General features: G+C 48.7%; 1 protein-coding gene across 5 annotated transcripts; it reads right to left on the bottom strand.

The window, feature by feature from the left end:
• Positions 1 to 3,229: 3,229 nt before the first annotated feature.
• Positions 3,230 to 108,950, bottom strand: LOC101945592 (adenylate cyclase type 10-like). 5 transcript variants are annotated; one of them, XM_065594218.1, is made up of 36 exons: positions 108,730 to 108,950; positions 104,857 to 104,983; positions 104,006 to 104,122; positions 71,913 to 72,017; positions 70,112 to 70,150; positions 66,712 to 66,855; positions 62,531 to 62,736; positions 60,801 to 60,897; positions 59,666 to 59,754; positions 58,776 to 58,967; positions 58,304 to 58,425; positions 56,248 to 56,324; positions 55,866 to 56,055; positions 55,263 to 55,318; positions 53,633 to 53,786; positions 51,712 to 51,904; positions 50,172 to 50,258; positions 48,093 to 48,373; positions 44,269 to 44,405; positions 42,460 to 42,576; positions 36,783 to 37,064; positions 35,128 to 35,484; positions 33,188 to 33,268; positions 30,483 to 30,545; positions 28,359 to 28,440; positions 25,880 to 26,111; positions 23,967 to 24,074; positions 23,400 to 23,578; positions 20,726 to 20,882; positions 19,732 to 19,936; positions 19,552 to 19,648; positions 18,182 to 18,297; positions 15,284 to 15,401; positions 14,421 to 14,616; positions 12,398 to 12,586; positions 3,230 to 7,794 (listed from the first exon to the last, which is right to left on the bottom strand). In XM_065594218.1, exons 1-36 carry the CDS (start codon positions 108,751 to 108,753, stop codon positions 7,606 to 7,608), a joined length of 5,205 nt encoding a protein of 1,734 aa, XP_065450290.1. In that variant the 5' UTR covers positions 108,754 to 108,950; the 3' UTR covers positions 3,230 to 7,605. The 5 variants fall into 5 exon arrangements, with proteins under 5 accessions (XP_065450290.1, XP_065450288.1, XP_065450291.1 ...); XM_065594216.1 differs by lacking the exon at positions 108,730 to 108,950 and adding an exon at positions 108,297 to 108,719 and having other exon boundaries at positions 104,857 to 104,986; XM_065594219.1 differs by lacking the exon at positions 66,712 to 66,855 and having other exon boundaries at positions 104,857 to 104,986.
• Between the last annotated feature and the right edge of the window lie 615 nt (positions 108,951 to 109,565).

Here is a 109,565-nt window from a genome sequence, read left to right as displayed (position 1 = left end):
CAACTCAGTTAGCAAGGTTTATTTTCCTCAGGCCCACGTCTGGGATCAAAGGGGATATTAAACTCTTAAAGTCCCTGGCCTAGGAAGGAAGGGGGATCGAGCAGGCAGTAGAGGCTAGGGATGGATCTTTGACGGAGAGAGACAGAGAATGCTTCAGGAGCTGTCTGTCTTTTTCAGGAAAAGGGGTGTCTGAGCTGAGTGGAACTTACCCAAAACTCACAAGAAAAGAATAAAGTTTAGGTAAGACCCAGGTGTATAGGCCTTTTGTTGTTTTATCCCTTTTCTCTGCTTGTTATGTACCTTGGGATGAATAAATAGTGCTTTGATTTTGAAGAAGCCATTTCTGAGTCACTCACAAGCCCCTGAAGAAAAATGGTTTGCAGGTGCCAAGCCCAGTTGGACCTGTTGTGTTAATGTGGTTGGGAAATAAGGGGGCTGCCACCCAGAGATCCAGTCCCAGCGTGGTTGCTCGGTGGGAAAGGTGAGAGGAAGACAGGCCTGTCACCTAAAGGGTGCCCTAGAGGGACTAAAAGGGATAGAAAACACAGCTTGCCATTTAGCTGCAATAGTGCGTTTTCAGCTAAATTTTCAGAAGTGGCCGAAGATGTCTCAATTTGGACACCTATTAGTGGAGAGATCCCAAATCAGTGGCCGCTTTGCTCCATGGTGGCCTTCGTTTTTCTAAAGCTCTTTTTGGTTCTGTGTTACGTCCTGTTGGGTGACTCCATTTTCACATCCTACCATTTCTTTTTATAGACCTGAAGAAAGAGTTGCAGGACTTCAGGAAAATGTTAAGGAAGCGGTGAGTGGCCCCGGGGCAGGACCAGTGTCATAAAAGAGGCTTGTTTAGCCTTTGTGGCAGGGGTGACTATCCACCCTTCACAGACCATCCAGGCAACACTACCTGCTTCTGCTTGCTTGGAGTCACCACATGGAAAGTGCTCTGCTACTGGCTCTGGGGCTGAGGGGCCAGTGCTCTCCAGTAGGCGGCATCTACAGAGTTGTGCTGCTGATACTGTCTTGTATCCCAAAGTTTGCCTTGTGGGATCTGTGTCTCTTCTGCTCCTGCATTTTAGCTCACACTGAACTTATTGGGGAAATGGCTGAAAAAGGGTACAGAGACACGTGGCATGTATCTCAACAGTAACACCTCTGGCCAATTAAGGAGCAGCATCAATGTGTCTCAGAAAGGGTCCCATCCGGTCTAGTCTTCATTTGCTGGTGGATATGACCTCCAGAAAGGGTGGGGATGAAGAATGAAAGAGGGGTAAATTAAGTTGCGGAGGGCAACAAAAATGATTAGGGGGCTGGTGCACATGACTTATGAGGGGAGGCTGAGGGAACTGGGATTGTTTAGTCTGCAGAAGAGAAGAATGAGGGGGGATTTGATAGCTGCTTTCAACTATCTGAAAGAGGGTTCCAAAGAGGATGGATCTAGACTGTTCTCACTGGTACCAGATGACAGAGCAAGGAGTAATGGTCTCAAGTTGCAGAGGGGGAGGTTTAGGTTGGATATTAGGAAAAACTTTTTCACTAGGAGGGTGGTGAAGCACTGGAATGGGTTCCCTAGGGAGGTGGTGGAATCCCCTTCTTTAGCGGTTTTTAAGGTTAGGCTTGACAAAGCCCTGGCTGGGATCATTTAGTTGGGGATTGGTCCTGCTTTGAGCAGGGGGTTGGACTAGATGACCTCCTGAGGTCCCTTCCAACCCTGATATTCTATGCTTCTATGATTCTAGAAGAGGAAAGAGGTGCTCCCTGTTGCCTATCTAAACTCCCAGCTTTTCCTCCTGTGACTGTTCCTTAGAACTCCACTACCCACACAGAAGAAGGAAGTTGACATGGAACAGGTCTGGCAGTTGCTGCTGAATGCCGATAGGAAGGATTATGAGAAAATCTGTTTAAAGCGTGGGATTGTTGACTTCCGTGGGATGCTGAGGAAGTTTCAGCAGATGAAGAAGGACGGAGAGGACAAGCAACAACAGGTAAGACAAACCTTGAAAACTATTGGATTTCAATGAGATTTAAGCTCCTCAGGGCCTAAATCACTTTAGAAAATGGGATTTAAGCTCCTAAGTCACTTAGATGCTTTTGAACATTTTACCCAAGGGCAGCAAAACATTAGTGGCAATACAACAAAGAAGGCTCGATTCCAGCCTGACCTGTGTGTAACTCCTGTAATTTCAGGGGACTTCACTTTGCAAGGGATTGGTGGAATTGGTACCAGGGAGCCCATTTTTTAAAACCTGGGTGCTGAATTTTGTATTGGGTGTCTGTGATGGATATTTGTGCACCTAAGTGCTGATTTACACACTCAAATGTAGAATTAGGTCAAGTCCATCAGGGTCCTCCATGGAAATTCAAGAACCCCACAGGCAATAAATTGATGCCTGCCGTCTCAAATCAGCAAATTCAGACTAATCTCATTCATTTTGCTGGGCATTGTGTCCCTGTCTTCTTTCAAAGAAGGAAATTAAAAATTAGACCTAGTTACAGAAGTTCACAGCCATGGTCATTAGGTCACTGATGGTGCAGGTGATTTATGAACAGTAGGATGATCACATGGTGCTGAGTCCTTTTCCTCATTTCCTGCTGCTCCATTGCATTCAGAAACAGCTAAAAATACATTACATATTTTTCTAATATGCCTTTCCTATGCAGTTTTTATAGCTGTTTTAGAGACATTTATGCAGTGCCAGATGAACTCTCTGTGCAACGTGTATCAAAAAGAGATAACGGGATCTTTGCTGTATGAACAAGGAGTGATGAGCAGCAGTGGCGTAGCCAGCTTCTAAGAGGAGGGGGAGCAAACATAAAAAAGGCACCCCCCCCCTTGGCTCCTCCTCCGGCCGCACCGCCCCTCCCCCCCCATGGCTCCTCCGGCCCTGCCGTGCCACCCTCGTGGTCCCCCCCCTTGCTCCTCCAGCTGCGGCTGCTGGCCGCCATGCTGCGCCCCCCCGCTCCTCCGGCCGCGCCTGCCGCCCCCCCATGGCTACCGGCCGTGCTGTGGGTCGCCAGCCTGCGCCCTCCCCCGCTCCTCTGGCCGTGCCCGCCACCCCCCCCATGGCTACCGGCCGCGCTGCGGGCCGCCAGCCTGCGCCCCCCCCCCACTCCTCCAGCCGCTTTTGGAAAGGCGGGGCTTCCCCTGCACCCCGCTAACTACGCTACTGGTGAGCAGTAGTAGCGAGGTGGGTTTACCTCTGTGTACTGCGCACATTTTTAACAGCGAGCGTGATTAACAATTGGAACAAACTACCAAAGGAAGTGGTGGATTCTCCGTTTCTTGAAGTCTTCAGATCAAGACTGCATGTCTTTCTGGACGATATGCTTTAGCCAAACACAAGTTACTGGACTCAACACAGCGATAACTGGGGAAATTCTCCGGCCTGTGTTATAGAGGAAGTCAGACTAGATGATCGAATGGTCCCTTCTGCCCTTAAACTCTGTGAAGCTATGAAACAAATGGGTGGGGAAGTGGTCCATGCAGCCACAAATGGTAGCAGAGATTGTGAGTAAAATCAAAAATTGGAGGGCAGTTTGATCACAAGCTATTCCATCCACATTAGGAGAGCGTCTAAGCACCCTGAGCATTTACATCTTCAAAGCTACCATGAGAAACTAATTAATTAAACCTCAAAATGCCATGTGAATCAGGCAAATAAATAAATATTTTTTCCTCCTTTAAGAGAGTTCTGTACAGGGCTCATTGTGAAGTCAGTTTTCATAAGCAATAAGCAGCAACTGCCCATTATCAGCAATAATAGGCTATAGGGCAGGGGTCGGCAACCTTTGGCACGCGGCTCGCCAGGGTAAGCACCCTGGCAGGTCGGGCCGGTTTGTTTACCTGCCGTGTCTGCAGGTTCAGCTGATCGCAGCTCCCACTGGCCGCGGTTCGCCGCTCCAGGCCAATGGCGGTGAGCCGCGTGCCAAAGGTTGGCGATCCCTGCTATAGGGCCAACAAACATGTGGACAAAGGTGATCCAGTGGATAGAATGTTAGGAACTGTTAGGAAAGTAGGGTTACCATACGTCCGGATTTCCCCGGGCATGTCCGGCTTTTTGGTGCTCAAATCCCCGTCTGGGGGGGAATTTCCAAAGAGCCGGACATGTCCGGGGAAATAAGGAGGCATAAGCCAGGGTCTGCCCAGCACGATCCGCCGGGTCCACAGCGCAGCCCAGCTGCCCCAGCTACAATGCTCAGGTGGGAAACGGGGGAGGGCTTGGGCTTCCCTTGCGGGCAGGGGCCCCCCGGCCACTGGGGGACCCTTCCTGTGACCCCGTTGCCCCGCGCGGCTTGGAACCCGGCGCCGCCGTGGGAACTGTTTCCGCCGGGGACAACAGGCTGGGGAACGTGCTCGGCGGTGGCAGGAAGGAGGCTGTGGCCAGGGCTGCAGGGACCCGCGCCGCCCTGGTCACCGCTGAGCGTCTGAAGCCCCTGCCAGGCAGAGGCGGCCGGGTGAGCGGGAGAGCAGGGTAGGCGGGGGGCGCAGAGACTGCAGGACAAGGAGGAGCAGGGCAGGCAGGGGCATAGAGGCTGCAGGGGCAGGGCAGGTGGGGGGCGCAGAGGCTGCAGGGGCAGAGGGGTGTGGGGGCTGCAGGGCGAGTGGGGAGCAGGGGCTGCAGGGCGAGGAGGAGCAGGGCAGGCAGGGGCATAGAGGCTGCAGGGGCAGGGGATGCAGCTGGTACCAGCTCTCCTGATGTTCTGGTTCAGAGCCTGAAAGATAGAAGCTTGAAAACAAATTAGCACAGTGCTTCCACCATGGCAGAACCTGCTTAGTTTCTGCCACAGTGTGTTTGGTACTTGGGGCTGCACAAATGCTAATTAAGTGGTGCATTTTTTGTGAGTGTAAATCCTCCCTTTCTCTCAGTAAAAGGGCGTTAACACTTTACCTAGAAAAAATTTTGCCATGGCCTGGAGATCTGAGGCAGAAGCAGGCACTGTTGTTAACTGTTTCAATGGCATTTTGGCCCTGGGAGGAGGAATTTACCCAAATATTCCCCTTCCCAATCTCCAGAGGGGTCCCAAAGGTCTGCCCCCTTCTGGGGTCTTAAATGTTTTTTCTCCTGATGTTACCGCTGCTGTAAGATTTGAGAGTGCTGTTTTAACTCTCTGTACCCAACCTGTTTTCCAGTTTCTTTATCTGTTGCTTGCCTGGGCCCGATTCTGCTTTTTCCAATAAACAGTTCCTTTCCATGGGCACAAGCCTTGTTCCATTACCAATTTAGCAAGGAGGGTGGGCTTTCCAACTAGCCCCCCCCTTTCCTGGTCCCATTCCTTAAACATTTTCTTCAAAATTGTGAAATTACCACAATATTACTTACAAAAAAACAAAACAAACAAACATGAACCACACTACACTGCCCAAACTCCTATATCCTTCAGAGTTTGGTTTAACAGAATAAGATCTGTATCTTATGTTTTTAACCCACTCTGGGCCAGAGGGAGAGACGCTAAGCTTCCCTTTGTATTGCTCGGCCTTCTACCACCGAGGGTTCATACACCAAAAATAAAAACCCCTCCCAGGGGCAGAGCGAGAAACCCTAAGTTCTCCCCTTATGCTCAGTCATGCTACGACTGAGGGTGTATGCAGCTTTTTTTGAACATTTTTAAAAGCTTATTCAAACTTTCCTCTCGCTCCTGATATCGTTCAGCGAGTGACACAGCCTAGATTCTGAAATCGTAGCTTATTAAATTTCCTCGTCACACCTGACACCGGTCAGCGAGCGACACAGCCTAGATTTTGAAATCATAGCTTATTAAATTTCCTCGTCACGCCTGACACCGGTCAGCGAGCGACACAGCCTAGATTTTGAAATCATAGCTTATATTTGTTATTTTTTTGCTACCTATCCGGAGGCCAGCAGGTTTGGTTAACCAGATTGTATTATGCTAAGTTTACTTGGTGGTGTGCACACCAATGTTTACAATAACTGAGGCATTTTACCAATATTCCCCCTTTCGCATACACGTGTAGAGGTCAAGCATAGGAGTTTATTACACACAGCGCTGGCGGAGTGTCACTTGGCTTATTAGGCTCAGAGACACTGTTAATTAATTGATTACAATAGAATATATAGATTTTTTATGGGCGGGGGAAAGTGACGGGGTAGGCAGTTCCACACCCCAGGATAGGTTTTGCAGCAAGACAAGATAGCACATTAGCCAATGGTTAAAAGGTTACATAATGTCTCCGCTCATGGTTTTAAGTTAGCAAATTAACATTTAATTAATACTTTGATAAAAGGTTATTAGTATAAAATATATATATATATATTGAATTTTGATTTGGGGTTCATAGGAATGGAGCAATTTTTTTAATTGTCTAACAGGTACATTCCTAGGGGTTAAAGCAAAGAAACAGTGAAAAAATATGATAATACAGATTGTCTCCTTTATGTCTTAAGGCAGGGCATTGGTCCCTGGGAAAGGAGGTGGAAGGATGCCATATTTTATACTGACATGTGCCCATTTTTATAAACTCAAGGTTGGATCTGTGGGAAGACTGTTTTCCCTTTAGGAGAAACACAATAGGAAGAGGGATTTTTTGTTTAATTTGAAACATTGGATGAAGCATAATTATGTAGTTATTGTTTTAACATTTGGCATTTTTACTGATTAACCATATTTTAGCAAAGGCAATGTTATTTTGTTTATTTTGCTTTTTTTAGCTAATTACTATTTGCTAGGCCTTTGGTCTCCAGACCAAACTCTGGACTTTGGGTCTGAAAAAGACCTGGCACAATCCATATACCAGGTTGTTATATAAAATGCACATGGATTTTAACCCTTCATATTCATTTTTTGTATTTAAAGTTATAAGTATTGGCTCTATACTGTCTGTATTTCAAACTTGTGCTATGCTTCTGGGTGACACCCCAGACAATTTGGCATCAGCACTGCCTAGCCTGCTTGATGGCCCATTAAGGACCATCAGCTATACAACTGACCCATTGAGAGAGGGCAGATACACCTTCTGACTCTGCAAGGCATGCAGGGACATGCCTATGGAGAGAACTTAAGGCTTCCAAGCATAAGCTTTGTGCAGGGTAAAACAGATTTATCTGGGTTTAGACCCCATTGGGAGTTGGGCATCTGAGTGCTAAAGACAAGCACACTTCTGTGAGCTGTTTTCAAGTAAACCTGCAGCTTTGGGGCAAGTAATTCAGACCCTGGGTTTGTGTTGGAGCAGACGGGAGTGTCTGACTCAGCAAGACAGGGTGCTGGAGTCCTGAGCTGGCAGGGAAAACAGGGATAGAAGTAGTCTTGGCACATCGGTTGGCAGCTCTCAGGGGGAGTTCTGTGATCCAACCCATCACACTTTCCTTTTTGGGAATAGCACTAGATTCTGTTCCAGGTTATAAAGGAATAAATTACTATAATGAAGAGATACTGCAGAGTTTAATTAACAGTGAGGAAAAATGGTCTAAGCAAGCCACGGTGAGACATTAGAACTTACATTTACCAAAGGAAGAGATGAGCAAATACAGAGGGCTTTGCAGAGAGCAGGTGTTATGTGTACCGTAGGAATATCATAAATGCTTACAAATTTGGGCAGTGCCGGCTAGAAAGGCTTACAAAGTGCTCCAGTTGGGCAGAACTACATGCAGCTCAGACATCGGGGATCTCAGGTTCTGGGAAAGGATTGTTAATATCCAGTGCTGGCACCCGCAGCAAGTACTTGGTTTTATGGATCTCTGGAAAGTCTTTCTCTGTCATTCCTATCTTCCACTTGCGAAAATCTGGTGCGGCCTTCAGCCATAAGTCTTCCATGGGGCCTTTTGCAGTGAACCACCACTCCTAGGGAAAACAAAAGGGAAACGAGATGCCAGAATGAGACTGGATCTTCAGAGACAGCATTTCCAAGATGGTCAGGAAGGGGAGGAGTCTGACAAGAGCCCCCTATTCTTGCTATCGATCGCTATCTATCCCACACTGTCCCACCAGCAAGCCAGGGAACAAACGGATTACGAAAGTTGCAATTTGACCCTTGGTTCCCAGCTGGCTTTGGGGAAGGAAGTAATCTGCATCACGCCTAAACCAGGCACAGATCTCTTCCCCTTCCATGCTGGCTCAGCACTGCTGGCTGGTGTGTTGGATTCCCTGCTCCTATGTAGGAAGGGAAGTAGGACCCCATTGAAACTACTCAGCTCCCCATGTTGTGACCCACGATACAGATAGCCCACACAGGGATGTTGAGGCCCCTTAAGCCCCCTTACTTACGCCCTTTTAGGGTGTAAGGTGAATGGTTTTCATTTGATGATTTACTCCTGCTTCACGCTACAGAGGCGCTATACAGGAAGTGTAAATATTGTAGTGACTTATCTTTCTACAAAAGACTTTATTGCAATAAAGCAGGCCAGCTGCCTTTACAATGATGACACCAGAACAGAACCATCAAACCACAGAACTGTCCTCCAAGATGATAAAAATGCATCTTGCTAGGGGAATTGTTCTCTCAGTTTGCCACCGGGGTGGAATTTCACAGGCTAGGCTGGCAGAGCCTGTGGTTGGAAAGGCCGATTCCAAACTCAAGTCTTCCACATTTTGTATGGCAGAGTACTGTAAACAAGGAGCCGGAGAAGGATCTTACGCAGATGGTTAGAACTCTACCTGTGTCCATTTGGGTCTGGAAAAAGTTCTCAGACATCCATATTTCAAATCCCCTCTCTTCCTGGGGCATGTCCTTCTGATGAAAGTAGGTAGCCATGGTTTATATGCCATCCTAGCTGTAGATTTCCCATACTTTTTTCCCCCTTCACCTCCAACTGTGATTGGACCAAGCATATTTCTGGCCAATGTCTTTTTAAAAGGCCAATAGCAGGTGCTTCCTGGCCCCAAAGCTGTCAGCCTGTCTATTAGTATTATTATTTTTTATTTGTATTGCCTCATTGTGCTCGGTGCTGGACAAACAGAACAAAAAACCATCCCTGCCCCAAGGAGCTATCAATCTAAGACAAGAGTCAACAGGTGGATACAGACAGACGGGGAGCACAAGAAAACAGTGAGACAATATTGGTCAACATGGTCGACTGTGGTCTCAAAGCACTTGGCATCATGGCAAAGGAGAGTTTTAACTCCAGTGCCCACACTGGCCTTTGTTGTCTTGGTCCAAAACAGAACTGTGCACCCGGGGCCATGGTAGAAGGTCCTGTTAAGACAAACCAAGTAGTTTTGAGTTTGTGTCCATAGTAAGCCATCACACCTTTCTTAGTCTAATACTGTACTTTCAAGGGATGAGACAAATGTAGCCATTTTGCTTAACTTCTAAATTCCAAACTATACACCCCAGCCATTTGCTCCAATCAGCTCCCTGGGCAGGAGAAGAAAATAGGCTCTGTCAAGAAACGCAAGAGCTACATTAGAGCACTGACTTTGAGATATTTTCTGACATTACCTCACAAGAGTGGGCTAAAATTAGGTCAGAAACTAACACGGTCAATGGTAAAACTCTTCCAGTAAGAATGCTTGTCACTGTTATATGTCCATTGTTCCTGTGGTTGCCTTCACTTGTTCCATGTCCTGTCTATATGAGGAGTGTACCATGAAAGCGCATATTACTGTGCACTGATTTTCATGCATTGCAGGCATGCTACCATCCGGCAGTGTGTTCCAATTATACCAGCCTCTTTGCAGGTGCTTCAGGGCACATGGCCCAGCAGATACGTTGTCATGTAGGTGTCTTGGCCAGACTGCACTAGATCTTTAGTAATGCTCCTGTTTTTAAGTCTTTCTGCATTGCTGCTTGTGGGCCTTTTACATTTTTCTCTGCTTGTCTGACATCTGACAACAGCCAGCTGCTGTTCATCAGGGACTGGGCGTTTCTGTCCCTACTGGGAACAGTAGGCCAGGCAACCAGAAGGTGTGGGGTCAAGAAAGGGAAATTGGGGTGGGGACTGGGTGTGCTGGGACCTACTGACCATGCAATGGAGGTGTAGGAAGGAAGGAGGGAAAGAGGGGAAGGGTGGCTTGTGCAGGGCTCTTACAAACACACACTCAGGAGAACCTGGGAATGCATTCCCTTCCCAATCCAAATCAGACCCCACTGGTACATTTTCACAACTAAAAAGTAGCTTACCAGATCTGAATGGCATTTCTCCTGCTCTCCAGGTTGAACCTGCAGCTGTCTCAGGAAGCACTTCATCAGATTCCTCTTCCCCCTGGCATTCAGAGGCCTTCTCCTCTATTGCTCTCATAATGCAGTCTCCAGTACAGGGAATGTCCATCTCTGCCAGATGTTGGGAAATGCTATCATACTATACACCTTCCCAGATTGCTGTGATCATATGGTACCACAGGCTCTGGCCCTGTCTGTAAGGCAGTGAGCATGCTGATGTCGGTGCTGGCCAGCTGGCAGCCTGGTCGGATGATCCAATGAGGCATTGTAGAGATCAGATCACAAATCAATCACCGGAAGAAGCCTGCCACTGTGGAAGCACTGTGCAGCTAGGGGCCACCCACGTGTGCTGCATTGTTTGTACAAGTAGGTGGGTCCTGGTGAGGCTGACTCCTGGACAGTGGAATGCAGACAAGTGTCCAGACAGGCCTCCTCTGCCGTATGGGATTGCACTGGGAGGTCCATTTGCACTCTTTGGGCTAACACAACATTGCCCTCTGCTCACCATGACACTGACAATGACCGAGGCTCGACCTCAAAGCACAGGTGGGTCAGCACAGTCAATAGCATAATAGAAACCCAAGTGTGTGTGTAGATGTGGAGCATGTTACGGCCATGCTAGGGAGAAGATGCTATGTTAACCATGACAAGTTGGACCAAGCCATGATGGGCAGGCAGGTGTAGACAGACGCATGGACAACATGAAAAGGAGATTTAATTTTGCAAATATAAAGTTTGCGCTAGAGAGAAAACCACTGGCCCCTAAAAATGATGCTCCTCTAGATCTTCCATCAAAATGTTCTCCAAAGCACAAGTTCCAGGAGGCGCAGAGCAGGAAGCAATGTTATTTTGGAATGGTTGGGTGTGTACTAGAAATGGTCCCAAACCGGTTAAACGTTTTGAATGGGATTTTATGCTTCTTAAACCATAGCCCTGAGAACCGTCCAGTGACATCAAGATAAGTGCTGTTCACACAATACTGAGTGCGACACTTGGGTTGAAATCTCAGGCTGCATCTCACTCCCCAGCTTGGCAGATGTGGGCTTGTCTACACTTACCGGGGGATCGACGCACGGCGATCGATGCATCAGTGATCAATTTCGCAGGTCAAGACCTGCTAAATCGACCACAGATTGCTTTCCCGTTGACTCCTATACGCCACCAGATCAAGTAAGGGGAGTCGATGGGAGAGCATCTCCTGTCGACATTGCGTAGTATAGACTTTGTGGTAAATAGATCTAAGCTACATCGACTTGAGTGACGCTATTCACGTAACTTAAATTGCGTAACTTAGATCGACTTTTCCCTGTAGCGTAGACAAGGAGTACTGCAGAGTAACTCTGGCAAGAGCTGGGAGCCTATTTGTTGGGTTTTGTAAATAGTCACCACTGCAGGGTGAGCAGTAGCACAGTTAATGGAGTCCTTGAGCGATTCTATTCCATTCTGTTGGAGGAGAGTTCTGATGATGGGGGTGGGTGTGGACGTACCCAACAGGGTGAAGGATCAGGTGCTGCGCATGCTCCTCCCCAAGCCTCGTCCCCAAATGTCATGCCAGCCCCAGGCTGTCTGAGAATATACCAGAAATGTTAGTGGAAGTTAGAAGTTAGGTGGGCTTGGGGTGTATGTCACAGTGGTGCGGCAGTTCCCCGCCCCTGTCAGGAAGGAGTTAAAGAGCTCCTCCAGCACAACCAGCCTCAAGCCAGTGCAGCTGTAAGCCTTGTCCAGCCTAGGTATGGGCGGGGGGGCTTAAAAAGGAGGATCCCAGCTCAGTTTGGGGCAGCACTCTGAAGGAGCAGGACTGCAGTGCCGCGGTCCCTGACTCCCAGAAGCAGGGGATGCTGACTGGGGGAACAGCTAGGGAGCCTTGCCCACCCAGGCCCTTGCAGAAAGGAGAAGGGCTGATACTTTTGCCCTTTTTTGCTCTCTTTTTCTTTGACTTCCCAAACTGTTTGTTTGGGCTACTTTAATTCCCCCTACCCCTGGGCAAGGGGGCAGAGGCTATGAACAGCACTGGACTCTGCCACAGGCACAGGTCCCATCCTTTCCCCCAGGGGGTGCTAGGGAGGTACAGCCTACTGCAGGTACCCACCCGCTCCATCCAGGATTTCGATCATTTGCCCTCACAACACCGCCCCCCCCCCCTGCCCCTTGACTTTATCTATATTGCAGCCATTGACCTGCAGCCAGCTCCACTTTCTTCTAGGGAATCCTAAATCCCTTCCCAGAGACCAGCTCATCTGGTGCTCAAAGGAAAGAGCTTTCAGATTACCAGCTCTCGGGACTTACGTTGCTGATCTCCAGCCAGGATTTCTCCAGGAGGTTTCCATATACGTCACAGAGTTGGAATGCTTGGGATAGGTAGATTTGGCTCTGTTCTTCATTGCCCAACACCAGGAGGATGTAGGCTTTCAGGTGGTAAACCCGAGGGTAACAGATAGGGCTTGTGGAGCATCGAGAGAGAACCTGGTCCAAGTCCTAACAAGAGAACAATTGAGAGTCATGTCAGGATGACATCCCAGAGCTTTGAGATCCCTTTGCAGGAATACAGCATGGCCGAGGAGAAGAGCCAGCTAGAAAGAAACAGGAAACCTGCAGAGAGATAGAAAGTAGCAGGGGTGAGAGAAAAACCAGGAAGATTCAGACTGTATGAACTCGTCTTGATCATGCACTTAGGCAGCACTCACTAACTTGGCTTTGCAATAGTCTCTTATCCAACCTACAGGACAAATCCTCTTTGGGAATTGTGCCCTCTGTGTGGCTGATTTCTCTTCTACCTCCTGGCCAGAGGCCACTCTGAGAGGATCCTAAAGATATGTTTCTTGCAAAGTGAGTGGGATGGGGACGAGGGGACATCTGTCACAGCCTTAATAGCATCTTTTTCTGCATCCTCACAATGTCCGAATAATCTGTCATGGTTCTCTCACCTCACAAATGTGCATCAATTACTGGCCCTGGAAACATATCGTTGAAGGGCTATGATCATGAAATACTGCTGTTTGATCAAGGGTTGCCCCCACTTTCTGAATCCTTCCACTAGCTTCCTGCCTCTTATTGCATCAAATTCAAGTTTCTCTGTCTCCCCTACAAACTCTATAATGTAGAAATAAACCTAGCTGCACAATGCAAAAATGTCAATGCCTTCTCTCCTCCTCCCTTGCACAGCTGGACACATACAAATATAGAACATCACTTTTGACCCGTTTCCATGTTCCATGCCAAAAATAGAAGTGTCTCTGTATGCTTTGGGGGCACTTCATTTTGTCTGGGGATTTCCCCTCCTCTCCATTGTAGTGTATTATGGGGGGAAAAGAGTTTTTGCAATTCTTGCCATCGATTTTGGGATGAATCAACTGGAAAGAAGCAAAATGATGATCAACCTTCCCCTCCACTTGGAATAGCTTTGCATTGGTTATGGCTCATGCGGAGTGTAGTGCAGCACTGAAGGGATTTCAAAACCAACCCACCACCTGAACAGCCATTAAAACAATCGCAGGGGCCCGAACAGGGAACTAGGCAATTCAAGAGAGGAGACCGAGGCTAGTAGAGCTGAGTAGATACACAGGGCTGGAGAGCTGCAGGTGTCAGGACCCTGGTATTGAATCCAAGTCCATTGGGTCCCTAAAAGGGATCCCCAGTGTCCGCGCCATGGCAGCATGCGGAACCACTACCCCTGACTGACAGCCTTGGTGCTAAAGACCTACAGCCCCACAACAGCTAGGCCCCTGATTGGCTGGACTGACAGCTTTCTCACTAGGCACCTGGACTATATAAAGACCCCAACAGGAAGAGGAAGCTGTCTGAGCAGTAGGCCATTACTGCCTGGAGCACCTTGCTGCCCTGCTGTTTTGCCTGACCTTGCCTTGCTGCTGTACTGTCTCACCTGACTCTGCCTTGCCTGACTGCACCTACCTATCTTGCCAACCCAAACCCTTCGATTGTATCTCCTGGCGACAGACCCCTCCCCCGCGAGAACTCTAACCATTGCCCCGGACTGCCTGCAATACCAATTGTCCTCCCAGTTACCAGACCACCCACACACCACTAGACGACGAATCTGGACTCCCCTAGTCTGCCCATCCTGACCTATCATAATGCCCAGTGTCTGAAAGAGAGGGGTGCAGGGAAACGTGATAGATGGCTGCTCCCAGTGGGCCTGATTCAAAGCCCATTGAAAGACTCCCATTGACATGGGCTTTGGATCAGGCCCTCCATGTCTAGCAGCCATCAGGAGATATCCAGCCGCCATTTGCAGATGTATTGCATTTTACAGTCCTTCCACATAATGTGGACATCTCCTTCTCCCTCTCACCTTTAGCGTCTTAGTACGAGTCTCCCGGACCAATTCAGGCCTTTCCTCAAAGTGTTTCCGTAGCATAAGGATCTCACACTCCAAGAATCTACAGAATCCACTGGTAGCAAAGAATGAGGCGCTAGTTCTCCTCAGCAACCTTCTGGCCTTTTCAAAAGGCTCCTTGAAGTTGCCCCACTGCTGAAGTCTGGCAAACCTAGATCACCAAGAGAGAGATCCACATAAGATTTGCTGTAGGGGATTGGACTATTGGACCAGCCAGTGGCACCGACCCATATATGGAAAACTCACGCTGCATCTAGCTACCTGCACAGTGCTATACAATGGGCAGAGGAATTCTTCCTAATGCACACAGCAAAGCATGAGATATGATTACCACCAACTTAGATTGTACTTTGGGGGCAGTGACTGTCTCGTTATTCTGTGTTCGTACAGCGCCGAGCACAGCAGGGTACTGGTTCATGACTAGGACTCCTAGGCACAATGATGTTGATTATAATAATTTAATGCAAAATAAAGATGTTTTCACTAGACCTAAAATTATCCATCCGAGGTAGGTGCCATGATGACAAAAACTTTTCAGCCACCCCCCCAGCTAAGGTGGCCTTAAGGCTCATGAATACCCCATTCAGTCCTCTAGTAGAACTGGCCCAGTTCTGCCACCCTCACTCATATTGAGAAGTACCTGATCAGCCAAGTAGTCACACTGATTTCAACAGGACTCATGGACGAAGGAGCTATTCAACGTGAGTACGGACGGCAGAATCCGGCCCAAAGTTTCTGAATTCCGACCCACCATATGGCAAAATAAAGAGTAAACCAGTAACACAGCAAAGCAATTTTGAGGAGACTTTGTACATTACCAAATGGCCACGGATGAATACAGCCCCAACATGATGCTGTTCTGAGATATAAGGATGCAGTTTTTTTCATTGCGTTGTATGAATTCCAGGCACTCTTTAAATGACTTAAATGAAAATCCTGTAAAAGAAATTTGCATTAGAGAAGCTGTTTCCCCTTCTGGTGGGGGTGTATTTCCCTATTTTAAAACTACCATAAGTACAAAGATCATCAAGAGGGATCTTGGAAGTAGCTGAATCACTTGGCATAAAAAATCCTCAGAGCTCAATGAAAGTCTAAAAGAAATGTTGCAAGATTTGAGTTTTAACTGAGCTCCTTGGGGCTGTCACAGGCTCTGTATCAGTGGTCTCTAGTGCAAGGGGAGAAACCCCATACCGGGCAGAAAAAATGAAAGCATCATCACCCAAGCATGCAGTCCACTTTAAACTGCCCATGTTTCTGTAACACCAACAGACTCCAATTGTCAGCAGCTGGGATCGAATCTGAGACCTGTGGAGCTTAGTGCATGAGCCTCTACTGAATGAGCTAAAAGCCATATGGCCGTTCGCTAAGGTTGTAGAGCAGACTCATACTCTCGCTCCAAGCGGTCTCGGTGCCACTAGATGGGACAGAACACCACACTCAGCAGCATAGGCGTGCGCATGGGGTGTGCCGGGTGTGCCCAGGCACACCCTAATGCAGGGGTGGGCAAATGGCCCCCCTCTCCCAGCGCGGCAAGCCGCAGGGTCTGCGCTCCCGGGCCCCCTCCCCTGGAGCCATGCCGCTGCGCACGCAGCGCTTTGGGGGCCGGGGCTGTGCACTCCCGCGGGGCAGTGTTTGGCTCCGCGGGGAGGCTAGGAGCCTCATCTCATGTTAAGGGGTCTGGGGCCAGGGGGGTTGGATAAGGGGTGAGGGCAGTCAGGGGACAGGGTGGGTTGGATAGGGGGTGGGATCCTGGGGGGGTGGCTAGGGGTTGGGGGAGGTGTCTGGAGGGGGCAGTCAGGGAGCAGGGGGGGTTGGATGGGGCATGGGAGTCCTGGGGTCTGTCAGGGGGCGGATAGGGGTCAGGGCAGTCAGGGGACAGGGAGTAAGGAGGGTCCTGGGGGGGGCAGTTAGGGTGGGGGGGTCTATGGAGGGGGTGGTCAGGGGACAAGCAGCTGTGGGGGATTGGATGAGTCGGGAGTTCTGGGGGGGGCTGTCAGGAGGCAGGGGTGTGGAGAGGGGTTGGGGGAGGCAGGGAGCACGGTGGTTGCATGGGTCGGGATTTCTGGGGGTCCTGTCTGGGGGCGGGGAGCGGTTGGATAGGCATGGGAGTCCTGGGGGTCTGTCTGGGGGCGGGGGTGTGGATAAGGGTCGGGGCAGTCAGGGGACAGGTAGGGGGTAGGGTCCTGGGGGGCAGTCAGGGGACAAGGAGCAGGGGGGGTTGGAGGTTCTGAGGGGGGAAGTCAGGGGGCGGGAAGTAGGAGGGAGTGGATGGGGGCAGGGTGGGGGTGGGGCTAGGACGGGGCTCACTGGGTGCGCACCCTAATGAAATGGGCTGTGCATGCCTATGCTCAGGAGGTGTGTGAGTTACATTTGTTCTCCACAATGGATGCAATGCAGGGATGGGCAAAGCAATTCCTATGTTGTGGAGCAGCAGCAGTCCTTCCATAAGGAAGGTTGCCACTTGAGTCCCATTATCCATCCCTCTCTTTCTAAAAGGTGTTTTTGAAAGAGGACCTCCTTAAACTATAGAGCAAAAAGAGAGTTGCAAATTCTTCCAACTTTTTTGCCACTTTTGTAGGGGGAAAAAACAGATAACCACAACCCAAAACCCAAAGAGAATTGGCTTCAGCAGATCACTGCCTTTGAGCACGATTGTGAGAGTAACCTACAATATGTTATTAAACATGTTTAACAGATACTCCAAGGAACAGACATTCCTACACTGGCTAGCTTGGTGTTGCATATAAAAAGATTGCTGGAGCCCTAGACTTTCACTGCAAGGAAAGTCTCTAGCCCTTTCCCATGCAGAAGCAGAGCTCACAGCATAGTCAGATCAGTAGAGAGGCTAGACTTGTCAAAGAAAAAGGTTTCCCACCGCCAATCAAAGGTTCACAAGGGAGTTCTCCCCTCTTGCAGACCTCAGGAAACCCACTGTAAGGTGGTGTGAAGTGACCACCTAATCTCCCAGCCAACCCCCCTGTTCTCACCCAGTCCCCTCACTTTGTGGGCTTTCTGAAGTCTGTACGAAGGGAGCTGTGGTCCTGGAGACCTTAGGCCAGGTCTACAATTCAATGTTTTACCGGCCTAGTTAAGTCAGTTAGGGGAGTGATTTTTTTAATGAGATAGCTGTGCCAGCCAAAGCCCTAGCACGTAGCAGCTATACTGGGCGGAGAAAGGACTTTTGCCAGTACAGTTTATGTCATTCACAAAACTGGTATAAACTGGTACAGCATCTCCATTAGCAGGGTTTTGCCAATTCAGCCATACTGATATAGTTATACTGGCAAAGGTTTTAAGTGTACACAAGGCTTTAGATGTGCAGAGTGCCAGGGGGCTAAAAGGAGCAGGGTGACTGGGGTAGAGATGAGGGGAATTCCTCCATGCCGGCTGCGTGAAGTCTGCAGAACCCCAGTTAGCCTTGTTGGCCAACTTTACAACCTCCCACCTCCCAGTATAAGGCTCCAGATTTGTATGAGAATATCCCAAAAGCGTCAATGTTCACACAGATATCAACATCCCTTCATCGGAGCTACAACCCCTTTTCTGTTAAATCTTTTAGCTCTCTTCTTTAAAAGCATATCAATTGCAGTTTAACCACAAACGAGATGCCAGAATGGCGCCACCGTTTTCTGGCAGTGTTGACATGGCAACCGTCCCTGTCCAGGAGTGTCTGCAAAGCACGCCTTTATCTGTTGTCCTCATTACCCAGTACTTACCAGCATAAAGCAAGAGTTCTAAACAGTAAGAAAAGAAACAAGCCATCGCAATGATTGTCTCCTCCACAACAGCCAACTGCTCCAGCCAGCTCAGTACTTGCACACAATCTTGGTACCTAGACATCATGGAGAATTATTGCACGACTCATTTTATTCTGAGGTGTTTCTCCCCTATCCCTTTATTTCCTTTCCTCTTTCCATGTCTCATTCTCTATCCTCCCATCCATCATTCCACTCATATATCTATCCTATTTTTCTCTCCAAGGATCTTTGGTCAACGAGCTTATGGAGAAGGGCTTCAAGGATGCCTGACAAGACACTGAGTGGATAGAGACGTTCCACTGTGGTCCTTCCCAGGTGCGCAAAGTATCCCTATGTGCATATAAGTGTCTGCAAGGTCCACTGTGGATAGCTAATTGCCTTTCCAGCTGATCATTGACAAGGAAAAGCACCAGGAGCAGTGCATATAGAAGCCAGGTGGCCAACCTATTACTACAGACAAACATGCCCCAGCAGAAGGAACAGTTGTGAGAACAAGTGTGTTCAGGAAGCCACTGTGGCTCAGAGAGAGTTCTCATAGACTGATGTCTAATAAGAGACAGACCAGTCTTTTAATCTGCCAGGGGTGGGAGGAAATAAGGCTGCCACATGACTCCAGTTGACACTTCTGAGCCATGTGACAGAGGTACCTGCATCCCAAGTATGGGGATCCAAACTGCCTCCTCATGAGGAAGAAATTCACTTCAGAAGAAAAGTACCAGCCAACCAAAGCAAAAAGCCAAACTTAGCCTGTCCATCCTTCCTCACTTCCTGGCTCTATAAACCAGGGAGGTCCTTGGTCGCCCTCATAATGTGCCTCCCACCTCTTTCTGTCAAGGGCACATTGTTATCATCGATAGTAATTCACATTAAGAGCTGTTAGGTATGGCTCAGTATTATCCCTCCATCTCCTCCTTGGTCAGCCATGAGGTCAGACACCATAAATAGGGCCCTGTGTAAATCACATTTTTGTGGAGGACATGGAAATCGAGAAAATGCCCCCAAACCGTGATCTTTTACATATTTTTCCTTACAATTGACCAAATGTACTTATCAAATTCATTCCTTGCAAACTGTCGGGAATTTTCTTTTAAAAAAAATTGATTTATACAGGGCCTTAAACATGATGTCCTTCCTAGAGACATTTCCTAGAGACACTGGTCTGTCTTCTGTCATTGTAACCACATGCCTTGCCCACTGAAGTCATTGGGATTTCTTTATATTTACTATACTTGTGTCTCCATCGACCTCCCACAGTTCCCTATTAGATTTCTTCTCCATACACCATTCTCCTTAGCCCATCCATATGGGAACATAAATTTGCATCATACCTGGTGCTCAGAAAGAGAGCTTTGAAGAGCATGCAGAGAACCAGATAGTCCAGCTTCGGTTTCTTCAGACGCACACACATTTCATGGGCTCGATAGCCTGTGGAGAAAACAAATGTATTAAGTGTCTCTCCCTTAATACTGACACCTTCTCTTCACAGTATACGATGAAAGCAGACTTACCTAATTGAATAGATAAGGGCAGGTTACCCAAGCAGAGCTTCATATAGGCCAATGACTGTGCTAATTTAACTGTTGTTAACAGCCCTCCTCCGATAACCCGGAGGTGAGAGCTACGCTGGATGGCCATCAGCTCATATTTCATCCATTTATCTTGGTTACCCATCATCTGGCAGCAGAGTGAGAATTCCGAATAGGATGAAATGATCTGAAATGTTCAAAACAAGAAAAAACAAGAGCCTGAAACTGTTGACTGAATCGTTATCTGGTATAGGCTCAAAAGGGACACATGGATGAACCAGAAACCCCCACATTTCTTTGTTCCTTTTTCTCTTACAACACTGACCATTAAAAAAAATTAGGATTATTAATATTAACATTTATTATGCTCATGTCTAAAGGCTCCAGTCAGGATTCCCCCCCTGTGCTAGGTGTTGTACAGACACAGAATATAAACTAGTGTACATGAAATTAGCAATAGCTTAAAAAATCAGAACCAACCTAAACTGTTACAATAAAAAAAATGAAACTGAACCTCAGATCAACTCTTTTGGGAGGCTTAAAAAGCTCAGTGAACTTTAATTGTTTGTCATTTCACCACATCTCTGCCTCCCTAGTTCTTACCAGAGGCAGAAGTGCTGCAACATGACAAGGAAGACCATGGGCATGTTTTACCAGCCAAGACAGAAAGAAGCAAGGCATGCTGGAAATCTGACAAGAAAGCTGGTTTTCCATGAAATTTCCAGCCCCAGAGGCTTAGACAGTGTGAATGAGGTTCAGAAAAACATCAGAACATTGGGATGATTATCCAAAGCCAGCTTTTACAGGTCAACCCATTGTTTGTTGAAATCGGACATCTGCTCCATAACAGTCAGGACTCTTCAATCCCCTTTGGGCAGGATGTGTCCTGTCACCACAGTTATTTCCAGTGCTGCTAGTTACTTCCTCTTCTTTGGGGGCAGGAGGAGAGGGTTCCCAGTGGCGAAGGTGGACCCACCTGGCTCTCATCCTCTGATTCCTCTGCTGAGTTCACCTTCATGAGTGCTGCCAGGTGACAGAACTTCTTGCTGTTTGTAGCAGTGTCCAGGCTGAAAAGTTGCCACAACAAGGAAAGGCAGTGGCCCTGCTGGTACAGGAAAGCTAATTTCTTCTCCCTGTCACACAAGAGACACATCTTTAGCCAGAGCAGATCACAGCAGCACAAAGATCTCACTATTGCTACTAATTAAACAGAGAGTAGCGGTGGGAGGAGGAGGGATCCTGAACTGGACATTTCTTCCTCCTCCTAGGAGAGGAGGCATGGAGGATTCCAGGGGCAGGAAAGGGGAAAGGAAGAAGTAGCAATCGGATGATGGGGTACCAGTTGGGGGAGGGTCAGTCAACGGAGGGGTGGCATTGTGGGGGAGATGGATGTAGCAGCAGGGAGGTTGAGGGTACCTGTGGGCATTGGGAAGGACGGGAGACATCTGCTCCCCCACGTTGGCTGGCTGCAGAAGGGAGCAGCACAGAAGAACCTGAGGCTGCTTTATGCAGCAATGCTGAGAACCCTCCCCCTTCCCTGGCCACTACAGATCAGCTTTTAGGCTCCAGCCAGGGGGGATTAGCAATTGTAGCCCTGTGCCAGCAGGGGTTGCTCTGTCAGCAGAGGGGAGCAGGAGGGGCTTGGCCAGGGCATGAGGGAGCACCATTGGCTGGGTCAGACGCTTCTCCCCCACTATCCCGCAAGCATGGGGGGGCACAGTTATGGGGAGCATCACAGGGGATAGCTGTGAGGGGGATATGGGGAAAGCCATGCTGTCAACTCTCGTGATAGATGGCATTTTCCCTAAAGCCCCAGCTCCTGGAGTCATGGGATCACAGGAGACCCTTGGCTGCCATTTATTATTTCAAAAGAACAAGGTTCATGTTGTGAAGAAAAGCTTGAGAGACTGGTGATCTTCGGGGAAGGAAAGAGAAGCCGGAAGGGCTGGGAGAGAGGAAAGAGACTGGGGTGGGAGGCTGTTTGGGGCAGAGAGAACAAGAGGGCTATTGGGGAGTCTGGACGGATTTCACATGGAGAGAAGCCTGGAGCGGGAAGGAGGATGAAAACTCAGCTCACCATCTGGAGACTGCTGCAGTGTAGGCTGGGAGCCTGCCACTGGGGACACTGTAGGGGGAGGCCAAAGTAAGTGTTGGGTGTTTTATTGAGGGGTATCGGATGAAAGGCAGTTGTGCTAGGACATTTTGGTGATCTAGGAAGGAGGGTTGCTTCGTGGCAGAGAATTACTCTGTCCATCTCCCCCACCAGTGGCTGTAAGAGGTGAATGTAATGGGGGGAAGGGGGGAGTTGCGGCAGCAGGAAGGGGGTTCCAGCAGAGATGGGGAAGAAGGTGAGCAGAGGAGGAGGGTGGCAGCAGCAGGGGAATATGATGAGGTACGTTGGGGATTCCTGGGGGAAAGGTGAGACAGCCCGACTCCCCCCTGGTGCCTCAACCCAAACTCCATCATCCCACCCCTCAGGGCCTCACCTACCGCTCCTGGAATCCAGCCTTTTCCTGCTCACTTTTTTCCCCACTCCTGAAATCCCCCTGCTGGACTGTCCATCACTTCTACCTGTCCACACTACCTCACCTTCAGCCCCAAGCACCCCATCTTCAGGCTCCCCTTCTCCCCTCCTACCTTAACCCTTCACCTCTGCACTTCCTCCTTTCCACTGCCTTAACCCTCACCGCCTGGTACCCCGGGCTGCCTCACTGACCTCTGCCACCAACCCCTCCCCTGCTGTTCCACCACTGCCTCCCTCCACCGGGGCTCCCTCATCTCCCCCAGCTTCCCCCTCCACAGCACCTCCCCCATTATGCACCCCACTCTGATATCTCCCCTTCCTGGGTACCTCCAGCCCCTCATGCTGATACCCCCACCGCCTCATCTCTCTCTCTGCTTGAATCCCCAGCAACACTATCCTGCACGGCCCAAAGGGTCTCTCCATAACACCAGATGCTTTTCCTTGCTCCCTCTGCCCCTGTTGGCCCCAAAGCCCATGGCTCCCAAAAGAGCTTCTCCTAATCTCAGGTGCCCCTTCACCTAGGACATCCCCGAACCACTAAGATGATGACTTCTTGCTCCACAACCTAAAAGAATGCTCGTAAACACATTACGCAGCCATGCAGTAGAATACATTCTGTTAAAGCATTGGTACTGTTCAAGTAGATTGTTTATAGTGCAAATAAAAACCTTAAAACTTGTTTACATATGTTGCACCCATTTTTATCACAAACGGGTAAATTGAAGCGCTGTTCCCAGACTGAAATATGAGCATTCCCATGACGAGGCTGGTTAGCAAGGACAGGCCAACATTTGGAAATAATGCCTTCAGCAGTAGCAGGGAGTATAAAAATATTCTCAAAAGCAAATGCATTTCTTTGCAATCGATTCCTGTTTTCCAAAATAAATGCCTTGCTTTAAAGTACTGTACCATTGGGAATGCACATATCTGTAATTCCCTCTTCCCTACAGTGTGTAAACACCATTTTTTAAAACCCCCACTCTTCACATGCTTAATTTGAAGCATGCAAGTTACATGCTTCATATTAAGCATGTGCTTAAGCGTTTGCAGGATCGAGGTCTGAATGACAACCAGAGACTAAAGTAAAATCCACCCAACTTGGTTTTACTCCAGTTCTACTTCTTACCCTTTACTGCGACTATACAAGAATTGCTGCTTCTTCTGGTGAGACGTGTGCTTTGACTCTTCCATCAGCGTCTTAAAAAAGACTCCAATCAAGGTAAATGGGAATTTTCTGTTTAATAAAATCAAAGCCTTCCTGATGAATGTCTTTGCCAAATTCATTTGGCCCATGTTATAACAGACCTGCAGAGGGGAAGCGAGAGTGAGACAAAGACCGTTTGTTATCAGTCAACTGCATGTTCCGAAATGGTGGGGCTCTCAGCTGCCATTTTCTAGCATGACATCAATGCTGGAGCCAAGGGCGGAGGTGGGGAGTAGAGAGTGGGTTGGGTTAAACCTCATTGAAACTGTTGTGTCCTCCACTCCTCATTTAAGATAGCTGTGAGAGGCAACTCAGTGGCCCCACCTAAGGCAAAGGGGGCATGCGAGCCCATCCAGTAGTTTGGACTTTTAGTTTCGGATGAGGTTTTACGGACATCGGAGGGAGACACAGGAAACCTGCAATCATCTTCCATAGATGGCCCCAACCAGATACATAAAGAGGTTCCTCAATGTCTTGCTGTCTCCTTACCTCACTCTTCAAGCTGTAGAAGGTAGCTTCCTCAAACTGGTTAATTACAGTCGCTCTGAAGTCCACCGATTTGATCAGATTCTCTGCTGTATTCAAATTGCAAAAGGCCTTAAGCAAAACAAACCACAGAGAAGGGTAGGTGACCATCTGTGCCGCACACTTTCTCCAACCCCACCACCAGCTGAAGAGAAACGGCTGGATTCTCTGGTCTGCTACGGCCACTGCAAGCAGCAGGAGATGGCCAGTGGGAGAATCCCCTCTGCACAGGTGGAGGCAGCAATGTGTCTCCTGCCCCCCTCCTCCCACACCCTGTGGCAGAGGAAGGAGGGAGTGTTCTGAGGGCAAGGTGTGAGCAGAATGGGGTCATGGCAAAGCTTTATGCCTGATCTTCCACTGCTGGAAGCTTAAGCTAGAGTTGCCCTCATGCAGCTATCGCACGCCAGGGCAACATGGCACTGAATCACGGAGCTGCGGCTGTGCATCCCGTCTCTTCGCCACCCTAGCTGTGCTCACACAGGGGTGAATCAAGCCACAAAGCAAAGGGAGCTCTCTTCACTCTGTCTAGGACAGCAACATTGCTTTCTTTCCTCTTGGAGTAACCCAGGAGCTGCCTGCAGAGCTGGGACATAATGCCCATGGGTTTCTTTGGCTGAATGTATGGAGGAAATGTAGTACTGAAGGACTGATGGCATTGAGTCCCAGTCACCCTTCAACCCCCCCCTCACTCCCCCCCACAGCCCTGCCAATGACCTTATTCCTGACCTGCGTACCGCCTCCTCCAGGCTATTCCAGTTGTGGGCACCTTCCACAGCTCGGTAACACACTCTAATTCTGACTAGAAGCACCCTATCTCTCCCATGAGCTCTCCATGGTAGAGATTGCTAATTCATATGATGATTTTTGTCATATGACTAAATGTCACCGAGAGACTATGATGGGCCTCCCCAAATCATGTCCCTAATGATCTCCTTATCCTCCCCACCCCCACCCCCTGTGCCCCAGCCTCTAGAGGACTGGGGCTAGTGCCCTAAACCACCATGCCTTTAAACATTCCTCACTCCCCTCCCACTACTATATTCACTATACTGGGGGTTGGGTGAAACCACCTTGAGGCTGGTGCATGTGAGAGCTGGCCTTCACTCTGGACAAATGTGTGAGGCACTCAGCTCTTTTCTGGAACAGACAGCCAAGCAATAGGAACCTCCCCCCAAAACACAGGCCACGGGCAAAGCTGGAGCAGGAGTTGATCCATGTGACCTAAGCAGTTTCCTGGGAGTCTGATAAACACAGGGCTGGGATTGACTGGACTGCACAGGCGTGTGTGGGTGAGAAACACCACAGAAAGACCCAGAGAAGGCAGAAGAAAGCCAGGAGAGCCACAGAAGGACTTGTAGCATGACCCTGAGAAAAAGGTGCAAGAGCGAGAGCGTTGGGGCAGAGTGCTGTCTCGAAAGAAACTTGGATCTGTGAGCAATTAACTGTCTCCAGCTGTTTGAGTCCTACAGTGTTCAGGGAAACAGAACTTTATGTACATTCCTTGTAAATCAAGAGGATTGCATCAATGAAATGGCTGACTTAGTTTTTCCTTCTAACAGAAACAACCCACAGGATCCCAAATTTTGACTTAAAGCTCAGGTCAAAAGGGGTAATAATATTAAACTGTATGTATGCTTGTAACCTCTCATGTGCTATGTCTGTGACATTAAAATCCTGCGCCGCAGCTCAGGGTCTCTAGCAAAGTAGGAAGGAGAGGCAAGGAAAATGTAGGGCCTAACACTACCAGTCTGAAAGAACCAAAGAACGTGTGTTCCTAGATGAAATCTGGGGTAGCCTGCTAATATGGCGAGAAGTAAAAGAGAGACCAACGGAAAGGACGTGAACTCGCATGGGATCAAGGAAGCAAAGCAGCTCACCATGTAGTTGTTTGACAGATGTAAGTAAGCCGCTGCACACTCCAACAAGTAATACAAGCCTCTGGTGTATTCTCCCATCGCCATGCAGTGCCGGGCCAGGGGCACAAAGACAGACTCCACGATGTCTTCACATTCGCAGGATCCCAAGCGCTTGATCTTCTCCCAATCCCTGTCAGACTGATGAATGATCTCGTCCAGCCTTTCCAGAAACGCCTTCTCTATCTCTTCAGCTCTGCCGGAGACAAGATGGCAGAGAAGGGGCAGGATTCCCATGTCACAAGGCTTTCTTGTATATCTGGGTTTGGCAGAATTCACAGTTCTAATTCCCTGGTGCTGTTTTTATGTTGCTCTTGTGACCCAGGGGATGGTGCTCTCTGTCCCTAAACTCCTAGCCCCTCCTGTGCCTTTATGGCACTGTTCTGGAGGAAGACTATGGTATTCCTTTATGCAGGGCAAGTTTAAGGCAATCTGCGACTCTTGGCACACCCCCACATGGGGTCTTGTGGCCACTAGAGGATGGACATGTGGCAATGCTCCCCACCACCACCTCCACCAGACATGGCAGAGCCCCACTTCTCCCTTGGCCCTGCCCTGTCTGCTGTGGGGTGGGCTCAGGCAGCATCCTCCCTAGCTACAATGGCTGCTGTTCCCCTGCAGACTCAGGCAGACGTCACATCCCTGCATCAGTTACTCTCCCTTCTGTTTTTTCAAGTTCTTTTTTTTTGCAAGATCTGGAAACAGATTTCTTAAAAATGAAAGCTGAGATGCAGACGTCATTGCAGGATTTCTGGAGGGAACCCAGGCCCACGGCACAAGCCTGTGACATTAGCCAGCCTTGGCACCCTGTGCTTTTGGCCAGGATGCAGGCAGCCCTTTCCCTGCCTCGCTTGAGAAGACAGAACTCCATCGCCTCTGACAGCACCAGCACCTAATCCCTCCTAAACAGAATAACCGAAACCATTTCAGCTTGGAGAGCTTCCTGTCTCTTAACACGCCAGAGAGAAAGCGAAGCACAAAAGTTGGCTAAAATGTACCTGACTGAACAGCGGCTCTACAAGATAACTTTGTAAGCAGGCCTGAGTACCTTCCTTTGGATAGAAAAGAAATGTGACCTAATTGATTAATCTGTATCTCCTGCCCTTGGCTCATCTGCAGCAGGACTGTGAACCATAGCTGGCCCAGACAGTATGCAGCTTTCATGACTATCTGTCTTTCCCGAGCAGGACCTTGAAAATGTGAATTGAATGTAAACAGATGGAGAGATGCCTGCCTGAGTCTGCAGAGAGCCTGAAACCATCATTCTGAGAGTGTGTTCTGCCGCATCCATCTCAACCAGGGCTCCATCAACTCTGATCTTCCATGGCTGCACAAGTTGCCATTTTTCCAGGATGCCACAGAAACCACCATTTCTGCCATGGAATTCACTGGTTTGCTGCATTCAGGCACTCACCGTTTTATCTTCCTGACCTGCCAGGACCTGCCTGCAGCTACCTCTGGCTCTGCAGATTTCCCCACAACAGAGAGTTATTTCAGTGCACGCTCCCTGCATGGTTCCATAGAGCCAGGGACTAGGGAGAGCACCAACTCCATGGAACACAGGTTGGTGAGCTAACCAGGCTGAAGAATGGTACAACAGCCAAGGTCTGAAAAGATGAGCCACTAAGCCAGCTCCCAGCTTCCCACTTCCCTGGCATCCATTGGGGAAGAGGGCTCTGGGCCAGGCTGGGGCAGGAGCTAAGGTTTGGGGTGTGGAGCCAGGCCACCCAGAGGGTGTAATGAAAAATCCATTCTTGGACTGTTGAAAATAAACAAATTCTACTGCAAGAATGTTTAGCTATGAGCCACGGGGGGGTGGGAGGGAGAGTGAGTGGGAATGAAGGGCATTTCCCAGAGAGAGAGTAAATCAGGGTCAGCAACTTTTCAGAAGTGGTGTGCCGAGTCTTCATTTTTTCACTCTGATTTAAGGTTTCGCGTGCCAGTCATACATTGTAACGTTTTCAGAAGGTCTCTTTCTATAAGTCTATAATATAGAACTAAACTATTGTTATATGTAAAGTAAATAAGGTTTTTAAAATGTTTAAGAAGCTTCATTTAAAATTCAATTAAAATGCAGAGCCCCCCCGGACCGGTGGCCAGGACCCGGGCAGTGTGAGTGCCACTGAAAATCAGCTCGCGTGCCGCCTTCGGCACACGTGCCATAGGTTGCCTCCCCCTGGCGTAAATGAATGCTGCTGTAGAAGGTAGGAGTCCCATTGTGCCATGGAATGCATGGGGCCCTGACAGTAGGGATGTTCCATTCTGAGAGAGTCCTTCACACCCTCCAAACTCCCAGTCTCCATGGGTATCTTGCCCCCCATCAGGTAATGTCTTCCCCCACAGGTAGCAGCCAAACGCATATATTCCACTCACAACCTCTGGAGCCCCTAGGAATCTATTTCATTGTAAAGTGGTCTGGTGAATGAAGACCTTGTTCCCATACTTAAGATTTTCCTCTGGCAAGATCTTGTGTTTCTTTAGTGCCTCTGGCAACATCTTGTGTTTCTTTAGTGCCTTTTCAGTCTCTGGAAAGAAAATCAACCACTGGGTTCAATGCAACATCATATGTCCTGGACTAAGAGCCGCTTTTTACCATTCTCTAGCACTAAGATAATGAGATGAAATTCCATAACATAGGAAATGTCTTCACTGCAGACTTAGTGTGTGACATACCAGGCCAGGAAACTCCGAAGGCCACCGTTAATGGGAAGATAGGGTTACCATATTTAAAAAATAAAAAAAGAGGACACTCCACGGGGCCCTGGCCCCGCCCCTTTCCCACCCCCAGCCCTGCCCCAACTCCGCTCCTACTCTACCCATTCCCCAAAGTCCCTGCCCTAACTCCCCCTCCTCCCTCCCAGCCACGCGAAAAGGGCTGCCCAAGCGCTACCGGCTTCACGGTTTGCTGGGCAGCCTCCAGACCCTGCGCCCCCAGCCGGCGCTTCCCCAGCACAGCTGGAGCCCGGGAGAGGAAGCGCCCAGCCGGGGGCGCAGGGTCTGGAGGCTGCCCGGCAAACCCGTGAAGCCGGTAGCACTCGGGCTTTGGGCAGCCCCTATGCCTCTGGACCCTGCGCCCCCGGCCGGGCCCTTTCCCTCCTGGGCTCCAGCTGCTCTGCTCCTCCCCTGACTCTTCGGCTCTGTTTAAGAGCCAAGCTGCCCGAGCCAGCGCTACCGGCTTCGGGCAGCCCCCTTGCCTCCAGACCCTGCGCCGCCGGAGCAGAGCAGCTGGAGCCCGGGAAGGGAAGTGCCCGGCCGGCGGCTCGGGGTCCGGAGGCACGGGGGCTGCCCGAAGCCGGTAGCGCTGGCTCGGGCAGCTTGGCTCTTAAACAGAGCCGAAGTCTGAGTCAGGGGAGGAGCAGAGCAGCCGCGGGAGAGGAAGTGCCGGCCGGTATTTCCCCGGACATGTTCGGCTTTTTGGCAATTCCCCCCGGACGGGGGTTTGGGAACCGAAAAGCCGGACATGTCCGGGGCAATCCGGACGTATGGTAACCCTATGGGAAGAATCCCACCCACCCAGAAATCCTCCAAATGCCGATAGCTTAAGGAGAAGAAACACCCACTACTCTCAGAAATGTTCTTTATGGTCCAGATCTTTAGCTGGTGTACATCAGCATAGCTCCATTGATGTCAGCACAGCTCTGCCCACTTACACCAGTATAGGATCGAACCCAGTGGTGTTCAACCTATTTACCGTTGGGAACTGCATATGTAGCCCACAATGTGTTATGTGGGCCACATCCAATACTACCTCTACGGCCCTGAGGATGTCACATGGGCCGCAGCTCTGTGCGGATTGGGCCACAAGCAGCCCGCGGGCCGCAGGTTGAGAACCACTGGGTGGGTTTTTTGCCCAAACCTGTTAGTCCATAATGCACTTCATCAAACGGTTAAAGGTTCTTTTCAGTGCAGCATTGTAGGTTTTGGCTACACTAGCACTTTTGTTGGCAAAACTTTTGTTGGTCGGGGGTGTGTGTGAAAAACCACGCCCCGACTGACATAAGTTTCACCATCAAAAGCGTCGGTGTGGACAGGGCTATGTTGGTGGGACAGCATCTCCTGCCGACATAGCTACCGCTGCTTGTTGGGGGTGGTTTAATTATGCAGATGGAAGAGCTCTCTCCCCCCAGCATAGAGCGGCTATACGGGAGACCTTACAGCAGTGCAGCTGCAGGGTACAGATGTACCGCTGTAAGGTCCCTAGTGTAGACATAGCCTTAGTTAGTCAGAGGGAAGGGGGAGAAATTCAGTTCCCTCTAGTCACCTATTTTTGTTTGTTGCTTTCTTTTAAACAGTATTTTTCATTCCTGAATTTTTCAGGCTAATATATGAGGCTGAGGAGGCAAATTTTGCTCTCCGTTACAAAGATGCGACCCCCATTGAAATCAGTGGAAGTCCTATATCTAATAAAGCTGTGATTTGAGCTAGACAAGCACAGTTCTGTTTGGGTTAGAAGCTGTTATAGTCAAGCATGAATTTGGTCTTTAATTTCTCACTGCTGCACTGACTGAGTCTAAAAAAGAACCCATGGCTCGTCTGTTACATTCCAGGAAGATAAGCTTGAATTTACCTTTCTCAATGTCTTGTGGAAGTAATAACTCTAACTTCTTGGAGAAAGTAGAGGTAGTGATGTCTGAAATTCAGAGAACAAGGGAGAAGGCATATCTTAGAGTGCTTGCTGCACACATCCTTTGTTCAAGACAAATGGTTCTCATACATGCTGCCTACATAGAGAAGAATCTTTACTGGCATTGGGGATCATGAAAATTTCAGGAGATGGTTGCCTGGACACAGAGATCCTAGTCAAGGGTGCACCCGCTCAACATGAAAAAGAATCAAAGAATAAAGTTCCTCTGAAAAGCAACCTTAGAGCCATCACCTGCCTTTGCTTATTGGAAAGAGAGTGTGATGAACTTTCATCGTGACCCCACCTGCAGTCTGCAGCTGAGAAAGAGAGTGCTGCCTCCATGAAAGTGGCTACCATCCCAATAGACTTGCCATTGGACATTAGCCATTTTCTGTTGTACTCTTTTGTACATGACGACTTGAACGCTCCCTTCATTTCTTTCTGCAAAAGGACCACAACCAGCACAGTATGACTGTCTTTTGTATGACATATGAAACTCAGGTACTGACCATTCATGGTCATGAAAGATTTCATAGCACTTTTCTCAAAAGTTAGAGGTGGCAACCGTGATGTCCTGACCTCATTTCTTTGTGGAAATGTACATTCGGCTTCATAAACACTTTTTGGAGTGTCATTTGAAATGGTTATTCCTTCCCCCCTACTCCTTAAAACACCCTGGTGGGTAATGTTGCTGACACAGAGTAGTTGCAGTACTCCACCCCAGAGATGGCTGCATTTCTTGGTGGGTGAGTAATCCATGTTTAAATAAACTGTAAAACATGACGCCATTGAAAGACACTGTATAAATACTGTAGGAAGTTTTACTGTATTTTCAGTGCCCTGTTTGGCCCTATTTTATTACCACAATAAGCGTAATGCCCCTACTTCATTTGTTACATTCTTAGATCTGGTGCGATGAACAGCTCAGTGGTGTAGGGGAGAATATATAGAGAGAGGTTTAATTATTATCACAAAACACCACCACACACGGTAGCTTTAATCCACCTAACTCCTCTTTTCATTAAGAACTAAATGTCCAGTTCTTTCGCAGAATCTGTGCAAAGCTGTACATTCTCATAAATTAACATACTAGGTCAAATTCACTTTAGGCCAACTCCACTGAAGTAGGCTTACTCTTCTCTTAAATTATTTGCAATAGGTTTGGTACATATTGCATATATTTTCCTACTTGTACTGTGACCAGCAGCATTCTTTCGAGAGAGCCAGTGTTTCAACATTCAGACTGCCTGAACTGAAGCAGGCTGAAAGGAATGACCCAAACTGGAACTTGATCAGAACACCTGGGCTTGGATCCTTCTTCTTGCCTCACTTGCCGTAGGATCTTACAGAGCTCAAGTTTACATTTCATCTGAACAATGGGAAGTCTCCAGCTGGGCAGCAATCCCTAGCACCATGGTAGGGCACTGGTTCAGTACTGACTCAGGGGACTAGGCCTCAAAGGTATTTAGGCACCGAGCTTCCATTGAAATCAATGGGAGTTAGATGCCTAAATACCTTTGAGGGGCTGGGCCATAGTCAATTGCTCCCTGCAGGGCCGGCTCCAGGCACCAGCCGAGTAAGTTCGTGCTTGGGGCGGCAGATTGTACGAGGCGGCAATCCGCCCAATCCTAGGGTGGCACGGCCGCTTTTTGTTGTTGTTGTTCCACTCCGGCCACCCCCTCCCCCCCGGGGCACATCTGCAGTGCTGGGAGTCCCCCTGCACCCTGGCTCCGGCCACGCCGCAGGTTTTTTTTTTTTTTGCTTTGCCGTTTTTTGCTGCCCCGTTTGTTTTCTTTTGTTTGTTTGTTTTTGTTATTTTTTTTTGCTTGGGGCAGCAAAAAAGCCTGTGAGGGGGCTTTCTCCCCATCACCTGCAAGGCAAGGGAAAGAACCCCAATTAGTCATACTCCACACTTGGGAGTGATTAACTAATTGCCTCCTGGCCAGAGGAAGCAGAGCAAGACATTTTAAGTAGACTGAGGGTGCTCAGGTGGGGACAGACTACAGTGGACACCGGTTTCTGATGGAGCAAAGCCCTAGCAGCAGGGTTAACAGACAGGAAGCACCAGAGGAAGAACTCTACAGGAGTGGGTTAGGCCTCTGCAGGAGAAGTCCTGAGGCAGGGCCAGCAAGGGAACTACAGTGGACCCTGAGGTTGCAGAAGAGGTATTAGTTTGAAGATCTGATTGGACTTTCATTTGGACTTCTTCATGTTATCCCTGAAAGGGGTTTAAATTTCCATGTGCCTTGGTCAGATGGCCATGCCACAGCGTACCCAGAAGGGGCGAAGAGGAAGCCTGAGAAAGGCCATTGAAGGGCAGGGAGTGAGCCCAGTAGGTGAGGCCAGAGACAAGGACCCTGTGCAAGGCAGCATGAGGGGTGCCCACTAGGTGAGTATGTGCTACTAGTACTACACTGCCCTTGAATCCTTCTCCACTCTCCATACCAATAATTTACCTGCCTCTTTCATTTTCTTTTTTGTGCTCTGTCTCATACCTTCACCCATACTATTTCACTCAATCTCTCCCCCTTTCAGCCACTTCCTTTTTCACCCCTCTTTCTCTCCGCAGCTCCCTGGGTTTGAGTGTGATGGTCTTGCCTCATTCCCTCCAGGTTACTGTGAGTTCTGTATCTGATGGGACGTTTTACCTTCACTTGTCATCTGGACACTTTCAGGAGAGCACGTGCTGCTTAGGGAAGCCTCGGCTGTCACAGCTTTTCTCTCCATTCCTGCCAAATCGGAGAGAGAAACACATATTAATAAAGAGCTGTAGAACAACTTCTCATCACTATCCGCATGGCAGTGGCCAGCGGAAGCTAGTGGGCCATTGTGCTAGGTGCTATACTGACACAGACTACAAAGATGTTCCCTCTCCAAAAGCACTTAAAATCTAAACATTTAAAAGACAAAACTCTAAAGGTTAAGTTCTTACTGGCCGTAAAAAACGTATCACGGGCCGTGAAATCCCTTCTTCCCCATGAAATCTGGTCTTCTGTACAGTATAGGGTAAAAGTACACCAATTTTACAGGGGAGACCAACGTTTCTCAAAGTAGAGGTCCCAACCCAAAAGAGGATTGTGTGGGGGGGTCACAGTATTGCCACCCTTACTTCTGCCCTGCCTTCAGAGCTGAGTGGTCGAAGAGCAGCAGCTGCTGGCCAGGTTCCCAGCTCTGAAGGCATCACCCCATCAGCAGCAGCGCAGAAGTAAGGGTGGCAATACCAACCCCCCCCCTACAATAACCTTGTGACCCCTCCACTCCCCCTTTTGGGTCAGGACACTTGCAGTTACAACACCATGAAATTTCAGATTTAAATATCTGAAATCATGAAATTTATGATTTTTAAAATCCCATGATCGTGAAATTGACCAAAATGGGACCGTGAATTTGGTAGGGCCCTACCTGTGGGGGTTACACAGCCAGTGCCCGTTGTGCTCTGTGGAACAACTATTATTTGCATTGCCATAGTGTCCAGGAGACCCAGCCACAGATCAGGACCCCCCTGTGCTAGGGGCTGTACAAGCACAGAACAAAAGGTCCCTGCCTCAAAGAGCTTGCAGTGGACCAAATTCTGCAGCAGAACTCCCAAATTCCACCAACAGGGTGAATTCCTTGGAAAATTCTATGGCTGCTGAAACAGTCCACAGGGTCCTGATTGAGATGAATGGGACAGATCACACCTCTCTCAGCCATTTTTCCTCAAAGCCATTGTTTCAGGCTCTCTGCAGACTCAGGTGGTTACACTGCATCTGTTTCCATTTTCTCCATCATCAGAAAGCCTATAAACATATCTGTTCCAACAGGAAAATTCAGATTATGAAGAACAGTTCTGGGGCAAGGACTCAGTTCCCCAGCAAACCCTGCAGCCATGGAATTGTGGAATACCTTAGACCCTGTGTCTAGCTGTAGCTGAAGGCAGAATTTGGGCCAGCCCAGGTTCCGCCTTCACATATTACCAGCCCAGCTAACATAGCCTCCTTCCCTGCACACAGTCCTTCCACTCCACACCTCTGCCTGCTTCTCACAACTCCTTCACAGCCCCATGCTGCCCCCACCACAGTCCTTGACGTTCCCCTACCCTTCAGCTCCTGACACCAGACCTAAAGGATGAGCAGAAATGTGAGGGGGCATGGAAAGGTTACAGCATATGTGGGGGTTGAGGGGTAGAGAGTGGGGATATAGGAAAAACTAAGGGGATTGGGAGAGCCTGGAAAGGGGGCCAGGATGCCTTTCCAGATAGATTTCCCCTAGGGTGGGAGAGGATACAAAGCAGATAGGGCTACTGGAAGTGAAGGAGAAGAGAGCAAGGGACTTGGCAAAGGTGTCTGGTGCATCCAACCAGCTGAGAGCAGAAGATGCCCAGAGGTACACTTGGTCACACCCACTAGGCCCCATGTCTCAGAGAACGCGGAAGTATTGGGACGCAGAGCTGCGTTGAGGACTGTGCAGTCAGTGCATTGCCTGCATAGCCCCAGTCTCTGCAGCAGCGAGCAAAGGCCTGTGTGTAAGATTCTGCCCCCTCCCGACAGCATGGTCCCTTGGGGAGCCCAGTCTGGGGAGTGCTGTGGAAACAAGGGCTTCCATTTACCTTCAAATGAAGGACCCTCAAGCCTTTTCAGGGTTGTGCAAATGATCAGTGAGGCTGCTTCGCTGAATGGGTATTCCTGGTGCTGCTCAGAAATGTTTTCCTGAGACTCGATGCTCTCCAGCATCATTTCCACGGCGTGGCGGTGAAATGAAATGAAGTCCCCTTCTCCGCAGCGTCTGCATTTGTGAGCCTGCCCTTCTAGATAGCGCGCACACTTCAGATGTAAGGCTTTCTTCTGTCTCTTCAGCCAGCACTCGTAGGCCGCTTCCTGCAGCATTGGCATGCAAAACGCCATGACGCTGCATTGTATCACCAGCTGCTCTTGCTTGATTAGGTTATAAACAGAAGAGCGGATATCTGAAAGATAATGTGGATTTATCCATCCCCTCTCAGCAAGGCCAGCATTTGAGCACACAAGGCTCTGTTTCTGCTGCAGCCACTGATGCAACTGTCCACACTAAAGGTGTAACACGGCCCTGGGGGTGGTCGGGATCAAACCTAGGACCACCAGATCTGAAAGCATGACACATTACTGCCTGAGCTAAAAAATTCAGTCCTTAGCCATGGATGTAGCAGGCTCCTCAACCACCAGATTTGGGCCAGAGTTCCACACTGTATGAATTATCACCACTTGGCTATACACCAGCGGACGACAAAATAACCTCATCCACTTTAATTCACGCCTGTTGCTATTGTTGGTGCCAGACTTGCACCGAAATAACAAAAGATGTGAAATAACAAAAGATGAGTGGTGATTGCTGTGCCAATCTGTGTGTAGACAAGCTCTTAGACACTGTAGGGAGAGTTTGGTGGAATCTAGGTGAGGTAGAAGGAGAATAGAACAAAATAAAAAATTCAGGTAAGACATATTAGCTCATACCAGCCCGTTTTGACCTCTGTTCGTCCTCACAGTATGTTAGGGGTTTTCGAATGACTATATTTTAGTGCTTTAATGTATATGCTGCCACATCATGGTTATTATTGTTTGTATTAAAGTAATTCAACAGAGATCTCAACTGAAATGAGGGTTACATTATCCTGGGACTGCATAAATGCGTAATAAAAGAAAATCCCTGCCCCAATGAGTTTATAATCTACATATGAGTCAGAAAAGTGGGGGACGGGAAACTGAAACACAGAGAGCTGAAGTGACTTGCAGGTCAGTGGCAGAGCCAGAAGTAGAACTTAGGTTTCCTGTATGTGTCAGGCCAGTTCCCTATCCTCTGGACCCAACTGTCTCTCTCTAGATACCGCAGGAGTGACTTGAATGCATTTACAATAGCATTCCTAATGCTGCAACAGCTGAGTTTTTTGTACAGAATTTTCCTTTATTTTTTTAAAGAAAAAGGCATTGATGATTACCCTGAAACAGATGCTTCTCAGGAGTTTATTTCAAAGTGTGATGCGAGATTCCATTGTGTAGGCTGTGACTGTCAATAGATACATTTAAGATGTAAGAAAGTACTAAAAACTACAGACAAAAAAAATCTAATGATCTGTACAGTTCCTTCCTACTAGAGACAGCCCCTGCACTTTATGCATGTTAACAAGAAGGATTCACAGAGCACTCTGGAAAGATCACCAAGAACACAGACAAGGAGCAGTGGGATTTCAGCACACTTTGATGCCCCCAGTCTCTGGCCAGCTCCACGTACCTGACACTTGTCCAATTGGTCTCACCGTCCCGGGGCAAACAAGTAACTCTGTGGAGTGCATTTCCTGTGACTGTGCTTTCTGGGAGTCCTTTCTTTTATGAAAACACTTGAAGATGTGGGAATCCACCAGGGCTGCAAGCGTCTGATTCATCTTCCTCTTGGTCCATTCGGGAAGGATGTGGAGCAGCAGCTCAGTCGTGAAAGTCAGCCCGATGATAGCCGCACATTTCACTACCATCTGCTCTGAAGAGTTCATGTTGTCTAACTCAGCCAGTGCGATGCCTACCGAAAACAAGTCATTCAGTAAATCATCACTTCTCCATGCTGGGTGCTCCCGAGAGACCAAGACAGTAAGATTACAGTGGTTAGCTTTAGCGTTGGGAGTGAGAGGAGGATGGATGTCCTGTCTGGATCCTGTCCTTTTTACCCTACAAATGAACTGACCTGAGGAAGCTAACACGTCAATTATCTCTTCTGAAAGCTGCCTTCACCAGCAACTACTGATAAAGGGCAGTCACAGGGAAGTCACACACTGGATTTTTGTACTGACCATGAGTTGATCCATAACTGCTCAGTACCTTGATTTGACTGTAGAATTTATTAGGAGGGCTGTGTTTATATTAATTCTTAATAGTTTGTCATTTAAATGAGACTTAAAGCGGCTTCCCAGAACAGCATCAGAACTCTGCTGCACCGAGCTAGAGTGCCAACTACTGGACTCGAGGCCTGGCATGACTCCAAGAGCAGACCAGCGTATTCAGGGATTAGACTGGGGCAAAAAGAGGGGAGAACCTTTTACAGTACAAACACCAGAAGAATGCCTGTTAAGCAGACTGTAGTGAGACTGAGTGGCCTCCCTCAAAGCTGGAGAGCAAGGGACCACTACACTCTCCCTAGTGGGCAGGGCTAAATCTGCCACTCCCCCCTCACCAGAAGTCCTGGGGCGGGACAGAAAGTATAAAAGGAGAACCCCAGAGCTCAGTTGGGGCTGGAACACTGGAGGGAGCAGCAGATGTATTTTAAAGAATCCTGATTGAGGTTGCAGGAAAAAAAATCCCGATGTGTAGAAAGAATAGTAAATACGGCAGGAGACCAGCTTGGCTTAACAGTGAAATCCTTGCTGATCTTAAACGCGAAAAAGAAGCATATAAGTAGTGGAAGATTGGACAAATGACCAGGGAGAAGTATAAAAATATTGGCATGCAGGAATGAAATCAGGAAGGCCAAATCACACTTGCAGTTGCAGCTAGCAAGAGATGTTAAGAGTAACAAGAAGGGTTTCTTCAGGTATGTTAGCAACAAGAAGAAAGTCAAGGAAAGTGTGGGCCCCTTACTGAATGAGGGAGGCAACCTAGTGACAGAGGATGTGGAAAAAGCTAATGTACTCAATGCTTTTTTTGCCTCTGTCTTCACAAACAAGGTCAGCTTCCAGACTGCTGCACTGGGCAGCACAGTATGGGGAGGAGGTGACCAGCCTCAGTGGAGAAAGAAGTGGTTTGGTTCAGGACTATTTAGAAAAACTGGACGAGCACAAGTCCACAGGGCCAGATGCGCTGCATCCAAGGGTGCTAAAGGAGTTGGCGGATGTGATTGCAGAGCCATTGGCCCTTATCTTTAAAAATCCATGGTGATCGGAGTAGGTCCCGGATGACTGGAAAAAGGCTAATGTAGTGCCCATCTTTAAAAAAGGGAAGAAGGAGGATCCGGGAAACTACAGGCCAGTCAGCCTCACCTCAGTCCCTGGAAAAATCATGGAGCAGGTCCTCAAGGAATCAATTATGAAACACTTAGAGGAGAGGAAAGTGATCAGGAACAATCAGCATGGATTCACCAAGGGCAAGTCATGCCTCAGTAACCTAATTGCCTTCTATGAGGAGATAACTGGCTCTGTGGATGAGGGGAAAGCAGTGGATGTGTTATTCCTTGACTTTAGCAAAGCTTTTGATACGGTCTCCCACAGTATTCTTGCCGGCAAGTTAAAGAAGTATGGGCTAGATGAATGGACTATAAGGTGGATAGAAAGCTGGCTAGATCATCGGGTTCAATGGGTAGTGATCAATGGCTCCATGTCTAGTTGGCAGCTGGTTTCAAGCAGAGTGACCCAAGGTTGGTCCTGGGGCCGGTTTTGTTCAATATCTTCATTAATGATCTGGAGGATGGCATAGACTGCACTCTCAGCAAGTTTGCAGATGACACTAAACTGGGAGGAGTGGTAGATATGCTGGAGGGTAGGGATAGGATATAAGAGGGACCTAGACAAATTAGAGGATTGGGCCAAAAGAAACCTGATGAGGTTCAACAAGGACAAGTGCAGAGTCCTGCACTTAGGATGGAAGAATCCCATTCACTGTTTCAGACTATGGACCGAATGGCTAGGAAGCAGTTCTGCAGAAAAGGACCTAGGGGTTACAGTGGACGAGAAGCTGGATATGAGTCAACAGTGTGCCCTTGTTGCCAAGAAGGCTAACGGCATTTTGGGCTGTATAAGTAGGGGCATTGCCAGCAGATCGAGGGACGTGATCATTCTTCTCTATTCGACATCGGTGAGGCCTCATCTGGAGTACTGTGTCCAGTTTTGGGCCCCACACTACAAGAAGGATGTGAAAAAATTGGAAAGAGTCCAGCGGAAGGCAACAAAAATTATTAGGGGGCTGGAGCACATGACTTATGAGGAAAGGCTGAGGGAACTGGGATTGTTTAGTCTGCAGAAGAGAAGAATGAGGGGGGATTTGATAGCTGCTTTCAACTACCAACCTGAAAGGGGGTTCCAAAGAGGATGGATCTAGACTGTTCTCAGTGGTATCAGATGAGAGAACAAGGAGTAATGGTCTCAAGTTGCAGTGGGGGAGGTTTAGGTTGGATATTAGGAAAACCTTTTTCACTAGGAGGGTGGTGAAGCACTGGACTGGGTTACCTAGGGAAGTGGTGGAATCTCCTTCCTTAGAGGTTTTTAAGGTCAGGCTTGACAAAGCCCTGGCTGGGATGATTTAGTTGGAAATTGGTCCTGCTTTGAGCAGGGGGTTGGATGACCTACTGAGATCCCTTCCAACCCTGATATTCTATGATTCTATTTCTCTTCTAGGGAGCTGGAATCTCAACATGATCCCAGACTAGCAGGGCCGTCCTTAGACATAGGAGGCTACTTAGGGCACCTGAAAATTTAGGGCACCACTGGGTCTTAGTGTCCCCCTCCTGCCTCTTCCTATCCCTGTTCTGACCCTTCCTGCAAGCTCTCATACCTGGCTGCTGAAGCCTGGTGACTCTTACTCCGGAAGGGATCTAGTAACTTAAAAGTGAAAAAGTCTTCCACCCTACCAGACCTATTAGCACAACACTGAAACTGTTAAAGAGCCATTCAAGTGGTAATGAACCCATTTAACAGGCATTTGGCAACCCCTACGTATATATTGTCAGTTTCTGAATTTGCTGACAAAACCAGTTGTGCATTACTGTAATATTTACTCAGAACATGTTAGTCTACAGGACCTTAGTTTAAAATTTGCTTTAAAAATATTTCATTAGTGAGTTGGTGAAGATTCATAGATTCTAGGACCTGAATGGACCTCGAGAGGTCATCGAGTCCAGTCCCCTGCCCTCATGGCAGGACCAAATACAGTCTAGACCATCCCTGATAGACATTTATCTAACCTACTCTTAAATATCTCCAGAGATGGAGATTCCACAACCTCCCTAGGCAATTTATTCCAGTGTTTAACCACCTTGACAGTTAGGAACTTTTTCCTAATGTCCAACCTAACTTCAGGGCATATCAAAAAACCTGTGACTGACATTTTTTTATTGCCAAGTTTAGTGCTTTTAATTAGGTACCTTCTGCATGTCCAGTCTTCACCGTCTGGCATGCAGTGGAAAACATGCCCCATTTTCTTTAGAAAGAAATTGCAGAAGAGTGTTTTTTTCAAATATCATTTGCTTCATTTGGGTTCAGGGATTTGGCTGGAAGGGGGTGAGCACGATGGGGGAGGGAAGAGAGGAGGGAGACAATGGGGAGAGGGTAGGGCCTGGGTGGAGTGGGGCGGGGCCTGGAGCAGAGCAGGAGTGGAGTATGGGTGAGGCCACAGGCAGAAGAGGTGGGCTGGGGAGCTAGCCTCCCCAAGGGGCAGCTTCACCCACTGCCCATGACAGGAGGTAAGAGCGGGTTGGCTCCTGCACACCCAGTGCGCACTGCAGTCTCCTTAGGCAGGGGCTGTATTCACAGAGCCGAATGTGCCAGCACCACGCATTCTGTGTGAGGGAGAGGGTAAGGGGGTCTCTGCGGGGAACTGTGACTCTCCACCACCGTGAGGCAGGCCGGGGGGGCCGGTATCTTTTGCTGCCTCGTCCCTAACCTCCCCCCACCCCCGGGCTGCCGTCGGGCATAGGGGCACCAGTTTAATAATACTGCATAGGGCCCCTTAAATCCTAAGGACAGCCCTGCAGACTAGGCCCTGAGTGGAGCTGCGCCCTGCGGTCGGAGGAGACAGACGAGAATCCCCAAGGATACCCCGCCACCAGGGCCAGCTTTAGGCCAATTCCCCGGAATCGGGCCCCGCGGGTAAGAGGGCCCCGCACCCACGCCTAAGAGGGCCCCGCGCTTTAGGCTCACATGGTGGTGGTCCGCTCCGGCGGCATTTCGGCGGCGGGGGGTCCTTCAGTGCCGCAGAAGATGTGGAGCGGACCCCTCCGCCACCGAAGACCCGGACCGCGGAATCGGGCCCCGCAGGTCCTAAAGCCAGCCCTTACTGCCACCGTTAGGGCCCTGGGCTGGGACCCAGTGGAGTAGGGTGGGCCCGGGTCTCCCTATCCACTGCTGCCAACCCCACCCCTGGTAGGGTGACCAGACAGCAAGTGTAAAAAACCGGGACAGGGGGTGGGGAGTAATAGGAGCCTATATAAGAAAAAGCCTCAAAAATCGGGACTGTCCCTATAAAATTGGGACATCTGGTCATCCTAACCCCTGGGGTGGCAGTCTACCCACCTTAGCAGTGGCGGCTCCAGACAGCAGCGCACCACGCACGTGCCTGGGGCGGCAAGCCACGGGGGGCGCCCTGCCGGTCCCTGCGAGGGCGGCAGTCAGGCCACCTTCGGTGGCTTGCCTGCGGGAGGGCCGCCGGTCCCGTGGATTCGGCGACAATTCGGCGGCGGGTATGCCAAAGCCGCGGGACCGGCGGACCTCCCGCAGGCAAGCCGCCGAAGGCAGCCTGTCTGCCGTGCTTGGGGCGGCAAAAAAGCTAGAGCCGCCCCTGCACCTTAGGCCGGATGGTCTGCGCTTGCCTGCTTTTGCTCTGCCCCAGCCAGGAGCTTGTGGGCCATAGACTGTTAATTGCTGTCTGCTCCAGTCAGGAGGTTGTGGGCCATAAACTGCCTGTGCTCTACCTTCCCCCTCTCCCTCTCCATGGCCAGAACTTCCCCATAGACTATTGATTACTACCTGCCTGTAGTGAGGCCGGGTGGCCTCCATCCCCACTTGAGAGTGAGGAACCACTACACATACTTCTTGCCTAATTGGGAGGTCTGGCCTATTCTGCAGAGCTCAGACTCGTGCTTCTCCGCTTTGCTCCAAAGTTCAGACCTGCGCTGTCTGCCGCATTCAAGCTCCCAGGCCCTCTTTAACTGCTGCCCTTAAGGAACAGAAACATTGTGTCCCCACTGGCGGGAGACATCAGGATCAGACCCTCACCTTTTAAGGTAGGGGGCAGCATAATATTTTGCAAGTTGACATTCTGGCGAATGGTGCAAATGTACAATTCGTTGTCTGAGCTGGAAGGCGATTCCGCTTTGGAGGGGATGGCATTGGCTGCACGGAGAGAAAGAGGAGAAAAAACAATTACAAGAACTCCCATTTTAATTTGTTTGCTTTTTAAATCTATCCAAAGCAAAACAATACTTGACAAGATCTAATGGGAACAGCCATTATAACCATTTGGGTGTGAGAATAAACTCTATCACCCAGGATGCAAAACAGGTTCCATTGCATTTCTACTTAATCATAACATTCCGAGGCTGGCTCTTCTGGGGGCCAACTCTTTGGTGTTGCCTAGATTTCCCAGCCTAAATCAGATCAATGGCCTATCTTAGGAGGAAACCGTAACTCTTCTTCCCTTATGGAAATTTGGCACTAATATATGGGGAAGTACTAGCCTAATCCCAGGAAGTAAATGGCTGGTTTATGGCCTGCAGGAGCTGGGCTGCTATTTTTCTCTTCCTCCTTATTTATTTAGGAAGTTTTAAAAGGCTTACAGAATCATTGCCATGGAATTATTATCATTTTGTTTTTGATATTTACAACAGCTTTTATTTAAAGAAACATTATACAATATAATCATCAAATCTCTCTCTTTAACAGGGTGTTACCTTTGCACTATGCAAGACGTTTTGTTTCTGGTGATTGTATTATTCTGATTATCCATTTATCAAGCCAGGCATGTCCATCAAATGTTAATAATCAAAAACATGGACAGATGTGCTGGGTTTGTTTTTGTTTTCAGGCAAATGTATTTTGTCTGAATATTGAACAACATATCTAAGAAACTATCCACTACATTTCTCATATCTTAGCTAGTATAACTGCAAGTGATACCATTCCCATAAATATCAACATCTTTTGGTTGGAAGATATTTGTCACCATAATATCTTGTATCAATTAGTCCACAGATTAACTGTGTGGTGAGTAGGAAAGTGTTTCCTTTAATGTTTTAAATACGTTGCTTTTTCATTTCACTGGGTGGCAGCATATTCTATTATGGAAAACTATAACTATTCGCTATTAGAGGGGTAGCACATAGAGGAAACCTTTTAAGGTTGCTAACAAATTGCATTATAACCTTTTTTCAGTGACTTATAACTTTGTTAGGCATTAAGCTTTGGGACTGAAATTTTCCATGCTTGGTCTCTGCCTCAGATTTGTTTTTTTGAAAAGTTAAGACTTAAAATGGTTCAGCAGTTTTGTCAATGTTAAAAAAATGTGTATTTTCCACCTGCCCTCTTTTTGAGCAGCTTTAGTGTCCCAAAGATTTGGAGCAGGAATAGAAATTTCTCAGGGACAAATAGCATCCAAGAGTTCTAAGTCAGTCCCATGCTTTAATCACTCAACCTCACTCCCCTCCCAGAGACAGGAATGGAACCCTGCAACCCAGCATTCTACTGCTGAACGGCCACCACTTACCCTCTCTGCTGCCTCCCCTGGCCCCAGTCTTGCCTCCTTTCCTAGCCTGTTCAGCTACTCTTTCCATTCCCCTCAGCACATCTCCTCTTGGCCCCTGGCACCCTCCTTCCTTCCCTGAATTCCAGCAGCCAGTGCCAGGCTGACAAACATTCCCAGAAAGATGAGAACTGCCTGGGAGGGTGAGTCACTATACACTATACAGTGGGCTGTGGCATTTAAGAACATAAGAACCTGTCTTGCAACAGTGGCCAGTGCCAGGTGCTTCAGAGGGAATGAACAGACCAGGTTACCAAGTGATGATGAGTTAATGACAAGTAGCTTACTGAAAAGGCCTTCCCACTCATCATCTACTTCCTCCTCCTCTTCCCAAAGCTGGAAGACGAGCATGTTCTTTAAATGGAGGTTCTGCAGCAACTCCTCACAGTAAAATGGGATTCCATGGCTTCTCTGGATCAAGAACCTAAAGAGAGACAAAACTATCACTGACCATTAAAATAAGGGACTGTTATTCTCCTTGGGCGATGTTGGGGATGGTAGCTACGTAGATACCATGGTGACAGGTGCCTTAACAACATCTAAGGTTGCAGTTGAAATGGACGAGCTGCATCAAGTGTCCTGTATGCCTCCTACGTGGTAGATTGCAGGGCTGTACTGAAGACACAGAGTGTGTCGTGGGGTGAATGAGCAGCAGGGCAGGGGATCAGGCTCATATTCAAATGACAGTCAGGTGTAAATCAGCACTTAACGTAGCTACGGTCGTTTACAACAGCTGAGGAGCTGGCCCCATGTTTGTTTTTAAATGTTACTAATAGCAACTAGGTTACTCAAACTGGCCCCATGTCAAGCCTAAATATTCTCTGCTAACTCATCACATAGGTGTCACCACCTTCCTGCAGAGTTCCAACCTGTCACAGCCAGCCTCTTCCTTAAACACCTTCCTCCTTTCTCCCATAAAGCCCTATCAGTCGCAGAAAAGCTCTCTGGCAAAGTCCATCTAGTCCCCACCTTTTCCTTCTTCAAATCCCTCCTTAAAAGTCACCTCTGCCTTTATGCCTGCAAGACACTGTCAGTTGACATTGGCAAGGCAGATGGCAAGCCATAAGCACTGTTCATTGTGCTAAAATGTTCTTGTTTGATTAAGGGTAGGTCTACACTTACCTCCGGACCCGGAGGTAAGCAATCGATCTTCTGGGATCGATTTATCGCGTCTTGTGTAGACGCAATAAATCAATCCCGGATCGATCCCGGAAGTGCTCCCCGTCGACGCTGGTACTCCAGCTCGGCGAGAGGAGTACGCGGCATCGACGGGGGAGCCTGCCTGCCGCGTGTGGACCCGCGGTAAGTTCGAACTAAGATAGTTCGACTTCAGCTACGTTATTAACGTAGCTGAATTTGCGTACCTTAGTTCGAAGTGGGGGGTTAGTGTGGACCAGGCCTAACACTCACCCTCCCATTCCCACCACCTCCACCACCCTCTTTAGCTACCTGTTGTAACAGACAGTCTCAGTGTTTTTAGGGCAGTGACACTGGAGCCCGCATCCTGACTGGCACCCTGAGGTGTTACTATAATATAAATAAATGCCAAGATTTTCAAAAATGGGAGCCTAAAGTAAGACTCTTAAATCCATATTTGGGCACTTAAATAAATTGCCTGATTATTTCAAAAGTGCTGAGTACCCAGCAGCTCCCATTGACATCACCCATACAACTTTAACTGTGCATACACACTATGATTCAATCTTTAATTAATTACTGTCCTCCTCTCCCCCACGGGACTTCTTACTTCAGTCAATGCACACAATGGAATCTAGGATCCTATGGTTACACCAGTGTGGGGGTCACATAGGAGTCCTGGAGTTATTTTAAGGGTCCCTTCTACAGTACTTATACAAAACCAGGAGGAGGGTAAGGAGATTCGCTTAGGCACATACAGCAGTTAGGCATCTAACTTCCGGTTGCTCTTTTGAAAATCTCTCCATTTTATACCAGGCTTTTGATTTGCAATGTTTTAAACAGGCTCGGCCAATCTCTGTTGACCAGTTGCTGTGACATTTGCGGCTTCTCAGCCACTTGAATTGCAAAGACTCAAAATGTCAGTAAAGCTTCCTTTGGCAAAATATCCCCCAAGTTCGCTCATTACCTGATGTTTCATCAATTCACAGATTCTAAGGCCAGAAGAAACCACTGTGATCAGCTAGTCTCACCGCCAGTATAATACAGCCCATAGAATTTCCCTGAAATAATTCCTGTTGAAACTAGAGCATATCTTTTAGAAAAAACATCCAGTGTTTTCGTACCATGCTTAGCTTTAGTATCTTAGCAAATATGGAAACAGCACTGGCATGGCCATCTGCATTACAGTCGTCAAATGGAAAAACCAATAAGGATAACATTTTAAAATGCACTGTGCGGGTTTTTTTAGTTGATTGCTTTTAGCTGAAAGCAGGTATCACATAAGGTTTAATGAATTTTTAGCCTTGCAATTTGAATGGGTGGAAGGGCAACCTGGAGCTAGACGTTCGCTAAGTCTGTTTATAAAACTGGAGATGGAAGCCTAGTACAGACTGGGTTTTACCTAAGCAAAAAGGGAACTGCTGATACAACGCTGAGGACTCTCAGCAGGTCACAAATGGATATAGAAATAGGCATAAAGAGTCTAGAACTGGAAGGAGTTGCCCAAATTTGAGGTGCTGGCAGCTGTGTTCAGCTGGCTGGAATAATGAAGGTAGATGGGTGGGTGAGTCACCACCTGCCCCCTGTGGGACATGTTGAGAAGAGGTGTAGGAGCCACTGGCACTTGATGGCTGGGGGGGTTACTCCAGAAAGCTTATGCTTTACTTTGATGATTTTACCTTTGTTTGTGGGCTCTGGGAATTACTCTGAGGACATCCAGGCTTCACCCAGACTTTGGGCCCCATCACTGGACCAACTGGATCCCAGACTGCCCAGGGATGGGAGACTGAAGATTTCTGTTGGTTTCTTCTCCCTCACCTGTCCCCGCTGCCTGATTCTATGCTCCTCCTCAGCTTCCATCCAACCAACTCTGAGGCTGACGGAACCACATTGCACCATCATGACAGGCCGAGACACCCTCTCAAGCTCTGCAAGCCAGACATGCCACCGCTCAACCTGTCTGGAGCTGCCCTGCCTGCATTGATTCCTGGGACAACCCCAGACAGAAAACCGCATTTCCCCAATCTTTGCTGCCTCACCTTCCCTCCCCCTCCTGTGCCAATCCCTTTGCCTAAAGAGCTGGAATAATCTCTGACCATGTTGACCTGAAACCCAGCAGCAAACCTAGCCTTTCTTTCCTTTCCCCAAAGTGGTAGGCCCTTTAATATCAGCAAAGAATTCTGACCACCTTCCCTCTAAAGGACTCTGATAAACACTCCAGTCAGACTAGTTCCAAGGCAGAGCCACTTCCCTGTCAGAACTCGAACAGCTCAGACTGTATTTTCCCTCTTTGCGTTGAGTGAGTAGTGGAAGGAATTTGGACAGGGCAGTTGCTGTACTAAGGTGCACTCACACCTGACTGCTGAATGGTGGGGCAGGAAACAAAGGTCAAGTTAACATCACTCTTCACCACAACAGAGGGGATGGATGGTACCACCTTAGCTCTCTGCCTAGGAGCAAACTGATTGAGAGATCCCCCAAGCAACTACCCTGGGATGTATTTGCAAACCAGAACATTAGACGGCAGTGACAAGCCAAAAGCGATATGTTAATAACAATAATATCTGGACTTTCTATAGTGCTTTTCATCAGTGTTTTTTCAGAGGCAGTATAATCAGCTTCATTATACAGATGGGGAAACTGAGGGACAGAGAAACAACGTGATCTGCCCAAGGTCACCCAGTAAGACAGTGACAGAGCCAGGAATAAACCTCAGTCCCAATCCAGTGCTCTATCCACTAGGCTACAGTGACTCTTTGCCAAGCCCTAGATGGAACAGCATACAGTTAGGACCAACCAGGTTTTCCTAGGTGCTAGGCTATTGGGCTGTTTTGACCCTGCTTTCATGGACCCTACAGAGTCAGTCACTTGACCATGAGCCATTTGGTTCCTCCTTTATGGACCTGCTCCCCTCTGTTTTGCGGAGAAAGGTTGGTTTGCAGCTAAGAGCACAGATCAGGTGCCTATCACTTACATTTCTAGCTCCCGGGAGACGCTGACCACCCTAAGGTCCTCGCAGGCTTTTTGCAGGATCACAGAGGGTTTTAGCTCCCGCAGCTGAACGTAGGTGGTCTTTGTGCTGTTAATGATCTTCGCAGCAGAGACACACGTAGGCCATGCTTGGCGGCCGGGAGGAGATAGAGACATGACCATAAACACTGGGATGCTGGAGAGCAAGTTGTCCAGAAATTCCCATGATGCAGGATCAATGAAGTGGGCTTCATCAATCACAAAAATGAGAATGTTCTCCACTACCTAAAAAAGGGCAAAAAATCGCCTGAATAAGGTGTTGCTTCAGTTATGTATATCTTGCCTTCAGGCCAGGGCCAGGGGTGTCATACCCCCACCCCCGTGACTGCTACTCCAACCTATGGGGTGGAAGAGCAGCTGCAGCTCCTTTGTGTTGGTTAGATAGGATATGGGGATCTGCACAGTCGCGTAGCTAGGGGGGTGCAGGGGAAGCAGCCGCTTCCCCTCAGCACATTTTTCAAAAGTGGCGCCTGCCGGGCCGGCGCTGGGCTCCTGCAGGCAAGGGGGGGCAGCACGGCCGGAGGAGCCATTGGGGGGGCGGGCGCGGCCGGAGGAGCGAAGGGGCCGGCTCCTCGGCCATTGCGCCCCATGCTCAGCGCGGCCCCAACATCGCCGCAGCCGGCTCAGCGGCCGAGCGCGCCTCGCCCCTGGATGCGGCAGCAGCAGCATCTCCTAGCAGCGGCTCGCAGCCCATTATACAGTGCAAAGAGAGGCGGGGATGGGAGAGGGGACGAGAAGCCCCAACACGTCTAACGTCCCAAGCGCCTCCCGGAAGCGATTGGGGGACAAATATCAGGAAGCAGCAACAGGCTTCTTCTCCGGGTCCAGTGCTGGGCTGCCGAGCACACCCGCCCGGGCCAAGGGAAACAGGAAGCTGCCGGAGAGAGGTGGGGATCTGCCCGCCTGCCAGCTGCTGCCCACCCCACTGCTCCGCTCCCCCACAGCCCCTGGGAGAAGCGAGCAGCACCCGGCACCCCTTCCCCACGCCCGCAGCCTCCAGCCCGGCCTCAGGGCAGGGGGGCAGCCCGCACCGCCTGGAGTTTCCCGCGAGTCTCTTCCCTCCCATGTGTCATGTTTTCCTCCGAGTCCGAGGTCGCTCGGCAGCTGGTGAGTCCCGCCTGGGGGCACGTGAAACTTTCTCGCCTCTTCTCCCCCCCTTCTCCAACCGCACCCTAAAAACTTCCTCGGCCGGGCCAGGCAGTGCCATGCCCAGCCCCCTCCCCCCGGACTGAGCCCCTCCGAGGGGCGGCGCAGCATGGCCGCAGCGTGGCCGGGGGAGCCAAGGTGGGGGAGATGCGGTACGGCTGGAGGAGCCAGCTAACGGGGGGGGCGCGGAGCGGCCGGAGGAGGAGCCAAGGGGGCGTGGCCAGAGGAGGAGCCAAGGGGGGACGCCTTCTTTATGTTTGCTCCCCCTGCACTTAGAACCTGGCTACGCCACTGGGTCTGCATACACATGGATCCATGGCCCCGCCCATGGCCTGACCCCCCGACCACCTCTAACGTGACCTTCTGTGCTGACTAGGGAGGAGACAAGGTCCAGAGCTTTCCTCCCAGACAGCTTATCCCACTTCATTCATGCACGTGTAAGAGGGCTGTGTCCCTGCACACCGTGGGCAATGTCACCCAAGATGATTACACTCATTTGGAAAGAGGGGTTATTTATGTTTTTCCACTCTGGGGGTATAGTCCCTGCATTTTGGGAGGAGATCCAAGCTTTGGGACAAAGCGTGAGCCAGTTTCATGGAGAATCCATCCCATAATCTGAATCTGAGAAGGGCCAGAAAGTGCACTCGGTGGTACAGAAAGACATAGTTCCTGCCCTCTAACTTTAGACATCACACAGTGAGTGCAGGTAACAGGAATTAGGATTGAGGAGGGATATGGAGGATAAGGCCATAAGGAAAATGACCGGAGTACACCGTATTCCCAGCCTGCTAACCAGCTGCTCATTAGCAGAATCTGCAAGTCCAGTGCAGTCTGGGGAATCATTTCTCTCCGTTTCACAATAAAGAGAGTGGTTCACCTTCTGCAGTATTTTCACAAGAAATAGTTCCATCTCCTGTGTCCTTGTTTCATGATCCATTTCGGAAACCTCGGCAGAGATGGGAAACTAGTCAGAAAAAAATGAGAACAGTAAGCAGAAGAGGCAGCGTTCCTGTTCATGATATACACATTCATGGGAAAAGCCCTGATTGAAATGTCCAGCCTAGTGAGACGCACATGTTCATCTCAGTGTCTATCCTTTCCATACAGGGTTTGCATCATCTAGGGCATGTGTACATGAATATACCAAGGCCTCTGCTTCTAGATCCTCCGTCTAAGTCCAGCTGAACAATTAAACTACCGTCTGACAGCTCTTTGGTGACCTATGTGAAATAAACTGTTGGTCTTAGTCCTGCTCTTGGTAGGACGGTGCCTACAGCAGAGGAACTATGGGTGAAATCCTGGCCCCACTGAAGTCAATGGGCATTGACTTCCCTTGTGATTCCGTTGACTCTGGTTGACTGACAGTGGACAGGCTAAAAACTGGAGGGGCTGTGATAGCTGAACTGCCCTCTCACCCAGAGAGGTGGTACTTTCAGAGCAGAGGTGGGAAGTTGTGTGTGTACAGCAGGCTCACTCCGCCATTATGGGAATTCTGTGGATAAGGAGAAGGGTTTCGTTCTCCAGGGCTGCCGAGCCTGCACATTTCACCCAGCTTCCATTTTTGAAGCCTCACCCTCCATGACACCTTTTTCCCCTTAGGCCTCTTTCGAAATTTGATGTTTCCATGCTGTGCAGTGACAGGCAGAAAAAGCAAATCTTTGAAGTGTGGAGAACAAGAAATGAACTCCCCCATTTACTTTTATGGCAACCAATGCAGCTACCAGGGCAAATCTTTCCCTCCACATTCAACTTTTCTCCACTCCTGTTCCCCTTGAAAAGTCAAATGCAACTACTCATTGGAGGGGGTCCTCTTACCATCACTGATTAGTATCCACCCATTCTCTTAACTGCTCTCGAAGTGCCCTGAGCCCCCATCTGAACCCCCAACTCCCCAAGCGCTGCCTTCGAAGTCTTTCCTGGGATGAGTAAGGGCTATTTCTTGCAATCTCACAAGTCTGTGAGGAATTGCTTCCCTTCCTTCTGTGTAGCTGCAGATGGCCGACATTCTGTGAATATCCTTTCGAATGTATAGGAACAAAGTCCAGGGTGTGTGCACAGACTAGGATTCAGGCTCACCAAACAGGTCAGCGTCATGACCGCAAGAAGGCCACTCCCAGAATAAGAGTGAGGAAGTGGGACAGGTAAGTGGATGGCATCCGATCGACAGCATCATGCCACTAATTCTTCCATGCAGATCTAGGAGCAAACATTTCTGCAACCATACCCAGCACCCTGTATATCCCAATTATAATGACGGTGTTGAATTTCATGAGCATTCACACCTTTGAGCCAGTGTGCAATTTCAGGGTAAGAATAAAAAATGCTGAGATGCTGAATTGGTGTGAAGCCAGGTAAATAACAGAACCCAATTCCACAGACATGCTTTTCCCCCAGAGAGTGAGGGCTTTCTCCATTACCTTGACAAGAAAGATGTTATTCAGGAGGCAATAATAGGACTCTTCTACCACATCTCGGAGTTTGTCTTGGAGGATTTTCTGTCTTTCAGCATCAGATTTACAGGCCTCAATCCCCAGAAACATGGCCATGAGTGTCTGGATGACAAAAAAATTCTGCTGCACATTTATCTTCGTCAGCTCCATAGCAATAACCCTGCATGGTGAAAATGAAGAGAAATTATAAGGAAGTTCTAATGGGGAGTCAAGAAGAGCCAGGACATTCTGAGAAAGAATTACAGAAACACAAACCTACCACTTACCACATGGACATTTAGACACATAGAAAAAACTTCCAAATGAAGGAGAAATAATGGAACCAGGGTTCTTCAGCACTTTCTGATCGACCTCCAAGTCAACTACAAGACATTTCAGCCCCTGATTTTCTTTATGGATAAATGGCTGAGGATCAGCAAAGGATTTGAGCAATGTCTCCTGGTCTCTGTTTCCGCCATGGCTGGTACAAAGCATCCTAACCCCAGAGCTCAGCCTCTCCATTTTTCGCTTTTGTTTGTGGGACACAAAAGATTAACAGCCTTGAACTGATCTCCAACCACCTTTTCTAACCACACCCCTTAGGTTACTGTCAGCGTCCAGACTGATCAGTCTGTTTATTGTCTTCTGGAGAACACACCCTTGTCAAAAGCACCTGGCTGCTTTCAGTTCAGTTCCATGCATTCCCCTGGACTCTAAAGTCATCCTGCATTGAAAGACATGCAACTAGACATACCCGTGAGCATCCATCCCATTAGAGCCGCTCTCATTGCCCTATCGCATGCATCCAAAAATGCCTTTTCTTAGTGATGGACCATCTCCCAGCCCTTCACTAATGACCTTTTTAAAGTTTGTCCATTTCTCTTGGGGAAAAAACCCCGCACACTTATGAGCTTTCATCCACAGTTCAAAAGTTGCATTAGCCCACAAAAAGCTGAACAAAACCTTTTGAAATTTCAACATTTTTAATGTTGAAATTTGAAAGGTAAAAAAGGACTTTTTTTTGTTAATATTGTCAATTTTCATGGAAATCTTTCCCCAGCTTTCAACCAAGTATTGAGCTGATCAAAATATTTCAAATTTTGAATTTTCAAATTAAATGGGGGGGAAATGAGGGGAGACTTAATAAAACAAATTTGCAAAATGCCCCCAATTTATTTTTTAGCAGCTCTCCCATCTACACTGTCTTGCTAGACATGTTTCCTCTTTAGCATCTCAGTCGAATGGCACTGAAACATGAATCTGACTTGATTTGGGTCAAGGAATCTCTCATAGGATGGATGGGAGAGCCATCTCTTTTTGATGCGTTTTCATGCCCTGCTAGTTTTGAGGTTCCCAGAAATCACACTTCCCATATGTTGCCAGAAAACAGATGGACGGCTATTCCTCCGGATTCATGGGAGGTGGATAGCTCAACAAATCAACTGGACAAGAAGCCACAGTTAATCAAAGAGCAGGTGAGGTTAATCCTTTGAATCACGAAAGGACCCATCCAACCCTAAGTGAATCTTTCAGATTGCCTCATTTATTAAATGACGAATCAGAGCAGCAGGCTGGCATTGATAGGGACGATTGGACCACTGGTTGTTTCATCGCCCCTGTGACTGTGCTGGCTATTTCTGTACGTGAAATAATAGTTGTACTACAGGAGGAAGTTACTAAAAGCTCCTCTCCCCCAGGCAGGGCTCATTTAAGCCATTAGAGGTCAGCTTTCAGCCAATTAGCCAGGCATTTGGCCATCTCAATCTGTGCCAGCCTCACACAGCCTCCATACCATTTGGCATTATTGCAATCTCTGGAGGAATGTTGCAGCGCAGGATCACGATGCAAGGGCAGAGGTGTGTGGGGCACAGGGGGGCAGGTGTATCAAAGTGAAGTTAAAGACACTTACTTGTGGCCAGCCTCCTGGCCTAAGTAGGCAATTTCAGCAAGTAACTTGCTCTTTCCATAGCCCATAAGGCCTTCATATATTATGACGTGGCCTACTGTAGACCCCACAAATCCTTTCAACGAAGTGTTATAGATTTCAAGCTCTTTTTCCCGACCTAAGAAACATGGAGTGACTTTAAGAAAGCAAAGACCAATGCACGTCCCTTTCCCTCTTTGCTTAGCAGTGGCAGCATGTCTCCACCCATATCGGAAATGCATACATAAGTCACTGGTTCATTTCCACCTCTGCTGCAATCCTTATCTATCCCTTTCTCCCCACTCATTTTGATAATTGCAGCTCCCCTCTCTAGCATATTCCCAAACCCGACTGTCCAGATTCCAGCACACCGCTGCTACCCTCCCCACCACACACACAAAGAAGTGTGACCACATTATTCCTATCGCCACACAACCACTTGTTCATTCCAATACCCGGTGTCACTCTTCAGATTTGTATCCAGTCTCCTTTACACACCCTGAGCTACATTCACTGGAGCTGGCACAGGGAAGTATAATTTACATCTCTCCTTATCAGCCGGCCAACCAGGAGATTCGTCAGCTCCTACAGGGCAACAGGATTCAAATTTAGAGATGCGGTGGGGCTCACCTGGTATTTATCTCATAGAAATGGAAGGGACCTTGAAGGTCATCAAGTCCAGTCCCCTGCCTTCACTAGCAGGACAAAGTACTGTCCCTGACAGGTAGGTGGGTTTTTTTGTTTGTTTTTGGTTGTTTTTTCCCCAGATCCCTAAATGGCCCCCTCAAGGATTGAGCTCACAACCCTGGGTTTAGCAAGCCAATGCTCAAACCACTGAGCTATCCCTCCCCCTATTGGAGGTATTGGGGTGCTGGAATCTAGCATTTTGTTTCAACCCCATTTGTCAGTAAAGTGAAAAGATGCTAATCAAAGACAAAAAGGGAGTGAATATGAGGGGTAAGAATGTGCATGTATGCCTTCGAGACAAGGTGGTGAGTATGAGGAATATCTTTATTGGATCAACTTTGGCTAGTGGAAGAGACAAGCTTTCAAGTCTCACAGAGCTACTCGTCAGGTCTGGGGAAGGTAACCAGAGTGTCACAGCTACACACAGATGGTTAAGTGTAAGGAGATCACACATGTTGCCTGAGACCACTTAAAATGAAGTGGGCAGTTAACACCTCTGCTGGAAAGTTTGTTTCTTCCACCAACAGGAACTAGTCCAATAAAAGCTATTCTCTCACCCACCTTGTCTCTCTCCTCTCCTGGGAGCAATACGGCTACAACAACACGGCAAACATGTATTCCATTCTCTTGTCTGACCATGGATAGATCCTGCGGTCCATAGCACCATATAAGACCTGCAGGATCAGGCACCACAATGTCAGTGTAAAGGCCCTGTATCTTTAAGAGCATCCCGAGCACATCTCAGAGCTTTACATTTCTGAATGATCCCAATGGTCAGTCACTTAATATCCTCAAGTAGTGGGTCCCCCTCAGACATTTCCCCCCACATCCATCGCTTCCTTGGGCATCCTCTTCCCAGCAGCAACAACTGCTCCACCGGTTCCGAATGACAAACCAACTGGAGTTCCGAAGAGCTCTGTCCACCTACCCAGTAAGTGGTAATACTCAGACCTCTCCTTGGTGAGATACGCTTGGCCAATCATTCTGCAAGGAGGAAGAGAAAGGAAAGCTGCAGTCAAAGAGCGAAAATACTCCTGGTCAGACTGAGTGGGGGCGCAGCTGGGCTGCCCACTCTCTCTGAATCCAAGCACTGCTTCCAAGAACGGTTTCATTATTCTTAGCCTCCTGCCCCCAGACGCTCAAGTTGAGCTGGAGTGAAGTAGTGTCATGGGGTTTCCCTTCAGAAGAGCGCTAAAGGAACATCAAGTGAAGTGTGAGGCTTCAGCTAACCTAACAGGCGGGTGTGTGCTCTGTCTCTTTGGAGGCCGTGAGCGTAAAGTGAGAGGGACTGGATGCTGCAGGGAGACGTTTCTGGGGAACTTGGCAGCTGGGACTCACTGATTGTTCCTGGCAAGCCCACATTTAGACTGGCAGAGTCTTGAGGAGTTTGCTGGCAAGGCAGACAGACTGGTGTGTCAGGGACCTGCCACACAGCTTAGCAGCCCCAAAGCTCTTGCTCTTGCTAAGGCAGGTGGTAACAGTGGCTCACGGTTCTGAGGGTTCTGAGCATGACGTCCCAGGGGACACTTACGGTTTCTCACTGATGCCAAGATACTGATAGACCACGCCGGGATTCACAACTCCTTTCATCTCAGCCTGGGGGAGCTCTTCAAAGAAGCAATGAGGCAGCCTGGAGTTGGCATAGGTCACTGCATCACAGGACACTAACCCCGGATAATACATCATCATCCGGGCAGCGAGATTCACCTTCTGGCCAATGACTGTGTGGTGGAGAGAGCAAGAAAATGGGCACTGAAAAGTTAACTGAGCTCCCGCTCATCCTCCTGTGAACAGCTCCATATGTATCCATGCATACATACCCCTCCACCAGCAAAAATACGCAGCCTACACACACGCTCTGTGGGTACCCAGGGGATACCAACCATGCACAGGACCAGAGAAACAGACTGTACCTGTGTATTCGTGCCTTGCATGATGGCCAACTATTCCGCAGAACACTGACCCGCCGGTAACCCCGATGGAAACTATCCTAGCAAGCAATGAGAGCAACATGGAGTCAGCAATCCCAAATGTCCAGTCCCTCTTGCCACATCTGCTCATGCACCCTCTCCCCACCCCCACTCCTGTAGTGCTAATTTGTATTGACTATCCCCACATCAGCCAGCTAGGTCTCCCAACAGCCTGTGTGCAGCTCTGTGTGTGCGCGAAAGGGATGGAGAAGAGGGCAAGGAGCTTCCCTCACGCACGTCCCCATGTAATGACAGTTCTTGTGCTTCCCGGAGTGCAGAATGCCATGAGCTGGCATTGCTGTTGGAACTAGCCTCCCCAGAGAGATGGGCCACAGCCCCACCTGCTCTCCACCCCAGCTAGCAGAGCTGACTCCAGGCCAAAGGGAGCCCATGTCCATCCTTTGCAAGTGTGCCACAGAGGCCGCATTCCTTAGGCAACTCCACAGGCACGTCGTCTCTTTGACCTCCCCATGGGTGGTGAGTCCCTGTTCTCCCTGTAATGCAAAGCCACAACTGAACCCTCATTTCCTGCTGTGGAACTGGAGGTGAAGCCCTGGCTGAAAGTTCAGGGAAGTATTCACATTTTCTGAACACATTCATCTGCCCACAGTAGAAATCCTGCGTGCTTAAAATGCTTCCATGGGTGGGGGAGTGGTGAGATGGGTGTAGAGTTTCAGCCCTCCCACCTCGCATCGTCCAGCTGTCCAGTCTGTTATACCACACCCACTGCTATGGTATGCGTATGCCTCCCGTATTTATAATGGGTGCACACAGCAAAAAACTGCTTAACTGTAATTGTCCCTGGACACTGATCTCGCAGGGTACTCACACCTGGAATTTAATTCTCTCACGTGTGACTGGTTGAATTTCCCTGGCTCTTCATGGTTTGCATGCCCCTTAAAAGGAGTGGCTACTGGGCAAAGCACAAGACACACACACCCCTTACTGGCTATCACGCACTATTCACGGCTGAATATAAATGCTGCCCTCTGAGTGTGCCAGTCTGAATTCTCCTTGCTGGAGAGTCAGGAGCTGGAGGAACGTCCCAGCAGAAAAAGGGAGTCAGGTTACACAAAAACTTAACAAGGTTAGTGCCAGTGGTGTAAAAAGGGAGTGGAGTTTGGATTGGTTTTGACATTTATAGACACAAAAGGGGACAAAGGCTCTGGTCCCACAAACATGCAGGAGTTTTATTTGAAGCCTCGGTGAAGTCAGCAGTGCCTGCGTGCCAAGCCACAGGCCTCAAAAATTCAGCAACCAGACCAGAGCATGCTGGAAGATAGCAGAGGGTGAAGGGCTCTCTCCAAGCACTGCTGGAGTCCTGCTGGCTGACAGGCCTCGGGGTCCCCTTCAGCAGGGAGCTCCTCCACCGACTGCAGTCAAGAAGGACTTGATGGGTCCTTCAGAGGCCAATGGGATGGGGGGGTGACAGTCAATAGGGGTTTGGCTCATGCTCTTTGTCCTGTTACCAATGCTCTCAAGGGGAAAAATGCCTTTAGAGATCAAAGAATTGGCCATTCTCACGCCAATGGAGCTGAGAATCCTGCCCAGCTGGTGTCGTTAGTCTTTTACTCTCTCTTTTCTGCAGGGACTGGACTTGTGGGTTGGAGTTTCTTGGGCTGTTGTGGGAGAGGTCAGTGAAGGTGGTTGGCTTTGCATTTTGCTCTGAATGATGCTGAGGTTCACGGTCATCCTGAGCAGGTTCCAGATTCATGGCCAGTCACCACAAAAGCGCCATCAGCCGCACCCACCAGTATCACCTCTGAGGCTGAGGTTCTACTGCTCCAGTGGCACATAGCTGTCTTAGGAGGTCTGGGTCATGTAGAGTGAGGGGGAGCCCAGGGAAACTGGACTAATCCCAAATTTTGTCTCCCAGCTGTCATGTCACTGCCTCCTGCCCACTAGGGGGGCCCTCCTGTTGGGACGAGGGAGTTTCGATGACAAACAAGCCCATTAGCACTCCTGTAGGCAACATGGAGAACTGCACCTTCCTGCTTACTTTATTTCCATGGACGTCTTAGAACAGAAGTTGAAGATTTTAAGTGCGCTGTCCAAGGCGTGGGCGCTCTCGTCAGCCTGCTTATCCCCCGGGAGCCCGAACACACACAGGAATGTGCAGCCCTGCCAGGGAGAGGAAAGAAAACACCAGAGGGGTGAGGGTTTTTTCCAAAGAGCAAATCAGTATCAATGTCTGTGGCAAACAGTTCCACTGTGCTCCCACCCACCCTGCTAGAGTAGTGCTGTCATACAGTACCCCCAAAATGCTCTGGGAGACCCCACCACCGCCTCAGACTCAGTCTCTTCAGCACCAAGCTTTTTATCATTCCTCCTGATCCCTGCCCTCCTCCTCCCTTCTCTATCCCTAATGACAGTGCCACTGTCCCTCCTGCCTCCTACTAGTCCCGGAGTCTCAGGGGAATGTTTGCCAGCTCCAGCTGCCCAACTGGAATGGCCTTGAAGCTCTGACCCACTTTGTCAAACATAAAGACTTTGTTGATTTTGCCGCTGAAGACGTGGATGAGGTTTGAGATCTTCACACTGACATCGTGGATGACCTTGCACAGATCCAAGGTACTGACGCTTTTGTCAAACTGCAGGTTCACAAAGACAATTGTGACCGGCCGAAGCTCAGATAAATATTCTAGAGGCTGGTTGTCGTCGATCTGAAAGAGAAGAGCCAGATGGACTCAACAGTCCGTACTGCTGGTGAGCGGGAAGCATTCACTACTTCAGACACCCCTCCTCCAGCGGGGCTGACTCTGCTCTCAGCTACAGGTGCTAACTCCACGAGGGCAAAGATGTCTGATCAGCTATTGCCATAGGAAGGAGGGGGCCCCCATCAATGGGAAGCACTCTCCAGTCTCAGGACGCTGATCCTTTCAGCACAGGACTGGGAAATGAGGCTAGGCACCAAGGGGATAAAGGGGGAGATAGCTGAGCAGAGCCTGTCAATGTGACTTTGCTACAACCCAGGTCTCCCCATAAACTTTAAAATTTTAAACAGAACAAAGGAAAAGCTTTTTCATACACCTTACAATTAGCCTGTGGAACACATTGCCTGCAGTCAAGAACTCGGCAGATTTCAAAAAATTATGACAACATCCAGTGTTATAATAGTAAGGATCTTTTTAAATAAAACCCAATAGTTTTGGAAGGGATCTAAACCCTCATGCCTCAGGTCATAAACCAAGGGAGGGGGAAGGAAAAAACTTTCCACGTGAACAAGTTGATCCACAACTACCCACTGCAGGGTTTCTTGTATTTTCCTCTGTAGCATCAGGAGAACCTCAGAAAAATTCTAGCTGTGTGAAGCACAGACCGTCAAGCCAAAAAATAAAATTCTGTGATGTTACTGCAGTACCTTCTTCAGAATGTTTCTCATCACATACTTCCGGAGGGACTTCTCCAACTCATCATTAGGAGACAATGTGGAGGTTGCTCGGAGGATACCTAGGGGAGGAAATTCAATGCTTTCAAGAGCAGAAGGAAGACTTGTGGTTAAACCGTAGGGTTTTATTCCTGGCTTTGCTCAAGGGCAGACTTTTACCAGTAGGGACTGGACAGTGCCTGGATGGGGTTGGAGATTCTTGTCTAACCTATTTCACTTACAATCTTGAAAATGCAAATCACAGTTCCATAGGCACCGAGTTTCTAATCTGCCGGGGGGGGGTTCCCCCCGGCTCCCTGCAGGCCCCACCCTCACTCCACCCTTTCCCCCAAGGCCCAAGCTCTGCCCTGCTTCTTCCCACCCCCGCTCCGCCCCACCCCGCCTCTTCCCTGCCCCTTCCCACCCCTTCTCTGCCCAGTTCCATCCCTCCCCCAAGCACACTGCACCCTTTCTCCTCCTCCCTCTCCCCCAGTGCCTCCTGACACAGCGAAACAGCTGATCCGTGGTAGGCGCTGGGAGGGAGGGGGAGGCGCTGATCGGTGGGGCCCACCGGTGGGCAGAAGGGACTGGGGGGAGGGGGAGGATCTGGTAGGGGGGCTGCCAGTGGGTGCTCAGCACCCACCATTTTTTTCCCGTGGGTGCTCCAGCCCCAGAGCACCCACGGAGTCAGTGCCTATGCACAGTTGGGATTTTCTATTAGAAAATTCCTTGTGTGCTTATATCAGCACCACTGAAAGCTTGCTCACCCAGAAAGACTGTAGGCACTGAGCAGGGTTCCCTATAGTGTCTCTTCTTGCCAGCCAGGGGTCTCCATAGAGCTGACACAGAAAGTAGGGAGAGGGTCTCTTCTCCTCCACAGTCAGCGTAGCCCTTGCCGGTGCCCAGACAGGTTGAAGCCAGCAGGGGGGAGAAGGAGTTGAAATGCAGCTGGCTGCCTCGGGATTTTGGTGGCAGGGAATGGAGGAGGACACAGGAACTCAAAGGGGTACAGGGCAGGGGCCCCCATGTGCAGTCCATTCACCCTCTCACATTTACACTGACGGAAAACAAAGGACTCTCAGCCTGCCGTCTCCCTGGGGTCAACACAGTAGAAGGAAGAGGCACTCACTGTTATTTTCACCCGTGGGGTAGTGCTGTAGGTATTTGGTACATTTCCAGAAGAACTCGTCGAACTCAATCTCAGAGATGTTCTTTATGTATCTAGCCTAAAGGCACACAGAATTAAAGGCGTCTGTCAGCTTCCACAAGCCTAGTGCAGAATTATTCAATAAAACGCACTCCCATCCTTCACTGTCACCTCCATCATCAACCTCCCTGTCAACTGAATGGAGGACACAGCAGTAATCAGAAAAGATTTTTGGGCTGGAGCAAAACAAGTGACGACGCTCCCAACGAATGCAACAAAAAGATTCTGCAGCCTCCAAAGCTGGGGTGAAAAGCCTTCCAATTCCACCATCTGTCTCCTGCTGGGTATCTGTGCAAGCCCCCAGTCCTGCAAATGCTTACATACGTGCTTCACTTGAAGCACCTGATTGGCCCCACTGATTTCAATGGGCTTACTCAGATGCAGGTGCAGAACTGAAGCCCAGCTTCTTCTCATGACACCTGTCACTGAACTATCTCAGTGCCTCCAGAAAGATACTAACTAAAATCACAATAGGCCCACGGTCTGATTCTCCTCCCCATTCTCACAGCTGCTCTCCAAGAACTGATGCAAGGTGTAAGAGGGGGGTGCTCAAAATACCTGGTGGGCTGCAGGTAGCAGTGCTCCCACTTCCACTCCCTGGCAGGTTGGTCGTATTTTCAGAGTTTAAAGCGGGGACACCAGGATTGGCGAGGGGGATGGATCAGGGAATTGGGTGTTATCCTGTCAGGATGAGTACTTGGGGCCTTTTACAGGAAAAGGCAGGGCAAGTGAGAACAGTATTTACCCTTCTGTGACCCCTTTCTTGTTCTCTCCTAGCCCTAATATCTCCCATTCCAATCTAGCTGTACCCTACCACCCCCCGACCACCCCCTCCACAGTCACTGATTCACCCACACCCTCAACCGACTCCATCAACCTTCCCACTCAACTCTTCCCTCAGCTCCCCACCTGCTGAGAAACACGCCCGACAAACATACCCTTTCCTCCAGGCTGAGATCCTCCCTCTTCCTAACAGACCTCCACAGCTCAGGCCCACACCCTCAGCTCTGAGCCCTGGCCACCAGACAGCCACAGGCTCAGAATGCCCCCACACATCCCTCCAGGTCTAGCAAATCCATCCCCAGGCTCCAAAATCTTCCCCCTCCTACCTGACACCCATCACCACCAATCTCAGATGCCCCACAGGTCGGAACCCTGCCCCCTGCTCAGAAAGCTCTGGTATTCGCTGCTCTGCACCTCCTCCCTCTGCCACTTGCATCCCTTCTCTTGCAGAGACTCTTGCAGGGGCTGGAGGCTGCAGGGAGCATGGGTAAAGAGCCCCATACTCTGGCTCTGTCCCCTGCACTACAGCAGCTACACTACCCAGTTCTGAGATCACTGGTGGGGCTTACCCCCCTTATTCCCTAACGACCAGCCACTCCTGGCAAGAGGAAGCCAAAGTTAAGTCCACATTCTACTATGCCTTCTTACTTCATCACCACTTTCAACTTTCGCATCACCATCCCTCTCGGCCCCCTCTGCCCAGCTGGTCCATTGGATACAGGCCCAATAACAGATATACACACAAGCATACGTGTGAGGTTGCATCCAGCAGAAGACAATGGGGCACGTAAACACACCCCAGCCTAGATAACAAAGCAATACACACGCCACTGGTTATGAACAATTGTTGCACACTCCACATTGCCCACCTTAACAGATCTTTGATCTTTAATTGTTTCTATTTCTATCATGTTCCTGTTACAGAGTTCCCAGCAGTTCGGCGATAGAATAACCTCGCTTGCTTTTGCTAGGTTTTGGGCCAACCGAACTTCATCCACTGCTCGGCCAAGTACCAGAAAATATTGGTGCTTATTGTCTCCAACAACAACTTTGGAGATGTGACCTGCAGATAGCCCTGACAAGAGAAACAAGATGGTTATGGAGGGCATTTTTACTTTACCATTTGTAATATATGTATCTCAATGATCTTAGAAGCGGATTTTGAAGGCCAACCTATTTTTTGGGGGGTGGGAGGTTTGGATCAGTTCTTGACAATATGTGATATTTATTCCAGGAATCTGAGGATTTCTAGAACAACACTCTCCAATGAATTAAACAGCATGTCAGTTAATAAATAATAATAATGCACACATAATTATAAGGGTCACACGGTAGCATCTGTTATATAAGGTTACAAATTGGTTTCCATTATAACAATCTGTTTATATCTGAAGAAGAAAGCAGTGTGCTGTAATCTTGGGCTCCCATTCAGACAATATCTGGATCTATGAGATTTGTAACAAGCTATGTTACTCTCTGTGACGTTGCAGTCTATATGGTTTTATAAAAATATGTTAATGAGTGAATATAATGTAATTGGAATATGCTTCATGCAAAAGGCCTCTTGTAAGGTATCATTACAAAGCTTATAATCTACTGAGTGTGATCATCCTATTTGTATAAATGTACCACTCTTGTATCTGAAACTAGAAATATGAAATATAACTCTGAGGGCCTATTGTAATTATGTAAAGTGTGGGCCATTAATAGTGGTTTGGAATCTTGATGACTCCCATTAACCAGGACAATTGACTGCAGATGGCTGTGTTTTACCTGTAAGTCTTATTGTATACGTGTGTGCTGGCAAGTGGGCAATGAAGTCTTGCAGTGACATGTGATCATGTCACCTGAACTGGAATCCATCTTTAACCTGGTGTCTTTCCATTGAGAAGGAGGGGGTGGGAACCCGGAGAGGGACAAAGGATTCCCGCCTTATGCAAAAGATATATAAAAGGGTGGAACAGAACAAAGTGGAGGAGCCATCATGAAGAATCCCTTAGCTACCACCTGAGCTGAAACAAGAGCTGTACCAGGGGAAAGAATTGTGCCCAGGCCTGGAAAGTGTCCAGTCTGAGGAAAAAACTTACTGAAGCATCTCTAAGGGTGAGATTATCTGTATTCAGTTGGATTAGACATAGATTTGCACATTTTATTTTATTTTGCTTGGTGACTTTGTTCTGTCTGTTACTACTTGGAGCCACTTAAATCCTACTTTTTGTATTTAATAAAATCACTTTTTACTTATGAATTAACTCAGAGTATGTATTAATACCTGAGGGAGCAAACGACTGTGCATATCTCTCTATCAGTGTTATAGAGGGCGAACAATTTATGAGTTTACCCTGCTTAAGCTTTATACAGGGTAAAACGGATTTATTTGGGTTTAGACCCCATTGGGAGTTGGGCATCTGAGTGCTAAAGACAGGAACACTTCTGTTAGCTGCCTTCAGGTAAACCTGCAGCTTTGGGGCAAGTAATTCAGATCCTGGGTCTTTGCTGGAGCAGACGGGAGTGTCTGGCTCAGCAAGACAGGGTGCTGGGATCCCGAGTTGGCAGGGAAAGCAGGGGTAGAGGTAGTCTTGGCACATCGGGTGGCAGCTCCCAAGGGGGTTTCTGTGATCCAACCCTTCACACTCTCAAATTGGGCTTGTCAGCCATAGGTGGATTCATCAGGCACTGACTAGACCTCTTACGCGTACACCATGATCCAGTGGATCAACAATTGCCTATTATTATACCTGATCATAAGTTTCCACCAAGTTCATCTCTTTGCCAATGAGTAATTTATTTCAAATATGGAGCATAATGTTTACACTCTTCTCATTTAAAATAATTGTCCCCATGCTTTTTTCTTCACAGACAGATCACTCAAAAACAACTGGAACTTGGTACTTGGCATGTAGCAAGTGCCCACATCATGAACAAGTTTGAGAAACATTGGCTGGATAGCAATAAAGTGATATGCAATTCAATAATCCCTTCTGAACCGGCTCAGTGCAGCATCTACTAAGACTTTGAGTTGAACTCAGTAAAAGCACTCTCTCATTTGGGACATCACTGTACATTCTGTCTGTGTGGTCTAACCAGGGGGCCAGCAAGCAGAAGGATTTTGCTCTCAGTCTGCTGCTGCTGGGAGTTTGCGTGAAGGGAGCTTGTAAATGTCTGCTTGAAAACACACACAGAAAAAACATCCAGATGTAATCTAAAACTCCCCAGCTTAATATAAGGAAATGGCAAAAGAGCAAGTTGCTGAAGATCCCAAACTTAGGTGGCTTTACATTCCTTTGCCAAACAGAAAGGAACAGAGGTACCGTGAAGGCACTTCCCACAACCCTAATGGCTAGCAACTTCCTGTTGCTTTCCATGGATGTGAAATACTCAGAAGTAGACCTGGTAAATAAAGGGGGTACTCTTTCCACTGACCATTTCAATTCAAACAAAAAAGAAATAATTTTCATCTAAATTTTCCATTAAAAATGTTGATTTTCAGCAGAAATTCAAATGCTGAAATACTTTGGCTGAAAACAAAACAAAAAGATGGATTTGGAAATACTGCCACTTTATTTATGGGAGTTGTCGTTCTGATGCCTCAAGCTCCCATTATTCTCTATAGGTTGGGCTCTCTAGTTCGACTACTAGTACCAGAGGGGTGGCCGTGTTAGTCTGGATCTGTAAAAAGCAACAGAGGGTCCTGTGGCACTTTTAAGACTAACAGATGTGTTGGAGCATAAGCTTTCATGGGTGAATGCCCACTTTGTCAGACGCAAGATCTGACGAAGTAGGTATTCACCCACGAAAGCTTATGGTTCAATACATCCGTTAGTCTTAAAGGTGCCACAGGACTCTCTGTTAGTTAGACTTCATCACCCATGATGCTTCTTAATGTCCTCTCTTAGTGAGGGGAAGTGGTTAATAATCGGAGGAGTCTTTGTTCATTGTGTACAATGGGAGATGTAGTCCAGCTAGGGAGGACATTAGATGACCAAAATACAATTCCCATGAGGCACTGTGGCAGGATTTCTAAATCGAAATATTTCAGTTTTCAGCTGTTTGGGGTTTTTTGATGGAAAATTGAAATTTTCCATGGAAAACAGACACTCTTCATAACAAAAATTGCTTAGTAGAAAACCCAATTTTCCGTTGAAAAACAGTTTTGATGGAATTTTGTCCATGAGTCCTAGTCAGAAGCTATTCAGAGACAGTCATAGCTCTGTAAAAATAAACTAGGTACAGTCAGCACCGATGAAAGGTGCCAGACTGGCACCAATAAATTGTAGTTGTTTATTCACATAATAGATACAGAATGGCCAGCTCTAGGACCAACTGCCCCAAACTGCCTCCCTAAGGTACTTCAGTAGTTTGATCCCCAAGGCCCATTCAGTCCTTGGCTTCTCCGATGAGACTGTTGTTTCTAAATGTAAGGATGGTTTACGTGTCACAGATATATGTCTGCTATGAACTAAAACAAGACCTGCAATGCATTTCACATGAGCCAGCAAGCAATCAGATAGGAACGAGTCTTGGTCACCACTTCCACAGGCTCAATTTGAACCAGCAACTTAGAGGTGAAATGTTCTTTATTCCAGTCCCCAAAATTCTCTCCTCTCTGACCAGAAATACATTTTCCCTACCACAGAAGCGGCTTTTCCCATGCAGCTGCCGAAAAGGATGCAACTGATCAGATCACTGAGCAATTAACATCTTTTACAGACTCCTGGCACACTAGAAATTGAACGAGATTTGGGCAGGGTGTTTCTCAGCGGCATATCTTGGGAGCAAGGGGAGTGGGGGCTCATGTGACTGTCCACTCAGGAAGCAGAATTGCTTACTGGTTAGGGCAAGGAACTGGCAGTGAGGAGTCCTGAATGCTCATCCCATCTCCACCACCAACTCACTGTGTGACCTGGGGCAAGATATTTCATCTCCATTTGCCTCTGCTTCCCCCCCTGCACAATGGGGCGAATGCTTCCTATTCACTTTTGTAAAGTGCTTTGGGAATGTGCTCTCTAGTGACTGCAAAGTACTGTTATTCCATTAGTAGCCATAGTACCTATCTTCACTTGGAGCTTCAGACCCACTTCAGTTTCACGAACCCCATACTCTTTCTGGATCCTCAGGCTACATTTCAGCGCCAATGTAATGATATCGCTCATCTGGCTTTGTTGCACTCTCCACAGTGCTAGCAGTGCATCCCCTGGGGAAGGCAGAGTGACAGAGACTTATGGGATACATGCTCTTCTTGTTTCTAAAGTGCTGACAAAGCCACTTGGCTTTTCAGCAAGCCACAGCAGATCTACCTGTACCTGCCCAGCACTCTGACCCACAGAGAGATTGCTCACTAACCACCCCAAACTCCTTAGCACCTCCTGGCTGTGAACAGACCAACCCCTCTATGCTTCTAGCAGCTGTCGGTTGTGACTACCTCTTCCCACTCAGGGTATGTCTACACTACGAAATTAGGTCGAATTGATAGAAGCTGGTTTTATAGAAATCGGTTGTATACAACTGATTGTGTGTGTCCCCACATAAAATGCTCTAAGTGCATTAAGTCGGCAGACTACGTCCACAGTACTGAGGCTAGCGTCGTCTTCCGGAGTGTTGCACTATGGGTAGCTATCCCACAGTTCCCGCAGTCTCCGCCGCCCATTGGAATTCTGGGTTGAGATCCCAATGCCTGAATGACGCAAAACAGTTTCGCGGGGGGGGGGGGGGGGGGGGGTTCTGGGTACATGTCATCAGGCCCCTCCCCCTCCGTCAGAGCAACAGCAGACAATCGATTCGCGCCTTTTTACCTGGGTTACCTGTGCAGACAACATACCACGCCAAGCATGGAGCCCGCTCTGCTCAGCTCAGCTCACCGCCACCATATGTCCTCTGGGTGCCGGCAGACATGGTACTGCATTGCTACACAGCAGCAGCTAATTGCCTTTTGGCAGTAGATGGTGCAGTATGACTGGTAGGCTTCATCGGCTATCTGGGTGCTGGCAGACGTGGGGCTGGCAGATGTGGGGCTGCATTGCTACACAGCAGCAGCCCCTTGCCTTTTGGCAGTAGATGGTGTATGATGACTGGTATCCGTCGTCGTCATACTGCAGTTCGATCAGATGATGGCTGAAACTCCGAATGTCCCCCAGTCATATTCTGCTGCCTTCCCAATGATGATGGCGGCTATCAGTCGTAGTATGCTATTTTCTGCCAAGCGCCCAGTATTTTCTGCCAAGCACCCAGAAGATGCCAAGGGCTATCAGTCATGCTGCACCGTCGGCTGCCAGCTTAAGATGTAAAAAATGGATTTGTTCTGTATTCATTTGCTTCCCCTCCCTCTGTGAAATCAACGGCCTGCTAAACCCAGGGTTTTGAGTTCAATCTTCGGGGGGGGGCCATTCTGTGTGATAGTTGTTTGTGTCGTCACTCGCCCCTCCCTCCGTCAGACAATAGTTTCGCGCTTTTTTTTAGACCAGAGGCCATAGCACTGGGATCATGGAGCCCGCTCAGATCACCACAGCAATTATGAGCACTATGAACACCACGCGCATTGTCCTGGAGTATATGCAGAGCCAGGACATGCCAAAGCAAAACCAGGACCAGCCGATGAGGCGATTGCAGCGTGGCGACGAGAGTGATGAGGAAATTGACATGGACATAGACCTCTCACAAAGTACAGGCCCCAGCAATGTGCAAATCATGGTGTTACTGGGGCAGGTTCATGCCGTGGAACGCCGATTCCATGTGTAATATTTACAAAGGTACACTCACCAGAGGTCCCCTGTGTGCCCTCACGGTCTGGGAGCACGCCTTGGGTGAGTTCGGGGGTTACTGGTTCCAGGTCTAGGGTGATAAACATATCCTGGCTGTTGGGGAAACCGGTTTCTCCGCTTCCTTGCTGCTGTGAGCTATCTATATTATCTTCATCCTCATCTTCCTCATACCCCGAACCCGCTTCCCTGTTGCGTGTTTCTCCATTGACGGAGTCATAGCACACGGTTGGGGTAGTGGTGGCTGCACCCCCTAACATGGCATGCAGCTCCGCGTAGAAGCGGCATGTTTGCGGCTCTGTCCCGGACCTTCCGTTTGCCTCTCTGGCTTTGTGGTAGGCTTGCCTTAGCTTCTTAATTTTCATGCGGCACTGCTGTGCGTCCCTGTTATGGCCTCTGTCCTTCATGGCCTTTGAGACCTTTTCTAATATTTTGCCATTTCGTTTACTGCTACGGAGTTCAGCTAGCACTGATTCATCTCCCCATATGGTGAGCAGATCCCATACCTCCCGTTCAGTCCATGATGGACCTCTTTTGCGATCCTGGGACTCCATCATGGTTACCTGTGCTGATGAGCTCTGCGTGGTCATCTGTGCTCTCCTCGCTGGGCAAACAGGAAATGAAATTCAAAAGTTCGCGGGGCTTTTCCTGTCTACCTGGCCAGTGCATCTGAGTTGAGAGTGTTGTCCAGAGCGGTCACAATGAAGCACTGTGGGATAGCTCCCGGAGGCCAATAACGTCGAATTCCGTCCACACTACCCCAATTCCGACCCGCAAAGGCCGATTTTAGCGCTAATCCCCTCATTGGAGGTGGAGTAAAGAAACCGGTTTAAAGGGCCCTTTAAGTCGAAAAAAAGGGCTTCGTCGTGTGAACGTGTCCAGGCTTAATTAGAATTAACGCTGCTAAATTCGACCTAAACTCGTAGTGTAGACCAGGCCTCAGTAATGCCCTGCAGCTGCTTTTTACAAGTAAACCTTCCTTCCCGGTGATCCCTTATAGCCACTGACTGCAAGTGTCCCTTCCCCGTCAGTGACCCCTTGCAGTGGCTTGCTGCATGTTCCCCTCCTCTCTCCCACACACGCAAACCTGTGTCCGCTGGCTAAGATACATCTAAGGCTTTGCACCTCCTATCGCCCTTGGGCAACTGCTAGCACAGTCATTCAGGCCGAGATCCCCAAAGGTATTTAGTATCAGGGGGGTAGTCTGTTAGTCTGTATCCACAAAAACAACAAGGAGTCCGGTGGCACCTTAAAGACTAACAGATTTATTTGGGCATAAGATTTTGTGGGTAAAAAACACACATCTTTAGATGCATGGAGTGAAGAAGTGTATCCATGCATCTGAAGAAGTGGGGGGTTTTACCCATGAAAGTTTATGCCCAAATAAAGGTATTTAGGTGCCTAACTTCCATCTGAGCTCAGTTCTAAAGGAAGCACCAGCCAGGATTTCTCAATCAGACACAGAGGAAGGGGAATCGGGGTTGTTTCTAACTGAAAGATATAGTGTAAATTCTTGCTTCTTCCAAATCATAGATCAGCTCTGTGGGAATAGAAGCCAGAGGGACGGGTACAATAGAACAAGAAAAGGGAGTTGGCTAGTTTGAATGCCGCCACTGTCCAGAGCCTCACAAGTCAAATGACAACGGGAGAGTAGGCCGCTCTACCCCACCCCAGATATCACAAGCTAATAAATACCTGCAAATTTCAAGATATCGCCTCCATAAATCAGCACCTCTGCAGCAAGAGAAAAGGCGAGAGAAGTTACACACAGCTCTTGTCAAAGAAAATCATGGAACAAATTGTTCTGTCGATCGGGGGATGGGCACGTGTGTGTGTGTGTTTGTGCATGCACACATTGAGGGGGCATATATTGCAGAGTAGGTATGACTGAGTGAGCAAGATGGTGTATGCTTGAGCATGTCATCACAACAAAGCTCCCAGCTGCTGAGGGCTCAGAGCAAAAATCAGGGAGTTAAACTCCATCTCAAAAGCCACCATAAGGAGGCAGAGCACAGTGTTTCTATGGCAACTAGAAATATCCCTTCCCAGACCGACCTCTTCTCCCAACCCTTCAAATCCCCTACTGCTCAGTTCTCAAAATGTCGCATCCAACAGGGAGGGCCCAGGGACAACCTGAGAAGCACTGCTCCATGGGAAGTTTTGAAGCAAGTTCTCAAAAGCAATGTGACAGCAGGAGATAAGGAAGGATGATCCAGTGGTTAGGGAGCTAAGCCAGAGACTCTGGCGACTTGGATTTGGTTCCCTGCTCCATCACAGACTACAGGTGTGACGTTGGGCAAATCACCTGGCCTCTCCATGCCTGGGTTCCTTATCCATAACATGAATAATAGCACTCCCCTACCTCACTTCCTCACAGGGGTGTTGGAGGCCATATAAAAGCCTAAGATAGACAAGGAAGGGCCACATTGTGCTCTGAGGGTGTTGGGATGCTTTCTAGATCCTGAGAGGGAATTGGTAACTTTTGTCAGAGCTCAGATCCCCAAATCATTAGTGTGCTGATGTCACAGGGTCACCCTACTCCTTGGCCACATAAACAACAAGACGTTGCTCTTCCAGTGAAATGGGGTGGAGACGAGTGTTCCCTCTAATTTTTCCCACCCATGTGCGGAATGAATTTTGTTATGTGCACCAATATGGAGGTGATATGTGACTCATAAAAAATTTCATGTGGTGAGGGTGGGGCCGGGGCCGAGAGGTTAGGAGTGTGGTCAGGGCTGGGGCAGAGGGCTGGGGAGCAGGGGGTGAGGGCGCCAGCTGGGGGTGCGGGCTCTGGGGTGGTGCCAGGGATGAGGGGCTCAGGGCTGGGGCAGAGGGCTGGGGAGCAGGGGGTGAGGGCTCCAGCTGGGGGTGCGGGCTCTGGGGTGGTGCCAGGGATGAGGGGCTCAGGGCTGGGGCAGAGGGCTGGGGAGCAGGGGGTGAGGGCTCCAGCTGGGAGTGCGGGCTCTGGGGTGGATCCGGGATGAAGGGTTTGGAGTGTGGGAGGGGGCTACAGCGGGAAGAGAGGACTCCCCTCAGCTCTTTCTCCCCGCATCAGCACCTGGGCTGCGGGGGAGAGGCGCCTCTCCTCGCCGCAGCAGCTTTGGGGATGGGGCCGCAGGATAAGCGCCCATCCCCCGGCTGTGGCGGATTCCCTGAGCACCTGCCTGGCACTGAGAGGCTGCCAGGTGGCCGTGCAGCTTACAGGGAACTTAGGTGGAGGCATTCACCAGGGTAGAGCCAAAGGAACAATGGACTCTTCAAAGCAGGACACGTTGTGCCAGTGGGGAGCAGCAAAGACTGATTCCCAAAGCAGCTCCATCCAGCCCTCCTAATCTTGGGAGATTTTCAAGGCTCCCTAAGTGACAGAGAAGATCCCAACCTCCAAGAAGGGCCCAGGCTGCTTAACAGAACGCCTCTCTGATGGGCATTTCTTCAGTTCCCCAGACCTGAGCCAAGGAAGTGCTCTCAGCGAGGGATCATGCTGCTCGTTACTTACTTTCCACAATATCCCCTACATAATGATTGAGGGTCTGCGTTAGCTGCTCAGCGCCACAGTCCAGACTGGTGTCCGTGCTAAACTTCTCCGTCAGTGCAGTAAAACCTGTAACACAAAGAGCAGTCAGGCAGCCACTGGAGGAGGCAAGAAATGGCAGATGATCTCAGCGACTGCAGTCAGACATGCTTTGTGTTACCTAAAATGTGCTGGATACATAAGAAAAAAAGTTTAACAAAACTTATTTTCCATTTAAAACTGATTTATTAAGCAAAGGAAGTATTATCTGTAGTTAGTGAATTCAGCTGGAGTTTCTAGGTCACCACGTCCTTCAAGATTTTAGAACAAGTCGATCGCATCCTCTTTCACCTTGTTTTTGTTTGCAATTGGAAGAGGAAAACAAGCATTCCCTCTTTTTCAACTTCCAACTGGCTTCTTAATTTTGAATGAACTAGTCTTTGAACTGAACTAGCTGAATAAACAGAATATTTTCTTTATTTCATTCTGCACCGCACAAGAGGCTACTGCCGCCAAAAACTGGTTTAGCACATCAGCTAACTCTGGTTCCAGTTCTTAGCCAGTGACTTCCACCGGCTCATTTGAAATGAAATTTGACTTTCATTAAAACTTGGCAACAAATGTGTACCGCTAGGTATTATTTTTGTATGTAATTTAAATGATTTTAATAGGCTATAAGTTTAGGCCTTAACATAAGTTGCTAATTTCAAGTTTCATTTTAAATCGGGTTGTTTTTTCTTAAAATAAATCTATATTTAAATAAAAAAATCCTTTTATATTTTTGAATTAATTTTTATCCACCCTGCATGCAACAGTCCCTGATTTTCAAGTCCCTAGTTCTTTCAGTTCACTTTGTTCCTATGTTGGAACTGTCCCTGTTTTCTAGTTCTGATCCTTCCCCCACTCCATTTGACCCTGTTTGCCATGAGATCATGCTGACTCTTCTGAGAGAGGTGGCAGAGATCCAGGGGAACATGCTAAAAAGCATTAAGTCCTTTCTAGGTAGTGATGGGAAATTGCTTGTCTCCCATCAGACCTTTCACTTGCAGAGTGCCACAAGGATCAGTTCTCTCTCCAGTCCTATTCAATACCTCCACAGCAACACAAACTATCACAACCACATCAAACCTATCTTCCCACATAATACAAAGTCAAGTTCAAGGTCCCAGTCCTTATCTTCCAGGTACTCTTTGGCCTGGGCCCATCATATCTAAAAAATTGCATAAAGTTCCAGGATGGGGACGGCAGTTGACAACTCTGCCCTGAGCAGCTGCTGCACCATCCTCTGCTACTCCTGTCCCAAACTCTTTTCAGCCTAAAGACGCCAATTCTGAAAAACGGTCAACGTAATAAAGACGAAAGTCCCTAAGCCATTTCAGCTGTGACTTCAGCTAGATTTGGGCCCAAGTCTCCCATTACCGCAGACAATATCTCTTTTAAACCTTCCATGTACTAAGGGTGGGCTTTTCAGAAAGGCCTAATACGGGACTTAGGACTTGTCTACGTGGTGAGTTACTGCACAATGAGCCAGGGTGTGACTCTACAGCATACCAGCTTGCCACCCAGTCACTCATCGTATGGACACTGCTAAGTCACGGATATAGCTTAGCATGCTGCTGGTTGAGAGCAAGGTACATCAAGCCACACTCTGGAACTTTTCACTCTGGTGTAGCATTGTCCACACACCGAGTTAGTGCGTGGCAACTGGCAACCTATTGATTCACACCCTGGCTTGCTACACAGTAATTTGCCATGTAGACAAGCCTTTAGGCACACAAATCCCATTGATTTTAAATGGACGTTGGGCACCTAACTTCCTTGGGCCCTTCTGAAAATCCCACCCTTAATAATCTCTCTACCCACCTGAAATGTCTGCAAAAAGCAATACTCCATCAAAACTCTCAATGAAAGGCAGCTCCTGGGAGAAATCGCCATAGACGATGAGATCGGGGACATGAGCTGCTACTTTCCCAAGTGTAGTGCTGTCACTTGGCTTTCTTTGCTCCATTTTGGCAATGAATGCAATCTGCTGCCCAGGGTCCTGCAACACTGATGGATAATTCAATATAGGATCCTCCCATTCAGGGAAGGAGGTGACTCCCACTAGCCTGCCGTAACCGTGATCACTCTTGTGATGTCAGACAGCAGCCCCATCAAGGACAGGTCACAATTCACTGACAGACGGGTCTCAGCCAGTAACATTCTCTGTATATCACAGTCTACGTAGCTACAGTTGCTGGGTGAGACAAGCAACAGAGGGTCCTGTGGCACCTTTGAGACTAACAGAAGTATTGGGAGCATAAGCTTTCGTGGGTAAGAACCTCACTTCTTCAGATGCACTTCCTCAGACTTGCATCTGAAGAAGTGAGGTTCTTACCCATGAAAGCTTATGCTCCCAATACTTCTGTTAATCTCAAAGTTGCCAGAGGACCCTCTGTTGCTTTTTACAGATTCAGACTAACACGGCTACCCCTCTGATAGGTGAGACAAGCTTCCTTCATTAATGTATTTTAAACCCATTTACACAGAAATGGTGTGATGGGGTATAGAAACCCCACACGAGTCTGGGCTGTTGTGACTCTTGGATCTACAAGAGGCTCTCCTCTTGTAAACTCAAATGTAAAAAGTACGTAAAAGTTCTTAAGATGTTACAATCCAGGGGAACATGCTAAAAAGCATTAAGTCCTTTCTAGGTAGTGATGGGAAATTGCTTGTCTCCCATCAGACCTTTCACTTGCAGAGTGCCACAAGGATCAGTTCTCTCTCCAGTCCTATTCAATACCTACAAACTGGTCAGACAACAGGGACACAAGTGCCAGCAATATGCAGATGGCACACAGCTCTGCTTCTCCTTCTGCATATACATATGATTATACCCCTACCACCAAGATGGCCCAGTGCTTGGAGGAGATCAGTTCATGGATGGAGAACACCTGATTAAAGCAGAACCTGAGCAAGACAGAGGAGATGCCAGTGGGTAGAGGCGTTTGCAATCACAGTGCAGTCTCCTTTGGTTGAAGGTACATATCCATCGTTGGTCAATTCAATCTGTAGTTTAGGAATGTTCGCTGATGATACAATCTCACACAGTAGCATCCTCAAGTAACTTTCTCTACAACATCCAGTTGTCTAGGAGAGACTCATCCTAGAGAATGATGACCTGGTCTCTGTTATATATGCTTTCCTCACCTCCCAGCTGGGCTACAGAAATGCAAAATACCTGGGCATAAAGCCTTCACGCCTCAGAAAACTGAGAATGTGGCAGCACATCTCCACAGCAACACAAACTATCACAACCACATCAAACCTATCTTCCCACATAATACAAAGTCAAGTTCAAGGTCCCAGTCCTTATCTTCCAGGTACTCTTTGGCCTGGGCCCATCATATCTAAAAAATTGCATAAAGTTCCAGCATGGGGACGGCAGTTGACAACTCTGCCCTGAGCAGCTGCTGCACCATCCTCTGCTACTCCTGTCCCAAACTCTTTTCAGCCTAAAGACGCCAATTCTGAAAAACGGTCAACGTAATAAAGACGAAAGTCCCTAAGCCATTTCAGCTGTGACTTCAGCTAGATTTGGGCCTAAGTCTCCCATTATCGCAGACAATATCTCTTTTAAACCTTCCATGTACTAAGGGTGGGCTTTTCAGAAAGGCCTAATACGGGACTTAGGACTTGTCTACGTGGTGAGTTACTGCACAATGAGCCAGGGTGTGACTCTACAGCATACCAGCTTGCCACCCAGTCACTCATCGTATGGACACTGCTAAGTCACGGATATAGCTTAGCATGCTGCTGGTTGAGAGCAAGGTACATCAAGCCACACTCTGGAACTTTTCACTCTGGTGTAGCATTGTCCACACACCGAGTTAGTGCGTGGCAACTGGCAACCTATTGATTCACACCCTGGCTTGCTACACAGTAATTTGCCATGTAGACAAGCCTTTAGGCACACAAATCCCATTGATTTTAAATGGACGTTGGGCACCTAACTTCCTTGGGTCCTTCTGAAAATCCCACCCTTAATAATCTCTCTACCCACCTGAAATGTCTGCAAAAAGCAATACTCCATCAAAACTCTCAATGAAAGGCAGCTCCTGGGAGAAATCGCCATAGACGATGAGATCGGGGACATGAGCTGCTACTTTCCCAAGTGTAGTGCTGTCACTTGGCTTTCTTTGCTCCATTTTGGCAATGAATGCAATCTGCTGCCCAGGGTCCTGCAACACTGATGGATAATTCAATATAGGATCCTCCCATTCAGGGAAGGAGGTGACTCCCACTAGCCTGCCGTAACCGTGATCACTCTTGTGATGTCAGACAGCAGCCCCATCAAGGACAGGTCACAATTCACTGACAGACGGGTCTCAGCCAGTAACATTCTCTGTATATCACAGTCTACGTAGCTACAGTTGCTAGGTGAGACAAGCAACAGAGGGTCCTGTGGCACCTTTGAGACTAACAGAAGTATTGGGAGCATAAGCTTTCGTGGGTAAGAACCTCACTTCTTCAGATGCAAGTCTGAAGAAGTGCATTTGAAGAAGTGAGGTTCTTACCCATGAAAGCTTATGCTCCCAATACTTCTGTTAGTCTCAAAGGTGCCAGAGGACCCTCTGTTGCTTTTTACAGATTCAGACTAACACGGCTACCCCTCTGATAGGTGAGACAAGCTTCCTTCATTAATGTATTTTAAACCCATTTACACAGAAATGGTGTGATGGGGTATAGAAACCCCACACGAGTCTGGGCTGTTGTGACTCTTGGATCTACAAGAGGCTCTCCTCTTGTAAACTCAAATGTAAAAAGTACGTAAAAGGTCTTAAGATATTACAATAACCATGAAAAATAGGTCAAATTGTTTACGACCCTGGATGTTGTACAAGTCCAAAAGAACCAGACAAAGAAGTTGGATTAGTTTAAACTGAAAAGGTCATGTTGACATAATCCAAGAACTGTTGTAATTATGATTGATAAAAACACAAGATGTGGAACCAGAAGTTAATTGTCCAAAACTGGTGTGATGGATATGAGGCCTAACTGGTGAGAGGGATGAACTATGACTCCCACTTTTCCTCTTTTTGGGTTCCTTAAAAAGAAACAGTGAAAAAAAAGACACGATCAGTTCCGTTCAGATCAATTCAGTTCAGCTCTCCCTCTCATCTCACCACCTTGCATACCAGCTCATCCCCCGATCTGCCAGCACTGCAACGCATCCCAGCTCACCTTGACTCATCGGAAGGACTTTCTTCCTGAGAGGAAGGCCGGCTGGCCTTAATCTTGTTCGAGGTACTTTGTTTTCACCTGTGAGTGCTGAAAGTCATCACATGATCATGACATCCAATCCTCAGCCCATCAGTGGGGATATTCGATTGCCAGTACCGCAGAGGCATGTGTAAGAGCTTGTATTGTTTTCCCTTCCCCTGTTGTGTTATTTTCTAGCCCTCCCCCCCACCCCTTTCTATCTCTCATTCTCTTGACTGTTTATCAAATTCTGAAGTCAGCTATGGTGTATTCATCCAAGCCTGATTGTCTAAGAAGAAAAGATCCAATCAGATGAGGTCCCTGACCAAATCGTAAACCAGGATACAAGCAGCAGGTGTCATGGTTGACTTGCCAACCAAAAGCACCCACTCATAACTAACCAGCAGCCCAGTGTTTCAAAACCATCAACAAAAGCCATATTTCACCCATCTTTTCTATCCTCTCTCTTCTCTACCTTGTGTCTGTTAGTTAAGAACAGGATAAGTAAATGCACTCTACACATCAAAACTGAGAGTAAAATTAACCCTTTCCATCAAAGACCAGTTGTTCTGAAAATAGGAGTCTGCTATTTTGTCTCCAAAAGGAGAAGGGCTTTCAAGGTTTTGCCTAAGTTTGTTTTGCATAATCATTCAACCACAGTTTGACTATAAATGCCTGTTTTGATTTCTTGTTCTTTCTTGTTTTTAATCAATACACTTTTAATTTAAATAATGCTTTTGGGTGTTTGCCAAGTTACTGAGTAAAATCAAGCCCTCTGTTTAAAATAACCCCCAGCCTATCTATCCCTGTTTGAAGTTGGACAGTGAAAGAGTTTATAAACACCTTTAACTCTTTGGGCTTTTGAGATCAATATCCATACAACAAGGCCCAGTCCATCCCACCCTGTAACACCTCAACCAAGTGTCAAGCTTCAAGGGAGGAGGGAGAACCCAACCCAGGAGGAGATGAAAACTGTCTGCCCAGACGAGGGGAGATGTGTCTTCTTCAAGCTCTCTGCTGTTAAATCATCCCTGGGGGTGAGTCTGCTACAGGCTTCGTAGATACACATAGCCAGCATCCCAGGGCCCTGCCTGGGCCATCACTGAACGGACTCTGCAGGGGTCTCTACAGCACTGGGAGAGGGGACTTCCCAAACATAGAAGGGGCTGGTGTCTAGGTGCGGCAGAGAGATGAGCATGGGGGAGCCTGGCTGAGGTATTCATATCTGACTTATGGGAAGGGCACAGTCTTCAAAGGTTGGGGGCTTTAGGGTTCCTTTTGAGACCCTTCAGCCCAGATCCACAAAGGTACTTATTGCCTGAGGACCAGTGTTAGGCACCCCTGCACTACAAAACCCTGCCTGGCAGCTACTGAACCCCATAGGCACCTAAGCTCACTCCAAGCCTAAATGTTTTCTGTAAAAGTTCCCTAGGCTTTTACGTTTCTGCCTCTGAGCACATGCACGGCGTCTCTCTCTAAGCTCTGGCCTAGCTCCTGTCTGCACCCCGGTGCCATCTGCAAACCCAGGGAAGGCAGGTGGAGGAGCACTAGCATAGGGGGCTGTGAGGATAAATCCACTAAGAGTGGGGTGCTTAGGTCCTCTGCTGCTAGGGGCCCGAGAAGGACCAGAGCTCATTGCCTGAAAGCTGCTGACGATCAATAGCATAGAACTGAACCAACATTTTCAAACAAAATTTGTCAAAAAAAAAAGGGGGGGGACTTTCAAACCCCTGAATAAGTTTCCATTTAGAAAATGTATTTGGATAAAATAGGAAAAAACAGAGCAGCTTTTTCAGTTGATTGGATTCCCCCCATTTCATTGGTAAAATGCAATTGGTGGTGGGAGGAAAAAAACAAGAGGGAGGTGGGACAAAGGAAGTGTCCAAAAATGTTCAGGGGAGAAGGGCACATCTATGAAGGGTTTCCTCTGAAAACTGGAGAGTGGCACTAACCAACCTTTGCTTCCCACTGTGCTAGCCGTGCTGGGTACAGGCACTCTGCGAGGAGTGCTAGCCTGGCCCCAGCCCTAGGCCCAAGGTCTGGAACCTCAGCGCTCTGCACTTCTCTTCCTTGTTGCAGATTGGCCCTCACGATTAGCTGTCTCCTTTCTACACCATCTCCGGTCTGGCAGAAGCAGCCGAGGGACAGCAGGTCTCCTAGCATCAGCCCTACTGCTCTTCTAGGATTCTTCTCAGTCTCTTCCCCTGCCTCTCGTTCCCAGTGCAGATAACCCCTATAGCCATGTGTCACCCAACTGTCATGGACTGTTTTTGTTCAGTTTGTACAGCACCTAGCACAAGGGGGGTCATGGTCCGTGACAGGCTGTTCGGTTCTCCTGCACTACAAATAATGCTAATTTATTCTTAAAGATACGTATGCTCCAGCTAAACATGGACTTCAGCATTCTGATCAAAGGCAGATAAATTTAGCTCCCCAACAGGCTTTGTCCAACTCTCCCAGTTGTACAGCACCACTTCTGGGGTTACATGTATTGTTACACCCCCTCGAATGCCTGGCTTTCTTTCCCTACTATTCTGCCTTTGCAGAGCTGGGTAAGTCTTATTGCATCTAAAAGAAAATCTTTCTGCTTAAGATCAAGCCTCCAGGACCAAGATCTCCCAAAATGGTTGTCTAGTTTTCCACAGGTTTTTCTAGCCAGGAGCAATTGAAGACTACGTCCATTAAACAAACTTCACCTCATAATGGCTAAGGAAAGTTCTTGCTTCAATCACTTTAGTTGTAGAGGCAACTGCTCTTTCCTAGCCCCTTCTAGGAGCGGACTTTGGAAGAGTTTTAGGAATAGGGGACAGCCTCTTCCCCCCTCCTCCAGAGGGGCTAGGAGCTCTTCCCCTGATAGCAGGGATGGGGAAATGGTTTTAATGAAGTAGAGATTAAGATGAAGAAAGGTGTGTGGGGTGGGGGGGGGGGGGTGTCAAGTTGTTTGGCACCCACCAAGCTGAACATTTGTGGGAAATTCCCAACCTAGTGGCAGACACTGAGCTAGACCACTAAAGAACTGGGTTATGAACTGCACAGGACCAGAAGTCCTCCTAGCACTCAAGCCTTGGGTAGTTTACACACTACCTTGCATGTGAAGCACTGTGTATTGGATGAGTGTCGCCTCCCTCCCCATTGGCTGTGTGTATGGTAGCCAGAAGACCCAGTCAGTGACTGGTGGACAGCAGCATCTTTGAAAAGGGCATTTGTCTGTGCAACCTTAAGCCATGCAGCTACTTAGAGCCGTGGTGCAAAACAAGGCCATGCCCAATGCACTAACCCTGGTTGCTTGTTAAGCCAGCTGCATGATTCTAGAGAATTAGGCTGAAGCCATGTAAACAGGCCATGTGATGGTTCCTAGACAGGGTAGAGAAATTAAAAAAAAAAACAATTGGTTTAAAAATCAGCTTTTTTTGATAAAATGCTTTTTGGGGAAAAAAACCAAACAAGATAGTTTTAACTAAGATACGTTATAGCTCAAATATCTCATCATGAAATAGGGATTATAAATTCTAATTCTTTAGTAGGAGACAATATATTCATGTAATGATTAAGAAAAGTTTTGTAAATGAGTTCCAATAGTTCATGGATTAGGGACCCAGTTTTATGGGGTTCCAGGGGCTTCTGTATAGAAAGATTAACCTAAATGATTTATCTACCCCCTGGGACTCAGTGCTCAGTCTAGAAGATACCATCAGAGATGCTAAGTTTTGCACGTCTCAAACTGAGAATGTGGGTTTCCAGAGGTAACATGCTTTTAACAGCAAAAATGTTGTTTTTAAATAAATAGAGAGGTAAGAAATAACAGACCTCAACCCTATTGTCCCTCTGCAAATTTGCATACACACTCAATCCCTTACCTTTCTCTAAAAGCGCAAAGTTTCAAAAAGTTAAATGAATAGGAGATTGTTGGGGGCGGAATAGATCTGGACAAGGAGAACAAGTCTGGAGATAAATGTGAAGTGAGGGACATGCTTTTTTGTTAAAATATTATGTTTTAACAAGCTCGGGGCCAGCAGGATCTGCCAGTATCCCTTCGCCAGGTCCAGGGTAGTGCTACAGCGTGCTTCGCCCAAACAGTCAAGGAGTTTGTCTACCCGGGGCACTGGGTAGGCATCAAATTTAGAAATGGTATTAATTCTGCGGAAATCAATTCAGAATCACCGGGTCCTGTCTGGCTTAGGGACAAGCACAATGGGGCTGCGCCACTCGCTTTGCGACCATTCTATGACCCCTAGCTCCAGCATTGCCTGCACCTCTTCTTTCAGGTGGCGTGGGCGTGGTCGGGTGGTTTCACGAACTACCTCCCTAGGAGGATCCAGATGACATGCTGGGCCAGCAGGTTCTGCCCCAATACTACCATGAATGTCCAGGGGAAGGCCTCCAACAGACATCTTGCTTGATTTTGCTGCTCAGGGGTGAGGGTTTTTCCAAGGAGGGGTTCCCACTGTTCGGCTGGAGTGGGGTCCTGGGGCCCTAGCTCTGGGTCAGGGAGATATGGGGTTATTAGCAGACTCTGCTGCTCACACCAGGCCTTCAAGAGGTTTACATGATAGACCTGGTGTTTCTTCCATCGCTCTGGCTGGTGGGCCTCATAATTAACGGGGTCCACTTGGCGGATGACTTCGTAGGGGCCTTGCCACTGGGCTAGCAGTTTGGACTCCTCAGAGGGGAGCAACACAAGGACCCAGTCCCCCAGTTCAAAGGTCCGTGCTTGGGCTCCCCGGTTGTAGGTTCAGGCTTTGGCCCTCTGGACAGCCTGCCGGTTTTCCTTCGCTAGGTCCTTGTCTCATGTCAGGTTCTCTTGCAGTCCCATGACGTATTGAAGGAGTCCCTGGGTCGGGGATGAGGTCTGCTCCCAGGTCTCCTGCATCAGGTCTAGCATCCCCCATGGCTGGTGCCCGTAAAGCAGCTCAAATGGACAGAACTGGGTGGAGGCTTGCAGTATCTCCTGAATGGCAATCAGGAAAGGCGGGAGGAGTCAGTCCCAATGGCGCAATCCCTCCAGGGGGAATTTGCGTAGCATCCCCTTGAGGGACCGATTGAACTGCTTGACAAGGCTGTCTGAAGGTGGTAAACTGAGGTTTGCAATTTCTGGATTCCTAGAAGGCTGCATGGAGTAGCTGGGAGGTGAAATTGGTCCCCTGGTCAGTTAGGATCTCGTTCCGTAAGCCTACCCAAGCAAAGATTTTTAGAAGCTCGGCAGCAATGCTCCGTGCAGAGCCGGACCACAAGGGGACGGCCTTGGGGAAGCGTGTAGCTTAGTCCATGACTACCAGGATGCAGTGATAGCCCACCATGCTCTTCGCGAGGGGTCCTAGCAGGTCCATGGTGACCTGTTCGAAGGGGGCCCCCACCACCAGCAAGGGCACCAGGGGGGCTTTTGGCGTTCCTGCGGGTGCTGCCTGCTGGCAATCGGGGCAGGATGTGCAGAAGTTCTTAATGTCCTAGGGCACCCCCGGCCAGAAGAACTGGGCCAGTATTTGGGCTAAAGTTTTACATTGTTTTGTTTTTGAGTGCAGTTATGTAACAAAAACCAAAAAAAAATCTATATTTGTAAATTACACTTTCACGATAAAGTGCACTATGGTACTTGGAGGAGGTGTATTGAAAAATACTATTTTATCAATTTTACAGTGCAAATATTTGTAATAAAAATAATAAGTGAGCACTGTAAACTTTGTATTCTATGTTGTAATAGAAATCAATAAATTTGAAAATGTAGAAAAACATCCAAAATATTTAATAAATTTCAATTGGTATTTCTATTGTTTAACAGTGTGATTAATTTATTAAAGTGCAGTTAATTTTTTTGAGTTAAGCACATGAGTTAACTGTGATTAATCGACAGCCCTAGAAATAAAGCATACACTTCTGAGAGTGAAGGTAATTATCCATTTTGGAACAATTTACCAAGGGTCATGGTGGATTCTCAAGATGGGATGTTTTGTTAAAAGATCTGCTCTAGGAATCTCCACTCCTCCTCCCCCGCAAATCCTTTCTATACTTCTCCCACCCACACCCAACAGCCCTCTTGGTTCACTCCCAGGCTCTTCTCAGCATGTACTTCCCTCTCCCTCAGCTCCTCTTTTACCCCGACTCCCCCAAGCCTTTGCACTGTTTCTAAGGGGTGCAGGAAATATGTTTTTGAATTGTAGTTTACATGAATTATTACTCAAAATTCTGTATTAATATGCCTAGTAAGGAATCTATTTGTCAAAAAACATTTCTTGAATCTTTTTTGTCGTGTATATTGCTACAGACATACTTGCTGACGGGTATTTTGAAATAAATTAACAAAATAATTGAAATTAGTGAGATTATTATATTATTTTGAGAAATAAACTATGCACAAATTGAAAATATTGTTCACAGAATTTTTAGGCACCGAATTACCCCAGAAGTAATGGGAAACTCTCTCTATGCACCTGCCAGTCACACCGTTCATCCGGCCTCATGGTCAGTTAGGTCTTAGAACACTTTGATTGGTTCACCTTAAAGATTTACACTTCACACTGGCTTCTCCACATGCCATGTGAATGCATCAGCTTCTTTAATAGCAAAGAGACACCTAGTTAGACACAGGGTGGCTAAAAATCAGTGTTTTTAAAAAAAAATCAGATTTTTTTTATTTAAATCAGATTGTTGATAAAATGCTTTTTGAGGAATAAACCTATCTAAAGATAGTTTCAATTAAGATACATTATAGCTCAAAGATATCTCATCATGGAATAGGGATTATAAATTCTAATTCTATAGTATGAGACAATATATTCATGTAAAGTTTAAGAAAAGTTTTGTAAATGAGTTCCAATAGTTCATGGATTAGGTTCCAGGGGCTTCTTTATAGATTATTTAGGTTAATCTTTGTATCAACACAATGGGACTCAGTGCTCAGTCTAGAAGATACCATCAGAGATGCTTAGTTTTGCAGTTCTCATACTATGGATTTGTGTCTCCAGAGATAACATGCTTGTTAGCAGCAAAAATGTTTTTAAATGAATAATATATAGACGTCAGAAATAACAGACCTCAACCCTATTGTCCCTCTGCAAATTTGTGTACCCAGAGTCAATCCCTTACCTCTCTCTAAAAGTGCAAAGTTTCACAAAGTTCAATGAATAGAAGATTGTTGGGGGCGGAATAGATCTGGACAAGGAGAAGAAGTCTGGAGATAAATGTGAGAATGGAGGTGTGATGTCGCACGCCATATGTTTATGGAAATATGCTTATGAATGTGAATATAATGTAATTGGAATATGCTTTATGCAAAAGGTCTCTTGTAAGGTATCATTGCAAAGCTTATAATCTACTGAGTGTGTTCATCCTATTTGTATAAATGTATCATTCTTGTATCTAAAATTAGAAATATGAAGTTAACTCTGAGGTCCTATTGTAATTATGCAAAGATTGGGCTATTAATGGTGGTTTAGATGGCTCCCATTGACTCGGACAACATTGGCTGTAAGTGGCTGTTTACTCACAAGCCTTCCTGTGTACATAACAGGGGAATGAAGAATGAGGTCTCACAGGACATGTGACCTGGTCACATGATACTGGAATCCATCTTAAAACTGGTGCTTTTCCATTCAGGAGGAGGGGTGGGACCCCAGAGAGACAAAAGGATTCTCACCTTGTGCCAAAGATATAAAAGGGCATAGAACAGAACAAAGGGCGTCCCACTCGGGGAATCCCCTGCTTTTCACCTAAGATGCCTGCTGGAACTTACAAGGTCTGTACCAAGAGAAAGGATTGGACCCAGACTAGGAAGGAGTCGTCTGTGAAAGAAGCTTATTGGAACATCTCTAAGGCCTGGTCTACACTACGAGTTTAGGTCGAATTTAGCAGCGTTAAATCGAATTAAGCCTGGACACGTCCACAAGACGAAGCCCTTTTTTCAACTTAAAGGGCCCTTTAAACCGGTTTCTTTACTCCACCTCCGATGAGGGGATTAGCGCTGAAATCGGCCTTTCCGGGTCGGATTTGGGGTAGTGTGGACGGAATTCAACGGTATTGGCCGCCGGGAGCTATCCCACAGTGCTTCATTGTGACCGCTCTGGACAGCGCTCTCAACTCAGATACACTGACCAGGTAGACAGGAAAAGCCCCGCGAACTTTTGAATTTCATTTCCTGTTTGCCCAGCGTGGAGAGCACAGGTGACCACGCAGAGCTCATCAGCACAGGTAACCATGATGGAGTCCCAGGATCGCAAAAGAGGTCCAGCATGGACCAAACGGGAGGTACGGGATCTGCTCGCCATATGGGGAGATGAATCAGTGCTAGCTGAACTCCGTTGTAGTAAATGAAATGGCAAAATATTAGAAAAAGTCTCAAAGGCCATGAAGGACAGAGGCCATAATAGGGACACACAGCAGTGCCGCATGAAAATTAAGGAGCTAAGGCAAGCCTACCATAAAGCCAGAGAGGCAAACGGAAGGTCCGGGGCAGAGCCGCAGACATGCCGCTTCTACGAGGAGCTGCATGCCATGCTAGGGGGTGCAGCCACCACTACCCCAACTGTGTGCTTTGACTCCATCAATGGAGAATCACGCAACAGGGAAGCAAGTTTGGGGTACGAGGAAGATGATGATGAAGACAATGAAGATAGCTCACAGCAAGGAAGCGGAGAAACCGGTTTCCCCAACAGCCAGGATATGTTTATCACCCTGGACCTGGAACCAGTAACCCCCGAACTCACCAAAGGCGTGCTCCCAGACCCTGAGGGCACACAGGGGACCTCTGGTGAGTGTATCTTTGTAAATATTTCACATGGTTTAAAAGCAAGCGTGTTTAATGATTAATGATTAATTTGCCCTGGCAATCGCGGCCAGTACAGCTACTGGAAAAGTCTGTTAATGTGTATGGGGATGGAGTGGAAATCCTCCAGGGACATCTCCAGAAAGCTCTCCTTCATGTATTCCCAAAGCCTTTGCAAAAGGTTTCTGGGGAGGGCTGCCTTATCCCGTTCGCCATGGTAGGACACTTTACCACGCCAGGCCAGTAGCACGTAGTCTGGAATCATTGCATAACAAAGCATGGCAGCGTATGGTCCCGGTGTTTGCTGGCATTCAAACAACATCCATTCCTTATCTCTCTTTGTTATCCTCAGGAGAGTGATATCATTCACGGTCACCTGGTTGAAATGGGGTGAGCAAGTGGCGGGCTGAAGATGATAGGTGGCGTCAGATTGCTGACAGAAGGCAAGAGTCGATGCCCTGGCTGCTGGAGCATCAAACTGATATGCTCCAGCGTATGGTTGAGCTGCAGGAAAGGCAGCAGGAGCAGAGACTGCTGCTACAGCCAACAGTCCTCCTCCCCAAGTTCCATATCCTCCTCACCCAGACGCCCAAGAACGCGGTGGGGGGGCCTCCGGCCACCCAGCCACTCTACCCCAGATGATTGCCCAAGCATCAGAAGGCTGGCCTTCAATAAGAGTTAAAGTTTTAAAGTTTTAAACTGCAATGTGTCCTTGTCCTTCCCTCCTCCCCCACCCCACCCGGCGCTTCCCTCCTCCCCCACTCCTCCCGGGCTACCTTGGCAGTTATCCCCCTAGTTGTGTGATGAATTAATAAAGAATGCATGAATGTGAAGTAACAATGACTTTATTGCAAGTGGTGCTCAAACGGGGGAGGGAAGGGTGGTTAGCTTACAGGGAAGTAGAGTGAACCGGGGTGGGGGGGGTCATCAAGGAGAAGCAAACAGAAGTTTCACACCATAGCCTGGCCAGTCACAAAACTGGTTTTCAAAGCTTCTCTGATGCACACCGCGCCCTGCTGTACTCTTCTAACCATCCTGGTCTCTGGCTGCGCCTAATCAGCAGCCAGGCAATTTGCCTCAACCTCCCACCCCGCCATAAATGTTTCCCCCTTACTCTCACAGATATTATGGAGCGCACAGCAAGCAGCAATAACAACTGGAATATTGGTTTCGCTGAGGTCTATCCGAGTCAGTAAACCGCACCAGCGCGCTTTTAAACGTCCAAATGCACATTCTACCACCATTCTGCACTTGCTCAGCCTATAGTTGAACAGGTCCTGACTACTGTCCAGGCTGCCTGTGTACGGCTTCATGAGCCATGGCATTATGGGGTAGGCTGGGTCCCCAAGGATAACTATAGGCATTTCAACATCCCCAACGGTTATTTTCTGGTCCGGGAAGAAAGTCCCTTCCTCCAGCTTTTGAAACAAACCAGAGTTCCTGAAGACGCGAGCATCATGTACCTTTCCCAGCCATCCCACGTTGATGTTGGTGAAACATCCCTTGTGATCCACCAGGGCTTGCAGCAGCATTGAAAAGTACCCCTTGCGGTTTATGTACTCGGTGGCTTGGTGCTCTGGTGTCAAGATAGGGATATGGGTTCCATCTATCGCCCCACCACAGTTAGGGAATCCCATTGCAGCAAAGCCATCCACTATTACCTGCACGTTTCCCAGAGTCACTACCCTTGATATCAGCAGGTCTTTGATTGCGTTGGCTACTTGGATCACAGCAGCCCCCACAGTAGATTTGCCCACTCCAAATTGATTCCCGACTGACTGGTAGCTGTCTGGCGTTGCAAGCTTCCACAGGGCTATCGCCACTCGCTTCTCAACTGTGATGGCTGCTCTCATCCTGGTATTCTGGCGCTTCAGGGCAGGGGAAAGCAAGTCACAAAGTTCCATGAAAGTGCCCTTACGCATGCGAAAGTTTCGCAGCCACTGGGAATCGTCCCAGACCTGCAACACGATGCGGTCCCACCAGTCTGTGCTTGTTTCCCGGGCCCAGAATTGGTGTTCCATGGCATGAACCTTCCCCAGTAACACCATGATTTGCACATTGCTGGGGCCCGTACTTTGTGAGAGATCTATGTCCATGTCAATTTCTTCATCACTCATCGCCGCGCTGCAATCGCCTCCTCGCTGGTTTTGCTTTGGCATGTCCTGGCTCTACATATACTCCAGGACAATGCGCGTGGTGTTCATAGTGCTCATAATTGCTGCGGTGATCTGAGCAGGCTCCATGATCCCAGTGCTATGGCCTCTGGGCTGAAAAAAGGCACAAAACTATTGTCTGCCGTTGCTTTCACAGAGGGGCGGGGGGGCCTGACGACATCTACCCAGAATCCCCCGCGACACTGTTTTTGCCCCATCAGGCATTGGGATCTCAACCCAGAATTCCAATGGGCAGCGGAGACTGCGGGAACTGTGGGATAGCTACCCACAGTGCAACGCTCCGGAAGTCGACGCTAGCCTCGGTACTGTGGATGCAGTCCGCCGACTTAATGCACTTAAAGCATTTTGTGTGGGGACACACACATTCGACCTTATAAAAACGATTTCTAAACAACCGACTTCTACAAATTCGACCAAATTTCATAGTGTAGACATAGCCTAAGGGTGAGATTTACCTGTATTCAGTTTCTTAATGTACTAGGCTTAGACTTGCATGTTTTGTTTTATTTTGCTTGGTAACTTACTTTGTTCTGTCTATTATTACTTGGAACCACTTAAATCCTACTTTTTATACTTAATAAAATCACTTTTGTTTATTAATTAACCCAGAGTAAGTGATTAATACCTGGGGAAGAAAACAGCTGTGCATCTCTCTCTATCAGTGTTATAGAGGGCAGACAATTTACGAGTTTACCCTGTATACGCTTTATACACAGTAAAACAGATTTATTTGGGGTTTGGAGCCTATTGGAAGCTGGGTGTCTGGATGGTGGAAACTGGTTACCTGCTGAGTGGTTTTAAGTTAAAGCCTGCAGCTTTGAGGGTGTGGTTCAGACCCTGGGTCTGTGTTGCAGCAGGCTTGCGTGTCCGGCTCAACAAGACAGGGTTCTGGAGTCCCAAGCCATCAGGGAAAACGGGCTCAGAGGTAGTTTCAGAACATCAGGTGACAGTCCCAAGGGGGTCTCTGTGACCAAACCCGTCACAGGAGGGACAGGCAGCAGAAAGAAAAGTGAAACTGTTTGAGCAGCATATTCCAGAAGTCTTGAGGTCTTTCTGAGTGTAGCCTTCATTAATTTAAGATCTACCATACCATTCTCTCACTAGACGGGAAAACCTATAATGGCAGCAGGTTGGGGGGCGGGTAGCTCAGTGGTTTGAGCATTGGCCTACTAAACCCAGGGTTGTGAGTTCAATCCTTGAGGGGGCCACTTGGGGATCTGGGGCAAAATCAGTACTTGGTCCTGCTAGTGAAGGCAGGGGGCTGGACTCGATGACCTTTCAAAGTCCCTTCCAGTTCTAGGAGATGGGATATCTCTGTTAATTATTATATATTATGTCATAAGAGACCCGGTTTGGGAATAAGAACCATACAAGAAATATATGTTTGCTGATGACATTTTAAAGAACGTCACATTGGTGGAATTAGTGGAAGTCACTTAAACACTTGGATTCAGAGACTGTTGAAGTGATAATCTCACTTTTAACAGCAGTAGCTTCTTCTGCCAGAGTAGAAAGAATATTTTCTTCCTTTGGAATAATTCATTCCAAATTGAGAAATCGTTTGGGACCTGAAAAAGCAGGAAAGCTTGTTTTTCTTTTCCAGATTATGAACAAACAAGAAAACGAAGGTGAAGACGACTAAGTTAGCCGCAGAAGCCAATATTTTAAGTTTCTCATGTTGACCTGGCTGATATAATTGATGAAATATTTTTTAAAAATATTTCATTTAACTATTTTAGTTAAAAACAATTTTAACAAAAACAAACCTGATTTTAAAAAACTTGAATGTTTAACTCAATTCAAAAATTCATATGCTTGTTTTGTAAAAATATTGTATGTTTGCTGTTGAAGAAAAAAAATGCAGAATACATAACGTTGTTGCTTTAGTTAAATAAAACAATTGAAATGTCTGTCTGGTGATGTTTTCCTCCTCATACAGCGTGGCAAGAAAATCCTCCAAATATTAATGATTAACCTGTTGAATTGGAGATAGTTCACCTCCCAATGACTTCATAAATATCTGCTTCAATTACCTTTGGTAAATGAAATAACCAATCATTCATTTTCTGATATGGCTATAAAACTAATCTGAAAAGATTTCAAAATAAATCACTTAATGTATAGTGTGTAACCTTCTAAAAATGAAATCTACATCTATCTCTTAGTTGTGAAGAATATGTATTAAGGTTATAACAACCAACAAGAATGCACTTTTAATCATGGATTTCTACATAAATCGATTCTTCCCGACTAGTGATTTAAATCAATTTGATTTAAATCAAATCCACCCTGGTTAGACAGACCTTTGTAACACATTAAGAACATAGTTTTTCTTCATCACATTTGTATTTAAAAAGATGGCATGAGCAGTTCCTGCGTTGTCTTTCAATCACATGTACCAGGCTGTCCCGCCCTCAGCCCAATCCATGCTGAAACAGGACTGCAAATCCCACCTCTAGATGTCACCCAAGAGTCACCCGTTGGCTGGAACCGAGGTAGGTGTGTGAGGTGGTTCCCGGCTGGGTCCCATCTAGAGGGGTGTGAGGGTGTCCCGGCTGCATCCCAGCCAGATGCGTGAGTGTGGGATAGAAAGCAAAAGGCCTGGCTGGATCCCACCTACAGGGGGTGGAGGTGGCAGTGGGGGTGCTCCCAAATGGAGTAGGCTGTGACCATCTGCTCTAAATTCCCCCAGCTGTTTGCTCTTCCTCACATTACTCAGCCAAGTCCCCTTCCCTGCCCCACACAGTCTCTCTGCAGGCATCATGGGCACAGGACCACTCCCTGGTCCACACGTGCTGGTGCTGTGCCAGGCCCACTGGCTGCCAGAAGCTCCTTAGGCCCTGGCCTTGGCAGAGGGACACTGCTGTGCGTGATTTGGTGCTGGATGAGGTTGGCCAACCTAGCAAAGTGCTTGCCACAGTCAGCACAGTGGTGCGGCCCCTCCACGGTGTGTGTGCGCTGATGGACTCTCAGGTGTGAACTCTGTACAAAGCCCTTGCCGCAGTCAGCACAGCGATGTGGCCGCTCCCCGGTGTGTGTGCGCTGATGGACTCTCAGGTGTGAAATCTGTCCAAAGCACTTGCCGCAGTCAGCACAGCGGTGCGGCCGCTCCCCGGTGTGTGTGCGCTGATGTCTTCTCAGGATTGAGCTCTGTATAAAGCACTTGCCGCAGTCGGCACAGCGATGAGGCCGCTCCCCAGTGTGTGTGCGCTGGTGTCTGCTGAGGCTTGAGCTGCGTGTAAAGCCCTTGCCGCAGTCAGCACAGCAGTGCGGCCGCTCCCCGGTGTGCGTGCGCTGGTGTCTTCTCAGGATAGAGCCCTGTCCAAAGCACTTGCCGCAGTCAGCACAGCGGTGCGGCCGCTCCCCGGTGTGTGTGCGCTGATGTCTTCTCAGGACTGAGCTCTGTACAAAGCTCTTGCCACAGTCAGAGCAGCGGTGCGGCCGCTCCCCGGTGTGTGTGCGCTGATGGACTCTCAGGTGTGCAATCTGTACAAAGGCCTTGCCACAGTCAGAGCAGTGATGCGGCCGCTCCCCGGTGTGCGTGCGCTGGTGGACTCTCATGTGTGAAATCTGTGCAAAGCCCTTGCCACAGTCAGCACAGCGATGCGGCCGCTCCCCGGTGTGTGTGCACTGATGTCTACTGAGGCTTGAGCTCTGTGCAAAGCCCTTGCCGCAGTCCGCACAGTGGTGCGGCCACTCCCTGGTGTGCGTAAGCTGGTGAATTCTCAGGACTGAGGACTGTCCGAAGCTCCTCCCACAGGCAGCACAGTGGTACGGCCTCTCCCCAATATGCATGCGCCGGTGCTGGGTCAGCGCGGAGGGGTTGCTGAATCTCTTGCCGCAGTCGATGCAGTGATGGGGACGCCGGCTGATGGGGAGTCTCTGGCGAGTAGCCAGATCCGGTCTCTGGCTGAGTTTACCCCGGGGATGGACTGCGTCCTGTTCATGGATCCCTCTGTGGGATGTGGGATCCGGCTTTCCTGCCGTGCTCTCCCCACATTCAACCTGTGCCCTCGTTCCTCCTGGGATCCCGAGCCCTGCTGGAGAGAGCAGAGGCAACCCCGATGTTAGCACACAGTAAAGGCTACAGGTTTGTCAAGGACAGGAAAATGTCACGGATGAAGCGATTTCACCCTGCTATGGCGGCTCCTGGCCCACAGGGTTGGACCCAACGACTCACTCTGGGCATTGAGACCTGGCCTGCGGGGTTACAGCGCCACTCAGATTTACCCCCGCCCCCAGTGATAACCATGGGGGAAGCGGGCCCAGCTTCAGTGAATGGCATTGCCACCCATATCCACTCTGCCCCAGACTGGGGTTAGGGCTGCAGCGCTGGGGGGAAGGTGCTTCTTTGGGCGGGTAGTGTCCCCTGGGCAGGGCGAGGAGGAGGGCAGGTTTTGTTAAAAATCACGGAGCCGTCACAGTAAATTTAGCGATCTGTGACTTTTACTACATTTACTGTAACTGCTCTGTAATTACTGATACGAAATGCCGACACAAATCTGCAGCCTGACTCAGGGTGATTCTACCCTATGGTGTTTGTGCAACGGCCACCGCCTGCTCCCATGTGTGCCATGCACCTCTTGGGTCTCATTTTATGCTTAAAATGTAGCTTGCCCAGGATACACCCAGTGCCTGGCACAACGGGGCCCTGATCCAGAACTAGGGCCTCAGAGTGCTAACCAACCGGGTCCGGGGTTTGTTTTCACACTGATTTTGGTTTTATTTCAATCACAGGTTTTTATTTACACGTCGGTGGTTCTGCACTGGCTTCTGTTTTATAGCACAAGGCCTGTTCCCCCGTGTTTGCGCTGGTTAAACGATATTGGTTTGAAACCAGCTGAGGGGCTACAATCCCCTCATGGGGACCCAGTGAGACCGGTAGAAAGCGGCTTAGAACAACACAGATTATTCCTGCGGGGGAGTGAGTCCTTTTAAAGGAATTCCTTCTAAAGAAGTCACTCACCCTCGGCCTGATGTTTCACTCTTTGTGCAAAGCTAAAACTAAATTAGAATCCTGAAGAGGGTGGGGGTTTGAGGGGTGGGTGGGAAGGGGGTTGAGGGGATGACAAGTCACTCAGGGTTTGTGTGATGTAACCTGAAAAACATGTTTGTTTTGTTTTACAACCCAATCAGTGACACTGCTAAACTGGAAGGGGATAATGTTTGCCACCCAGCGGGCCTTTGATCTACAGACAGTCACAGATGCGTTAAGGCTGAGGGCTGTTCTAAGCATGGACACTGAAGCAATGTAAGTGACAAAGGTTTTGTGCCACTGAGAGAGCAGGAGAAGAGGGGGATGTGACAAAGGCCATTCCACCCCCTCTCCCTCACACCCAGCCCATACACCAAGGTACTCCAAGTGGTGCTCCGCAGTACGATTTCGTCTGGCCCCAAAACCTGTCCTCTCCCCCAGCCACAACTGCCTGGAACGCGGGGTAGGTTGAGAGCATTAAAGTGAAACGCTGTAAGTGCCTGAGACCTGCTCTACAAAATGGCGTCCGCTGCATGGCGTGACCTGCGCTCTTCATACGTGACTGATCTGCCCTGCCCTGAGTCATTCCCAGCTTTCTCCTTGTTCGCCGGGGACAGGTTGCTCCAGTCTGAGATGTCACGTGTGAAGTGAAGTGGCAGAGAGGGAGTGGGATGGGAACGTTGAGAGGACAGCGCTTTCTCTGCCAAGGGCCAGTGACTCGGGGATGCTCTCCCAGGCTGCAAGCAGGTTTTTGCCCCTCTCTGAGCTATGTCTGGATCCAGGTGCCCAGGGCCACAGGACACCAGCACAACTTGAGTCAGGCGGGGCAGAGGCATGAAACCCATCTGAAAAATTTCAAGGGCACCCCTGGCTTGGTATGATTTTCTGAGGCGTGGGAAGCCTAGAAGAAGGTGATGTGGTTTATGGACTGGTAGGCGTGTCTTTCCAGCCAGATGTTCGTCTGACCCCCAGTGCCAGACCCACTGACACACACAGATGGATTTTATCCTCACAGTCCCAGTGCCCTCTCCATTACACAGCTGGGGAACCTGAGGCATGGTGGAGCTGTAGTGATTCGCTTCTAGAACTGAACCAAGATCTTTTGAATCCTACTGCACTGTCCTACCCACTGGGTAAATGCAGCCCCCATATGCTCTCTCCCGCCCCACCACGGAGACCTCTCTCTTTCCCTCAGCATCCCCTGAAATCTTCCCCCTCCCCACATCCCATATCACTATCCCACCCCTCTTCCAAATTCATCACCTCCCCATCTCCAATCCATTTCTCTTTCACAGCTTTGAGGCCCCATAATGTTTAGGTCCAATCCTTGGTCAGAGATATCCAATGAGTAGGAAATATAGGAAGTATGATAAGAGGACTCCCTGCCTTAACCAGGAGATCTTCAGTGACGTGAAACCCAAAAAAGAGTCATACAAGAAGGGGAAACTAGGGCAAATTACAAAGGATGAATATTAAAAAACCCCCACAAGCATGTAGTGACAACATTAGAAAAACAAAACTAAACTAAACTAACTAGGGATATAAAGGGTAACAAGAAAGCATTTTACAAATACATGGGAAGGAAAGGGAAGACCAAGGACAGGCTAGGCCCATTACTAAATGAGGAGGGAAAGACAATAAGAGAAAATGCAGCAATGGCCAAACAAATGCCTCTTTTGTTTCAGTTTTCACCAAAAAAGTTAGCTGCGATCGGTCGACTAACATAGTGAAGATCAGTGTCAATGGGGTAGGATCTGAGCCTAAAATAGGAAAAGAAATAGATACTAATTACTTAGACAAGTTAGAGGTCTTCAAGTCGGCAGGGCCTGATGAAATACATCCTGGAATACTTAAGGAAGTGGCTGAAATGATCTCTGAGCCATTCACATGTTCTTAGAGATAACCACTGAGGATGGTAAAGAGACCCGAGGACTGGAAAAGGGCAAATATAGTACCTAGCTATAGAAAGGGGAATAAGGACAACTCAGGGAATTATAGACCAGTCATCTTAACCAGGGCCGGCTCTAGGCACGAGCAAAGCAAGCAGGTGCTTGGGGCAGCACATTTGCAGGGGCGGCAGGGATCCAGCCTGGGTGCTGAGAACCAACAGGGGGCCCTGGGAGGTGTAGTTCCTTGGTGAGCTCCCTGCCTATAGAGCCAGCCCTGGAGCAGGGAAAGAACTACGTTTCCCAGCATTCCCTTGCTGGCTGTCAACAGGAAACGGAGTGGGAGGGAGTGAGGTAGCTGAGACCTCATGCTGCAGCTTGCTGTGAATGGAGAGCTCACTGCTAGAACGGGGTGGCACTGAGAATGGTAGGAATACCATATTTTAACATTAAAAAAAAGAGGACACTCCATGGGGGTAACCCCGCCCCATCCACCCCCTCCATCTTCCCACCCCCCACAGAACCCCCAATCCTGGACCTTTTGAGAGTTTTACAAATTCCTCCCGGATGGCTATTTAAAACCCCAAAAGCTGGACATGTCCATGAAAATACAGACGTATGTTAGGTAACCCTAGAACGGGGAACAAGTATGCCCAAGGAGTAGGCGGCTTTGGTCCAGATATCCCCTTCAGAAGACATCCCCAGTCTGGATTAGGGATACTGGTGTGACCTCACCTTGCAGCCCCCAAAGAAAGAATTGGGTGGACTAAATGGACAGTGCCCCTCTCTATCTGAAGCCTAGCAAGGGAGGTATGTAGATCCCACTAGAATTTAAAATGTAAAGTACGGGAGGGGAGGCTCTACTAGAGGACCTGGGCAGCTTTAGATACACTACTAGGCACATAGGAGGATTTCCACTTCTGAGCCATGGAAGCAGAAATTGACTTTTCCTTTTCCAGATTTAGCTAATATTCAGAAAGGGAATCGAGCACCTGCCCTCCAGATTTGAACACCTCAAAATTCAGGAGTGCTCAAGCTCAATTTGGGCAGCTGTTACTTCATTTCTCCCAAATCAAATATACTGATCCACTGTAACTTGCTGTAGAAAAAGTAGGATAAAATTGAGCAAGAAATGCTTCCCAGTGGTTTTTAGGACTGGAATTGCTATTTTCAACAGCCACTGCCTCTTTTTTATAGTTTTATTTGTTTAAGAGGAAGACAGTGATATTGCATTGGCAAATTCCCCATAGAAACAAAGAGTGGAACAAAAGAATAATAAAGGCACCTCAACTTTTCCTCATTTATGTAGGACAGTCTTATAATATGCATCCAGATATCCTCCAATCACACAAGCTGAAAATTGTTCCACTTCACTGCAGTTCTGTAACCATATGGGAACCAATCCTGTCTGTGTTCTGTGCACATCCAAAATTCCTGCTGAATGACCCGCCCTGGGAGCGAGTTACCAGTGATCCAGGGCTGGGACAGCAGGAGGGTGTATAGATAAATCTCTGATAATTTTCATATGACTTTACATTGTGCCTCTTCATATAACCTTGTAGTGGGTCTACCCACGTGTGACCTCTGTTTTCATGAAACTTTGTATCAAGGTCTAATATAGAAACCTTGTACTGATAAGCCTTGGTATATGGAAACTTTGTATCAAAGCCTCATGTAGAAACTTTGTGTTAAGCCTTGGTATAATGTTATAGCCCCTAAGGATAGGTAAAGTAAAGGAAAATGTCTTTTTGCTTGGAATAGAATAAGATCTCCCCCCCCCCCCCCACGCCCTTAATCAATTGCCCTGTTGAATGAATGAGGTGTGAATGAGGAAGGCATGGAAGGCAGCACCTCCAAACAGCTGCAATAGTTGGAGAGGGGCTGGGAGCCAGACCCAAGGACAATAAAACGTGTCAAGTGGGCTCACTAAAGAAGAGCAGACATACTGACAGCCTTGGGGGTTAGAAGCAAGCACCTTCTTTTGGAAACACCCTCTTTGTAGCATTGGGACAACACCCAGAAGGAAGCAGCACAAAGGCCCCATGGACACAGACACAGATTTTGAATCTGGTATAGATTTGCATGAGAGGGAAGCTGCTATAAAAGTGAGGTGTCTTGCAGAGGACCCCGGGTCTCATCTTATCACATGGGAGCATCGATCTGGATCAGCAGAAGCCCGGCTCCACCCCTCCCCCATCTAACTCACCTGGCCAGTGCAGTTAAGGGGAGCAACTAATTGGTAACAACAACAAGACGGAGTGTGTGTGTGTGTTTGTGTGTGAGTGTGAGAGAGAGCGTGTAAGTCTAATATATCATATGCATATGATACAATGTTAATTAATACATGTATTACTAATAAATGTGGTGTTCTGCCTTATTCCCCCTGAAAAGATCCTGTGCAGTACTTTAAGTACAACAGATGCAGGTTGGGGGTGGGGAGCCCAGGGCTGGGGTGGCAGCGGGGTGTGGGTGGGGGGAAGAGCTCAGGGCTGGGGCAGCAGGGGGGTGCAGGTGGGGGGAGGGAGAGCCCAGGGCTGAGGCGGCAGCGGGGGGTAGCCCAGGGCTGGGGTGGGGAGCAACCAATTTTTTTTTTGCTTGGAGCGGCAAAAAACCTAAAGCCAGCCCTGATCTTAACTTCAGTACCTGGAAAGATAATGGATAAGCAAACATTCTATTTGCATGCACTTATTAGTTTATTTCATCTAGGTAACAGTCAACCTGGATTTGTCAGGAATAAATTATGTCAAACCAACCTAATATCCTTCTTTGATAGGTAATAAGCCTTGTGGATAGGGAAGAAGCATTACATGTCACAGCTCAACCTTAGTGAGACTTCTGATACTGTCTTACATGACCTTCTCATGAACAAATTAGAGAAATGCAGCCTAGGCAAATAAGGTGGGTGCAGAACTGGTTGGAAAACCACACTCAGAGTAGTTATTATGGTTCAAAAATGAGCTGAAAGGCATATCGAGTGGGATTCCACAGGTATCTGTCCTATTCCAAATCTTCATAAATGATTTGGACAGTGGCACAGAGAATACACTCAAAGTTTATGGACGATTCCAAGCTGGGAGGGGTTGCAAGTGCTTTAGAGGACAGGATTAGAATTCAAAAGGACCTTGACAAACTGGAGAAATGGTTGGAATTAAATAGGATGAAATTAAATAAGACCATATGCAAAGTACTACACTTAAGTCAGAATAATAAATCACACAAATACAGAATGGGAAATGACTGCCTAGGAAGGAATACAGCAGAAAACCATATGGGGTTATAGTGGATCACAAACTAAATATGAGTCAACAATGGAATACTGTTGAAAAAAAAGCAAATATCATTCTGGGATATATTAGCCAGAGTGTTGCAAGCAAGATGCGAGAAGTAATTCTTCTACTCTACTCAGCACTGGTAAGGCCTCAACTGGAGTATTGTGTCCAGTTCTGGGCCCCACACTTCAGAAAGGATGTGGACAAATTGGAGAGGGTCAGACAAGAGCAACAAGAATGATTAAAGGTCTAGAAAACATGACCCATGAGGAAAGATTGAAAAAATTGCATTTGTTTAGTCTGGAGAAGAAAAGACTCAGGGGGGACCTGATAACAGTCTTGAAGTACCTAAAAGGTTGTTAGAAAGAGGCGGGTAATAAATTGTTCTCCTTATCCACTGAGGCCAGGACAAGAAGCAATGGGATTAAATTTCAGCAAGGGAGATTTAGGTTAGATATTAGGAAAAACTTCCGAACTGTAAGAGTAGTTAAGCACTGGAAAAAATTACCTGGGGAGGTTGTGGAATCTCTGTCATTAGAGGTTTCTAAGAACAATTTAGACAGACACCTGTCAGGGATGGACTACATAATACTTAGTCCTGCCTCAGTGCAGGGGACTGGACTAGATGATCTACCAAGGTCCCGTATAGTCCTACATTTCTATGATTTCTAGGATTCATTGATATCAAGGCCAGACAGGCTCATTGAGTGCATCCAGCCTGGCTTCCTGCCTATCCCAGCCAGAGAATCTCCCCCAGCCATTCCTGCCTCCAGCCCAGTAACTGCTGGCTGAGTTAGGGTATGTCTACACTACGGGATTAATCCGAATTTATATAATTCGAATTTGGGAAACAGATTGTATAAAGTCGAATGTATGCGGCCACACTAAGCACATTAATTCGGCGGTGTGCGTCCAAGTACCGGGACTAGCGTCGATTTCTGGAGCGTTGCACTGCGGGTAGCTATCCCATAGTTCCCGCAGTCTCCCGCGCCCATTGGAATTCTGGGTTGAGATCCCAGTGCCTGATGGGACAAAAAACATTGTCGCAGGTGGTTCTGGGTACAGCCTCACCCCTCCCTCCCTGCATGAAAGCAACGGACGGCAGACAACCATTTCGCGCCTTTTTTCCTGGGTGAACACTGCAGACTCCATACCACGGCAAGCATGGAGCCCGCTCAGCTCAAGACAGCACTCATGAACATTGTAAACACCTCGCGCGTTCTCGTGGAGTTTATGCTGAGCCAGGACCAGAAAAACGAGGCGAGTAGGCAGCGGCAGCAAAGCGACAAGCGTGATGAGGACATGGACACAGACACGGACACAGAATTCTGTCAAACCGCGGGCCCCGGTGCTTTGGAGATCATGTTGTTAATGGAGCAGGTTCTATCCATGGAATGCCGATTCTGGGCAAGGGAAACAAGCACAGATTGGTGGGACCGCATAGTGTTGCAGGTGTGGGACGATTCCCAGTGGCTGCGGAACTTTCGCATGCGTAAGGACACTTTCATGGAACTTTGTGACTTGCTGTCCCCTGCCCTGAAACGCCAGAATACCAAGATGAGAGCAGCCCTCACAGTTGAGAAGCGCGTGGCGATAGCCCTGTGGAAGCTTGCAACGCCAGACAGCTACCGGTCAGTCAGGAATCAATTTGGAGTGGGCAAATCTACTGTGGGGGCTGCTGTGATGCAAGTAGCCAAAGCAATCACTCAGGTGCTGCTACAAAAGGTAGTGACTCTGGGAAATGTGCAGGTCATAGTGGATGGCTTTGCTGCAATGGGATTCCCTAACTGTGGTGGGGCAATAGATGGAACCCATATCCCTATCTTGGCACCGGAGCACCAGGGTACCCAGTACGTAAACCGCAAGGGTACTTTTCAATGGTGCTGCAAGCACTTGTGAATCACAAGGGACGTTTCACCAACATCAACATGGGCTGGCCGGGAAGGGTTCATGACGCTCGCATCTTCAGGAACACTACTCTGTTTAAAGGGCTGCAGCAAGGGACTTACTTTCCGGACCAGAAAATAACCGTTGGGGATGTTGAAATGCCAATAGTTATTCTTGGGGACCCAGCCTACCCCTTAATGCCATGGCTCATGAAGCCATACTCAGGCAGCCTGGACAGGAGTCAGGAGCTGTTCAACTACAGGCTGAGCAAGTGCAGAATGGTGGTAGAATGTGCATTTGGCCGTTTAAAAGGTCGTTGGCGATCGTTACTGACTCGCTCAGACCTCAGCCAAACCAATCTCCCCATTGTTATTTCTGCTTGCTGCGTGCTCCACAATCTCTGTGAAAGTAAGGGGGAGACCTTTATGGCGGGGTGGGAGGCTGAGGCAAATCGCCTGGCTGCTGATTACGCACAGCCAGACACCAGGGCGATTAGAAGAGCACACCAGGAAGCACTGTGCATCAGAGAAGCTTTGAAAACCAGTTTCATGACTGGCCAGGCTACAGTGTGAAATATCTGTTTGTTTCTCCTTCATGAAAACCCGCCCCCTTTATTGACTCATTCTCTGTAAGGAACCCACCCTCCCCCTTCCCCCAGCTTGCTTTCAAACCAAATAAAGTCACTATCATTTAAAAATCATTTATTCTTTATTAATAGATTATAAAAAGAGGGAGGGAACCCGGGTGGGGTTTGGGAGGAGGATCGGTGGGAAGGAAAAGGACACTAAAAAAAGGTTAAAAAAATGACAGCCTTTTGCTTGGGCTGTCCACTGGGGTGGAATGGGAAGGTGTACGGAGCCTCCCCCCCCGCGTTCTTACACGTCTGGGTGAGGAGGATATGGAACATGGGGAGGGGGAAGGGGGGTTATACAGGGGCTGAAGCGGCACTCTGTTTTCCTGCAGCCGTTCCTGAAGCTCCACCAGACGCCGGAGCAGGTCTGTTTGCTCACGCAGCAGCCCCAGCATTGCATCCTGCCTCCTCTGATCTTCCTGCCGCCACCTCTCATCTCGAGCGTCCCTCCTCTCCTCACGTTGGTCCCTCCTCTCCTCACGTTCACTGGCTTCTTTCCTATACTTTGAAACCGTGTCCTTCCACTCATTCAGATGAGCTCTGTCACTGCGGGTGGATTCCATGATTTCTGCAAACATCTCGTCTCGCGTCTTCTTTTTCCGACGCCTTATCTGTGATAGCCTTCGGGACGGAGGAGGGAGGCTTGAAGAATTTGCAGCTGCTGTAGGGAGGGAAAAAAAGAGAGAATTTTTTTAAAAGATACATTTTGCAGAACAATGCTTATACTCTTTCACGGTGACCAACACTATTCACATTATATAGCACATGTGATTTCTGTGCAAGGTCGCATTTTGCCTCTTAATATTGAGTGCCTGTGGCTTTGCTGCTAGAGATCACAGGTCCGGGCAACAGAATTCGGCTTGCATGCGGCCATGGTAAGCCACTGTCTTTCGGCTTCTGCGCCCTCCTTTCCCACATACCAAGCAAAGCCTGTTGAGTACTGCGGTTTTCCTGTTAACTTTCAGCAGCAGCAGAAAACAAACTAACCCCCCCCCCCCATCCAATTCTCTGGATGATCGCTTTATCCCTCCCCCCACCGCGTGGCTGGTAACAGGGAAGATCCCTGCAGGAACCAAACTAACCCCCCCCGCCTCCCCCCCTCCCACTATGAATTCTCTGGGATGATCGCTGTACCCCTCCCCCCACCACATGGCTGGTAACAGGGAAGATCCCTGCTAGCCAAATGTGAAAAGCTCAGGGCCAATTTCCCCCCCTGCGCTTGGCTAACTGCAGGGAAGGATTTCTTTTCAGCCACAGTCAAACAGCCCAGTAGGAACGGCGACCTCTGTCCCCTTAATTAAGTTCCCGTATTTCAACCAGGTTACCATGAGCGATATCACTCTCCTGAGGATTACACAGCAAGATAAAGAACGGATGTTGCTTGAATGCCAGCAAACACCGGGACTATACGCTGCCAGGCTTTGTCAGGCAATGATACCAGATTACTTGCTGCAAGCATGGCGTGGTCAAGTGTCCTACCATGGAGGACGGAATAAGGCTACACTGCCCAGAAACCTTGTGGCAAGGCTTTTGGGGTACCTCCAGGAGAGCTTCATGGAGATGTCCCTGGAGGATTTCCGCTCCATCCCCAGACACGTTAACAGACTTTTCCAGTAGCTGTACTGGCCGCGAATGCATCCCAAGTCCTCAGGGCAAAAGTAATCATTAAAAAACGCTTGCTTTTAAAACAATTTTTATATTTTAAAAGGTAAACTCACCTGAGGTCCCTTCCATGGGGTCATGGTCTTGGGTACTGGCTTGGGAGGGTTGGGAGGGTACTTCAGTCAGGCTGAGAAAAAGATCCTGGCTGTTGGGGAGAACGGAGTGCTGTGTGCTCTCTGCAAGCTCGTCCTCCTCCTCCTCTTCCCCATCCACAGGATCCTCAGGTGTAGCTGATGAGACTATCCCCGACCTGGAATCCACGGTCACAGGTGGGGTAGTGGTGGCGGCCCCCCCTAGAATTGTATGCAGCTCAGCGTAGAAGCGGCATGTCCGCGGCTCTGACCCGGAGTGACCGTTTGCCTCCTTTGTTTTTTGCTAGGCTTGTCTGAGCACCTTGACTTTCACGCGGCACTGATCTGAGTCCCTATTGTGACCTCTCTCCATCATGCCCTTGGAGATTTTTTCAAAAGTTTTGGCATTTCGTCTTTTCGAATGAAGTTCTGCTAGCACTGAATCCTCTCCCCATATAGCGATCAGATCCAGTACCTCCCGTACGGTCCATGCTGGTGCTCTTTTTTGATTCTCGGACTGCATGGTTACCTGTGCTGATGAGCTATCTGTGGTCACCTGTGCTCTCCACGCTGGGCAAACAGGAAATAAAATTCAAATATTTGCGGGGCTTTTCCTGTCTACCTGGCCAGTGCATCCGAGTTCAGATTGCTGTCCAGAGCGGTCACAATGGTGCACTGTGGGATAGCTCCCGGAGGCCAATACCATCGAATTGCGGCCACACTAACCCTAATTCGAAATGCTAAAATCGATTTTGGCACTACTCTGCTCGTCGGGGTGGAGTACAGAAATCGATTTAAAGAGCCCTGTGGTGACGACGCAGGAAACAGAACGCCAGGTTTGTTGGTAGCTAGAGAGCTTCAAAAGCCTCTTGCAAAAAGCCTCCCAGGAAAACTTTCCTGGGGTTTTTATTTCTCTCCTTACTTTGTTTACAACTCTTTTTAGTGGTTACATTCCTGCGCATAGAAAAGCCAGGCAGTATACATGCACATAAGATAACGAACCCATCTCTTGAGCGCGTGAACACCAGCTGCGAGGGTACAATCAAATCAGCCAAATAAGTTTCCCAAACACAAACGCTGGATTGAAGGTCACTCCTGCCTCGTAGCCATGGGAGCAGTTTGCCGCGCCTGTGGGCTAGCGATTCGGGAGCTATGCGTCCCTACAAGCCCTTTATTTCGAATTAAATGGCGTCATTGTGTGGACGGGTGCAGGGTTAATTCAAATTAACGCTGCTAAATCCGAATTAAAGTCGTAGTGTAGACCAGGCCTTAGAGCAGGGCTTGGAGAAAGAGACGCCCCGTCTCCATTGACAGACTCACAGTAATGGAGAATCCACCCTCTTCCGAGGGGAGCTCTCTCAATGGATCATTCCTCTCCCAGATAAACACTGGCCCCTAAATCCTAGTGTCAGTTTGTCTTGCTTGTGTTCCCAGCCAGTGGATCTCACTCTGCCTTTGCCTTTTACATTAAGGAGCCCTCCACTAGCAGGTGTGTAAATCAGAAGGGATTGGATTATTATGACTCACCCGAGGACAGGCTTTCAGACCCTGAGCTTTCCCTGGAGTTCTCGGCATCCCAGATCCAGAGCTCTGCCTCCCCTAGCTCGATCCGGTGGATTAAGTCCGGTGTAGAACCTGAACAGCCTGTTTGGGGAGAAAGAATCTGTTTTATTACTAAAGTTTTGGAGGCAGGGACTCATTTATATGTTGGTGCAGCCCAGCACAACAGGGCCCCGACCTCGGTCAGTGTTTGTCTGCGCAGCACCTGGAACAACGAGGCCCCAATCTCAGACGCTGCTTGAGAGGAAACGCAAGAGATCCCAAGCAGGAGAATAATGAATTTGAACTTTCTTAGAGGAGATTTTGTCCCGTCTCCCACCAGGCAAGTTCAGTTCATATTCTGAAGCAGCAACGTCTATGACCCTTCTCAATTTGCTGTGGGGGTTGAGTCATGGCAGGCATCACAGTTACACAGGCCTATAAGTTCTTTTGCATAGGGTGCAAGATTTGTTCAACTGTGCGGCTGTTAAACGTATGATGTTCATTCTTTTTTTGGGAGGGGGGAGGGAGGTGCTGCAGGAGGATTTTCTCCCTGCCTTATTTGTCTAACTATAGTCAGTTCTTGAGGCAGAGTTGCTGCCATTGGTGTCTGGGCTGGGATTCCTGGAAGAGGTTGTTGCTCATGTGCTGTTTGCAACCACCTCTGTGCCAGGACTGAGATACATAACGCAAGTCAACAGGTTACATTAACATTAGCCTGAGGCTCTGAAAGCTGCTGACATTTGCCACCACTTGGCTGCTGGGTGGCGCATGGCAGCTGAGGCGTCAAGGGAACCCAGACATTTCACAGCTGTGAGTAAAGATAAATAGGTCCTTACCCAGGGAAACGAGGGCCTGGTAATTCCTCAGCATCTGGTCCTGGTACAGCTGCTTCTCTGGCCGGGTTAAGAGCTCCCACTCCTCCTGGGAGAAATACAGAGCGACGTCCTCAAACGCCACCTGGAGCTGCTGGCACAAGCGTTACACACTCAGCACCTTCCGCTCCAGCCCCAGCCCGGAGTCTCAGCAGGGGACGCGGTTTCTAGGGGAGCGACTCCCAGGGAACCCCCGGCCCAGCAGCTGTGACCCAGGGAGACTCCACCACCCCACCTAGCTCCCCCATGGACCTCAGGGCAGGGATTTCCCTAGGCCCCCCCTGAATTTCCCCCAACACACCCCCAGTTACATGCAGTGTTGCCAATTTAGTCGTTGGTTGGAAATTTGAATTGAAATTGAAACATTAATACACACTTTAAAAGCATACACAGTGTATGAGAAAGTACTTGTACCTGAGAAAGCATAATGGGCTTAAAAGTATGAAACAAGACTAGCTTCCTCACACAGTTGTTATTTAGGACAATGTCAGCGCATTTGTTTCGGCTATATTGGCCTACCTCATAATTTCAAATGATGATTTGTAAGCAAGGTATGAATGAGCTCTCCCCGATAGCTAGCGATGAGCCAGGGTGTCACGGAGTGTGCGGGGACACAAGGCCCTGCACCCCCGGCTTCCTGCGATTCACCATGACTCTCAGCCAGCCAGTAAAGCAGAAGGTTTATTTAGATGACAGGAACACGGTCCAAGACAGGTCTTGCAGGTACAGACAACAGGACCCCCCTCAGTTAGGTCCATCTTGGGGTCCCAGGGGCACCACAGGCCCATTGGGGTGGGGGCAGAGCCCCGTCCGGGCTCCCTCCATTACCAGCCAGCACCTGAAAACTCTCTCTCCCCCAGCGTCCTCCTCCCCAGCCTTTGTTCAGTTTCCCAGGCAAAGGTGTCACCTGGCCTCTAACCCCATCCTGGGTTCTCATGTTACATGCTCAGGTATTCTCCCTTAAGGCCAGTCTCCCATCCCCCCATGCAGACCATCTTAGCCACACTCCCCTGCCTTCCCAACCAACACTCCCCACTCAGCATTCAAAGAGTCCCAGTTCGTCGCACAGGGGTGGGGCGAAGGCTTCAGGACCAGACTGTATTTACATGAACTCACCTACTCTGCCTAGATATCCGGCAGAAAGAGCTGTGCTGCCCAAGTGATCAATTTTGGCTGGTGTTGGTTACAAATCACTTAAGTATTAACTGTGGGGGTCATGAAATGTTGTTATCCTTATCGTAGGAGTAAAGGGCAGCAGAACTGTGCTTAGCCTGCCTGAATGAGGGGGTCTCCCTCAGTGCTTCATTTGTGCTAGGGCTTGCCAGGGCTGAGGCCCCTGGGCAGTTCATAGCCCTGGGACCTCTGGGCTTCCCACATCACTTATGAAAATAACAAACTTGCTTGAGCCCCAGCACTTCTTTCATTACAAATTAAGCACTGGTCATCTTCAACTGAGCTGCACTCCCTAAGCAGGAGGTTTGGATGCCAGATCCTAGTGGAGAGAGAGAGGGTGGGGCACAGGTGTTTTGCTTGGTGGTGTAGGCTCTAAGAGTCACAGGCACTCTTTGACTTGCCCCCTCTGCTGTTTAGAGAGAGAGCTGATTGGGCTTCATAAGTGACCACTAGAGCTGAAATCTAAGTGCTTAGACCTGCTGTGGGACAGTATTTCTGTGGAAGAGACAGCCCAGCCTGCACTAGCAGCGAGTTTCCCCCCCCCCCCGTCCCTCCCGAGAGATCAAATCACTGAGAGCCGGGTGGAACCGCAAGAGACGGACTCGCAGAGGTCAGTGGCAGCAGAAGGTGACAGTGCAGGGCCATTGGGGACGGAGCGGCAGAGTGAACGGTGGCACGACAAACAACAGCCGCCAGAGCATTGGACTATGTTTTAGTGACTTCGCTACAGAATGCTAGATTTGTGACTGGGAAACTTATATAAATATATGTTTCGTAGTAGACCAAGATTTTTAAAATGCATTATTTGCCAAGGTCATTATCTCACATCATCACGATCTCAAGAGGTCATTATCTTGGGGAGTTTCTATACTAAACTTTATTATTATAATTATTTTTATGTAAGAACGGCATTATTGGGTCAGACCAACGGTCCATCTATCCCAGTATCCTGTCTTATGACCATGACTATTCCAGGTGTTTCAGAGGGAATGATCAGAACCGCACGCAGTATTCAAGATGTGGGCATACCATGGATTTATATAATAAAAGTGGAGGAGCTTGGTTTGCCAGACTGATCAACTAAGGCCAAGCCAATACTGACAACCTATATGAAAAGGCTGCAAAACGCCATGCCTCTGGACTGCATCAACATGCAGAAAGCCTTATAAGCCTGTCCCTGTCAAAGCCAATTTTAGAAGAACTGAATGAGGCTGTTAAGAATGCTAGTGACACAACTCAGTTTATAAAAAACGAGGAGTCCTTATGGCACCTTAGAGACTAACACATGTATTTGGGCATAAGCTTTCCTGGGCTAGAACCCACTTCATCAGATGAATGAAGTAAAAAATACAGGAGCAGGTAGAAATACATGAAAGGATGGTGGCTGCTTTATCGAGTGTTAGGTCAGTCTAAGGAGATAAATCAATTAACAGCAGGATACCAAGGGAAGAAAAATAACTTTTGAAGTGGTAAGAGAGTGGTCCATTACAGACAGTTGACAAGAAGGGGTGAGTAACAGTAGGGAGAAATTAGTATTAGGGAACTTAAGTTTAGGTTTTGTAATGACCCAACCACTCCCAGTCTTTATTCAGGTCTAATCTGATGGTATCTAGTTTGCAAATTAATTCCAGTTCTGCAGCTTCAGGTTGGAATCTGTTTTTGAAGTTTTGTTGTTGTAGAATTGCCACTTTGAGGTCTGTTATTGAGCGACCAGAGAGATTGAAGTGTTCTCCGACTGGTTTTGGAATGAATCCATAATAGGACCTAATCACATCAGCCACACCATCCGGGGCTCGTTCACCTGCACATCTACCAATGCGATATGCCATCGTGTGCCAGCAATGCTCACTATCTTTCTGAAAAAACAAAAAAACCTCAGCTGACTCTCTAGAACAGAGGTGGGCAAACTACGGCCCTTGAGCCCCCGTCCCCCGCAGCCTCGGCTCGCCCTGCCGCCAGCGCCGTGGGCAGGGGGGCTGTGTGCTCCTGCTGGGCAGCGCAGCAGAGTGGCTAGCTTGGGCCCGGGGGGGGGCTGCCAGTCCTGCTACTCTGAGCAGCATGGTAAAGGCGGGGGGGGGGGGTTGGATGGGGCGGGAGTTGGGGGGCAGGAAGTGGGAGGGAGCGGATAGGGGTCAGCGCCACCGCCGGGAGATGCTGCAGCCCCCAGCCCCGGGGTCACTATCGCGGGAGGGACCAGTGCCCAGCCGGGGAGTCCCCGCCCCGCGTCCTACCTGCGCCGGCCCCGCTGCAGCCATCGCCGGGCTCGGCTCCGGCTCCAACTGCTTCCTCTGGGCAGCGACTTCCCGCCCCGCGGCTGGTGCCCCCGTCTCTCGCCGCATCTCCCCCGCTCCCGCTCCCCACCCTGCGCGGGGCCATTTTCCCTAAGGTCCGTCCTGCCACAGGACCCTCCCCTGCCTAGCCCCCGGGAAGCGCCCAGGGACCCCCGAGCCGCTCCCCGGCCCCAGCGCTCCGGCTGCTGCAGCCCCCGGTCCGGGCTGCGCTGGTGCAAAGCGGGACCCCGGGCCCTGCCGCTCCCTGCCCCGGGGCAGCGCCGCCCCCAGCCCCGGGGTCACTAGCGCGGGAGAGACCCGGGTCCCGGCCCCCCTCGGCGCCCAGCCGGGACCAGCCAGTGCCCGGCCGGGGAGTCCCCGCCCCGCGTCCTACCTGCGCCGGCCCCGCTGCAGCCATCGCCGGACTCGGCCTCGGCTCCGGCTCCGGCCGCTTCCTCCAGCCGGGCAGCGACTTCTCTGCCCGCTCCCCGCCCGGGGCTGCAGCTGGGACACGCCCCGCGCACGGGCCGGGCTGGGACCCAGGGGGCCGGGCTGGCCCGGGAAGGCCCCGCCCCACTCGCTGGGCGCTGCGGGACGCGCCGGCTCCAGCCCCTCCCCGCCCTCCAAGGGCCCCGCCCCTGCGCCGCCAGCGCCAGCAGCCGTGGGGGGGCCCAGCTGCCCCCCTGAGGCCCGGCTGCTGGCTGGGACCATCTGCCGCGGGGCGAGGGAACGTGGGGCAGGGACTGGCCAGAGGCTGCTGGAGACAATCCCCTGCCCTGGCCCAGGTCACGGGACATGTTCCTAAGCGGTGGGTTATTTGAAAAACTGGATCTGTTCGCTCAGGAGCGGTTCTTTGAGGTCTGCTGGGAGGAGATGGGGGCTGCAGCAGGGGAGAAATCCCCAGTAGAAGCAGCTGCCGAAGCAGGTCACTGGTACCTCCAAGTGCTCCCCTTCCTAGAGTGCGGGGCCCACAGGGAAGGGGAAGCGCCTGCAGTAAAAGGGGATCCTCGGTTTGTTCCTGGGGAAAAGGAGGGGGCAGAGGGGACTAAACCCACACAGGGCCCACGGAAGTGTTACTTATGTGACAAAGTGATGCCCTATGGCTGGGGGGATCCAAATACCCTCCCTGAGCTGTCCAGATGAAATAGGGTGACCAGACAGCAAGTGTGAAAAATCGGGACACATTGTGGGGGGTAATAGGAGCCTATATAAGACAAAGCCCCAAATATT

Source organism: Chrysemys picta, chromosome 4 (assembly GCF_011386835.1).
Source record: "Chrysemys picta bellii isolate R12L10 chromosome 4, ASM1138683v2, whole genome shotgun sequence".
NCBI classification, from domain to species: domain Eukaryota; kingdom Metazoa; phylum Chordata; order Testudines; family Emydidae; genus Chrysemys; species Chrysemys picta.
This window is presented reverse-complemented; position numbering and strand designations above follow the sequence as displayed.

Coding starts and splice junctions, on each gene's coding strand:
- LOC101945592 (XM_065594216.1), bottom strand. CDS start 108,404: ATGCGGCGAGAGACGGGGGCACCAGCCGCGGGGCGGGAAGTCGCTGCC. Junction 70,151..71,912: donor TGTAGGGGATATTGTGGAAA/GTAAGTAACGAG, acceptor CTCTTGCTGCAG/AGGTGCTGATTTATGGAGGC. Junction 62,737..66,711: donor GAAGCTCCAAGTGAAGATAG/GTACTATGGCTA, acceptor TTCTCTTGTCAG/GGCTATCTGCAGGTCACATC.